This window comes from Melopsittacus undulatus, chromosome Z (assembly GCF_012275295.1).
Source record: "Melopsittacus undulatus isolate bMelUnd1 chromosome Z, bMelUnd1.mat.Z, whole genome shotgun sequence".
NCBI classification, from domain to species: Eukaryota; Metazoa; Chordata; class Aves; order Psittaciformes; family Psittaculidae; genus Melopsittacus; species Melopsittacus undulatus.
The window spans coordinates 24,204,514-24,339,982 of NC_047557.1; the positions used below are offsets into that span (position 1 = coordinate 24,204,514).

The following is a 135,469-nucleotide window of genomic DNA, read 5'->3' on the forward strand; positions in this document are numbered from 1 at the left end:
CCCCCAACTCCCAGAGAGTTAGGAAGGAGAATCCAAAGAATGTAGCCCCCACGGGTTGAGATAAGCACAGTTGAATAGCTAAGGCATAACACAAATCACTACTGCTACTACTACTACAAATAATAATGATAAAGCCAATAACAAGTGAAGAGAATACAACACCTCACCAGCCACCAACCCATAACTCACCCCACCCTCCCCGACTGAGCACTGACCGATACCTCCTCCATCCCCCCAGAGCTCCAGCCCTTCCGGGTCTCTCCCGGTTACCTCCTGGGCATAACATGCTATGGTATGGAATACCTCTTTGGCTAGCCTGGGTCAGGTGTCTCTCCTTCCTTCCAGCCTCCCCTCCTCCCTGGCAGAGCATGAGCTCAGAAAAGGCCTTGGACAAACCAAACATTTGAGCAGTAACTCAAAACATACTTGCTATCAGCAACCGTTCTCAGCCCGAAAGTCAAAACACAGCACTGCACCAGCTACCAAGAAGGAGAAAAATGACTGCTACTGCTCAAATCAGGACAGCCACCTTGAATCAAGAATGATTCAAAACCTTTGGCAAGCTGCAAAGGCAAGATGCATGCTAGGTCTGGACAAAGTCTGTACAGATTTAACTGGACCATTGAAACAGAATAGAGGTTTTGTATTGCCTATTTGGCACAAATTTCACTTGTGTAAAATATCAGTGTGTCACAGGGGCTTCAGAAACTCTTCAAAGGAGTGCAAGTTTCTAATACCAAGGAGGGACTTAACCTCTGTATGATGTTTAGGTAAGGGAAACCATCACATTCATAACATGCAGTTAAAAGACAATTGAAGACACCAATCGAGAATTATGTGAAAGAAATGCACATCATCCGAAAAAAGCCAGCTCCATGGCCTATGATTGATTCATGAAGGGAAGAGCACACTCAAAATGGGTGAAACTTGAAATGTCATAACTAAAAGTATGTCAGAACTGGTGCAGTCCCCCATGAGATACACTTACAGAAGAATATAATGATTAAGCTGATCTCAGACAGTTTTTTGAAAGAAGACCCAGAAATGCCTTTGAGGATTTCTTCTGACCACATCCTGCAAGCTGTTTTTGATGTCATTTCCAAACCCACATCCACTGTAGCAGATGTCATGAGCTCTGCTGGTGAGTGCAATACAACCTATGCATAGATGAGTGGAAGCCTGGATCAAATTGTTCAGCTGGTTATCTGGCACTAAATATTTAGGCAAAAAGTATTTAGGGATCATTCAGCTACCTGTGAGATAGATACTCGCTAAGCAAGTGTAGATTTTCAGTATCGTCATGAGCGCAATAGGTCACACAAGTACCTTGTAGCCTGAATAGACAGGAGCTGAATAGACTAAGAAGTGGTGATTCTCTCCCAGTATTTTCTTTTAACCCACAAGTAAATGAGCTGCCAGAGAAAGCAATGCATGTCCATGTGAAAAGAAAAAAAAACAATAATTCAGAGACTTCATCTTGCTTACCAGAACAACCCTTTTATATAAGACAGCATTACAAGGCCAGCTCAGTAGCTATAGGTTGAAAAGATCAGAACAATGCACTACATGGTTTTAGAGGTAAACCCAATCCTGTCACAGGTAAAGCACATGGGGCTGAGAGACACCAAACCTACAAAGATTTAGGCAAGGTCATTTAAACGGTCAGATGGCAGAATATGACCTACCCAGACTTCACAAATTCTGATGAAAACCTAGGTCATCAAAAAATACCGGCAACACTGATTAAGAGCTGCCCCCAGGGAACATGTCTAACTGAAACACAGCTGAGCATGCAAGATGAAAGCTGAGGAGCAATTTTCTGACAAAACTCTTTCTCTCAAAACCTGTCCAATTCAGAGTAGCCAAGAGCTTGCTGGTGTGAGCTTGCAACAGGAATTGCAAGATGGTAGTTTTCTGTTCTGAACAACAGTAACATTGTTGAATGGTATCAACTGGAAAGGATGTCTGAAGGTCATCTGGTCCAACACCTTGCTCTTACTCCATCAGTTCTCTTCTCTGGACCTACCAATCATGTTTTCTTAATGCTGTTTGAATTTCTGTTAACAAGTATCAGAGTCCCAGGAACTAGAACTTTAGATGATAGGGCTGGACTCAGGAACTACTGGTTGGTTTTGGGTGGGTGAGACAACATTTTTTTCCTGCCCAAAGCTCTTAGTCTCACCACAGTTGGTAAGAGGATTACCACTGAAGCCTTTAAGAAATCCTTGTGCCTTCCCAGGAGCAAAGTGTCTAATAGGAACAGAGTAATTCTTCACCTGGCTGTAAACACAACTGAAGGTATCTCATCAACAGCTTTATGGGCTTGTTGCAGGGAAGATTTGAGAAGACTTTTAGAGACTGTAATGAGACACCTTCAGAAGATAAAAAAATTGGTGAAAATACTCCTGAGTGTCACATTAAATCTCAATGATGGGTGAAGCTGACAATTCATGGTAAGCATTACACTATTTTAAAATAGCAGTTCCAATTAAAGACTGCTCACTGTTTTCACAAGTTTCAGCAAGTGACCACTGAATGAAATTAGCTCCACTGCTACTGCAGAGGGCAGTCAAATATCTTCATCATGGAGCAGGCCTCTGTTTGGGATGGATGCTGTACAAATACATACAAAAGCAAGTTTCCAGGCTCTGTGTCCTCACCTTTGTCACAGTGTGTCCTGCCGCCCACAGATACCAACAATTTATCTGACCTTTGCTCTGCACTAGAACCCTTGGAGATTTTCTTGTTTTCCTGAAAGCACATTGGATGTGCCCCTTTCTAGAGCCTCTATCTACATACAGGTTCTTCCAAATGAGACATCTGTTGAGGTGTGAAGACCTGACTCAGAGGAATGCACAGAATGGTGTTCAGACAACCTTTCCAGGGACTATCTTCTCGAGAGATGTGGAACCAATACTGCATGTCCAAAACGGTCATTATCCTCGGGCTGTTGTAAGTTTACATATCATTACCGGAGTCAGTTCTCTTCTTGGTAAATCAGAACAGCATTTGGGTTAAAATATTTTAAAGGCAATAATATTTATATGCTGTGACAGGAACTGAATCTCTAGTGGTAAGTTTCAAAAATAGCAAATCTGCAAAATAAAGACTCATGACAACTGGAAAAGACCAGAGCAGAATTAACTGCACCCATGGTTTGCAATAAAATCCCATTGTGGATATCAGACATCTGCAGTCATTATCAACAAGTAGGACATATTATGGCTAAACTTCTCAGCAAATTCCAGACTACATTCCTGGTAATCCGCCAGTTTTTCCACTAGGTACCTATCAATAAAGCCTAGGGATCTGAGAGGATATCCAGATATAAAACTGCAATTTCTGTTGCTTTAAGCCTGAAAGATGATACATATTTTTCTAACATGTTGTAGTATCTGGAATTCTCACTGGTGATCCTTGAGGCACACCCTTTTGTAGGACATGCTTTATTTGCTGCCAGACTGCCACAGTGAAGTTACAGCTATATAAATGTGATGAAATTTAGCCTTTTCATGCATCCATTACTGGTAAGAAGGCAGAATATGACCTCACAAGGAATTCCTGCATTGTCTTACTATAGAGTATCTGGCCCTTTCTCAAACCTAGTACAAAAGCTGTTTATAGAATATATACAGTGCAAAAAAAGTTCATTCTCCCTTATCTTTCTGACACCCTTTGCAGGACTAACAAATCTGAATTGCTGAAAATTTTCCACTTCTCAGTCCTTCCACTTCTCCTTAACAATCAATTCAAACTACCTCAATAAAAACTGAGACCAGTTGCTACAGAAGACAAAAATCATTTCTCTTGTAGGCCCAGAATAACATGCTACTTCTCTATTTGCCCAGACATACCTTTTTCCAACACTTGACTTTTCTTCTCTCTCTGACAGCTTATAAATTCAGGTCATTGATTTCTCCTATGTTTATACCTTCTGTGTAGTATAAAACAGCTGAAACACTAGCACATCACATTTTTAAGGTGTATGACCATATGGTATTCAATATGGCTAGAAGAAAAGGGCAAAGGCAGGAAATCCAACCAAAAACTAGTTGCTGGCTGAGGGAAGGTAACATTCTTGCAGGGAGCAGAGTTAAAGATGGCACAGAGCTTGAGTTTGCTGTAGCATTCCTGAAGAGAAAGGCTTGTTCAAAATTCCTTCAAAAAGTGGAATAAAAATGGTTGAAATCTAAACACTGAATATGTTGATGTCTGTTCTAAATGGACAGCAAATACAAGATGCTGATCTTAACACTGCTAGGCATGCTGAACTCTTCCACAGTTTCTAGACAATGTGAGTCTGGGCTGGTGTCCTTTTCATGGTACAAAGGCTTGCAAGAACTTTGAGTTTTCAGGCTCAAATTTTCCCTGTTCATGCTCAGAAAACAGCTTCCTAGCAAATAACACTACCTGCTGACCATGACACAGAAGGAGATCAGGTCATCATTTTGAACATTTTGGCCTTGCTAGGCTGTTGTCGGAAGCAACAGCTATTCAGATAGATGCTTATTGCTGGTTGTTTGAAAAGGGGAACTGAAATTCTCCTATTGCAATTTATGGTCAGAATATTTTTCTTTCATGGATGAAATGAAGCTCAGAACCCCATAGCAAGCCCTTAGATCAAGTAGATGGGTAACAGCTAAAAGAGCTGATGTGGCAAAGTAGGTCCATGATCCCATTCCTCTATTCCTGCTTTTGCTGGGCTCAGGTGGATGTGACAGAGTAAGGGCAAACCACATCAGGATCCAAAGCAGAATGGGGTTTTGCCTCAGAAGAGTGTCTTCCTTGGCACAAATCAGAGTAAAAAGGAAAGAAAAAAATAATTAGAGCCTGCAAAGGGGTGCATTTCTGCAGCCATAGAAAAGAGAAGTGGGGAAGCTCCCGCCACTCCATGTGTACAAGGAGAGGCCATGTTGCTTGCAAAGCTTTGTCAGACCACAGTGGCAAAAAGAGGAGCACTTCTAGGTTTTAGCAAGGATGCAAGGACAGTCTAATCCACCACAAGAGAAATATGAGCAATTAGTTAAAACAGAGTACTCACAAGCTAATCAGACTACTACTTTGGGCTAAACAGGCTTACTATGACACTGTCCCACTTCCTCATACTTCATCAGGCAGTTTCTCCTTGTTTACTGCCTGCAGAGCCTCACCCAAGAAGTGTGTCTTCTTGAGTGACCACACTGGGAGCTAATGGAGTTTAAGCGCATTCGCTCCTACATCCTTGCTGCTGTTCTTGGTTAAGCTATTCGTTGCATGGTATGTGATATAGAAGCACTGATAATTTGAAATTGCTTTCCAAAAGCAAGAACTATCCACACGTTGTTCTACTATGTACATGCAAATGATTATGCAGTCATACCAAGTATAGTTCAGCCTTCCAGGTTATTTACATATAGACCTCAAAGACTTCTCTGCTGGGCAGGGGATATTTAGTGGTCTCTAGAGCTAGTTATTTAGTTGGATATCTACAAACCCATGAACTGTAATGAGACAGCTGTTTGAGGCTGCTACATCCCCACACTGCATGAATCTCTGCCTCACAGTGACTTGTACCATGTATTAGGAAGGTCAGTCATTTAGGAACGCACACAAAGAAGAAACACTTTGTAACTTTCTGCAAGCCCAGGAGTATTACCAGACTAAGAATATCAGATTTCTTCACTAATGTACAGACCTCCAGACTGATGGCTCATAGGAAGCCTCAGGTGTTACTCTGACAAATACTGGATTCCAAAAAAGAAATCCGAGCTCTTTTCTGCAACAGCTCAGTAATGAAGAGCACAAGAAAATACTTGGTAAACACATTATTCATGGAGAGGAAACAGCTCTTTCACAGTTCTGGGAAAAGAAATTATTTACTCTAATTTTGATGTTAGAGTCTGCAGACAATCACTCTAACATAGTTCTTTTTATCATCATAATATGCTTTCCTTTTGTACTCCTTATTTTTCTCCCTGGTAGATATGACATGCGCTCTTGGGTTCCTTTAAGAACTCTTTCTCTCTCAATGATGGTTTCTAGAACCATTCATTTTTATCCTGTCCTCACCTTACTGCTTAAGCATTTGTACTGCTTTAGCATTCCATCTATTTTAATTGAAATATTACCCAATCCAATAAGGGCTGTTTTCTCCCTGCTTAGACTGATGATGTGGCAGGATTAGAATCTCATCTGGGCTCCTATAGGGTATCTTGGTGGGAGAGCTGGAACTCAGTGTTAAATCTCTGCAAGAAGAAAATGTTCCAAAACCATGCAGATTGCTCACAGCACTTCCTACTCCAAACATCTTCACACCCACTGGAAAGAAAAGCAGTACAGAAAGGTGGCAGTGCTCGTAAGCTATGCGACTAGAGCAAGATCGTCTCGGAGGAATAGCTTCTGAGCAGCCTCTGGCTCCACTGATTTGTCTATGACACCATTAATAAAAGTGAAGCTACAACTGGGCCTGGCTGATATGGGATGAGGACTCTTCCCCTTGTTTTTTTGTAACTGGTATAAAATCTCCAGTTTAGTGCCCCAGCAGTCATAGCTGGTGCTGGATACATAGGAGAGGATCTTTTTTACCTGTCTCAGGGTTGAGGCAAGTTGAAGAGCTGGCATATGAAGACCAGAGACCAGGAGCTTCTAGAAATCTGCAGCACCATCAAGACTGGGAGACAAGTAAAAGCTACAAGCCCTGGTGTTCTCATTTAACACTGCCCCATTAAGCATTATTCTTTGCTAAAAATTGCACCAACCTGATGTAGGTATACCTTTGGGAGGTATTTCAGTTAAAAGCTTTTCCCAAGTAAGGGAAGAAAGCAGGGTGTTAAAATGTGCACAGTCTGGACAATACTAAAGTAAAAATAAATAAATAAATACATGCAATAGAGAGCATTTACTTTTTATTTTTTTTTTCTTCTATTTCTTAACAGTTTCTTCAGAATAGCAGCTTTGTGAAAGACACATTTTTGTAAATGGCAGGTTGTATATTATACCAGCTCAAGGGTGTTGTCTGAAGATACCCAGATGGAGGATCTGAAAGTATCCTGACAGAAGATCTGTACTGAGGTTTTTCAAATATGGTGGTGCTCAAGTCAGGATCTGCTCCCCAGAGCACCTACTATTCTCACTTCTAGGTTTAGCTCAGGTCTTTGCTATTGCTTATTCTGCTCTTCTGAACTGCCTAATATCCTCAGACTTTAAGACTAACCTAGTGGTTATTATATCTATATAACATATATAAGTATATATATATATATACACATATATGAAGAAAATATTTCTTCTTCTAGTATTCCCCAAAAACACCCTAGCTAAATTCTTAACTCCAATGTGGCCCTGGGTAACTAAGGAGCCCTCTTCAGTTATCCTGGATACTCAGGTATCCAGCATACTGATGTACTAGTCTGTAGTAGAAGCATTCCTCTCTCTGGTTGAGTTTCCAAATGATCAAACATCCTGAATATAGTAGGTTCAAATTCCTTGAAGCCAGTCTTCCATTTTCTAGATGCATATGAAGTGTTACCTTAGGTCCTTAGACACAGTCCTTGCATAATGATCTTCATCCCACAGAACAGAATGAAAATACATGAAAGCCAGACACTTGTGGACAAGTTTGTCACTTCTTCCAGGTAAACAAGAGATTATCTTAATGCCCTACTTTGTTAACTTGATAGTGTCTCTTCCCTATTTTTCCGCTGAGGATTGCTTTTTTTCCCCTCAGTCTTTTTGGCATCTCCACTTGTCTTCATGTTAAAGTGCAAGCTTCTTAATTTACTTGTGATACTTGCACTCCCCAACTTTTGAAATGTCCCATTTTGAACAGAAAATTAATGCTTTAAGTAAATAAAATAATTTTGCCTTCTGGGCAGAATATATTAAAAAAACCCCACCCTGCTTACTGTTATGCCTAAGAATATTAAGAAATATTTTTTTCAAAAGAAAGCCGCAATAATATTCCAGGTCCACATCTGTCAAGCACATACACAGATCAGAACCATGCCGTGGAACATTCAGCTGTTGAAAATTTGATTTCTAAATTTTCCTAATGCGTTAAGGCACTAGCTGATATAAAAAAACTTTCCACAGAACATGGACACAATCAATTACACCATCAGTAAAAACAAACACCATTTTTCCAGTCAAATATAATAAGGCAACTCCACTCATTTCTGCTTAATAAGGATCCCAAATTGTTTGTGCAAGCATATTGCTTTTGTCTTAAATCCTATCAGTGCAAAAAGGCAGAAACCAATTATTAGTTTATTAGTGTGTTAAGGTGTTAGTAATTCTTATATAATGAATCAATGTTTCTGTTAGCCTTCAGTCACTGATTGAGAAACACACTTAAACATAGACTTAACTTCAATTATGGGAACAGTTCTCTGAAGTTAAGCATGTGTTCAAGCGTGTAAATTATAAAATGCGTGTCATGTTCAGCATAAGAGCTATCAAACAAAAGGCACTGTGAAGAAAAATAAAACTCAAGCTGACATGTCTCCTACTGATGTAGCTTTTCAAGAGGTACAGAAACTTCCATTTCTGTTCCTGTCCCCATTACTGTTTGTGGCAAATTAATCCAGGATAGATTTGTGGGGAGAGCGGCAAAGGAATTGCTGCAGGTCCCAGAGAGAACTGTTACATAGCAGTGCAACGTACACAATGCAGCGGTAGAAGAAGGGGCATGCCCAGGCCCCACATCCGCTTGGAGCCCCCTGCACTGCCACTGTGGCTTTGAGCCATCCATGTGTGAGATGAAGCTGAGCAAAGCATGCCCTAAGCCTGTAGAATGGTAAGACATGAAGAAGTTACTCTGAAAAGAGCTCTGTACGGAGATGAACAGTATATACTTCTCACTGAGATTTCAGGCCTCCAGCCCATGAAGAAGACAAGCAGAGCTGAGTGGTGCCTGTGCAGCAGTCATGACTCTGGTAAATGCCAGGCTAAGCCAGGTGATTTCAAGTTGACCCAGCAGAGTTCACCACCACCCAGTACTGATGGCAGGATCTGCAGTCTGGTCAGTCCTAATACAGGCAGCATTATTGCCTATAGAGTTTCTGTACTGCAGCCTGCAGTACAGCAGCCTGCCTATATCCATACCCTGGAAGTGGGGATGCAGGCAGCAGTATCACCTCACTTTTCTCCCCAGAAAAGAAGAGCTAACAGGTTTTACCTCCCTGAAGTGATTAATTCTGGCAAGTTTTATCCTAAATGCAGTAGCAAACATGCAAAGATAGGTAACACTTGGTGTATCAGAGTTTTATTGCCTGCCTTTATAGCACTGCTATTTCTTAGGGCTGTCCCATATTGTAGTGACCTACTAAGCAGTACCAGATCAATGAAGTACAGTAAATTCACTGTTTTAAAAGCCTTCAACTTGAGAGAAATCCTCATGTGAGAAGAATAATGCATTTTGAACCAAATAATTTTAAGCATCCTTTCCTTATGTCAGTTAAAGGTAGTTCTTATTAGAGAGAGAGAGAAAAAAAAAAAAAAAACAAATGAAGAGGGCATAACTCTTATCCAGTACTTTTTCTTTGCCATGTGCATGTTGGCTCTATTTCCTGACATTTTGGGGTGGGTGATTTTGACTCTATTGCTGCATCCTCTGGAGAATTCGTGGCCTAACTAATGTTCTTACCAAGAGGTAAAAATGGGATGACTAAGATCAGAAGTGATTTCCTCTGTGTTACTGCTGAAGGCAATCTTTATTGAATCACTCATTTTTAGAGGAGGGAGGAGGGGAAGAAAAATTCTTTGCCCTTAAATCTGTGGACAGCATTTTTTACACTTAACAAGCAAAATATGACACAGAGGACCACAGAGTTCATCATGTTACATCCTCATTGGGTTGTGAAGCCCCTGAAGGCACTCAAGCATGATGCTGCTCCCCATGCAAATCAAGAGGTTGAAGCACACAGATGCCTGCGCCCCTCAGACCCTCTGAGTCTGGCCTCTTCCCCATGCTTCTGACATTTTTGCATCTCTTTCACCATGTCTCCCAGTACTGCTGAAATGAGAGGAATACAGTTAACACACTCACTAGCTCCATCTGTTGAGTTAGCAGTCCATCTATTAGTAACACATAGGTGATTTAGCTTCATGCTACCATGGTGCATCTGTGGCATCTTCCACCCTAAAAATGCCCCAAAGTGGCAGGAGGTGATGTTGGATGGGTGAAGCTCTTCACACAGTTCTTGGGAGCCTGCACCAGCTAGTAATGATGGAAATGCTGATGGTCACTCTGTGTCTCACAAACAGCGCAAATTCTTCATTTTGCACCAGTGCTTGCCCTGCAGAAATGATACTGACAATGGCAGTGTTTCAGTGGAAACATCTCATCTCAGCCACATCAGTATGGCTTTTATTCCACTGTCACCAGCACCCTCTGATTTTGAAGGGCAACCAAAACAAAAAAATTCTTGTCAAAGGCACGTTTGTTTTTTGACTGTCCCATAATATAAGTACTCAAGCTGTAATCACAAGGATCTTCTCACCAGATCCATGGTTCTTTCTTCTTGCTACTAGCTCCCTGCACCGAGCAGCATGCTGCAGAAACACAAGTGTATGCAAGGGCAGGTTCAGTGCCCACTGCCTGTACTGGTGGCATAGAAAAATCCGCCACTTTTCTTTCTCATTAGCAGACCAAAGTTATCAAAGGTACCTTGTAAATATGGGTTTTGTTTGTTTGCTTGCTTGTTTTTTTCACAGACAACTGTTTTTCTTCTATAGGCTCAAATCCATTTCTTCTTCAACAATAAAATAAAAAATCAGTAAGATGTTTTTTAAATCTACAGCTGGTAAGAAGCATTGTAAAGGCTGATAGGTGTTGCCATTTTGGGGTCCTGCAACATTTCATGAGATACGGCTTTCTCAGGAGCTGGTCTGAGACTCTTACACCATGCAATGAAACTATGGAGCATCTCAAAGCTCAGTAGTATTTACTAAAAGTGTGAAGGGTGCTTTTAGAGTTTGCTGTCTCTGATGTGGATACACAGCAAAACTAGAGGAAAAAAACCTCCTCTAAACAAGCCTCAAGAGCTCACCAGACCATCAACCAAAATCATACCAGTCTATGCTTTTGGCAGAAAATGTGGCATTATGGACAATACACCAGAACTGTTAATTTTATTTTTCATCAGTTCTGGAAAGTGTTTGGGAGTTAGAGCAGTACACAGCAGGCTAAGAGGCAATGCTGAGTGTATCTCAGCTCCCTAGAGAAATGAGGTGTGATTAATTTTTACACAAACATTCACATCACAGTTACTTGTAACTTGTTTTCATGTAAGTAACAAATATACTCTCAGAGGAACTTGCACAGCCTCTCCTGAACACCTATTTTAGTACTTAAATTAGGGATACAGATTTGGGCTCATACCCCCCCTATCTTTCTGAGGTGATAAGGGTGGGAATACAAGTGCTCTTTGACTCAATAAAGGGACTGGAGCAATGTGCAGAGGACAAATGGGTCCAACTGAAAGCAAAATCGTATTCTCAGCTGCCACCTTTCTCCACTTACCTCACACACATCTCTGGGCAAACTCACTTCTAACTTAGGCATCCCGATAAAGTGGGTCATATAGCTCTGTACAGACAGTGGTGGCAGTGCATCCATGAACATGCCTTTAAGTGCTTGTCCTCAAGCTTTGGGATCAGTGCCACTTATTTGTGTCTAAATCTTAACCATTACTATGCATTAAATCTGCCAATAGCAAGTCAATATATTCTCTTGCTAACAACCTCCTGTTTTGGTGTTGATAAAACTACCCTATGGCCTCCTTAAATATATACAAATATTTAAATATAGACAAACAATTTTTAAAATAAGAAGCTTTAAGAAGAAGAAAACCAGATCCTATATTACTGTGGCCAAGTCTCTGTCCTTAGCCCAAGTATGCCCAGAGGCTGCAGCACTGAACTTGAGATTTAAGATCACGGTAGTATGAGGACTGAAGAGGTTTAGGGCACTTTTTGAAGCAGCAGAGCAACAAAAGGTTGCAGAAATTTCCCACAGGTTTATTCAGAGTCTTCAGATGAGGAGCTTCACCATCTTCACTGAATTGACAGCACACCCAAAGGGAGAAGCATGGGTTTAATCTGGGTGAATGTTCTTCCCAATTTGTTCACATGTCTCTAGAATGCTCATTTCTCATACAATTTTTTTTCTTTTTTTTTTTTTTTTCCCTGTCTTATGCTCTTTGATCTCTAAGGAATAAAAAGTCCTTGACTGTAGTCTCCCACTTCTTCTACTTTCTACCCATGGATATGCATGGTATAACATTTAAAGATGCAAGCTTTTATGTGCATGCTTATGTGGATGGAAATTCAGTGGCTAGGTTGAGACACATCTGAAACTGTTCCTGCTTTGAGCCCATTTTCTGCCTACATCCTTTCTCCTTTTTGGCTCTCCTCAGATGATTTCACTCTGTTATTATTTTTGGTTTTTAATGTCTTTCCTCCTCTTCCATCCACTCTTTTCCTTTCATTCACCTGTTTCTTCTGTAAGTTCCCTGAACACCTTTGCTTCTCTCACAGAGGTGGCAGCATAGAAGTTGCTTGTCTATTTTTCTTTCTTTTTTTTTCTTGGTGGGGGTTATTTTTTTTTTGTTGTTGTTTTGTTTTTAGGTTGGTTTGGTTTTGAGGTTTGGGTTTTTTTTGTCTTTTTTTTTCCTTTGTCCTCTCTCCAGTATGTGTTTTTCTTCTTTCAGTTCCCCCTTCTGAATCACTTTTCTGTTTTGGTCTTTGCAGAACCATTATCCTCTGAATTGTCTTTGCTCTTGACTATTCAACACCCTCTGGGCTGACTCAGCCCAGGCTGTGTGGGAACTGATTGGGAATGAATCAGCAGCTCAGTGCTCAGAAGGGAATTAACAATCTATTTACTCTCAGATGATTCCTGTCTCTCCACCTCCATCTCCAGTGACCATTTTCCAAATAAAACTATTTATAATCTTCAGATATATGAACAAGCAGAGTGCTAGAGAGTGGCTGGAAAAGTTGTGTTAAGGCAGTAGGTGGCTGAAACCATTAAAAGTTTCAAGTGGCAATAGCTAAAATTAGTCCAAGTGGAGAGAAGATTATTAGCTAGGAGACTTAAGGGTCCTACGCAGCAGGTGGTCTGTTTCCAGAAATCAAAATGTTCTAAAACCCAGAAAATATCTTTCACATTGAAGTGCTATTTTTATTCAACTCCAATTACAAAAAATGGTCTTCCCTCATGCAGAGGTATCACAAAGCAGTAACAGATACAAGTACGTATGGAGGGTGGGAACATCTATAGTATACAAGAACTTTCTGTGACAATGCTCTGAAGTACAGTTCCTGAATAGGTCATCTCCAGCACCTTTTCAGGAAGAAAAGACCCTTTCCAGACATGTACTTGGAGCAGCCAAAGAATGAAAGCCACGAACAGAACATGCAGAACCTATTCTTCAGCAAAGCCAGTTTCCTTTACCTTTGCCTCTGGGGAAATGCTCTTATTAATTGGATAATTCCTAATTATTTTTCATAGTTTAAAATTATTGAACTGCCTGCTGTTCACAGGATTTGTAAACATATGGGAATATACTGTCTACCTTTGACCAGGGGATAAACCAGGAGGTAGGTCTGTTAAAGTCAGATCTTACAAAGCCATGAAGGTGATATAGATGATTAGATAGGTGATAGGACTGATTCTGCAGAGGAGGTGATATTTATACAAAGTACTGTAAACACCAAGAAACAACAAAGTAAAAAGGTGAAGTTACACATAGGTAGAACATGGTTTTATAGTTCAGGGGACTTATTCTGCAGAGGAGATGGAGCAGTTTCTGAATGGCTGTTTCTGGAATGGCTGCAGCCTGAATTTGACAGATGCCCCTTTAGATAAAACTCTGAGGTCATTCCCTTGTTTGTAATGCAATTGGAATGAACTTGTTCTGTTTTTTTCCCTTTTGAAATCACTGTCATAGTGGTTCAGAAGCAATCAGAAAAAGCAGAGCCTTGTAATTTCATGGAATTTTTAGGCTTAGAGAACAGAATAATCACCCATGAAAAACACTTCTTGAAAATTCAACAAGACTCTTGTGCTTCATGCTCTGTCCTTTGGCTCAGCTGAACATGTGTCCATGGCTGACCTGTAATTACAGTACTGCCAAATGAAAAAACGTGGAAGGGACAGTACAAAACACAATACCAAAGCTGGAACAGAAAGCATTTGCTTTGAGAAAGCATCCTTTGATTTTAAGATGAAGGGGCCAAACCCTTATTTAAGAGGAAATGCCTTAAAGTATTCTCCTTCTGGCATCTGGTAAACATTAAGTTTTTAACCAATTCGGTCTGAAATGGGCTTTGAATAATAGTTCTAGAAGCAGCCCTCCTTGTTAATACACTATCATAGACCTGCCACAAACGAACAGCAAGAGACCAAGACAGTATAAATTGCTAATAACCCAATTACTTGAAATAAAAATGGAGCACAGGAGAACCACTTGCTTGGCTTCCACTTTCAAAATGATTCCCAGTTGATTAGAAAGCCACTTAAGAGAGCTGTGAGTACAGAAGAAAAATAAGACAAGATGATTCAGGGCTTTGATAAATTTTCTTGTCCCCACAAAGGGAGGTAATAGGCTGACTTCAAGAAATATTTAGCAGAGTTGAAGAAATTACTGGTCCTTCAGTTACTGCTTGTGCAGTGTTGGAAGGGAGTGGCGGGGGGGGGAAATAAATACTAGTTTTTTAAAACAGACTAATTTCTTACAGGTCAAACCCATTTTAATGGCTTTTAAATTACAGAGCCTAATGTTTTAATTAACAACAGCTGAGCTTTATAGAGCAATCTCTGAAGAAAAACAATTCAGCTGTTTATAATCACACTGACCTGCATAGCAAATATCTGGAGGGCTGAAAATAGAAATATATTAGGGTAAAGAAAAGATTAGATCTTACTATTTGCCTTTTGTTCTTCACTGCTTCACTTGAGGAACAATCCCATTACAACATCAAATCGTCTAGCTATTGCACAGTTAGAATATTAATAAAAATATGTCCTAAGCAAGCTGGCTAAGGTTTCCAATTGACAGTGTGTTTCAGTGTCACATGATACGGTTTTCTTGCACAGTGCTTACAGAGAAAGAAAAACTATCTGAAAAGAAGGAACTCTGAATTAAAAAACAGAACAGTTTTGTCTTTTCTCTGCAGACAGAACCACTAAGGGATTGGCATTTGATTGATCAATTGATTAGCCTTTCAGCTGTTTATGGTCTCAGTGCAGTGGGAGCAGGATACAGCCTCCTTCTAGGCTCCTTTCTTCTGCCTGAACTTTTTTTTTTTGAGGACCATCTGTTCTGCATATCAAACTCATAAGAGAAAAATCTTTTCAGTTTTAGAACTTTAAATCACTTTATCTCCCTCTTCCATTTCCTTAGTCTTCTTGTTAGTTCTAATTTTAAACATATATTTGATATTAAAAATCAGAGAATATGTTCAAGTGAGGGGTTGTGTGGCCAGGCAGTGAGACTGTATACACTTAAGAGTTTAAGGATACACCTTTGGACTTCAGTGCTTGTTCTGTTTTGGCTTGCTGTAGCCATAGCAGAAGTAGAGGTGTGGTGGGGGCAGTTTACAAAACCCCACACAGGGATCTCCTGGGGCCCACTGTCCCAGGCACAGGTGGGAGGCAGGGATGTGTGTGACTGTATGTGAAGCCAACCAAGAAGCATTAACTACCTACATAATGTTCTACTGGGGCTAAAGGTTCAGACTAGGCAGCACAAATATGAATCTACCATCTCTTCCAAAGGACTGAAATTCTGTCAGCACAGAGCCTGGCCTGGATTTTGTGACACATTTAAGAAGAAGTGGCATAAGAGAAAACTCAAATGGAGAAATAGACCAGAACTCCATTGGTGGTAGCTGCTGCTGCCTATAAAGGACAAGGGACATAAAAAAAAAGGTTTAGGCTGTGCAGAGGGGAAAGGACAGCATCATGAAGACTGAAATATCTCTTTATGCACCTGCAGCACTGGGGCATAAAAGAGTAGACTGCCAGATGGCTCATCCCAAGCCTAGAGAAGATGTGCTATGTTCCACACCATGACTACCAACCCCACAAAATGGCAGAATAATTGTGAGGTCACTCCTCATCATTCTATCTTTCAGCAAAGGAACATTTTTTTTTCCCAAAGAGATGATCAGGAGTGACTCACACTGCCTGGTATTTAAATGGTATAGGGAACCTGGCCTCTGTAGACGCTGACTTCAGTCATTAACACAGTGAAGGTATTTTTTGCTACGGTTTCTGGCATGCATTCAGAAACTTTACCATACCCCCAAAAATCTGCTCAAAGTGGACTCTCAGATGACAGCAGCTGGAACCAACCAAAACGTATTAGAGACTTGCTTAACAGGAGCAATTTCTTGTGTTCCATTCACAAGCACTGTCCTCAGCTATGTGGATCTGGATACTGACAATTCCTTAGATGTTTCAGTCAGTATCCAGCAGAAAAGAGGGTGTGATTTATATGGTCTTCTCTGCATGATTTTCCTTCTGGAACTGTCACATAGTGTCTTTTCTTGCTTATCACTACATGCTTTTCAGGACAGAGAATGATCACTGATGTCTGCTGACAAAATGATATAAAATAACTGGGTGAATGCACATCACTGTGACATGCACAGGACCACACTACAAATTTAGTACCACAAAAAAAAAAAAAAAAAAAAGAGCTGTGTCTAGCACAGGCAGGTGCCCTGGATGCCACAAACCAGAGTGCTTCTGGCAGTGCACTGCTGTAACACACTCCCAAAGCTGCAGTACAAGTAAAGGAAATTCCTATTCACTGGAATATCATTTTCTGTCTAATCCCAGCTGTTGGGTACTGATAGCATCTGGCCACAAGGTTTCTTTATTTTATGTGAAGGATCAGGTTGGCCCAAGAATGGCAAAGTCCAATATGAGGTGTAAAATTATCTTTCCCTCTGCCAGTTCTATGCAGAGCACTGTTGTGAGACCATAAAAGTAGATGAACTGTCAGTGAGCTGACAGAATATTCCTCCTGTAATCTCTGCTAAAGTTTTTTTTTCCAAAATCATATAGTTTCAGATGAGCAGTATTTTTGTACTAGTTCTTGGTATGGCACACTGGAAAGGAAAACAATTTTGCCCTGTTTACTTGCAAATATGTTTTACTCAGTCTTTAGAGCAAACCAAAAGATAAACACAGCACAACCGTCTTAACTGAAGGCCACATTTGAACAAAAATTAATTTCTCAACACCCATCAGATGTAATAACGTCTTTTAAAACAGTAACACCATAAGGCTGGGATCCTTCAAACTCCTTATCAGATGAAGGAAAACAGACACTCCAGTGGAAAAAGTAATGACACACCTAATCTTGGGTCCTTAACTACACTTCCATTAATTTCAAGACTTCTGTTCTTCTTGTAATACATTGCCCCTTTACGGACAATAGGTGACCAGAGACATCAACAAAACAGCTCTGGAAAAAAACCCTGTTATTTACAAACTATTTATTGGAAAAATAAGTGTTTCTCATCTCCAAAAGACACAGATGGAAGGATTACTGTAACAAGTAGGAAAAGGAGGTCAGGAGAGTTGTGAGTCCACTACCATTCCAGAGCAACTCTAATGGTCTGGATGCTGGCACAGAAACCTACACATGAGCCTGGTGACAGTCACAGTGACAAAAGGCTGTTGGAAGACAGAAGTGGAGCCCAAAACTACCCTAACAACAGGAAGAGGGTGAAAATCCTGAGGAACAAGAACAAATTATCTGAACTTAGGTAAGAATATATAGTTGTACATGCACAGGGTAGGAAAGATTTGTTTTGCAGCAGTATTACAGCAATGGCTCTGTAGCCAAAAAATATTGCTCTATTGGACAAAAGGCAAACATTTTGTGAGGGTAAATAAATGTAAGAAAGACTTAAGGAAAAAAACTCTTCTTGACTCTGTACTAGATGGACTCTTTCTTATATCAGGCAGAAATTCTTGTATTATGGTATTAAAAAGCCCCAACCAAACAAAAAAAGCCAGAACCACAAAAAAAGCAGAGTAGTTGGAGAGCATCTAAAGAAGGAAAAGTCATTGCTCAGACGTGTAGAAAATATAACTTTTGAGAAAGTTGAATAAAAATTGAATTTAGGCAAGGATTGAGCAGAGACACAACAATGCAAAATCTGCAAACTAGAAGGAAATAGATGTTTTTGCATGCCACTTGTGAGAAAGGTCAGTGCTTATCTCATAGCAAGGAACATTTACACTTGGCACAAGTTAAAAACTGGAGCCATAAGGAATACCAAGTACCAGATTGCTTGTCAAAGAGGTTACAGAATTTAAAATTCTATTGGGCAAGAAAATCTCCTGGAGCAAAGAGATGATGAATTCTGCACACCAACCTTCAAGACTGTGGGCCTAAAAATAGCTCCAAAATGTTGCCACAGAGACCATATAAGATGCTGGTTAAGACTGCCTCAATATTTATAGAAGGAATTCCAAGGCAACTTCTTAATATTTACAGAAAGGACCCTAAGTAGTGTTAGAGCAAAATAAATCACACACCAAAATGGACCTATTAAAGGACAATGAAAATGACAGAAAAAAATGAGAAGTGTGACATGAGTTAGCTAGAATGTTATCAGAAATTCAGAGCCAGTTTTTAACATCAAGAATATATGAACCACAGCAAAGAAGCACATTTTTAACTTCTGTCTCCATTTCATGTACAGTGTCTTGTTTTCATGGCAGTGAAAGAGCCCTAGAAGAAGATCAGTAGACACTGCACCTTATGGAGCAGGTATTCTGTGGTAATTTTATAGGTCAGGTGGGAGACCCCCACTACACCAAGCAAGTAGTGTGAGTCAGCTGACTCCAGCTCCTCACTGGGTGCATGGCCAATGTTTCTCAAGGCTGGGTTAATGGTACCCGGGCTGAGAAAATGAATAAATTGTAGTGTATAAAAGAGAACACTTTCAGAACAGCTTGGATTCTGACACAGGGCAGAACTATAAGCAATAATCTTATTGAGGAAAGAAGTGACCCCTTCCTTATGGCCCCAGAACATTGGGGAAATCTTCAAGGCTTTGAGATGTGCTTAGATCAGATAGTGACACAGATCATCATATGAGGAATTAAGCCATTGGTATCTTCTTGGAGATGAATGTGCTGAAAGCCACTCACCTTACAGTTTCAGCTCTCCTCTTTCTTCAGTGTAAGTCACAGCAACCAGTTCCCAGGCTGCAAAAGATTAGCTTTCTCCTGAAGAAGCTCTTGGTTGCTAAGCAGTAACTGTGTGGGCACTAGACCTCCACAGAATTTTGAGGATCTGCCTCACCAGAATGTCATAATGAAGCTCAAACATCCTACTGAGATGTGATTACAAGCAAAGTTTCCATTATATGGTACTAATTTTACTGCAGAAGCTTAAAATAGGGTTTTTAGAAGGGGTTAGAGAGGAGACTTTTGTTGAGAGCTTAGGCAGATGGATTCAGCATGACAATAAATGACATGAAATGTAGTTAGAAGATGGTAACTAATCCAGGGCTCAATACTGGGTCCAATATCTTTTTATGCCTTTATTAATGAATTAGATGAGGAGGCAGAATAAATCCTATAATATATATCTCAGAATATGCTCATTAGCAAGGTTGTTAACACTAAACTGTGAGGAGAGGCTGATATGCTAGAGCTTGGGCTGCCAAGCGGAGGGACCCTGGAGGGCTGGAGAAGGTGATAAAGTGGAAGGAACATCAAAACTTCTGCAAGGACAATTGCAAATTCCTGCCCCTGGGGAGGAGTAAGAGCCAGTATACACTGGTGACAGCAGCAGCTATACAGAAAAGGACCTGGGGTGTTGGTGGTCCACCAGGACCGTGGACCTGCTCTTGAAGCGCTGCTTTTGTGCAGAGCTTTGTGCGGCTGGGGGGCTCTGTGTCCCACACGCAGCTGTCTGTGGCACTGGGCAGGACTGAGGACTCTTGGCCAGTTCCTCTGCATTTCCTGACCACCTCCTTCAGGTACCCAGTTCCAGCTCCAGTCGTGTGGGTTGTCTGGGAGAGGCAGAGGAGTGGGGGACTCTGGGCAGCGTCTCTGAGGAGAGCTGAGGGGGCCAGGCTGGGCGGGAGGGCAGCCCTTGGGGCTGGCGGTCCCCAGCGCTGCTTCTTCTGCCACTTTGGAAGGCCCTTTACCCCCTGTCCCACCGCTTTCTGGGTCTTCCTCTCCGTTTCCATTGCTAGCACCAGGAAAGCCCTGAACTTCTCTCCCTGCAGGAGATGGTGCCGGGTCCTGAGGAGGGCCTGCAGCAGAGCAGCTCTGCCATGACGGCTGGCAGCAGCCGGCTGGAGCGGGCAGGGAGGCAGGAAGCAGTGGCAGACGTCCTGTGCACCATCTGCATGAGTAACATCAGCGATGCGGCCTACGTGGACGGGTGCCTGCACAGCTTCTGCTTCGGCTGCATCCAGCAGTGGGCCGTCAGGAGAGCGGTGTGCCCCCTCTGCAGGAGGCCTTTCGACCGCGTCCTGCACACGGTGCGGGCGGACGACGACTACCAGGAGTACGTGGTGAGCCCGTCCGCCCGCCCGCCGAGGCCCGTGACCAGGGCGCACCTGCGCAGCAGGTCCCCGCTGGGGCGCAACCACCTGCGCCCAAGGCCCAGTACTCCCGGACCCGCGAGGAGGAGCAGGGGCTCTGCGGGCCGCCTCCGACGGCCGCCGGCTGATGCAGCCCCAGGGCGCTCCGGCGCCCCCGCCCGGCAGGATGCGGGGGAGCGCCCGGCAGGCCTGGCAGAGGCACCCGTCCGGGGCTACGACCTGGAGGCTCTGACGGGGCGGGTGTTCACGTTCGTGGGAACACAGTGAAGATCAGAGCACCGATCTTTTAAGTGTTTGGGATTCAAGAGAGAATGGCACTGTTTTGTAAAGCAGGGTATATAATGAAAGATATAGACCCATGTCATTCGAGTTAATGGGTAACTTGCAATTATGTGACTCAGAAGTGTTGCCCTGTCTTCTGCTGTTCTCCACTGGTTCTACACAGCCCATTTTTCTGATAATGAAATACCTTTCCTCTCAACCTCAGCTATGAAAACTAGTGTGCTGGCATAAAACTGCCCTAATACTTACTGGGGGCACCAGAGTCATTCCAGGAGTGAGATCAGAGAAAAAAAGTGTTTTAAAAATTTGCCAGTCCTTCTTGTGAAGCCATACTTGTATGATGTACTCACGTACATGCAGACTTTGACTCTGTAGACTAAAGTAGGAGAAAGTGAGAGCACTTCTTACACTCCTGCAGTCACTGGATTAGACACTTGCAAAACCAGAATTCAGTGTGTCACTATAGGCTGCAGGAAAAATGAGAGGAAAACATGATACTTGCTATGGCTGCTAGCTTGCTTATTGTAGCTGTTGTATGTACTGGTTATAGAAGTTACTCTTGGTGGGTGCAAGGACAATACCAGCAGAGTCTAAACATTTTAAAAGTAAGAAGTAATCACATACTGGGTAATTCAGGAAAGAAGTATTCAACAAGCTATCAGGTGACTTACCACAGTGGTGAGCCAACCAAACAGGCTTTGGTAGCCAAGGAGGCATCACTGAGGGGGGATGATATATTGTGTACTCTGCTGTACTAGATCTGGCATGGATTCATGGTACAAGTACCTTCCACACCTCAGAGACTACAGAGTCCTGGCTGAATACAGAAAGTGAAGAACTTATATATGAAGCAGTTTTTAATTAAAAAAAAAAAACACAAAAAAAACAACAAAAAACCCCCCAAAAAAACAAACAAAAACCCAGGCTATTTGTCAAAGATGGACTGTGCAAATTTCAGTAATACTTGCAGAACAATAATTGTACTCTTCCAGAATTACATAGCTGTTGAAAATTGTTGTAAGGTGAGTGCACACCACAGCTACCATTTTTGGCTGTGGTTAGGAGTTACTGCTTCATGAAGAACAGCTCTTTCATGTGCCAGCATATTCTGTACTCTTTCTGTCACCTGATTTGAAACTTGCCCTTTGTCATGACTGTCTTTTTGTTCCTTTAACTATAGAAGCCATGGGCTGAGAGGAGTGGTTTCACAGTTTACTCTGCTGCACCTCTTTGGGACTAAGAAAGTACAACTGCCTCCAGCATCATGGTCCTTTTCAGCAGCTCCCTTGGTGGCAGTCCTGACGAAACTGGTCCTGCTTGCAGCATCTGCCTTTCCTCTTATGGTTAGCCTTGTGTGTGTTGGTTTAATTCTCTTTTTTCTACAAAGCAGACTGGAAGCCTCAGCTGAAGCTAGTGGTGAATCAAGGACAGCTGTTCCACAGCTCTCAAGTGCGGGGGGTATCCAGGGAACCAGACTACGTCAAGCCATAGCGTGGGAACTGTCATTCTGGATTCATTTCAGTGCTGCGAGTCTGCGCATAAGCAATCCATTGGTTTCATATACAGTCTGGTTAATTGTACATTGAAAAGACGAGTTAAACACGCCATTACACATCTGTTACAGGTTGACAAAGTAAGACCCTGGTCCTAACATCCAGCATATATTTCTTGCATATTTGCTCCTTTCTTTGTGCGTAAAAGTTAGCATTCACACCTTTGTTGTGTGAAGACTCTATAACATCTCCATGCTTTTGCTTTCCTGTGCTAACACCCTGTTGTCTACACATAGGTGGTGCCAGTCATGGGTTTTCTATTTTGTTAGCATTCTCTTAAATGTTACAGCCACAATGCCTTTTCCTGCAACCATTACTTCATAATCTTTAATGGCTTTCATAACCACTGCACTGCAGATAGTAGAGCTGCCTTGCAGTTTCAAGGTGGTATATGCCCAGAGCATGTGTGCTACCTTAAAACAGATACTTATCTATAATGGTCAGAATACTCTTAAGTTTGGAAGGTTAAAGCCAATGTGTTTAACTCAAGATCAAAACTATACTAGTTAAGGGAAGAGTTTCACTAATGTGAAGACCCTAAATTATTTCTACTCTTGTTTCAAAATGAACAATCTAAAAGTGAATTACTAAGACAGAGCTCTGTATAACTACTTGGGATTTCTTGTACCTTGTTTTGCTGTTTGCAGAGATCTGGCTTTTTTAAAGATTAAGAATTAGAAGGCAAGAATTCGGTAGAAAAACAAAAAATGCTTCTTTACAGTAGAGTGCAACCACATGGTACTCAGTTCAGTAACTGGAGAACTTCTTTTGAGGTTTTTTGATTGTTTTTTTTTCTAATAAAGTGAATGTGACCTACCTGCATTTGTCCTGTTAACTCAAGCAGAAGATCAAGCATGATTAAGGTGCAAAGTCAGCTCTTCTAGCATGAATGTTTCTTGAAGCAGAAATACTCTTTGGGTGCACTCTAACAGTTATGGTCCTTCTGTGGGTATTCCCAGTATGCAGCAGCTGTGGAAGAATAACTAGAAGAAAAGCTGGTGGCATTTTCACACAATGGATATGCAGGTATTCTGGGAATCCTGCACTTTGAGAAACTGTCTCATTTATTGCTCTTTAACTGCCCAAATGAGCCACATGTGATCAGCAAGCCCAACTCATTCAGGCTCCAGTGAACTTACTGAATGTGTGCAGAAATAACTGCAGTGCCATGCAGCAAATCTGAGTCTTGCTGCATTGCAATTGCAGAACATAGCATCAGTTTCTATTGCAGAAGCATAAATAGAAATATATGGCCCCGAACTAAAAAATGCAACTTTAAACTTGAGCTTTCTTAACTGGGTGACACAGAGAGCTTAAGTCCTGGTTTAACTTTCAAACTATGCTTCTGTACTCCAGAAAGTAATGCTTTTTCTGTATCTGGGCAAGCTATTAATATGTGATTCTGTATAGGTCTGCTGTGCCTGGACCACAGAAAACTTTTAACACATTCTCTTTGCTTTGAAAGGAAACCCCTCACTTGGTATGTTAAATATTGATATAGATTACTTCTCAAGTCATTTAATAGTAATTTATAGTGCTAGTGGCACATCTTGAATGTAGTATTTTTAATAATATAGATTTTATAAAAATAGCCTTAATGTGTAAAGATAATGATACTGGTAGCCAGTGTGGGACATCAACAATAGTGGATTCTGTTGGAGCAGGAGCAAACCTCCCACTATTGTTACAATGTAATAGGAGTTTATTTGTATTTGCTACTTTTTTTTTGTCATTTTAGAGCTATATTTTTTCAGCAATTTTCTTTTGTTGTCTTTCTCATTCTGCAGTTACAATTTTTTCTGTATTTTTCTTTTGTTTTAAAAGATACCAGAAAGCATACAGACATGTATCTAAAAGACAGCTACAGAATTAGGTAAATTAATCTCTGTTAATTTTACTGCAAAATGTAGTTCTCTGTGGTGAATATGAAAATAAGAGTTGTGCCTTCTGAGCCAGGCTTATGAAGTGATGTGGGATGATAGACTTTTACAACTTTAGAAGGCTAGGTTATATGAAGTGATGCTCAGATACAGGTCTCCTTTTGCTAGCCCCAGCATTAAAAGCCACACTAGCTTCCAGGTACTGTGCTGTGGAGTGGTCTCTGGTCAGCAATGGTATTTTCCACTATGGCATATAATTGGACAAACTCAAAGTTTTTGAGTTCAGTCTCTCTTCCACAGCACAAGGCTGGAAGTGTAGGAGATGCTATCACTTCCTTGATAGTTGTGTGACTATTTGAGCGTACCGAGTTTCTTGATAGCTACTGAGTCCATCAGCAAAATGACAGTACTGGAATTGTGATTCTGCCACAGAATGTGATTTTTCAAATCCAATTTAAACCTCAACACTGCAGAAGTCCTATTTATTATGCTGAAATGAGGATTATTAAAAAAATCATAATTTCACATTCTTAAATCCATCTTTGTGTATCTATTGAAAACCCTGCAGTGCTAATAGAAATGATATTTCACATGGATATCACAGACAATATCCCAGTACTGTGGCTTTAGCAACAATTTAGTGGTAATGTGCCTTACTGGGTCTATGTCTTAGTGATAACAGGTTTAGTGATAACATGTAATTAAGTTCCACAGCAGTGTATGTGTGGAGTTTAATGTACCTATTTCTAAAATAAGGTGTCACTAGACCATTTTCAGTACAAACCATTATATTTCAGTGACATTTCCCTTTCTAAAGGAGCTAGTGGAAAACCAAAGTTGTGCCTGCATACACGTGCACCACACAAGCTGTGGTTTGCAGACACATTGCCAATTTCCTCTGCCTGACGTGTGGAAACATTAAACTGTCTCTGGAGCAGAAAGACCTAAGTGAGGTTTGTGGATCAATACTAGCAATATCCCAGTTCAGCACCATTTTGACAGTAGAAATTAATGTTTCTCACAGTCAGGCCTATGTTCTTGTCTCAGTGTGGAAGGGTTTATGAGCTTAACTGAAACCTGCTGAAATGAAATTGTTCCTTTTAATGCAATGTGTTTCTGCTCAGTCCAAATGTTTATTAACAATATTTACAGTGTTAAGCATCAGCTTTTGTACTTTTGCCTTTTGGGGAGTGAAAATAAATATTACTGGCTAATTTTTTTACAGTTCTTTGTGTAACCCTTAGAATAAATTTCTGTGTAGATCTAAACATGGACTGATGACCAGACTCTCTACACATACCACACAAGCCTGTCAGCATTTGCATAAAGTCTTAGTTACTATCAGCCAAGCTAACTGACATACATTGCTGAAAAATAAGTCACACTGTTTCTGAGGTATTTCTAAATTCTAAATTCATGAAGCACAAGAAAAATACAGTGACTGGGAGGTTTTTGTCTTTCTCTGTAGTATATATGGCTACAAACTATGGATGGCCAGAAAAAAAATTAATGAAACAAACCTTGAAATCTCAGTTCACATGAATGCAAAGTCATATGGATCACACTGTAAATTCAAGCCTCTATAGACAGATACCTTCAGGAAAGTGGATTTCTGACCTTAGTGCCACTTCATGTCCACAAGGCATTTGAAAGATCATAGCAGATGTACCTCTTGGCTTTCCAAGGGCATCAGAGTTTACACCATGTTTTGTAAGTCTTAGCAGCTTAACGGTGGCTTTCAGGATCCGCTTCCTCACTAATATGAATTTTCTTTCTGTACTGAATCTTAACTCTTGTATATTGTTTTTTGTTCAGTGTGCACTCTGTGTCATCTCTCTGAACAGGATATTCTCCCTTGGCATTTCTTCATTGCAAATAGATTAATGCAGGCTAGATTTAGACATTCACATGAATTCTGTTTTGGCTCTTTGAGTGACATTTTCAATTTAAAATAATTTATCCAGCTTTCACATAAACAGTAAATACAATTTTTGATGCTGCCCAACCTAAAACTGAATCTTATACAACAATTATCAAGAAAAAAAGAGTTAGGCAGCTTTTCAAAATGAACCAAATATTTCTAAGGATGAGATGCCTCTAATAAGAACATTTTGTCAAGCTCAAATGTTGTAGTAGTGCCTGAGTGATAATGCATTACAACAGACAAAGCTTTCACTTTTCATGTTAAAACCACTATTTACTAATACACGGTTGCCTTCAGCAAGGTAGTTGCTTCTTTCCTTCATTGAAAAAAGCCACCTAAATAATTTCATGTCATTTTGCTTACCTTCTTACTGTTCCCTTGGCAATACATCATGTTTGTACCCATGAAACAATCCCACATTGGGTTAGCAGTAACCAAAGTGAGGAGAATGCAGATAAAATTGCCCCAGTGCTGGGATATTTTTAGGTTTAGTTTAAAACACCACATTAAGCTCTGGAGGTAACCAAACCTGAGGTGAGCTCACTGGCTATGGGAGCCTGAGGAATGCACCCTGCCAGCACCACTGACCTGCCTCTTAGTTTACCACCATCTGCTCTGTGTGAGCTTCCAGCTTGAGTGAGCTTTCTGCCTTCTCCTCCTCAGCCTTCATGCTAATGCTACCCCAATACCCTTTCTGTCTTCCTTTCCAAGCTAATCCTGGACATTTTTCTCACCATCCTCCACACCTCTACAAAACACTCACTTGAGCCAACAGGGCAGTACCCTGCTTTTTCATTCCACTCTCTCCCTGGCAAGGACTCAGAACTGGCACTCTTTAATTGAAATGCCAGAAAAGAGCTCTGGCTTAAAATAAATGGTCACAGGATCTTGTTTATCTTGCCTGAACCATTTCACCTGAGTCTGATACAACAGTGTGGAGTGTGACTTCTTTAGGACATGAAGCATATAGCAGGCTGAAGCAGCAAGCACATGCCTTGGTGGTGTTAAATCATAAATTAAACAGCAGCAGCAGGCACCTCTTCTCAGCATAAAAAGCAGAAGCTTTCCTGTAGCTCATTTAAATCCTCTTGTTAGAAGCAAACTGTCTCCATAAGGATCCTGAAATCTGCTTTACTTCGGAGAGTACAGCTCTTCAGCTGAGCTCAGAAATAAGTCCAGGAGCGCAGTTCCCCTGCGGCAGTAATCTCCAGAGCAGGCACAGCATGAAAAGCATTGCCTGCCTGCCTTAAGATTAATTTCCCCCCATTTCACTGGAGCTCTTCAGCACCACTGGCATTTGTGCATTCAGCCCTGGGGCAGGCAAGAAGAGTGCTGTACCACCTATGTGTGAACTACTTAGAAAAATGTTTTGAGAAAGCCAAGGGGAAAAATCAGCATCCTATTCCTCTGTGAAGTCAACCATTTTCAGCCTGCCTGTTTTGATAGCCCTGAAACACTGCACCTTGCTGCTGTGATTGATGCCAATGGTAGTTTAAATAAAAAGAGAAAGCAGGGCAGACACAGGAAAATGTCCAGAAGCCTGACATTAGGAGCATCAAATCTGTGAGTGTAAAGGTAAAAACCAACGATGGAAAAAGAGTGATCCACACAAGTCGCTGGTAATTTGTCTGTTCTCTAAGGTCCCATGTGGCAGCGCCATCAAAACCACTTACCCAACAAACTGAGGTTGAAAAACATAGAGGAAGACTTTTACCACTACTCTTAACTTTCCTCATACATGTGTTTCCTGAGTAGGTATTCACAGGTACAGATACTTGCTGACACAGTTAGGTTACTGTCTGTTAGTCTGCTGTGTGCAGGTAGGTGTTGTAAACTCACGCTTTGTATGACTGATATGAAGACCAGGCTGGGACATACCATTTTATAAACATGAAGGTTTCTAAGTTTCCAAGTTTTCTTAACTTGTGCATTTAAAAGGTTGGCAAACAATAACACAAAATATATTAACCAGCAGAATGTTTCAGTTGTTGAAATCTTTGCACAGTTTTCAAACACCACCTTTGACTGTCCTGGCAAATGATGAAATGATGGCTTTCATACATATTGCAGTGAGAAATGCATTTATTTCATACGCAGGCTCATCATACACTTTAAAAAGACAGCTAGCAGTATCATTATTTTCACAGGGAAAGTACATTTCCCCTGCTTCATGTTTATATCTAACAACACTTGTTTATCCCCTTAAAAGTACTGCTGTGTATATCACTAGGTGCTCCTTTATCTGAAGGACACAATTTTCTTGCCAGGCTCAGGGTGATTATGTGGCCGAGTACTAACTACAATTACTGATGATGCTGGGGAGAGCTGTGTGTGTAGTATTCATCAGTGAAAACTGGACATCCTGCCCTGGCACCCCTCTTCCCCTCCCTGTCCCCTGACACTGTAATTGACAGCTTTCCTGAGAGTGTGAAGGAGGGGATTAGCTGTGCTTCACAAACTCTGGCAGCTCCATGCCTGTGCACAGAGTAAGCACTCCAGCCTTCTCCAGGGCAAAGGCTGGGTGAGCAGCATCAGTGAATTTGTGCCTGACGGTGAACAGCACGAGTCCTCTCTCTGCATTGAAGAATAACAGTCTGCTGCCACTGTAATCCAACAGGATGCCAATCCTGGCTGGGTGTTCTGTCACACGAACATCGCTCATCACACCACTGTGAAGAAATCTATAAAGAAAGCTGTGGGAAAATGGAAACCAGAATACAGTGAGCCTCTTAATGGCAATTTGCCAGAAATAACCTACAGCTTAATTCCCACCTATTAACAGGTGGACACATCAAGCAGCCTATCATGTGGCAACAGCATTTTGCTCAGCATGTAAGCAAAGAGAATGCGGCATTGCTTCAAAGCTCTGTCTGCCATTTCACTGGGCATCTTTGGACTCTTATGGTAAAAGCAGACTTGCTGTAATCATATTCATCTATATCTTTCTTATTACATATCTTTGTGGGGATTTAAACATGAACTCTGCTTTGGCAAAACCTTTTGTATCTCAGATGTTTCATTTAGCTAGTTATGTTCATGCATCTATATGATTTCACACTAAAAAGAACCACTTATTTTGAATCAAAAGCATTTTTAAACAATTAACAGGGTTATGTCTCACAAACCTCCGAGCAGGCACTGGCCTGATGAAGACTACCTACACCACCGCAGTGGTCCTGCAGTCCTGCCACGGTGACTGCTGACTGCCTATCACTGTGCAGAACAAGGCAAGAGAAGGCATTCCCTGAGGAGGTTTGACATCTCCTGAAGGTGGAAATAGATTCTAAAAGACTGCATTTATGGAAATAAATACACTTGGTAGGATTTTGTGAAGCAGTTCAGGATATGAATCTGGAATGACGAAGCAGTGGCAAATTAGTTTTTTAAATTTTATTCACTGAATGGGTGAGGGGTGGTAAAGTGGTCTTTATTAATGTGGTCTAATTAATTTGTGATTAATTTTATTTTTTAAGTTACTATATAAGATTTTTTTATTTTATTTTAATTAAGAGGAGGTATAAAGCTCCTTTCTAGTATCTTAGAAATATAGAATAGTTAGGGTTGGAAAGGACCTTAAGATCACTAAGTTCTCCCCTGCCATGGGCAGGGACATCACACACTAAACCCAGTGTCACCCAAGTATCCTTTTCTTATTACCCAAATTTGCAGAAAGAAAACAGAACAATCCTTTCTGCTCATGATCCTTGAAGCTGGCTAGCTTTATTTATGTGAACAACAAGTAACTTCTCAAGCAGCTAGACTGACTTAGCTTTACCTGGTTTGTGTAGGACAGCACCGCATGCACCAAGAAATATCACTCATCCCCAGGATGCTGCTCTGTGATATTGCCTTGTAACAAATCCCAATCCTGTACCTTCTGCAGCCAGAGACAATGATTTCCCAGTAATGATGTCCCTGAGCAGGCAGCAGCTCACCCAGGACTGAAGGAAACCTGTTTGTGGAAGGGACATACAGTAAAGTGAATGTGCCAGTGGACCAACCATATTGGTTTGATATTTCTTTCAGTCATGTCATGCAGCATCATCTAGAATTACTAATAGATTTCATTGTGTTCTTCTGACTGCAGGGGTTTATGAAAGACTTGAATGTTGTCACTGAGAGTAATTTAATCTTTGCACTGAGATGGAGTCATCTTAAGGAGTAAAACCGTACAAATTAACCCAAAATTATATGAAAACAGGACTTGGCTTCATATAACTCAGGGTAAACCATGACAAGCAAGCAAAAGATGGAAAAGATGACTTTGGAGGCAAAAAATGGATCTCAAATTTAGAAAGCTTGTTCAAACTAGAAAGTATGATTATTTAAAGTAGACACAGTGACAAACATCTTGTGTGTGTTCAACTGTAGCAGTAAAAATAGTTCATAAGACAGTAATAGCTCATTACCTTTTAAGAAGCCATATCAGCATGGCACAACTTACACAAGGGAACATGTGCTTGTGATGGGACTGATATCAATATGTTAAGAAAAAATAAATTAAAAACATCCTGTTTGCAATGGATGGAGTTAATCTGGTACTCCTCTTCTAAGCGTATCCCAGGAGTATTTCCTAGTTCTCCAAAGCCACAAATGCTTTGGAGAACATTACCAATAATGTCCTCACTAGAGGAACAAAGTATGGAAGATGGATTACTTTCAGCCACAATATATTGAAAAATAGGCCCACAAATCTGGCCTTCTTGAGGCAGCAACAAATTGCTTTGAGGCTGAAGTGCTCTGAAGGATTAAACAGTCACCATGGACTGAGGCAAACCCAGAAGTCTCAGGAGGTACCACTGCCTTTGACTTTCTGGCAACACTGAACTCTTCCCACCATCTACCTCAATGCTACTGCAATATCTTTGAAGTGGGGGTCAATCACATAAAGTCCAGGGGCTGCATGACTGAAACAATTCAGTTCTATAAAATTAGCTAGTGCCATATGAAAGAAACCTAAGGCATAAATAAGAGTGAGGGGCTCATCCTGAACCCCACAGGGTGATCCTGCTCATCATGCTGCTACTCACCCAGTGAATTTGGCTTTTTCAGGAAGGCGGATCACTGTTGCATTAGAGGAGATTTGCAAAGCTGGATGGGCTGTGTTACTTAGCAGGTGAAATCGAGTTCCTGGAATCATTAGTGACAAAGAAACACCAGTTCTAAGAGGCTGGCCATGTTAATATGAGATGAATCATAAAATGAACAGTTATTGCCATCTTAGTAGGACAGAGTTGTGCCTGCTGGCAGGTAGGAGTGACAGAAAATTTGGTGTAAATGCAAGGTCTTCCAGGTTGTGTCTGATTGAGATGGCAGTCCAATATTCAGAAATGTAGCAAGGTGATAAACCAGTTTCTCAGTATGTGAGAAGTTTGAATAACTCTCAATCAATTGCTTTTTCAAAATAGCAAATTTGAGTTTTGAGACTGGTTTGGCGGAACCATACATGATTTAACACTATTTATCACTATTTATCTGGAAACCTTGAAGTTTAAACAATCCATTACATTAAAAACTGCTCTGCATGCTTCCTCGTCCCTGAAACCTAAAGTCCATAAGGTTTTAACTGTGAGGGGCTTTTTTAAGATCATGGCATCTTTTATCAGAATGAACTCTGCCAAACTCAAGCAAACTGAGACCCCTAAACAATATTTAATAATTTCATATTTCTGACAGAATTCAATATTTTTGCTAAGCCTGGTCACATCAGTTGGTTGGAGGTTGCATCAGTTTTACTTTTACATAAATATAACAAAAATTTCAACTGAAGTAGTCCCTAACTGTGCTAATTTTAAGCAGATGAAGTACAGTCACTTTTATGTTAAAAACTTGCTCACTCCATATCATAAAGTTCAGGTATGGCTTCTGGAGGAAAATGCTATCTTTGGGTGCTTTGCCCCTCCATCCCATTGTTTTTGTATCATATCAGAAAATGGTGATCTACCTTTAGTTGAGATGAGAGCTGCTTCACTTTGCTCACTTGTCCCAAATGGGTTGACAGCTCTCAAGTAGAAGAAATAGTTCACATTGGGTTCCAGGGATACTTTCAGTTCAGGCTTCTTTATTCCAGCAAAAGATCTGCAAATTTTGAAGATTTTCATATATGAAGATGTATTATATATCCAAACCAGGAAAGACTAACTTGTGCAAAGAGCCAGGACACCTAATAGTATTGTTGCCTACTGAAACAACAGGCACCACAGAAAACTCCAAATCAGAAAAGCAAACACTTTTTTCACAAACAAGTGGGTTATGCAGGAGCTTTGGCATTTTACTTGGGGGATCCTCCTTACTCTGCCTGACAAATTTTCAGGCCTTTTTGCCTGTACCACATTCTCACTCAGTGCAGTCATTCTGTGTAACGCTCACTTTATGTTCATTTTGCAGTGTAAATCATCACATAAAATGCAAGCAGCACAGAAACAAATTCTCATCTGCCTCCTGTGAAAAGTCTGCTTTACAAAATGAAAAAAAACTTCTAAAGAAAGAAAAACCCTTTTAATTAATTCAGTTGCATGATAGTGAATGCACATGCTGTGTTTGTACTGTCTGGGCAAATGCTCCAGATCCAAACCAATGGATACCCTTATCTGAAACCACACAGAAACCTTGCACTTATTATGGACTCTCTGCTCACAAATTGTTCATCAACAAAGCCTCATCTCTGTCTCCCTCACAATGCCATGCACTCTAACAGGCTGGTTTTGTAAGAGCCATCAGCAGGGGAACTGCCTCTGCACAGTGCCCTCCTTTGACTAAGTCTCCCCTTTGTGGTGCCGCAAAAGTTCCAGCCTCACATCCTCAGTGCTGATGTCTTGACACACTGCAGGAAAGCGAGAGTCAGCACCCACTCAAGTCTGCTTCACATGCGCTTTGAAGTGCCAGTGAAAGTACTTTGGATGACTAGGAAGATGCCAATTTTATTTTCTATATTGTCAGGAGTATGAAAGATTGGCTTAAAAGGTTCTCATACACTGGATCCTGACAGCAATATACCCTCTGCATTGTATGCCTGCAGGTAAAGACTATTTACCTATATAAAGTAGGTAATTTCCTCTCAGAAATGCTTATAGGAATCTTCAAGGCAAGTGTTTAAATTCATGACCAGGAGGAGTTTTTTGGAGAGCATGCAAGGCACTTTTAACCTCAGGCTTGACAGTGGAGCCCAGGATGGCCACCCTCCTGCAGATAATGTCTCTAACATAAACTAGATTGAACAAATTACCTTTCCCAGCACTAATTACTGTGACCCCAGAGAAAGTAAGGCAGACAGTCAGATCATATCCCTCCTATTCATTTGCAGTGATTGTTTTTCTGCATGTGTCCCACCAGAGAGCAGTACAATCTGAAGAATAATCAGTGCTCATCCATCAGGACTTTTCACATGCCTGCCTCTGCTGCATTTCTCACAGAAAAGGTAAAATCCCACAGCCTTACACACACCAAATTCCTGCTAACACTACATAGACCTCTATGACTAAGAGGATGGCATTGTGGGGAAAGACTGGCGCATCATCATTATTAGTCTGTAACAGGTATTCTTGCACTAACATCTGAGATTAAAATGACTGAAAGCATTGAGAAAAAGCAATGGGTTCTCCTGTGATTTATCTTGTTCAATCTGAAAAAATTCCAGAGAGTTTGGGGCTCTTGTGCCATCAGTGCGGGGCCATGCCACCTCTGGGGAATGTGTTACGTTAATGCTGGGACTGATGTGGTAAAAACAAGTGGTTTAGCCAAACACAGCAGCAATTGAAGGGTTTACTTCACCTCCAAGACTAATGAAAGTCCTGACCATGAGAGAACTTCAGCAAGGCACTGAGAGTTTGGCAGGCTGGTCGGTTCTTACTGAAAGGTTCATGGAAGAGGTGGAACCTGAGGAGCTGCCTGATGAGAACCTTTAGACTAGAAAGAGCAAAAAGGCTTGTCTGACTACAGGAGAAAAGAGAAAAAAGAAAGATGAATCACAAAGAAAAATACAAGATGAGAACAGAGCAAGAAGGCCTATGTAACAGAAGTTAGAGAAAGGAAAACTGGGATGGAAGTAGAGGAAGCGGAAAACTGCACCTAGGCTTTGAAGAAATTTGCCTAGGCTTCATAGACAGCTCTCACACGATCTGCTCCTTAAAGCACCATCCTGACATCTTTGATGTGAATCTGAAGCATGGATCACCAGAAAGAAGTTTTGAGCAAATAGTTACAAGTGAGATAAAGGGAGGATACTCTAAGCTATTGTCAGAAGCTGTTTGTGGGAACATGTATATCAACATGTCTTAAGCACAGTGATGCCCTCCATATGGCTCTCTCTTCTGGAAAATGCTGTGTAAGTCAGTATCTTTCCAAAGAAATTAGACCTTCCTTTTCACTATGTGCTTTCTAACTGATTATTAACTAATAAAACAAAAAGTCTTTAATAAATCCAAGTAGACAGATACATTCTGGTGTAACGAGTAGAACTGGGGTATTCATATTCTGCAGTCTGCATCCCGGAGCCTGAGTATTCAGAGATTTTGGGTCCAGCCAATTGCAGAATAGGGTCACCTATCAAAGTCCAGACTTGGGTCTCTTTCAAGTCTGAAATTCTCCACATCAGAATTTGGTTTCATGCTTAAAACTGAGAGCAAGAGCATGCCTCTTTTCAGTTGTAGTAGTGAAACAAAAAAGTCAGGACATTAAGCAGACCTCGCCAGTAAAACAGTGATCAGATTTTCAAATAGCATTCTCTGCTTGGTAATCTATTTTAGCGAGCTCTAAGCTGCCTAAGAATAAGAGACTATCAATTTTAGCTATGATTAAGGCTTAAAAAACAATCCTGCTGCTGCCAACTAATGAAACAGAATATGCCAACAAGAAGAAATTTCATCTGCTATACTCTGAGCCACATCCAAGCACACAAGAGGCTGTGTGTAAAGAGGAAACAGGTCTTGCTATCTGTACCCTCATTTTCTGTTTTGAAGACAGGGAGAAGGGTGAAAGTAAATACTGAGGGCTCTTCAGCAGTCATTTTGGTTTGTCATGGTTCAGGCTGATCCTGCAATCAGTGTTAAAAAAACAAGGATGAGGAGAAAGTATGATTAGTGCTTAGCTTACAGCAAACAGATCATGTGTAGGAGAAGGGAAGGAAAAATGCATCCTGAATGAGGTAGGGTAAGCCTGTTTCATTTCCGAGTTCTTGTAACAAGCCTTGCAGTTAGACCTTACTTAAGCTCACCTTAAGTATTGAACTGTGTAATTTTGGTCATGAAAGAAAGAAAGCCACCTACAGCATTTCTAATGTCAGCTATTTTCTACTTTATATACATTTGCCTGCTTCATAGATGATTGGAAATGTAATGATGTTATTATCAAAGTATGAGGCATCATGGTCCTCAGCCTAAATATCCCCACAATGACTTGGCATCATGATACAATGCAATTTGCACTGTCCCCACAATTTCTTGGTATCATGATACAAAATTCAGTGCACAGAAATTAAAAAACATTTGAAGTTAAACATTTTAAGTATGTCTTATTAATGTCTCTCTTTCTAAGAGTAATCTAAGTCTCAAGATGAGGTCTCCAAATTTCAGGTATGTGCTATTCAAAGCAGAACAGAAAGAAGTTACATGTTTGTTCACCTTTAAATTGCAAAGGAATATTATAATAGCAATTGTTTATTAAATTTATGATTTCCGTGGTTTTAGGGAAATCTGATGCTGTGTTTTGATGCATGTTTCTCTCATCAGCATCCTCATTTATTTAAAGGAAACAATATCTAGAGGATATTTTTTAATATTGCATGAACTCAGCAAATGATATGCCTCACAGTGATTCAGAACGCCCTCTGTGCTGTAATTGTCATTTCCACCCCCAAGATCCCACTGAAACAGCACCTCCAGACCTGTGCTGCTACCATCAATGTGGAGTTAGAGCTGAAAGTATTTAAACTTCTCAAGATACATGCAGAAGCACACAGAAGAGGTGCACCATGAGCTGAAAAGAAGGCGTTGAAGCCAAAAATAAAGAACAAGTAGCTCTCAGTCCACTCCCAGCTGTGACACATGCTTCCATTTTCCTCCCTTGTTCCATCTCTGGATCACCAAAGAACCGCCTACAATGGTCCTCACTGCTATCTGAGACAGTAAGCCCAGCAGAGGGACTGAGGGAGGGGAGGAGGAAAAGGGGGAAGAAGATTTCCTATTTTCCATACCTCATTTCCTGAGCTGGGAGGACAGTCACGTGTGCACACAACAGGAGGGAGGCTGGCTCTCTTTTTTCCAGCCTTGCTTGGACTTGCTGTGTATGTAGACAGAAAATTCCAGTTGCAACAAGTGCCATCCTCTCACTGGCAGAGGGGATGACAGTCAGTCACCTCCACTTTTATGAGCTCACCACATCCTATACTAATTTCTGCCCCCCTGTCATGATGTGGTACATGGTTTCCATTTGAACAGCACATATACCTAATCCCTGGACTACATTTCTCACGGTTTTCCATCTTCCACCCACAGCTCCATTGACTTCTCAACACAAGGAGGCTGAACAGCAAGAAAATAGCAGAGCTCTGGAAATGGAAAGAAACATTTCAGAGATTGTGGAAAAAGAATCAACCTGGGAAGGAGATTTAAAAGTACAGAAGGCCAGAGACCTATTGTTGTAGAAGATTTCAGATAATTTTCTGTGAATCCATGTCTTTCAGGTGGCAAGCTGACAAGGAGAGAGAGAACCCAGCAAGGAAAACATGGTGTTTTGAAAGAAACTTTTGATTATGGTTTATTTCAATATGTGCTTCAAACTCACTCCTTGGGTACTGGGGGCTGCTCCAGGATTGCTCCAGAGACCTCCTTGGAGATATTCAAAACTGCCTGGGCAATCAGCTCTAGGTGGCCCTGCTTGAGTAAGGTGCTGGACCAGATGACTCCAAAGCTCCCTTCCAACTCAACTATCCTGTGATTCTGTGACATGCTGCAGCCCATATGAGGGGCTTCACACTCCTCTCCTGTTCAATTGGGGCATTTCTCCCTGCCTGCTCCCTTGGCAGTGCCCTTTGCCTTGGGTGAATTCCCAGAAGGACACCTGTGAAAGTGGCTTTGCGGGGTGGAACCATGCCACTTTCTCCAGGACTACCCTTAGATGTCCTTCTCTGACATCTGCTTTTATGCCATGCCCCTGCTGCAGCTGTATGAAGTTTCCAGGGTTGCTGAGAAATATGTCTGAACTCCCATCCAAGCATTGGGAAATAGCTCAGCTACAGGGCTGCCACAAGCATGTGAGGCAAGGGTGCCTGTTGAAGGGCTCCATATTTGGCTGGTCCCCAAGATGCATGTTGCTCAGGAAACCTGTGAAGGACAAACTCAAAGCCTTCAAGGAAAGTGACCAGGAGAAATTACAGCATTTCCAGGCCCCAGAAAATGCTAGGTGTGCATAAAGATACAGGTGCTACCTGCTACAGGTACTAGACATAGGAACACTAAGCTCCCTACAAGTATTTCCAGGAGGCAGCTTCTCTCTATGTCAGCTACATAAGGAATTGATTTCTAGTCCTAACTTGCACACTGGTGGCCTTGGATGGAAACAATACAGCCTGTATGCCCCATCTACCAGCAGGCTCTTCTCTTCCCTTGGCTTTAAGCAAAAAAAAAATAGAAATCTAAAAAAAAAAAAAAAAAATTCTCCATCACTGTAACATCTTGTGCCATTTCAGAAGCTTTCCAGGTTGATCTCAGGGTGTTGCTTTTGAAAAACGAAAGAGGGGCATTACTTTGAGGAAGAAGAAATGGTAAAAGATGGTCTTTGGCACTGTAAAAAGAGGTCAGAGTCCTTCTACAAATACAGAATTTAAATTACAGCAATCCTGAGAAAATTTTTATTTTATCCCATGGGAATTTTTTATGCTTGTTGTAATAAAAGGCAAAGTTCTGCCCACAGAGAAGACAAAAAGTCAAATGTGACTCAGTATAATTATGAACATGTTAGATTTCACACAAGGTCACTTGAGAAAGGGAATGGGTCAGTTCTGGCAGCTTTCTGCCACAGTTATCTCCACACAAGCAAACTTTCTGGTGCTATCGACATTTCACTCACAGATTGCAGAAACAGGCACACTTTCTGGTTCAGTTTTGAGAAAAAGAGGCAATTCCATTTAACAGCAAAGAAACTCAAGGACAAACATGCAGCACAGGTTTTGGGACAAGCTACATTATCCCTGACCAATAGCAACTTTGGCAGGTTGACAGGGACCTGATGACCTCATGAAATATGTATGAAACAGGTCATGGCTGCTCTCCAAGAGCCAGGAGAGCTGAGTAAGACCTCTTCTTGTTTGCATCAATGCAGCATGCTGATACTGTGCGAAAAAAAGGTCTCCGCACCTTGCAGAATTTATTCCAGTTTTTAGCCCACTTTTGTGTGGAGCAGCACACTCATAATTTCACTCTTGTAGTTGTCTACCGAAACCTGTGAACCCTTATTTCACTTAACTAATTCTGACTGCAGGAGGTGGAACTCTTCCCTCTCTGCCACATCTCCATGATTTAGATAAAAACTAGCCCCTGAGTGAAGATCTTAATCACAGTCCCTGGGAGGTGAAGAAGACAAACTCAGCTGGGCTTTGGCTCTTCCACAGCAGTACTACAAGTCACCCCCTGCTTCCCAGAGCATCTCAGACCTTTGCAACTGTACTTTTGCTGGAATGTTGCTGTCATTCTTTTTAAACAAACCAGTATCTCTGAGAACATACAGAGCACCACGATTCTCTCTGCAGTTCAACATAGTGGACGGTTTCATGGCTCAGTGGTGCCTATGTCCCTCCTCCCCCTCTTCTCTATACAGCACAGACTTAGCTTAGGGGAAACCAGAGAGGGTCTGGCAGAAGCAGACAGCACCCCCAATCTCAAAGCTGCTCTTTGGGTTGCTCTTTGCCCCCTGTGGCATGCCTGCACAGCCTGGCAGCGCTGAGCTCAGGGGTGCTTTGGGAGCCATCTGCCTGCACATCCAGCCAGTGCAGACGGGTCACCAGTTACTGGGACACCCACATCACCCTCACTATGCCCCAAGCAGGATCCTATCTTTTTCACCACAAGGCAGGGAGCAAACTGGGTCAGGCTCCTCCATCTCACTCCTTTCCATGGAGCTCAGCTGCTTTCTCCTGTCCTGCCTGGGGCCGGGGCAGCTGTGGGACAGCGCTTGATTCCCTGGCAGCACAGCCCTGCAGCTTCTGGATGATTGCAGACAGAGCACTGTCCCCAGGGGTTTGGCTCCAAATGAAAGGGATTGCCTGGTTAAGCAGAATGAAAAGAAAGCATTTTTATGTCTCAGCCTAATCTCACAGATTAGTGTTTGTCTTGTAAATTCCTCAGCATGCAGAAGCAGATTTTGTCCTTGCCCGGTTGAAGGCAGAATAATCTCCTGTGTAATGACCCATGGTCCAGGGGACACTCATTAGCAGCTGCCTAATCTGACCACAGCACTGACCTGAGACCCTCTCCTTCTGGCGAGTGCTGTCGGCAGTACTCCAGGGTAAAGGACTCCACCGACGGCGAGCCAGCGCACCAGCGGACAGTGGCAGTGTCCCAGCACACGGTGCAGTCCTCGGCCTTGATGGTGGGGACTGCGGGCGCTGGAGACACAGGGACAGGTTAGCCATATCACAAGGAGGGCACCAGCAGCTGGAGGAGGATGCTGGCGAGGGAAAGGAAGAGTCATCTCCCCCCAAAACCCCATGGAATAGTTAGTTTTGCCCATTCAGCAATGATCTTCTGCTTGTTTGTGTTTCAAAGGCAGAGGGGAAAAAAAACAAAACCCTACTGGGAAAGTCACTGTGAATATTTGTGCATTTCTGCACATCTTTAGAATGCCTGTGTAGATTTTTATGCATTTCTTCAAATACATTTTCCTTATTTCTGCCAATCTTTAATGAGCAGAGCACCAAGGCAGTACTGCTTTCAGCTCTCCCTGCATCACCTCAATCATGTCTTCAGCAGATTCTGCTTGAGCTGCATCAGAAACAAATGTGCTGCTGCAGAACTGACAGGCAGATGCTGATTTTCTGTCTAATTATGTCCTGTTTGTTTTTGCAATTCTAAAATTTGCTCCTGTCATTTCTCTTTTAGAGCCTCAGATTAAGAATTACAGGACAAACTACAAGACAGAAAATGGAGTGTAAAATAATGCACTGAATGCAAGTAATCTAAAGGTAATGTATGAAACTGCACATCCGACATTGTAAGCTGAAAATGCATTAGATGTACTCACTTTCCCTTTACAGGGAAAACCAACATAAACAAACCTTAAAAACCTGTTGTTGAAACTCATATAAACAGTCTTAATGCCAACTCTTAAAAGAAAGGTTATTAATTAAGTAAAGGTCATGGAATGCTATCTTGCTCTTACAGAGATAGGGTTCCAAACAGGAGGCAGAAGACAAAAGCAGAAATTAGGCAATTTTATGACAACATCCTCTTATAGAACTGCAACAAGCATTCCGGGTACATTCTGTTTTATAAGCAAAATAATTTGTTTTCAGCAGAAAAAGAAAACCACCCAGAAGTACATAATGATTTCATGATTTAGTTTAGCTGTTCAGGTTAAGATGTACTTGTTTAACTGCAGGAACAGACATCCTAGGTAGGTATTCAGTAGAACAATGATTCCATGGAATAGATTCTCATCTGGCAATACATCTGCGCACCTCCCTTAGAAACAGTCACTTCATTATTTTCTGAAATATTTAATTACTGTCTGGTTTTAAATGCATCTGTTCCTAGAGAATAAAAAAAAATTAATAGCTAAATCCTCTAATAACTGCATTCAGCAACTAAACACATACGCCATTTATGTATGAGCAATCAGGATGTCCAAGCCATGAAGCTCTATTTTCTTTTTTTAAAATTTTTAATTATCTGTCTAAAGAGTGGATGGAGGGAGCACACCGGAAGTTGTTACTGTGCCTGGATTGTTTAAACAATGTTTCTAGATTTGCAAAGAGCCTTCATCTGGAGATCAGTTTGGGATGAACAGGATGGGGCAGGGGGAAGAGGGATACTTGCTGCCTCGGGCATCATTCCCTCAGGGAAAATACTTCTGCAAACCAGCATGTTCCCCAGGGGAGGGGAGGACAAGCTGTGAGTTTGGGAGGTGGAGAAACCGGAGACAGGAGGTGCTGGGGCGATGTTGCAGCAGAACCTGCCTGAATTCTCCACAGCTTCCCAGGCCCACTGCTGCCTCCATGGGTGCAATCCCAACACAGAAACCTTACAGGGGCTATTAATGTGTACATTCCTGTAACTGTATAAACCATCAACTTACTTTCTAGTATGTGCCAACTTCTGATCTGAACTACTAAAAATACACTCTGAATTATTGCTTCTGATTTCATTGGGTTACTTGAAGAATCAAAGTATTCTAACTTTATATCAAAGTAGCTGGGCTCATATGGAAGAACTTCCTTCCACTTCTAGTGCTCATCTTTCCATCCTCTGTGATAACAGCATGCAGGGGTTTTGCATCAGTCAGTGCTTAGCAGTGTCCTGCAGGTCCATTTGAAGCTCAGTGCACTCCAGAGGGAGTTCAGCTCAGCTTGAAGGAAGGTGTTTAGTGAGCCTTTGTTTGATCTGGTTTATTTGTTTTCTTAAAGAAACAGGCCAAAGGAACGCATCAAAGACTTAAGGAAATCAACAACTTCAGAAAGCTTCAGTTTTGGGAAAAAGAATGGTGAGCCTGATACCAAAAGGTGAAGACAGTTCTTATAAATAGCAGCTTTAGAGAGGTGAGAACCCCTTTTGAAATCATGATTTATTAGCTAGTAATAACTCTTTATTGTTTGACCATTTCACAGGAATTCTGCACCATGCTGACAATTAAATTGTTGGGGCCATAAATTTTGAATTTCTGCTTTGAATTCTCTGGAAAATAATATTTGCTAAAGCTATGAATAGTAAATTGAATATCAAAGAGAATTATCGACAAATTTGAAATCTAGTGGATTAAGAAAAAGGCTTGGTTGCTGCCAAGTAGTTTCATCAGTCTCATACAAAATTATTTCATTATGAAATTGTTAAATACCCTTGTCTGTATTTTGTGACTGCAAGAACAGAATGATTGTTTTAACACCATAGCTCTAAAAAAATTATCTGTCAAGAGGGCCTCAGACACAAGATGCTTCACCTTGCTTGTAACTCAAGAGATGCAATAGTTTTGTCAATACAAATTATTAAAGATATTAAAGCTCAAAAAATTAATCAGTCAAATGAAGCTCATAAGCAGTATGTGTCTGATTACTCATCTTAATTTATAACACTTAAACAGCAGCAGAGCCTCTCAGCCACACCTGAGATTTGCGCCCCACTGAGCTAGATGCAGTGTGTAAGCTCAGTAAAGCAGGCCTTCTCTTGAAAAGTTAATCATGTAAATCAGTGCAACATAGATGTATTTGGGAGGGTGGCAGAGAGGCAAGACATGCAGCTGTCATCTACATCTTTCACAGGAGAAGCAGCAGCAGGGAGTAGCTGGGTGCCTTTCTCAGAGTGTTGCAGTGCACTCAAACTCAAATTCATAATGTGCTTGCCCAGTGCCCTTGTCACGAGGCCTGAGACTGAACATGTCTTCAAATCTGAATGCCCGCAATTTTCCTTCTAGCTGCAATTACGTACTATCTCTTAGCAAAAAAAAGAGAAATGACCATAAGTTGCCTGCTATTTGCCAGATGGGCTAAATGAAAGCAGCTTATTCTGTTTCGGAAGAACTGATCTGGACTTCTGAAAGGATGTGATGCTTATAACAATCAAATGCCAAAATACACACATACCTGTTTTGAAAATGGCTTTTTCACTGGGTAAGCTGCATCCTGTGCCATTCACAGCCATGACCCACACACTGTAGCAGTGATCTGGCTCCAGGTCCTCCAAAATGCAGTGGCTCTCCTTCACTGTCACTCTGTACTCTTCCACCAAAGCTAGGAGAACATACACACACAGAGGACATTACACTCATGTTGCACTGCTGGGGACTATGACTGTGCCTCTCAAATAACATGTGAAAAACAGTTTGTTTAAAAACAAATCCAGAAAGCATTTACCCTGACTCAGTTTTGACAGTTTGAGTTGAGTGCACTCAAATGCCATTGATGGGAAGGGGAGATTATGGCTCTCAGTTCTACTGAGGACTAGATTGAAAATTTGGGACATGCATTCAGCAGTTATGAACCCTGGTTATGAACCTGCTTTATAATGTAATAATTTCTCAAAATGGACTTCATAGCCCCTAGCTATAAATTAGATACTAGAAAAAGCCGTTAGCACACAGTACACACAAACCCACATACACAAAGACACCCATGGATCTGTGCAGAGCCAGTTGCTTATAAGGACTTTATGATCAGTCTGATCTTATTCATTATTGAATAATTTAATCCCATTTCTCAATTTCATATTTAACATCTGAAATATTTGAATGTCATTTTGAAAAAAAAATCTTTGTCAAATATGGAAATACTAGTTAGCTTTTCCTGATATTTTTTATTAGGACACACTCCCAAAGTACCTGCAGGGCCCTAAAAACTGAATGAAGTCCATGCCTTTGGGAGCTCTATTATTAGTCCCCATGAGCATCCACGGGGCAGCATGGACATATCCTCACTGAAGGTCAGGCCACTTTAATAAAAGGACACCTCAACAGTGATGTTACTGCTTCTCTGCAAACAACTGCCCTGCACTATACAGATCATGATATTTATCTTGCATTCTGGGGGACAGAAAGGAGGGGCAGAAGTGGCATTTATGTCCACTCTCCTCCACTGTCACCCACCCTTAGTTATACACATGAGGTCTTCACAGTGCCTTTTCTTTCCATGTCCTGGGCCCTCCCCTGCAGCTTGGCCTCCTCTCTGCTGACCCCAGACTCCTGCTGTCATGAGGGCAAGATCTTACTCACCCCCTGCATCTTTGCTGGCTTGCAGCTCCTCCATACAGTAGACCTGGAAGCAGTCAATGGCATCCCCATCGTTCACAGCCCAGTAGACAGCAATTGAGGTGCTGGTGGCTGAGTTTGGTTCCTGAGGTATGACAGTCGGTGTCTGTGGGGCTAAGAAGGAAAGTCTCTCATTGTTATTCAAACTCCCGCATTTTCAGCCAAAATACCTAGAGGTTTGTGAGGCAACCTGGTAACTTATTTTCACTCAGGTTGCTTATTTCCATAGAGCAATTACAGAAAGCACATGAAATATGGAATATTGGTTCAGTTTTAGAGCAACAGGTCCCCCTAAACAAGGAACAAAATAAAGTAATCGTTCTATGTTGGAATCTGTGGATTTCCCTGGCAGTCTGGACAAAATAAGATCCATTCTTAGTACTAGCAGCCCCTGCACCCAGCACAAAGCCTGTGCCCATAACTTGGCCAGCTCTTGGGGTTCTTCCCCATGGGGCAGGGCTAACGTGCAGATGAGTCATTGCATGGCTGTTCATTTCCAGCCTTCAGGAAGGAGGCTCCCAGGGCTGTGGTAATCCTGGGGACACAGAACTGCCATATAGCTCCAGCAACCCCTCTGCTTTCTCCAAGAGATCTGCTCTCTTCAGTCACAGGGAGAGCTCTCCAGCTCTGAGCTCCGCTTTGAGGTACATGTGCTGATGAAACCCTAAGAGACTCCTGATAAACTCAGGCCACCTCCTTGGAAAGTACAGAAGACGCTGAAGCCTAATGCAGGCTCCTTTGGATGACCGTCTTCTCCATTATGTGAACTTACCTTGCAGCACAGGCACCAGAGAATAGGACACAGTATGAAGAGGATGCCCATGAAACCAGAGACTGCAAGCACTTGTTTGTAGCGAAGAACATGGGATAGCTCAGTGATGGAAAACTTGAAGAACAAGAAAGGTTCCTTCAGAGACAGATGTATGTCTCTGATCCCAGAACAGTGGGAAAGGGAAAGGACCTACTACAAAGGACCTGGAAGGGTTTAATGCAGTGTGTCAAATCCACTGACACTGACAGCAGCAGAGATGTGCAAAGCAAGGCTCAACAGCACAGGGGAGCAGGAGGCTTCCTGTGGCCTTGGGTCCATGTCTGCCCAGAGGTGGACTCCTACCACAGATGCACAGCTAGGTGCTCCTGTCTGTCATGGTCATTTTGCTCACACACCCATTGGATGGAGAATCCTTGGTGCACAGTTGCACCTGAACTCTGCCCAAGCACATGAAACCCATAGGACAACTAGAAGCACCCCTCACATCTCAAAGACCTCCAAGGCTCCAGAGATCTCATATAAACTTTATCTTCTGATTGGCACAGATCTATTCCAGATGAGATATTGTTCCCCTCTGCTATTATGGTGTAAGAAAGAGGGAGGGGAGGAAAGAAACAAAAAGCCCTAAAAGATGTTCATTGTTAGAGTGATTGCAGGGAATGAAAATACATGGTTCTATTTCTTCACCCAGTAAATTTCCATATTGCATGAATTCTCAGAATCTCAGCAGAAAGCTTTCACTTTTTTCAGTTATCTTCACAGTAATGATGATGATCCCCTGTGGCACAAACAAGGCAAATGCAGATGCTGACTGTTTCCTTATGATTTATACAGAGAGCTACCAGTACAGTAGGATTACATCTGTTTCCCATTGAAATAAAAATTATCCTTCTTATTGCTAAAAACAGGCTGCATTTTGTCTTTTGACTTTCTAGAGTTGGTCAATTTAAAAATTGATTGTCTTTAGGAAGGCTTCTTTTCAGCAGACCCGGTGGGGAAACCAGCTTTTTTTTTTTTTTTTTCTGTGGGGTTGCCTAGAAACCGCTATGTAAGATCACAGAAACCCCACAAGTGCAAGATTTATTATTATGCCAAATCGGAACAGAAGCTATGTTAATGAATGAAAGTTCTGCAGAAAAAAGAAAAAAACCCCAAACTTATAGATCAAAATTCAGTTTGGTTACCTTGAGAAACATTTGATTTCTAATTTTCTTTTTCATAGTATGAAGCAAACTTTGGAAGGCAAATGATTTCAAAGCAAAGAGTTGAACTATTCAGAAATAGAACATTTATTTGTTATCAAAGTGCTGATTCCTTTGTAAATTGAGTTTAGTCAAAGAAATATTTGCACCACGAGTTTGAATAAATCATGTTTTTCAACAGAAAAGTGTGATGATTTCTCATCAGTTCATTTTTCATTGAAGCACTATGCTGTAAGGAAGTTTTTCCTTCATGCCACCTAACAGACCCCAGAAAAAAAAATAATCCCAAATGTTTTATGGATATTTACTCCTTTCCAATGTAATGAGTAATAACGTTTCTTTGGCTGTGTGGATTGCAGAAAGAGAGTAGTTACTTTCCTCTGCGACACTAATGGAAGATTGTTACAATCGACAAAGGTCCTGGCCTTCTGATATAAAAGGGCAGGACTCATGACAAGCTTTGGAAATAACAATTTTTCCATTTTTAAATTATTCCCACTCTTCTTGTGTCAAAACTTGGGTTCTAGTATGCTCAACGACACTCTGAAAGGTCTTTTTTTGTTTATGCACTTGTTAATGGGGATGGTTTACATGAAAAGAGGAAGGATTTGAGGGAAAATAACTTTTCGTTAGTGGATATGGAACATTTGGAAATGGAGTCTTTGGAAGAAAGATGTTTCTAGAGTGGTGAAAACAAAGATCTGTGAAATTGTTCAGTAAAAGTCTATACTTTTTGAAAGCAAAATGTGTGCACTGGAGAAATGGCAAATTCACATGTATTTCATCAAATGGCTTCAGTCAGAAAATATTCTGAGAGTGTCTGACATTTACCTCCAGTATGTGATAAATGATGGACTCAAGGTGTTTGAGTCAAAATAAAGTTTTGCGTAGGCATTTACCTCTGTTTGCCTTCAGTAAAGGTGTAATCTTGGAGGAGAAAAAAACCTCAAAATTGTCTATTGTTCAACAAACTAAAAATCACAATAACAATGGGGATACTTGGTGATGGAAGTGAGGAATGAAAACCAAGTACTTAGAAAGAGAAAGAGAAGAAAGTATGAAGGATGGGGCATTTCAAAGATTGCTTTGTAGTGGACAGTCATTCATTTCCAGTTTGTCAAACTGGTCTAGAGCCATTTGGTGGTGTTCAGCAGACACATTGGCTAATGCAAATCAAACTGAAAAGTGATCTCAGCAGCTTAGAGAAAAACATGCTGGAGTGACTTGTGAGGAAAGGAAATAGCATAGCAAAATGTTTATGTCCTCCTGGGTGACCTTGCCCATCAGCAGCACCCCAGAGGGAAAGAATGTTTGCACCCATGGGACTGCAAGAGTAGGTTTTAGAACTAAACAAGGACACATTGCACGTGTGCACCACTAAGTTAACTCTGACCAACAGTGGGTTACAAAAAAGATCTTTTAATCTGATTTTCCCCCAGAATGACACCAAGGTAACGTTGCTTGCAGAAGTGCCTGACCAACTTCACCTGAGAAGGCTGAAGTGCTGCACACAAATTCATACAAATCTGATGAGGTCGTTAAGGCCTCAGAAATATTCAGGTCTAATAAATGCAGTGATGTGGAGAAGAGAGAGGATCTCTCAAAGTGACACTCCTGAGTGCACTCAGCTCTTATGAGACACTGGAGAGTCTGTACAAGAGAGCACTTAGCCAATATCCCATTATGCACCTGAAAATCCAGACAGGAAACAAAGTACTTTAGGGAAATTGATAATCTACTTCCAGTGCTCGGGGACCAAACACGTGAGAAAGAGGCTTCACTAGAAAAGCCAGAGTGGACTGTGATGGCGATGATGCATGTGGCAGTGAATGGGAGGTGAAAAAGCTGGGCAGCAGGATGCAAACATTCTCTTGAGAAAGAAACACTGGAGAGAGACCCTGTTGTGAGGAAAATGCATCCACAAATTGTTGCTGACAAGCACTTCACTGACAGCAGTCAAGATACAGATAATTTCTATAGGTGTATGTACAGGCAGAGCAGGCAGCCCACACAGATAGGACACAAAATATCAGATAGAGATGAATAAACTTCTTTATCATGTGCAGTTTTCATAGCTGTCCTCAGAAGCAGGGACAGTTTTCACTTTCCCTTCGTATCCTGTGGGGGACATGTGCCTCATGTGCCTCCCAGGAACCTCGGCCATCAGTCAACCCCTTGCTCTCCTCCCTACACAAGTGATGCTGGTGCAGCCCCCCTTGGAGGAAGAGAGCTCAGGATACTCTAGGACAGGCTCTTCTATCCCCATCTGCAAGTGAATAGCAATAACTTTAGCCGGAGGAGATTCACAGATAGAGACCTGCTGGTAGTCTGATATGATGCAAGAATCCCCCAGTTTAGCACTTCTCTCTCTGCTGCTGTGTCCTACTATAAGCCAAACACTTGTGCACAATTAGACTTCATTTTACATTCAACTCTGATTGCTAATTACATGGTTTGCAAATTTATACTTCTCAAATAGATTCTGTTTTTAGCTTCCTCAAATTTCCAAAGCGTTGCCAAAATGTTAGTTTTTGTAAAGATGATATTCAGAGATTCTTACCAGCCACATGTTTTAAGGAGTCCTGGTTGCTTTGTCCTGGACTATCTGCGTAGTGCTCAAACAGGGAAAAAGCACTGGGCAACTTTTCTAAGGAGAGGGTGGTATCCATTGCGCAAAGTAACCTATTTGGAAGAAAACACATAGCTGTTTGTATAGATTCTTTGTAACACCACATAGTTTTCCAAAGGCCAGAACAAAGACCATGCAACATACTCAAGTATTTCCCATGAACTTGAGGACCACATGCAACGAGAAGCTGTTTTCTTGATTTTGAACATTTAGAGCATACTGTGATTTCAGATCATGAGCACAGTCAAAGTGCTGTGCATATGATCTGTATGTGCTTAACCCATGAGAATGTCAGGATTTGAAGTTCACAGCAAGACTTCCAGGAGCATGGGGCTTAGGACTTACTAACATGGACTTACTGCCTTTAAAGGTTACAAACTTTGGAGCTAAATTACAGCAGCTGACTCCAAACATGTAATGTAAAGCAGCTGCTTGTGACAAGTGAAAAAAACACATGAGGAGGAAGATAGATCTCACTTAATTAGCCCATATTTGCTGAGTTCACTATAGGAAGAAAAACCAACATATTTTTAACTGTGAGGCAGAAGCAGCTTCAAGGAAATGAAAGATTATTTTTTTCAAGGCCACTGAATATTACCTTTCCCCCCTTTTTTTTCACACTGAAGTAATTGATTCTGCATAATCTTAATAAAGCATAACAAATATAAAATACACTTTCATTAGAAAAACATGCATTGTTATATAGTTTTATTCTTAGTGGTTTTTAGCAGGTCAGGTATTCTCAAAGCAAAATAATTACCATGCACAAACCAGAATAAACCTACGTTTAGTGTGTCAGTAAACAAGTAAAGACCAAGTATACAGAAAGCTTTGGAAAATTGTTTTGTCCCATTATGCCTGCTCTATTCTTATGCAATAAACTACATGCAGATATATGTGGCTAGACTCACAGATTTTGATTTACAACAGGAGAGACCAAATTTATAGCCCTAATTCTGCAGATTAATAGAAACTATCAAGGGGTGTTTGGCACATTCTTTTCAGACCACTGACCTGGGTTTGTAAGTTGACTGCAAACTGGAACCCTTGTGTCATTGTTATACCCCAGTCCATGTCATCACATATATTGCTGTGATGGCTGAGGCAGCAATGACAAGGACATGTCTGATAGGCACTGTACAATACTCAGGACCTTTGGGCAAAGTCAGTGGTGGTGATGTCAGAAAAGCAGATTTAGAGGCTTGCATAGGAGCAGCCTGGAGCCAGCCTGTCTGAATATCTGTAGTTCACCTTGGAAAACTTACTGGTGAAATACAGGCTTATATTTTCTGATAAAGGATGTGCCTTACCAAAATGACTCCCTTGAGGAAATCACACATTGCAGAAAGGTGTTTGTGACTGTATGCATTTACTGGTTTGTGAAGGTGGGCCAGGATGCAGCTGTGATGAGGCATCATCCTTGTGTGGCAAACATCCTGAATCAGGCTGTGTCAAGGAAGAGGTGTGTGAAAACATCAGTCCATAGTCCTGGTAAGACTTGGAAAGCTACTTAATTTTTTATTTTTTTTTTCCCTGAAATTGTACTCAGAAATACAGTCCAACAACCCCAGCCTTTTGAATGACATTTTGCATTATAACCTTCCAGAGACCAGGTAATACAGAACCAGTCTAGTGAAAAAAGAACACAACACTGATGTGTAAGAGATGGAAGCACGGCCAGAACTGGTTTTAGTATAGTTGTGTATAATAACTATAAGGAAAATCTTATTAAAAATATCTGTGTGGAGATTTAAAATAGAGCTGGCATTTAAAAATGCTATTTGTTTAATTCATGTATTGCAGAACACATGCAAAATGCTTCAAAACTAGTCAGTTACAGCAACAAGTATAAAACCCATAAAAACTATATTAGCAATGTGTTTTCAAAGCTCGCAAATACTAAATGAAGCATCCAGCGTGCTAGGCCTAATACTCACTACAGTGCAGTTAACCCATATTTAATATACCTTTTATTTAATTCTTTAGATGACTAGAGAAGGAAAAAGAAAATTTATTAACAGTTTTCAAAACCCTGAAAATGTTGAAGAACCACTCATCAAACAGTCTTGCTTCTCTCGCCGTGCATAAAATGCACACAGGTATATTGATTTGATGGTGTCTGTGATGCTGCTTATTCATGCCAGCAGAAAATTTGAATCCTTAAGAATATTCCACTTCAAAGCTCTGGCTCAGCAGGCTATTAGAGTCTAAATCTGGTTTTAAGATCCTGAGGGGTCAATATTCAATATTCAGGTTTAAAGATGGGAGTATGGTCAAATACCTTCTTAAACCAAGGCTTTTACAGGGAAGAAATCACCTGCACATTAAGAACACTTCAATTCAAATTCTGTCTGAAATCTCCATCAGAACTTTTTACTAATAGAAGTTGGGTGAGATTTATACTCATGGAGTGAGAGTTTCTTCCATGCTCCATGAAACTTCAGCTAACATTTTCTGGCTCATGGACAGAAAAGTTTATGCCCTTTATCACTGACAGAAACAGACTGGGAATCTAATAATGATAACAACCAAAAAAAGAATTTTAGAATACAAAATTATCTTTTTGCCAAACCACTGATCCAGTACCTCACAAAGTTCAGGAAAATAAGCTATACTTTTCATCCACCCCAAAACAGCTGATCTACCACAACATTCACTTGATTACAAGATACTAAGACATTATGCAGCTTGGAGCAGAGGAGAAAGCACAATATTGCTCCACCATTTCTGGTACTGCTGGTATATGGGCTGGGGGCTTGTACTTGGAAAGCAGTTTTATTTTGCATGAATAATCAGTCTTTAGACAGTAATTTTAATTTTTAATTTCTTCCCAGCACAGTTTCTCTGCAACTTCCAGACTGTGTGGTAATTCTGTAACAGGAGAAGATTATAATCACAGAAGTCCCATCCCCTTCGAGACTGCTGAGAAGACTTTTAGACGCGAAAGTGCCAGGACAAGCCTTGCAGCACAGGAATAATCCTGGAGGATCAGGCCATTGATGGTTAACCAGCAACACCCTCTGAAACCAGCTTGTGACTGTATGAACTAGGTAATTACAGTCATGCAGATTCACAAGGAGTAGTTTTTATGTCCGGAAAGGACTATAACAGACATGCACTTCAAATGCACATTCCTACACCTCACCCATTGCCATGGTTTAACCCTCACCAGCAGCTAAGCACCACACAGCCACTCCCTGTTTTTCAGCATTCAGCATTTATCACAGCCTCAGTAAACCACACAAACCCCACAACCCAACAACTCTGCTTCAAACAAGCCCTTCAATTACACTTTCCTGATTCACCTTATTTTTTTTTTCATAAAGTACCTTTTACTCTAACATTTCATACTCCTCAGTTGAAAATTAATTCTATATAAATTATCAATCCATCTCTCAGCCTCTCTTCACTAAAAAGAACCATTTTAATGGCACAAGTCAAATTTTCATCCTGTGCATCATCTTTGCAATTCTTTCTGAGCCTTCACATGACAAAAGCAAATGATCTCTCCATTTCAGAGTGGAATAGCTGAGCTTGCAGGATCTAGCTATATTTAAAAATAAAAAGGAAGGGAAACAATTCATTCTTAGTCTAGGTATGGTAAAAGTGATTTCCTAACTAGTATCACAAAAGCTACAGTATGAAAGCCATTTTTACTTACATTTAGGAAAACAAATCCATCGAGCTCTTCCATTTCTTTTACTGTTGTCTCCAAAGTTTCCTTTGCTGCATCAACAGTTTGCTGGAAGTTAACCATCTGCTCATAGAGGTACTCCATTTTCATCTTCTTCACTTCCTCAAAGTTCTCTGATTTCTCATCATACTGTGCTACCATTTTCTTAAGCATCTCTTCATTCTGCTTTTCTAATAACTCTGCATTTTTCTTACAATTTTCCTGCAAAATAAAAACAGATGTAAATTGATCTGCAGAATAAAATTACAACATTTGACAAATACACAGCAATTCTCAATTAGCCATACATGAGCCATCCACCAGACGCTTTCTGGCATCCTGGCAATAAGAGAACATTATTTCTGTAAGCATCTCATCTGGAAGAAATAACACTAGAGAAGTACATGAAAAACAATGACAGATTTTGTTTTGTTTTGTTTTTTCAGTTTTTGTTTGGTTTGGGGTTTTTTACTGTTACTGTTTAAAATTAAACTTCTGTATTTAAGCACTGAGTCAGGAAGTCTGACTATAAAATAGCTAAAAATCGGTACTTTAGACAGAAATTAATACAGTCCTCTAGGCTTAAGAACTTGAGCATTAACAACTTCAGACATTGGGCAACTCATTTAAATGCTTCACACAGTATTCTGAATGAAGACACAAGCAATGTGAGTTTTTTATAAGCATAAACAAAATTAATGGAACTTTTTCCCCCAGTGGTTGGCAGTCACATATTCTACTTTGCAATAACATGCAAAAGAAAGCAATCTTTTTCTTCCCCTGAAGATAACACTTTCCAGTGGGAGAAGCCAATCTGAGGACTGGAGAAACAACTCATTTTAGTGGAAACAATGACATTCCAAAACAAGGCAAGCATATTTTTAGAAGTAATTTTGTAGAAGGAAAGAAAATGAGTGTGATAATCACTGGACTTACCTCAACAGAGTTAAATAGCGATTCAATATCACCCACAAACTCTTCAATCTTCATTGACTTTTCTTCCAGTGCTATTAGCAATTCACTTAACTGGTCCTGAAATTTAAAATATTTCAGTAACATAAGCATGTTATTTTATAAACTTTTACATGCAACTTTTTTTAGGTGAGTATTTTCACTTTGCCGTGAGCCAGCCATCGGAACAATTGCTAAATTAAGTTCAAGTATCGCCCTGGCTACAAAGACAAGCACAGAAATAGCAGCTGGAACAGTCACAAAACTGTTTCCAAACCAAAAAAAGTGAGCTCAGTTCAACAAGGTGCTGAATGTCAATACAAGTTGTTGAAAGTTACAAATTCCAGTGCAGCTGTGCTAGAGACTAAGGGTGCTTCAGAGCCTCATGAGGGTCCTCAAGAGATCACAGGAACATAAACAAGAAGATAATGCAGGTAATTATGAGGCTAGATTATGTTTTTTTTAATCAGAATTTTAAAGACATTGCCTATAAACCAGAACCCACCAGAATCTGTGGTTGAATTAGATGCATAAAGAAAAGCAGTCCATAGTACAACAATTATTAGAGATGACTCTGAACTTTTTCTTAGTCCTTCTTGACCTTTTGTGAAAGCAAGCTGGCCATCTGCTCAGGTGCAATTTATGATTTATAAGAATACTTTTGTTTAACTAGCTGGCATAAATGTACAAGGAAGGTTAACTTCTTTGGTAACAGCTTCTTATTATGGCAAACTTCTACAGCTAGGTCTGTTGAAAACTAGCAGATGAGGTTCCATTAATTATAAATGTCACATTGAACTGTACAACTGGAACCTCACTTTATAAATACTTAGGGCTAATCACCAAGGTTCAGAGGCAAACTTCTGTTTGTCAAGATAACCTATAAAATCTGACAGATGTCATCATAACTCATTTCATTTACTGCAAAGCTATAATCCTACAGTTAAAATTCAGTTGACGAGTATTTTGTTATCTTTATGTTTTCTCAGTAATCATGAACAGAAGTAACAAGAAATGTACAAATACCATCTCAGAGTAACCTGAGCCCTGAGTGCTGGAAATCACGTGAAGCCGAACCTGTGTTGTGGCCAGCTTTAGTACTGGCTGTGCTCCACAGCCAGGAAGAGATATCATGGGATGTTTATTTGCAGCTTAACTTGACTCACTACAATGCAGGTACATTCGAGGGGTGGCTAGGCCTGTGACTTTATTACTGACTTACCAGTGGCTAATTATCACTTCTAAGTCAAGCATGAATGGCCATATATAAAAGGCAACTCTGCTGTCATGGATACAGCTTGTAAATATGGTTATTTGAAACTGCCACATTGACTCCTCCTGTTTTGAATTCATATTTTTTACACATGAATGAACATAAAGATAACATAAATACTATCGATACAAGCCCTTCTGTAATTTTAGTGAAATTATACAAAAATCTGTGTTACCATCAACCAAACGTGTCAGGAAAGAGACCTCACTTTTCAGATACTGGGGTGAAATTAAATAGCTGGTAAACAAGAAAGGAACATTTGTATATTTGTACCTGAACGAATCTGATACGGGAAAAGTGAAATATCACATGCACACTGTTTTCACAAGAACTGCTATTTAATGAAGAATAGCTTTGCAGGAATGAAAGCATTTTCACTAATATTTATAGCAAAGGACAAGGCTATTGAAATGGAGGGTATTTTGCCTGTCTTTTAGAGTGGTAGAGCTTAGAGATAGGGGAAAGAAATAGGTTTTGTCTCACCTGTGCTACAGCTAAAACACTATTGGCAGAAAAGAACATGAACTGAACAGCAAATGAGGATGGTGTTTCAACAGAACTGTGTAACTTATCTAACATCTCTGAGCAACCAATACAAGTAACTAGGACAGGGAATATTTATGATGATAATGGCTCCATCCTGGTTTGAGCAGTAGCAGTCATTTTTCTCCTTCTTGGTAGCCGGTGCAGTGCTGTGGTTTGACTTTCGGGCTGAGAATGGTTGCTGGTAGCAAGTATGTTTTGAGTTGCTGCTCAAATGTTTGGTTTGTCCGAGGCCTTTTCTGAGCTCATGCTCTGCCAGGGAGGAGGGGAGGCCAGGAGGAAGGAGAGACAGGACACCTGACCCAGGCTAGCCAAAGAGGTATTCCATACCATAGCACATCATACCCAGGATGTAGCCGGGAGAGACCCAGAAGGGCTGGAGCTCTGGGGGGATGGAGGAGGTATCGGTCGGTGCTTGGTCGGGGAGGGTGGGGTGAGTTATGGGTCGGTGGCTGGTGAGGTGTTGTATTCTCTTCACTTGTTATTGGCTTTATCATTATTATTTGTAGTAGTAGTAGCAGTAGTGATTTGTGTTATGCCTTAGTTATTAAACTGTGCCTATCTCAATCCGTGGGGGCTACATTCTTTGGATTCTCCTTCCTAACTCTCCAGGAGTTGGGGGAGTGAGGTGGGGGAGTGAGTGAATGAGCTGTGTGTGGACTTGGTTTAAACCACGACACCCCCATATATGGAGGTTTCTCTACCTTGTCAGGTGAAAAGAATGGTGTTTACTAAAATTATCTTCTCATAAAAACAACACTTTTTCTCCCCCTACACACAGAAACCAGAACAAACTTACACAGGTGAGAAGGCTAAAAGGTGGGAAGTCTGGTAACAGCTACATATAAACAAAGTCATTCAAATTTCTGAACAAATAAAAATACCAACTTACCAATCTTAGGACTCTTGAGAATACCTTAATAGGATAGTCTCCCTTCAAGTTCTCTAACACATCTTTAGGAACAGTTTTTGTTTTGTAGATATTGTGACTTAGACTCTGAACTGCTCTCTAAAATTTCTGCCCTGAAAACACAGGAGGTCTGGAGAAATTTGCCTCAGTATCTCCTTCCCTCACCCAAATTAATTTTTACCTTCATCTTGGCTGCAGCATCATCTAGTGTTGTAACCTCATGGTCTTTATGTTCTCCAAAAAGCTTGTCAATAGCAGATATTGGATATTTGCAGTGGTAACAATATGTGTCTGCTTGCACTTTCTTTAGTTCTCTTTGTGGGCTTTCAACTTGAGGAATGCTTGTTGCTGATTTTTCAGGATACATCACCACAAAGCCTGAATCTTCAAGTTCAACAGGTGTTCTTTCCTCTGGTTCATCAACAAATTCATAACTATCACCAGCATGCTCAAAGGAGTCCCTGTCTTCAAACAATAGCTCTTCATGTGTTAATTGAGATGATATTTCATCTTGCAGAAGTTCTTCTTGTGTAATTACATCATAGTCCATTGACTCAGCAAGATCTTCATAAACGTCAGGGTGTTGCTCCTCTCTTTGCTGAATGTCTGGCTTCTCTGTTTGCTGAATGGTAGGGACACAGGAAAGATTTTCTTGAGTGTATTGATCATCTTCACTATCTTCAACAGGAGCCCTGACATATGGGACATGTTTTTCCATTTGAGGAACTGCTGTTATGTTGTGCTGTTGATGCTGCTTATTACCAGCTTCTTGATATGTAGCTCCCTGATAATCTGCTGGTTGATCATACACTTGACTTGATTGCTCTGGCAGCTCCTCAGTTGTTTCTACAGGTACATTTTCTTCTTCTCTTTGTTCACTCATGTCAGTTCTTGCACCTGAAAGAACTACATTCCTTCCAAAAGGAATGGCATGCATTGGTTTGCAAATTGTTGCTTTAATGTCACTGTCAAGCTGGACTTTCCCTCTCTCCACAACACTTGTTTCAGGCAGAACCTCAGTTCTGACATGCTCAGAATTACCAGGACCCTGTTTTTGTTTGTCCTCAGGAATCTGAACTGAAATTCCTCCACTAAAGGATTCATCCTCTGGCATCTGATCTTTTTCAGGTCCTGTGGCCTTGCTTGGAATTTCATCTTTAAGTATGTATTTTTCAAAATATATTCCTGTTCCATCATCTGTGTCTGAATTTCTACTAGGGAAAGATGCATTAGAATTACCACTTTCCTCATCAGAGGGAGTCTCATCCTTTGTCTTTTCTCCTACTGCTTCTGCATAGAGGTCCTTATATAAAAATGACAGAGCAGGCGGCTCCTCTAGAAGCTCTGGATTAACTGCAGCAACAGTGGTAGGGAACAACAGAGATCTCTCTAGCACCCCTTCTTCTGAATCGAAGAGCGGGGTCCCTGGTGACTTCCGTTCATCTTCTAAAGTTGTAGCACTTTTGCTGCTAGTATCATTTGATTTCTGTAGAGGTAAAGGACTTGAAACATCTGCATAAGACTGAATTTTGCTTTCTCCTTTCGTTGTACCATAGAAGACTTCATCCAGATCCTCAAGTAAGGAAAACTCCTCTTCCAAAGTATCTCCCTTAGTGCTTTCCTTAAAAGACGTGGTTTCTTCCACAGCTTCATTAGGATCTTCTGTCACAGGAAACAAAGATCTTGGTCTTTCAAAATGTGGCTTAATTGGAGATTTGTCATCAATCAAAGTATATTTTTCAAAATAATCCATATCAGCCATACCATTATTAGGATCCAACACTGCATAATCATTGTTTTCTGGCAACATGGGATTTTCTTGTGTTTCTTCAGTTTCTTCAACATCATCATTTTTTACCAATTCTTTTAGCTCATGGCTTGCAGGTTTTCCCAACGCTGAACTTTCTGAAACTTCTGTGGTTGCTCCAGAAGCTTGGGCTCTATGGCTATCATCAGCCACTTTTCTTTTAAATGAAGGATTTGTTTCTAAGTATTCTAGTTTATCTGGCATGTATTTACTTTCTTCTTGATCCACAGAAGAAATATGTGTAGGAACATGAATATTGAGTATTTCATAACCTTCTGAAATGATATTGAATAAATCTTTTTGTTCAGTAGTCTCTGGAGCATGCCAACTGCCTTCTAAAACACTTGCTTGCTCTGTTTCTTCCTCTTCTCCTTTCAGGTAATGTTCAGGCACTTCAGATACAATATCTGCCTCTGGATGTTTCATTGCTTCCATTTTTGCTGGGTTTCCAGCACTATTTTCATGCTCTAGAACTTTATCTGGAGCTGGATTATCTCCTACCAGAAATGGTAGATCATATTTCTGTGTTCTGTGATTAGTGTCTGAGGACATTCCAGAGGAAATTGCACCTGACACTGAACTAGAAACTCTAAACATATGTCCTGTATTCTTTGTAGCACCATGAACTGTAAGTTCTGTGCAACTTCCAGCTGGGAATTGTTTCAAACCAAGATCAGAAGTTTCATTTGGAGAGAGCTGATCTTCTCTCCTGTCTATTTCTGCAGCTCTTACTGGACTAATTGAGCGAGCCTTCAACTCTTCTGCCAGCCAGTAAGCTAGTGCAAAGGATGGAGTATCTGGCTCCTGCTTTTCATCAGAACTAGAGCTAATGGACTTCCTCTCTGCTGAAGAAAGGCTTCCCTCATAATAATGTTGAGTTTTATGTGTCACAGTTTCATTCACAAGATCTGATGAAGCAGCTCCCAGATGCTCTAAGGACGCATGCTTTTGGTCTGCAAAATATTGTTGCATTTCATGTCTATATTCTCCTTCAGTATAAATGCCTGAAACTGTGTTAGATTGCTTTCCAAGCATGCCTACTACATCAGATAAAGATGGAATAGTTTGTTTCTCTTCATCATCAGTGAAAGCCACTGATACTGACTTTTCAGGTGATGTTTGAAAAGGTACAAATGACTCTGATATCACTGCTTGCTTGTCTGCTACAGCAGTTACGTTTGACTTTGCTGTCACCAACCTTGGCACTGTCCGCACATCAGGTTGAATTTCTTGCTTATCTTGCTCAGTAGGGAATTCAGGGGGATTTATTAGCTGCTCTGATGACAAATATTTTGGGTCCAACAAACTATCTTGAGGTTGTTGCTCATCTTGGCCTTTTGTGTGTGTTAGAGATGTATTCTCCAACTGCACTGTCTGCAGGCTTGATGGTTTAGGTGAATAGAGCAGAGTTTTCTGCAATTCTTTTTCATCATGTGGTGGAATTACATGTTTATACTCTAATTGTGCAGACTGTGAAATAACTGGCTGCATGCTTTGCTTCTCTTGTTCAGCAAGGGACAATGTGGGAACCAAATACTCAGAGGCTGGTTTTGAATAAGGTGGAATTTCTTGCTGGGATGTTTCTTGAGCTGAATAAAATGGAACTGGAGGTCCAGACTCCATTTTTGAAGGTACAGTTATATAATCTTGACTTTCTAGAGTTTCTGTTTTATCTGTAGAGTATGGTAAATTTAACTGTTCAGATTCTATTTCCATAGATGTATGGAAGTAATGTGGAGTCTGTGCTTTCTCCATTTCAGGTAAATTTACATGCTCAGCCTCTGAATGTGCAGCCAAAGGCAAATGTTGTTCATTTTTTATATTCTCTGTTTCTCTTCTTGCAAAGAAGAAGCCTGATTCAGGCTGAGCAGTTTCTGACTGCTCTGTTTTACAATGGGTGTAAGATAAATCTAAGTGTTTGGGAGACAGGCCTCCAGTTACAGATGAAGACTTTGGACTTGCTTCTGGTTTTGTTTCAGAGACAGAATGTGAAACACCCAAAGACACTGTCTGTTCAGTAAGAGATGAATACAGATGAATTTTTTGACTCTCTGCTTCCTCAGTGTAAAAGGAGAAATCTTGTTGTTCAGTTCCCAGCTGAGCAGTTAGAGATGAAGTAGGCCCACTGTCTTGCTTCTCTGAATGTCCTGCTCTCAGTAGGGCCATTTCATGCTTTTCTACTTTGTCAGTAGAACTTAATAAATCTGATCGCTCAAAGTCAAGTTTTGCAGTTTCGAGCTCTTTAATGCTGCCAGAGGTATGTGATACAGAAGTTTCTTCTGGTTGCTCTGTTTCAACAACAGAGTACTGCAAATTAATGCTCTGCAGTTCAGTTTGGGCCCCATCCCTCTGCTCTGTTTTACCTGTGAAATATGGTGTCTTTGGATGTTCCAGCTGGGCAGTATGTGGTTGCTCTTCTTTGCCATAGGAGTAAAATAAATCTGGTGGTTTCATTCCATGAGTTTCTTCCTTGCCAAGAGAATATGAGAAATCTGGACATTCTGATTTTAGTCCTGGTTGTGACTGCTCTGATTTTCCTGTGGAATATGAAAGATCAGAAGGTACAAACCCTCCTTGTGTGGTTTCCTGTTCTTCTGGTTTGGCAAGGAAATGTGACAAACCTGGTTGCACTAAGTCTAGCTGTGAAGCTGGTTTTTGCTTTTCTTCACCAAGGGACTGCAAAAAGTCAGACTGGGCCATTCTCTTTTCCTCTACTTTGCTAAAGGACTCCAAAAGCTCTTGCTGTTGCAGTACTTCTTGACAAGGTTTCGAGTGCTCTGAATTGCCAGCTGGATAGGATATATCCATTTCTTCCACCTTTGGTTGCTCAATTTCATGGCACTCCTGTTGACCAATAGAATATGACACATCTGGATAGTTTGATTTCTGATGTGTAGCTTTCTCTTCTGTTCCTCTAACAGGATAAGATAGCTCTGGATGCCACAATTCTGTTGATACCATTTCTTGTTCTCTTTTGCCAGAAAAATGCAATGAGCTTGTATGTTTCAGTTCACCTTGCTCAATTTGGATTTCATCTGTTTTACCAAAGGTGTATGTTAAATCTTGTTGTTCTAAGCCCATTTGTGTTGCTTCTTGTGACAGTGTTTCACAAGTAGAATATGATGAACTGGGAAATTCCCACTCTGGATGTGCTATACCTTGTTGCTTTGTTTTTCCAATGGGATGGGGTCTTACAGGTTGCTCTGATTTCCACTGTGTAGCTGCTGGTTGCTCTATTTTGTCACTAGAATATGACAAATATGGATGCCCAAGCTCTGTTTGTGCTGTTCCTTGCTGTTCTGTTTTGCCAGTGAAATGTGGCAAGCCCTGATGCTCTGCTTCCATTTGAACAGTTCGTGGTTGTTCTGTATTCCCAGGATAAGATGGTAACTCTGGTTGTCCTAACCCAAGTTGTGTGGTTTCTTGTTGCTGTGGTTTATGAGTGGAATATGATAAATCTGAATGCTCCAACTCTTGTTTTGCCATTTCTTGTTGATCTTTTTTGCCAGAGGAATACAAGAATTCTGGTAATTCCCCTTCCAGTGGGGTCCTATATGGTTGTTCTGCTGTGCCATGAGAACTTGAAAACATTGGCTGTTGCAATTTCAGTCGTCCTGTTTCTTCTGGGTATAATGTATAGCTTTGCCTCTCCTGTTTGATCTCTGGTTGTGTATGTCGTTTTTCTTCAATAACAGGAGAGGACAAATCAGGGTTCTGTACTTTTGGCTTGGCATCTGAGATATCTGGATGTTCAGACTCCAGTGGGGCAGCCCATGATGGTTTTGTTTGGACAAAAGGCTGCAGCATATCATGTCCTTTCAATTCTGCCTGTGTCGTTTTATGAGGTTCTGCTCTGCCAACAGACAAATCTGTATATTTTGATCTTGCTTGAGAATTTCCCAGGCCTTCTGTTTTCCCCATAGAGCACTGCAGCTCATGGTGTTCTGCCTGCTTTCCTCCATCTTCCCATTGCTCTTCTCTGCTCAGAGATGATGAAAAACCACCTGGCTGGTCCCGCTCTGATTGAATATTTTCTTCTTGTTGTTCAGTACCAGTGGAATGCAATAAATCTGTATACTCCAAATCTACTTCAGCAATTTGATGTTGCTGTGTTTCATCAATTGAACATGATAAATCCATTATTTCTGTCTCTGATTCTATGATTTTATGGTGTTCTAATCTGCCAGCAGATAAATCTGAACAGCTTGATTTCGAGTGTGCAGTTTCTTGTTCTGCTTCACTAACAGCGTAAGATAACTGTGAATGTCCCAGTTCTGGCTGTGCTTTTTTGCCTTGTTCACCTTTTTTGAAAGAATGCAAGAGGCCAGGCTGCTGCTCTTGTGCAGTTTGTGTTTGTTCTGTTTTGCCTGGACAAGGTGATATATCTGGCTTTCCTAACACCAGTTGTGTAGCTTCTTGCGTTTGTGTTTTATCAATGAAATACGATAAATCAGGATGCCTCAGCTGTGGTTTTGCCCTTTCACTTTGCTCCACTTTCCCACTATGAGATGATGCATCTGGGGCTCCTAGTTTCTCTTCTGCAGCTCCTGAATGCTCTGCTCTGCTGACAAACTGTCCCTCGTTAGGGCATGCCAAGGCTGTACGCTCCATCCCTTGCAGCCCCACTGTGTCAGCAGGGGATGCCAAGTCTGCATGGCCCACCTCCAGCTGGGCAGGTGGGAGTTGCTGTGTTTTGTCAAGAACATAGAATGCATCTGGCTGTTCCAACCCCAGCTGAGTAATTTCCTGCTCTTTGTCGAGGGAACATGTCGAGGGAATAGGCTGTTCATGTTTCACCTGCGCAGTTTGCAGTCCTGCTTTGGAAAGGGAATACGGCAAGTCAGGACCTCCCTGCCCTGGTTCTGCCAATTCCTCTTTTGCCAAACCCACAGAATGGGCCAAATGTGGAATTTCCACTTCTGGCTGAACTGTTTTATTTGCTTTTCCAAAGGGGTAGGTTTGCTCTGTTTCTTGTACTCTTTGTTGTACCTCTGTGTTGTTCAGAGGATATATCACATCAGTGTGCTCTGCCTCTTGTGATGCCATTTCATTGTCAGACCTGTCAATGGAAAATGATATATCTGGTTGTTCCAAGTCTTTCTGGGCATGTTTTAATTGTTCTATTTTACCAAGAGTATGTGATAACTTTTCTTGCTCTGACTGTTGTGTTGTGGTTTGCTTCTGCTTTTCTCTGCCAACAGAAATGTTTCTCTGTTTCTGATCCAACAGTACTACTTCTTGTTGGCTTGTCTCATCAGTGGTATGCGACAAATCAGGATGCTTAATTTCCCATGCTGCAATTTCTGGATCATTTGGTTTGCCATGGGAGTATGTCAGATCTGGATATTTTGAGTCTATTTGTGCTGTTGCAGGAGAAGCTCTTTTTCTGGCCACTTTAGGCAGTTCTTGATGTTTAGACTCAAACTCTCGAGCTTCTTGCTCCTGGGCTTTACTAAAGGAAAATAATAAGTCTGGATATTTTGAATCCAGTTGTGAAGTTTCTTGCTGGTTTCTTTGGCTATCAGAACATGACAAAACTGGGTATTCAGATTCCACTTCCATTCTTTCTTCTTGTACTTCTTCACCCAGGGTTCCCAGTGAATCCAAATGTTCTGATTGTGTTTTTCTCTTGGAGTGTGAGAGCTCTGATTGTCCCCACTCAGGCTCTGTGATGTTGCCTGGTTTTGTTTCACCACTGTTGCATGAAAAATCTGGATGTTCCATCATCAGTGGTGCAGTTTCTTGTTGCTTCAAATGAAATGGTAAGGTCGGATGTTTCGACATTTTTTCTTGTTTTTCAGCTTTGCTTGAGCTGTATGACAAATCTAGATATTCTGAGCTCATTCCCATTTCCAATGGAGCTTCTTTTCCACTGGATGATGGCAAAAATGTTTGCTCCAGCTCTGGATGTACTATTTCTTGTTGCTCTGTTTTGCCAGTAAAATGTGAAGGAAACGGTTGCTCTGATGTCATTTCCTCCTGCATTTCTGTACTTACATAAAATGTCTGTTCCTGATACGCTGGCTCTGTTTGCATTTCTTCTTGTATTTTTTCACCGAAAATATATGGCAAAGATGGATGCACTAACTCTGGTTCAGCTATTTCTTGCTGTGCCAAAGTAATTTGGTATATGACCTGTGGCTCTTCTTTCTGCCAAGTTTCTGACAAATCTGAATACTCCATTTCCATTTGCATAGCTTTTTGTTCGACTGTTTCCTGCTGTTCCAGCTTTCTTTGTACTATATTTTGTTGTTCCATTCTGCCAGAGGAGTATGATATATCTGGCTGGACCACATCCAGTGGTGTTTCTTGTTGCTGACTACCAGCCGTAGAACAGGAGGGAAGCAACTCCTCCTGCTCCGTCTGTGCCATTTCCCAGGGCTTTGTGCTGTCAGTCATATGAGAGGACCCCAAAGATCCTATCTCCACTCCTTCTTGCTTTACTTTTCCAGTGGTAAATGAGAAGCCCTGATTTTCTGAAGCTAGTTGCACATTTTCATGTTGCTGCTCTTTACTAAAGAAACATGATGGCTCCGGACCTTCTGAGTCTCTTTGTACAGTTTCCTGTGCTGTTTCTCCCTGGGAATATGGTGGATCTCCTTGTTCCAGCATTGGTTGCAGTATTTCCTGTTCTGTTTTGCCAGTGGAATATGGTATCTCTGGCTGTTCTGCCCTCAGCTGTGTGGTTTTATGTCGCTGTTCTTTTCCAGTAGAATGTGACAATACTAGATGCTCTGAGTGCAGTTGAGCAGTTTCTCCTTGCACTCCCTTGGCACAGGAATACAGCTTACCTCTAGGCTGTGAATCTTGCTGTACAGGCTGCAGGTGTTCTCCTTTATCACCAAAATATGATGCACGAGAATTGTCCAAATCTGCTTCTGCCAGTTCTCGCCGCTTTGATTTGTTCGTGGGATACGGTAAATCCAAATGTGTTGTTTCCATATATCCAGTTTTCTGTGTCTCAGCTTTTCTGTTGGAATCAAATATATCTGAATGTACCAGTTGGATTTCTGCAGTGTTTTCTTTCTCTGCTTCTTCCATCAAACATGATAAATCTGAAGATACCTGTGCCAGCTGCACTGATTCTTCTTGCTCTGCTTCTTCAGGGGAATAAGATTCTGGCTGTTTCTGTTCAAAAGGAACAGATTTTTCTTTCTCTGTTTCTCCCCCAGAAAATAAAAACTCCTGGTGTTTCATTTCTGGCTGTGCACTTTCTGATTTTTCCTCTTCTTCCCTGGAAAAAGAAAAGCCTGGATGACGCGTCTCTATCTGTGCATTCTCCAATTCTTCCATTTCTTCTCTGGAATATGGGAAATCTGGGTGCCCCATCTTCAGTTGTCCACTTTCTGATTCTGCAATTTCTTTGCTGGAATATGAGAAATCTGGGTGTTCTGTCTCCACCTGTACCTTTTCCAAATCCTCTATTTCTTCCCTGGAAAAAGAGAAGTCTGAATGCTCCATCTCCAGCTGTGAACTCTCTGATTCCACTGTTTCTTCTCTGGAATGCAAGAAATCTGTGTGCTCTGTCTCGAGTTGTGTACTTTCTGATTTCTCCATTTCTTCCCTGGAAAAAGAAAAGTCTGGATGCTCTGTTTCCAGCTGTGAACTCTCTGATTCCGCTGTTTCTCCTCTGGAATATGAGAAATCTGGGTGCACTGTCTCCAGCTGTACCTTTTCCAAATCCCCTATTTCTTCCCTGGAAAAAGAAAAGTCTGGATGCTCTGTCTCCAGCTGTGAATTCTCTGATTCCACTGTTTCTTCTCTGGAACATGAGAAATCTGGGTGCTCTGTCTCTAGTTGTGTACTTTCCGATTTCTCCATTTCTTCTCTGGAAAAAGAAAAGTCAGGATGCTCCACCTCCATCTGCACACTCTCCAATTCTGCTGTTTCTTTCTCGGGAAAAGAGAAGTCTGGATGTTCTGTTTCCATCTGTGCTCTCTCTGATTCCCCAGTTTTTTTGCTGAAATATGAGAAATCTGGACGCTTCATCTCCATTTGCACATTCTCTGCTTGTTTGTTTTTTTCAGTGGAAAAGTCGGGGTGATCCAAATCTACTGCTTTATTTGTAGCTGGAGTTTTCTGAGTTTCTTCTATTTCTGTGTGAACAGGATATGAAATGCCAACGTATTTAGAATCTATATTTTCAGGAATAGGTGGGTTTAGTTTGATTCTTTCCTCCTCTATTTTCTGAAGAGAGGATGAAAAGTCTTGTTCAGACTTTGTTTGCTTCTCTATGGGAATATTTTGGGTCTCCACTGGTGAGGTCTTTTGATCCTCTTTCTTTTTAGTGGAATACGATAAACCTGAAGGCTCTGTTTCTGACAGTGCAGTTGTTGCTGAAGGACACTCTGTTTGTTTCTTTGTTTCTTCTGCAGAATGTGGTAATAATACTTGTTCAGATTCAGATTGTGCAGTTTCTGGTGACTGAGGAATAACATCCTCCTGTCTTGTTTCAGACAGAGTGGAATATTTGGATTTAGCTGATGGAGCACTAGGTAAGTGAGACTCAACTGCTGACTTCTGTGCTTCCCCCTCAGGATGTCCTGACACAGATGCAGTAGGCAAAATATGCTGGGTACTTTGCCTACATAATTCATCCACAAAATCATCTGAAACAGACTGTGGTACAGAACTGGGCTGAAGTTCCTGCTCCTTTGGTTCATTCAGATGATCTGATGCTTTTAGCAGGGATTGGTCTGGTTTCTTGTTCGCATTTTCAGTTGAGGGAAGAGGCACTTGTTTCTCTGATTTCTCACCAGACTGTAATGAAATGGAAGTTGTTTGCTCTGGTATTTTGGCCACAGGTGAATGATCTTGCGGCTTCCTGTCTTCTTCAGGAGGGCAGGACTTCAGCAAGTCTCTCTCTCCAGACTTCTCAGAGTCTTTTCTTTCTTCATGTTGAAGAGTTTTTTCTGCACCAAAGCTTGAAAACCTGCTTGGTTTATCTTTCATTTTAGTGGGTTTAATATTTTCAGGTGAAACATCATCTTTAGCAGTAAGCCGCTTTTCAAGAGGCCTTGTTGGTGAAGAATAGCTTTGATTTGCATGTGCTGTGGGTTGTTGTCTTTGCGCCCTTCTTCTCTCCGATGGTGTTTCAAGATTCCTGCTTCTTATTCTCTGAAAAGGTTTAGGAGGTTTTGCTTCTGAAAGTGAACGAAACTTCCGCAATCTTTCTTTTACTGATGTTTCAAGGAACTGTTCAGAATCTCCAGAAAATGAGCTGCTTCTCTGGATTCTGGTTTTCTCCAATGCTTCAGTGTCTGGCACAGTCCCTCCAAAAATTGCGTTGAACAGCTGGATTCTAGCTTGTACTGGCCCTCCAAGGATTGGCCCTACTTTTCTCAGTCTACTCTCTCTAAATATTGATCTTATTGGAGCACGTTTTACTGGCTCTTCTACGATGTCCTCTGCATCTTCTTTGTCATCCATTTCCTCATCTGTATCTTGTGCTTCCACCTGCTCAACATTCAACACGGAGGCCTGCACATCTCCTAGAACAGTTCTTGGTTCTTGCCTCTGCACTCCAGAAGAGTCACGTTTTTTATTGCCCTGGCCTCCTTTCAGGCTCATAGCCATCGGTGCCCTATTTGAAGGTTTGTGCTTCCTTTTCCGAACAATCTTACCTTCATCCATAATAAAGATAACTTTTCCTGGAGGAGAACCTACTGGTGAACTTTCCATGCTGTAAAGATCGGAAGTTGTACTAGTTTCTGAGGCCCAGGGAGTAGAACACCTGCTCGAGCTGGTTTCCCAGGTTATCCCACTGTCTTCACTTTGAACTGTTACCATTGAAAAGGAAGGGTTAGTCATGATGTACTGCAGCTTGGGTTTCACATCTTCACTTTGGATAACATCTTTTAAACTAAAACCAAAAAGAACAAAAGAGAAAAACAAAGCTGTAAAAACACAACAAATTACTACAGTAAACAGAAATACTTTTTGAAGATGTAAAAATACTTAATGTGAATAAATTTTGAAACACAAGCATAAGCGAAGTCGTATTTCATTTGACAAATGTTTTTTAGATAAATTTTTGTAAAGCTGCATGTTGCAAGGTTAATTCAATGAAAGGGAGGTGTTTAAATCTCTCGACAATGCAGGAAAAGCAGTCTTTCATATGACCTTGTTTTGCCAAAGTAAGATTGAACTGATTCTGGGGCTATTCTCCAGTGCGTGGTTATCTTACAGTATAATTTAAATTTTGCATTAAACACTTACAAGATACTGTCAGTGCTTTAATAGCACCCACACTTGCTTTGCCAAAGTGTAAATGATTCTGCAATGCTCAAAGGAGTAGAGAATCTATCCTCTAGATATTCTAGGGTTTCATCCTCTAAGCACTCTACATAGTTTAAGTAATTTGCAATATATTCAACAACAAAAATATACTGAGCCCTTCCCAAAATAAATTAACAATGTTTCATAGACCTAATTTTAGATATTATGAGAATCAATTCACTATCACGTGCAGCAAACAAATATATCTCACTTTAAAAAAAGGCAAGAGAAACATTTTCAGGGAACCTAGAAAAAAATGGTCTTGGAAATAAGAGCTTAAAGAATAGTAAAAGCAATTAAAAGACATAATACTATGCTATTTTTAAATTTAATTTAAGGTTGCAATAGTTACGACAAAAAAGCATAGAAAAGGTAATCAAAACACTCAACCCTAGTATTTCTTGAGTAGACAGTAGTTTATTTCAGGAAACCATCTTAGTAGCTGGTGGAACAAAAGGCAGAGCATCTGCTGGCAAAGACAGAGGCTTCAGTACAGCAAGTGGTGAAGTCTGTTAATCCCATAGAACAGTGTAAACCTATGGCCACATGACATCCTCCTTCCACTGAACAGGGCAAGGACCACTTTCCAGCTCATCTGGGTAAAGCACCTCTTCAGCAAGGCTGAAGAATTCTGGCCTCTGACCATGCGCTCAGAGAAGCAGGACCCACCTGACCAACTGCCACAGGCTGCGACCCAGCACCACGTGGGTGCCAGAGGTGCCTGCAGGATGCAGAGGCAGGGGACACCCCTAAGGAGCAGTCAGCACAGCTCTGGAAGGCACAAAGCACCTGGCAGAAGGCAGATGTCTTTGAAGGAGAAGAGGGAACCCTGAGGAAAGCCATAATCACTTCATCAAGCAAACTCCGCCAAGCTCTTGTGAAGGGCACTCAGCAAAACTGCTCAGTATTGATTGTAAACAGAAAGATAATCCTGACATTGGGACCGATGGCTTTATGTTCCCATGGATTTTCCCTGATGTCCTCAGGACTAACTGAAGACTGAGGTCATCCTGTGGGACAGCAGCCTGACCAGGCTGTCGTATCATCTTCCAGTGATGGGGTATAAAGCCAACTGTGGTGACTGGGCTGGCCTGGAGATCATGAGCAGCAAGGGAGCTTGGAATAAAGCCCACAGTTCAAAGAGATTCTGACACTACAATATTAAATAATCACATCTTAGCCAAGCAAAGCACACAAAACCAATCAACCCTTAAACAAATACAAACCCCAGAACGTTCAGTGGATTATCTGCTTGGTGCAGTACTCTCTCACAAGGCTAGCTCCATAAGGTAAAATTTACATGTTAGAGGAAGAGGTAAGGCAAACAAATCTATACCAATTTTGCTGATAGCTTTTCCTTTGCCAGTGTCATGACTTGGTGTTAGATTGATTGAAGCATAGCAAAATAAAAATAGAATAAATAAAATAAGGCAGTACTAAGGAAGCTTTCAGGTCTTACTTAAACCTATTTTTCTGCACTACCTGGTGTTATTAAATAAAACCCCAAGCAGAACGGAGCAGCACTCCCACTTCAGCTAATAGTGAGTAAAAATGGGCTGCCCTGGCCCTGCCTATGGAAAAAGCTTGACATAGTCACAACATTGTCTCATTTCCAATGTTGCAGTCACAATCCATATTCCTCTACACTGCAATGAGATGGTGCTTTATATCTTTAAGGCAGGAAGGAAAGACACATAAGTTAATCATTTCCCTGCAATATACTTTCAAATGGTGCCCTAGTTTTATACACAATCTGCATGTTGCACAGTAGTAACTGAAAGACCCCTTTCTAGTCAGTGAGGTGTCTGCCATTGCCATGTTTCAGATCCATAGATGCAGATACAAAGCCACTGACATCCAGGGATAAGAGCCAGTGCTACCTGTTTTCCAAGCAGACAGTTCACACCCAGTCCTGCCAACACATGTGCTGTCAGCTTGTTCACTGCTAGGGCACTGATACAAACCTTCTATTAATTCTTGGAGACACTGACAGCTGGTTCTTTGCTTTTTAAAGGCTCAGAACCTGATTTTTCTTATCGTCTCCCCTGCTTCTCGCAGGTCTCTGCTTCTCACTATGACTTCTGTGCCATGTCCATGGGGATTACAGGTTTCTAGTCCAGACTGGCAGGCTGGGCACAGGCTCCCTTATGTATTGTACCAGGGAGGAGTTTTCACCTCCCCATCTGCCACGGCAGCCACATTCAGATATGCTGAGTGAGGTCTGTCCATCTGTGCTACACCACCACTGCCTGCAAGAAGCACCGACACTACCAGCTTTCTAAAATCCCCCTGAGCCTCCCTTCGCTTTCTGCACATCAGACCTCATCACTGCTAGTGCCACCAAAACTTGCTGCTGCTTGCTCCTCGCAAGCTGAAAACAACGCAGATAAAATGATTGACATGTCAGGCCTTGGCAGCGACCTGCAATGACAAATCTCTCATTCGCTGAAGGCTCCTACTTCACCCCTGCTGGCTCAGTGCAGGGGGGTGGACACTGGTATTGGCCAGCTTGCCTTCCCAGCTGAAGGAAATATTTGTTTTTTTTGTGTTTGTGGTTCTGTAAATTCCTGCAGCTTCTGCCTTACCATGCTGCTCCTTTCCCCCAACAGCAATCAGTACGTTCAGCAAGGTCTCTGTCTATTGCTCTGCATTTACTAGTGCTACAGCTTGTCCATCTTCAGGGTAAGAGAACAAGAAGCTAGAGAAAATCACTATTTTAAATCCAGCCTTTAATTTGTTAGCCTACTGCTAACTTCCTTCTGATGCTCCTTCTGGCAACACGCATCTGTCCAAGTTCAAATGAACAATCCCCTAAAAGCCATAAGAGAGCTGCTCACTCTGATATAAAGTTGATTTTTATTAAGAGTAGCTGGGATCCAGGAGATGGGCCTCTCTCACACACTTTGTTCCATGCCCGATCCTTGTAAATGTCTGGGAAGAAAAATTTGCTGGGGTGCTGGTCTCTTCTTCCAGACATCAGCTCATGGCATGGCCCAGTGGCATTGCTGGTTGCAACTTCAGATGTTGCTTGAGACCCCACAGCACCTCTGTGCCCCAGAGGTCTGGCTTGCTCCTGCATTCTGGATTTTCCACCATACAGGCTGTGGAAGGAGCACAGGTATTGAACAAACGCTTAAGTCCATGTGCGAGACTTCTTAATGGTGATTTAATCATTTTGAGATGTAATTGGGAACTCCTTGAAGTGTGTAATTTCAGACCCAAACTGCAAGGTAGACCTCTATCAAGGACTCAGTTAATATAATCTAAAGGGCTGCTGAGACACAAGACATAGAGGTCCTGGTCACCAGTGCCAGCAGGGCCTGGGGTGCTTGGTGGGGTGGCCAGCTGCAGCAAACCCATCTCAACATTCCACCACACCCAGCTGCTCCCTGTGCCCTTCTGCTGGAGCCTCTGCCCCACTGTGCTGGAGACAGCATGTGCAGGGCAAAGGGAAGCCTCCACTTCCCTCTGCTCTCGCATTCCCTGCACCAGCACCTGCAGCCTTCCTCCCGGCCCAAGGCAGGTGCTGCCGCATCCCATCTAGGAAACTAAAACCCACACATCCCCTTTCCTTGCATCTTTCTCTGCTGTGAGGAGGGTATGGAAAACTTTTCCTAGGGAAGACAAATGCACAGCACTTGCCTTCTCACCATCCCATCTGCTATCATTCTATCACTTTGCTCTCTTGGGTGCTGCAGCATCCCCTAGGTGGCCAGCAGTCCCCTTCACTGTGCTTGCCGTCTCATCCATTTCACCTACAGGTAGACTTAGCTCTAAAGCTTCCATACCTATGATCTTCTTGTGGAAGTACTGTTTCAATAAACAAAAACATGATGATGATGATAATAATACAGAACTCTAGGATTTTCTCTCCATTCACTGGCCCTAGGTCATCATGAAATGAGTCCCATACTCATTCCAGGTAAACCAGCTTCCTTGAAACACATATAAATTGGCTGCAGAGCCATTTTTACATAAGCCCTACACACATATACATCCAGAGACCTTCCCACTGAAAAAGGAAACCATTTGGGAGCCATCTGAGAGAGAGAACTGTGTCAGATCGTCTCAACCATCAGTTAGAGACACAGATATTCCAGTGGGTATGCAAACCAGTTAACCAGTAAACTATTTCTGTATAGCTAGGCTTAATTCTCATGTCTATCAATATAAAAAATAAAACCTATTAATTCATACTCATGTTTATCTTAAAACACACAGTACATGCTTTCAAAATATTTTCCCTCTTTAGACAATCAATTCTATATGGAGCTAGAAACAAAAGACACCTGCCACAATCCTTCTCAGACAGTAAAACACCCAAAGGCAAGAAAATATTGCATGAACCCCCTGAAGATCAGTGAGTGATTTATACGGACAAGGATATGATGCCTTATCACATCTTTATAATAGGTGCTGATGCTGCACATCAGTCTCATTACTTGAATAAAAACTAAATTATTTTAAAATTACACCAAAAATGATAAGAAAGACGTGAAAACAAAACTTTTCTGCTTTTTACATGCATGTATCATAACCTGGGGCCAAGTCATAGACTTGGATCCAGTTTTATTCCCTTTGCTGCTGCAGAGGGACTGGTGTGGAAGCAAAGTGGGGTTGGTCAGAGCTCAGGGGTTGGTCAGAGCTCAGGGGTTGGTGTCCCAGGGGAACAAGACGGCTCTTTTGTTTCTTTCACACCAGCACTTGCTGACCTTGGGTGAGCCATCTAGCTGCGTAACTCTCTTCTAAAATAGGTACGAGGCTATTTAGCATGCTTGAAAGGTGGAGATAGGAGCCAATGGGGAATTTCCCACTCACTGCAATGCTGCACAAGCAGGTGCTGTCCAACTGCGCACACAGAAGAGAGACAGAAGCAGCGGAGAGCTTGGGGTCGTTAAAAATAAAGCAGTGACGGCAGAGTCTAGGACAGGCTGTCTTCAGGCAAGTTTGCACATCGGCCACACCTCCCCTGCGCTGCGTATCAAGGCACACAGGCAGACACAGAGATCCGTCCTGCAACAGCGGCTTGCAAACCTGTTTGTCAACAAATAATTAGCTTCCAGCCTGAGAGTGTCCCAGGGGCTCTGACCAGCTGCTCTTGGTTAGCCAGCACCTCCCAGGAGCCCTGCCCAGGCGCTTGGCGCAGGAGAAGTCCTTAATCTCAACAGCCGCCTGACATTTGCAACAACAAGATTTAAGCAGTTGAAGAGTCAGTTTTATTTAACCTCACTGAGCCACCGCTGAGCACCCGGTGCAGTCACCATATCTGTGCCAAACCCAAACTTTACATTACCTTTAACCTAATTAAACTATTCAAATGGATTTAAAGTTACCACTGACCACAGATGTTAAAAACATCTCTGGTAGACTCTGGTCTCTCTTATGAGTAAGGCAGTTAAGGATAGACATAAACTCTGCAGTGCTTAATATAACTGAGAGCTAAAGGGAATGGTTGCTGTTTTAATTAAGCAGTGAGATGTAGTGCTCGTGTTTGCACTGTGCAGACTGATAGCCAGCAGCAAGATCCAGCTGCAGGGAGCTGTTAAGAGGCACCCATGGAGAAGCTGTCCTAGCACGAGCAGTAAATAACTGTGAGGCTCCGTAGATTTCCCCCTGTTTAAGGGGAAAGTCAGCCACTCCCACTCATGTTTCACAATTTGAGTTTTATTATTCACATTTAATTGCAGAGCCCACACTGTTGTGTTTTAGCTGCCTGCAACGAGTAGCTCTGCTCCAGCGTCTTCAACGGGTTTTCTCATGGAGTTGCACCCATACTCAAGCAGTGTTTTTCAGTACATCACCCCTCTCTGCCAGTATGGGACTGAAGAGACAGCATCCACCCCTGGAGAAACACAGCGTTACATACTGGGGGTGTCCTAGTGTTTTCTCTGGAAAAACAGCTCTCTATTCCCTCTGCAAGGAGGTTTTCCTACTGTCCTGGGCTGTGTTTCCCTGTTTGGTTTTCATTCCCACAGCACCTGGGGTGGGTTAGGCTGTGCAGAGACCCCACACCTTTCTATTGCCATCTTTTTTCTCCCAGTAACTTACAGTAATGTCAGAATGTGCTTTGAACTGATACACCAAGAGCAGTTTGTAAATGCAGGACGGCTCCACAGCAGTGAGGTTTCAGGTACTGTATGACCCAAATCTCTCTCAAAGAAAGGGTTCCTGGAGATACCTAAGCCTGACAACAGTAATGTCTTTGGTTCTGCCTACAGCATCCACCCAAACCCAACAGGCTGTACTCAAGACGAGATCTCACGACCCGACGTGTCAGGCACTTTCAGGCCTCATGGTCTCTGTCTGAACCCAACAGCGCTGGCACAGCCAGAAGGCTCTGTCTGTGTGGATCAGGTTGCAAACGGCTCCTGCTCTGAGCAGGACCAAGGCCATGCGCTGGGTGGCCAGCCATGGCCTCACTTGTTATTTCCCTGATGGTAGGACCGCAGTACTAGGACAACAAACTGTTTTGTGCAAAGCTTAAGGGGAAAAAAAGGAAGGAAAAAAGTGGTAAAATATTTCTCATTTCACCCAAAAATCAGCCACACAAATTGTAACCGGCAGTGCAGAGAGACATACAGAAGGTTTTTCCTTTTTTGGGAGGAAGAGACAAGAGGGAGGGACAAATGGGAAGGAAGAATGGGCGTCAAAAGGAAAAAATTCAATGTACCATTGTAATCTTTGACCATTTTCTCCCTGACAAGCTAATCTGCAGAGCATTTAAGATTGATATGTGACAAACAGCCAGAGAGGGAGGAGTAGAGGGAGATGCCACTTTAGCTGGCACGCCAGAGGATCTTTAAATAGAAAAGCCCGAAGGGAACTCAGGGCAGACACTTATTGCACAAAACTCAATTACAGCTGTACCCAACTAAAAAAACCCAATAAACAGACAACCCCTTCTCTCCCCCCAACTCCCCACAGCAGCTGGGGAAGAGAAGGTGGAAAGGCATTAGAACCAGCACTGCGCCCCAGTCCTAGCATCTTCCCCGGGCTCATATTTTGGGGTGCAATTGCCAGCCCTCCCAAGGCTGTGAGTCCCTGGGGTACTAACAGTACCTGTTAGTCAGCTCCTCAGCTTCCTCTGGGTCCACAGACTCTTCCTCCTCCTCCTCCTCTTCTTCTTCTTCCTCCTCCTCCTCTTCTTCTCCCTCTTCTTCATCCCCTATGAAGGAGGAGGTCTCAGACGCCCTGTCACACTCGGCGCTGCGGTTCCGCTCCATATCCTTCCCAGCTCAGGCCCTCGCCGGTGATTTTTACCCTCGACCCTGTCCTCCCCAGGGTTGCCTGAACCAACTGTCATCCCCAGCAGCTCTCGCTTCTCCTGACTCAGGGCAGTCTTTAAATAGAAGGCAGCGAAGTTACAGCGCTGAGTTGCTGCTGATCCTACCCTGGGTCCTAGCACCAACCGGGTGCCAGGACACGTGGCAAAACCTGACGTCCATCAATCTGGCTGCTCACCCCCTTCACCTGCCCAGCACTGCCACTGTGGTTGTGTTACAGCACAGACAGGGCAGCTGGGCAGCGGCAGGGAGGAAGGGGACCCATAAGACCTTTCCAGGCCACCTCTAGCAAACCTGGAGGGGGGATGGCATAGATGAAGCAGAAGGGCTGCTCTCGTGGCCCCAAGAAAAAGTGCATTTAGTACATTTAAAAGCAAGTTCCACCCAGGAACACACACAGAGTACCTCAGATTTGAGCTAGAGGAGTCAAATATGATTTCATAATTGTAATTACTAGGGGATAAGCCTAGGATACATACCTTTAACGATACCATATGGTAAGAGGTATCAGATGCACTGTAGTTTTTAACAACACATGGAACATATCTGTACCCAAATATTTGTTGGTGTGCTAAATCACAGAACATTTCAAATGTCTTCTTTGAGTGTATTTGAACTAATTTTAATTTAAAGCAAATACAAACTACATTACCATGTAGGGTTTAGGTTAAGACATGCTTACACTTTATTCCACACAAAATGCACTGCTTTTCATGGATAAAATGGAAACATTTCCAACCTGTACTAGCTAAAGTAATGAGGTTTTCTAGAAAAGGAGTAGAGCCATCAAAACTCTGATTCTAAATAAAGAAATTCTAAGTTATTTCAGGTTGAAATATTGTAAACACAGTATAACTATAATATACACCCCCCCTTGTTTTTTTGTTCTTCAAATAAATAGCTGGTAATAAATCAAACTCTTCCAGGTGTCTATGGGAGTACAAGTACAGAAACACCCAAGCAGGTATTTCTGAGTACAAACTCTCTCTGCAATGCTAAATAAAAATCTATGGAGAGATTCAGTTGAGGTAAAATATTTCCTAAGAGTGATTACAGATGAAAGCTGCTTGCTCTCTTTTCCTACCCACTGAGGTACATAGTTCATGAAGTTAGAACACAATTTCTCGAAGAAGTGTATTTCCGTTCTATGATGGGGCTATGGAAATGATGGACAGGTGCAGTACAGTTGATGTCATCTACCCGGACTTGTGCAAAGTGTTTGACACTGTCCCACACTACATCATTGTCTCTAAATTGGAGAGACATCAATTTGATACATGGATCACTTAGTGGATAAAGAACTGACTGGATGGCTGCATGCAAAGAGTTATGGTCAATGGCTGAATGTGCTGCTGGAGACCCATAACAAGTGGTGTCCCTCAGGGATCGGTGTTGGGACCGGTCTTGTTTAACGTCTTTGTTTGTGACATGGACAGTGGGATTGAGTGCACCCTCAGCAAGTTTGCCAATGACACCAAGCTGTGTGGTTCGGTTGATACGCTGGAGGGAAGGAATGCCATTCAGAGGGACCTTGACACACTTGTGAGGTGGGCTGATGCCAACCTCATGAAGTTTAACCATGACAAGTGCAAGGTTCTACACCTGGATCAGAGAAATCCCAGGCACAGCTACAGGTTGGGCAGAGAAAAGATTCAGAGCAGCCCTGCGGAGAAGGACTTGGAGGTGTTGGTCAATGAGAAAATGAACATGAGCCAGCTGCAGTGTGTGCTCGAAGCCCAGAAAGCAACCGTATCCTGAGCTGCATCAAAAGGAGCGTGACCAGCAGGTCGAAGGAGGTGATCCTGCCTCTCTACTCTGCCCTTGTGAGACCTCACTTGGAGTATTGTGTGCAGTTCTGGTGTCCTCAACATAAAAAGGACATGGAACTGTTGGAGCAAGTCCAGAGGAGGGCCATGAGGATGACCAGGGGACTGGAGCACCTCCCATATGAAGACAGGCTGAGAAAGTTGGAGCTGTTCAGCCTGGAGAAGAGAAGGCTGTGTGGAGACCTCATAGCAGCCTTCCAGTATCTGAAGGGGACCTGAGAGGATGCTGGAGAGGGACTCTTCAATTAGGAACTGTAGTGATAAGACAAGGGGTAATGGGTTAAAACTTAATCAGGGGAAGTTTACATTGGATATAAGGAAGAAGTTCTTTACTGTGAGGGTGGTGAGGTACTGGAATGGGTTGCCCGAGGAAGTTGTGAATGCTCCATCCCTGGCAGTGTTCAAGGCCAGGTTGGACAGAGCCTTGGGTTACATGCTTTAGTGGGAGGCATCCCTGACCATGGCAGGGGGCGTTGGAACTTGATGATCTTAAGGTCCTTTCCAACCCTAACTATTCTATGATTCTACAATTCTACTTGAAACAGATACTAACTTACTATTTTATTTTATTGTATTTTATCATGAGCACAGAGACAGTGTAGACAGCGCAATGAAAATTAACATAGAGGACTTCACATTCTTTATATGTGAAAGACCAGCATTACAATTTTCTACAAAGCCCAGGTTAGCCGGGGCTTTGAGCAACCTGGTCTAGTGGAAGATGCCTTCAGCACAAGAGGAATGCAAGCATCCTTTTACCAGAATAAATTATGTCTAGACCTAGTGCCTTCCCTTCTCTACTTCTCATAATTTAATTTGTCCCATAAGTTGACCAAAATAGTGTGTTATTTCATCCTCTTTCTACAAACAATATACTATAAAATCAGTGAGGGAAGGATTTATATCAAAATACATAAGGATTAGTGAAAAACAAGACAAATTTAACAAAAACAAACACTACAAAATACACAAGACAGCTCAGAGCCAGTATAGGACATTAAATACAGAGTGACATTCTCTGATGAATTCAAATTTAACACCAAGTATACTGTGAATGGAGCCCAGTGACCCAAGTTCAAGTAAATCATTGGTCTGAAATAAGCATTTGGGATGGTATTGACAAATGCTAAATTCAGGTTATCTACAAATCATCTTACATCCTTTTACCATGGCCGCCCATTTCTCCCTAACAACCATGTCAGCCCATAATTTGAGCCTTGAAATTGGTTTATATTGAATTCTTCACAAAGAATTTCTTAAAAATAACCTCTCACACTCTCAGAACACCTTAAGGTACAGAGAGTACACTTACAAAATCACATTTAGAAGTGAAAGCAAAAGGGCTAGAACAGAAACTTCAAGTTTCACAGTATATGACTTATGACAGTTCTGGTGCTAGTGTTACTGAATGGAAAGTTCTTGCTAATGATTAGTCCTCCCATACACCTCTGAGCCTGTTAATTAAAAGCACTGCTAGAGAACTAAAGACTGTTCCTGAAATCCTAGATGAGAATGTAGTAGTTTATGACATTATATAAAGTGAGAAATAAAAGGCAAATCCAATGCCAAGATGAGCAGTCAAATTTAAACCTAAGATAATAGAGCTGAAGAAAAGCATTTTTATTTCAAGGCAGTAAGAAGCCTCAAAGAAGTTTCTGTGTCCCTGCCCATGGCAGGAATGTGGAATTAGATGGTCTTTAAGATCCCTTCCAACCCATACCATTCTAAGTTAGCGTCTTGCACACGTGCTGAAAGCTTGGTCAGTCATGAAAAATACCTTTTACCAAAGGTCTCAGGAAAAAAATATTCTTGCTATTGTGTGTGCCAAAGGATAGGTGTGTGAATGCCTTTATTTTGAAGTTGAGAAGGGAAAACTTCACACTAACACTAAGATTAATGACAGCCATTAGTGGATTTCTTGCTCTGGATGTGGGCCCAGAGTAGATCAAAATCCAGGTCATTAAATCTCTGAACTTCAGACTACACAAAACTGAATCCAAAGTTAGTGAAAGTTCAGCTCCTACTCACTTCCCCAAAACCATTTATTTTGTGGTATTTTATTTGAATTGCTCTGACAAAAGTTGCAGCCTACCATTTAAGAAATATCATTATGTTCACCCACAGAAAGTTTTGCTGCTCTTGTTTGCCTTGACAGGAAAACAATACAATGCACTATCTGGTGAGGTTTATTTTCCAGAACTCTCAGATTTTTTAATAACATGCAACAGCACTGCCACTTTCTGTGCTCCTGCCACCAGCCTCTTCCTCTATAACCTAAACCACCTTGTACCTTGCTTAGGTAACACAGTAACTTACCAGGGAGTTTCCCATTATTAAGAGGATGCAGCAAACAGACTTGATGCTAAACAATTAGGGAAAACTACCATCTAGACTTTATATTTCTAATTACTGATGTAGCCTACCAGAAGTTCACAATCTTGAGGAAGAAAAAACCCAAAACAACAAACACAAAAAGATTCCTTTGCAAGACATGGGACACCTTGGTTACAGATCATGATCATGTTGAAAAAATCACTGAGCTGGTGTGTCAATTTTTACGGAGTTGCACAGTGGTACTGCAATCTTTTCAACGGTCCATTTTAAGTTAGGAAGAAGCAGTTTCAAACATAAAGACATAATTCAAGGTGTGAGATACTCACACATTAGGTGATGCAATGCAAACTCATAAGACAGACATGCTTAAAGTTTGGTACTGCATGTCCAGCTCACCTGAAATACACTTTTGGCAAATTTAAATATGTATGTCCTTCTTAGTTAGCCTGCATTGGTAATTTTTAAGTTTTCCAGACAGGTAGCCAGTACCTTTTTAAAAAATAGGGCAGCCTTCCCTCTCCCCAGAATCCACCTATGGCTTGTATGACCTCTGAATCCAGACATCACGCTGCACTAAAACCTTGTGCTTCCATTTTACATAAAGCAGATCAAAGTGAATGTTTCACAGAGATCAAGTCTACCAACCTATACAGAGGAAGGGCAGTTAAGGGAAACAGTCACATGGAGGGAGAACATTTTATTGGAGTGCTAGAGTCAGATTAAAAATGAATTTAAATTCCAGAAGGAAGCTCATTTAAGAAGCAAGCCAAAATCTTACCTAGATTAGATCATGATGAAGTATGTAATAAGTAACGTCACAGCAGGAAAATGTAATTTCTCCACCTTCTAAATTATAAAACTTTAAATAAATTGAACTTTACAAGTTTGCACAAGATAGTGTTTGTCATTTTACACAGTTATAAGGGTTTTCACAATCTCTTTAGAGACAGCAATGGATGCAACATTTACCTCTACCCAGACACAATGCAGAATACACACAGAGAAGTTTATGATTTGCAACAGGGGCTTTACAGACCATTTCCTTTTCTACCTTATTATAGGTAATACTTTAAATAAGCAGTATAAATACTGAAAAATAAAATGTATCTTCAATATATAAATTTTATTTAATTTTACACCATACAAAATATTAAGCTTAAAAAAATAAATTATAAGTACAGTTTTAACAATTAATTGGTCTTTAATAAGAAATACATGAGAAGCATAAATTGTGCTTCAGGAGGTCTAAAAAACAAAGGTTCACAACCTTTTTGGAAAAGCTAAAATTTAAGGTTATTTATTGAAATTCAATTTACAGAACCTGACCAACTTTAAAACACTTACACAAAATCAGAATAGAAGCCCAGTTCAGTGTAGCAGAGGTAGGACTGTGGGGTGTCATGGTTTTCTTTTTGTGATTTTTTTTTTGTTTTCCACAGCAGATATTACTACTGATTCAAATATTTAAAACTAAGCATTAAAAAGGATCTTGGCTACTCTGTGTGAATATGAAGCATTTATGTATATTGATCTGTCCTTTTTTATTTCAACTTCTTAGCAGTAGAACTGTTGATTAAAATTCCAGTTTAGATTACAGTTTATGTTATCTAGAACACCACAAACCCAAATCTAGCTTGATTTTCAGAAAATGTTTCTTGTTATTTCATGTTAAAGGGAAGCTTTTAAAACTAGAAAGTGCCAAGTTGAGCAGAAGTGCTTACTGCAATTAAGCAAATGCAAAGCATGGAATGTTTCTTCATCAAGAAGCACATACTATGTGCAGTGCCTTAACGATATGGTCAGATACACACTGTCTAGCTCTAAAGATCTTTATTTCATGGTTAAAAATGTCTGAATTAATGTTTATATTCCCATACTTTCCTTAAAACCTTCTGGTTTGCTGTGAGTTTCTTCCAGAAATAGACAACACAAGAATTTTCAGAAAACGTGTCTTTTAATGACCAGCTGTATCAACAATAATGAAATACATAATCTTTCCTATAAATATTTTCTTGAAGTTTACAAGGAAAAACACATTATAACACAACTACCCATGGGGTAACTGCCTCTTGATTTTGATATTTTTTCAGCAGGAGCCAGTAAGAAGAAAGAGAAAGAAGTTGTTTATTTTTTCAGTGTGGCTGCTCTTAAAGGTAATACACAGTTCAGGTCTTTCTTGTTTCGTAATAAATGCCAAGACTGCAGGGAAAAAAGTACAAAGTTTTAAAAGGCAAAGAAAAAAAAAATCTCTGCCATTAGTACTTAGATACGATTGTAAGCAGTAAGCCTCATAGATCCACAAATACAAGGTTGGTATTTTACCCTTCGTGAAAAAAAGAAAGGGGTTTGAGTGTTTTTTGTGGCTTGGTTGTTGTTTTTGTTTTTTTCCCAGGAAAGAAAAAACCCCAAAAGGTATACAAAATGCAATGAACTATTGAGGAACGTACAGCTTTTCAAGAGTGGATTTGTGGAGACTTAGATTGTAACATTATTTAAGCATCACATTGATATTTTGACTGCAAAATAATTGTTGCAAATTCATACATGTCAAATTTCCTGATACAAAATGTTATGCACTGACATTTCCAGAACTTAATTGGCTTTAAAATTGGTTATTTCAATTTTCTGCTATATTCTAGTGTGAATTCCAAGACACATCTAAAGGCCATGAACCTGCAAATAACTGCAGTGACCCTCCTGTCTTTATGCAGAATACACTTAAACCACTGTGTACAATGAAAACCACAGGAAGAATAATCTCTCAAGGACAATGAGACAAACAGATTCCTTAGGCTTCTTTAAGAAAAAGTGCACGATATTAATCCTACAATTGCAGTTTTAAGCAACTGTCATTCCTTATGGACTTAAGCCTGATGCTTAATGTCTGCCATTACTCTTAGTAAACAATTTTCCAGCTGTTTTTAAAAAAACACATTTCTATTTATATATAGTATAAAACCTAGAAATATTCTTAAAACAAACATCAGAAACAAGCAGGCTCAATGCTAGCATTTGTCTAACTACCTTGAAAACCAAAGTGACTGTAAAAATTAAACAAGATGCAGTATTTACCTTCAGAAATTGACCTCTGATTAAATCAAACTTCTGTTTTTCATGTACAGCTCTAGCAGTGTTTGTCCTATCAAATGGCTCTGCAAGATAAACCACAAATACTGAAAATGTTAATGAAATCTACAGCTAGGCTGTCTTCACTATTCAGACAAAACCCATAAGGGTCAACATATTGCTGCTTCACAAGAGTGCTTTCAGTGGTTGATTTCACTTTGCTTCTCAATCTTTATTTCTACATAACATTAATGGGAAAAGAAACCCCAAACCAACCAAAAACCAAGCCCTGCACCCTGGATGCTCCCATGGTACGTAATCCATAATAAAGTTAGGCTATTATATCTATTGAAGCATACTTCTACTGTGGTAAACATATGCATCAGTAATTGTTTGTTACTGTTTAATAGTCTCCGTTGACACAGCAGAATATGATTTTGCATATTAAAATGTTTTGAAATTTACTACACATGCCTCTTGGAACTGTTCACTTCAGATTCATCTCATTCAACAGCTTCTTAGTGAAATACAAGGATATACAGTAAACTATTTATTATAAATTTTTCTATAAGATGTATCAACTACTGTAAAAATAGGTTTTATCAGTTCAGCCCCATTCTACGGTTTCCATTCATAAATTAACAATTTGTGACTTCTAACATACTTTAGACACACATTTATGCAATATTTCCCCCACCCCCATTTTTTCTTTTTGCCAACATCATTAGTACTTTGGAACTTTTTTTTTAATTGAAAGATTACAAAAGTACTCCTTGCTACTGATAGAGTTTCTGACTTTCAAGCAATAGATTCTAAAAAATTTGTAAAGCAGGGACTACACATTACAATCCACTACAAAACAGATTTTAGAGTTTTTTTTTTGCCTTACTAAAGAACTGCTTAAGAAACATGGTATATTTCACATTGCTAGAATGCATGAAAGTCCTTAAGGGACACAGAACCACAGAAATAAGCCTTAACGCAAATAAAAACAGAGCACAGTTTTTTCTTTGAGGGAGCCTAAATACAGTGCTACATGACGAATTATAGCAATCCACAGGCACAGACTTGTGTAAGCTATAAACAACTATATTTCAAATATTAATATATGTAGTAATACCAATAACTGAAATTTTAATCTGCTAAATGGAAAATCTGGCAAAGACTTGGAAAACATAATATGATAACATGTTTAGCTAGCTTTTAAAAGCTTCTTCTCAAAGTGCACAGAATTTTATCTACACAATATGTTAAACTAGTTTAGCTTAACAGCTGTAAAAGCATGAAGTGTACTTCAAGACTAAATAGGAAATTATTTTTTCCCTTCCAATTTAGAAGTAAAAGCTTAGTATGTGAGGCTAAAAACCACTCTCAATTCAGTCTTGAAGCATTGTTAAAAGAAGGAATCAGGTGCACCACCTTCTAGATAATTTTGCTTTTTGGATAGCTCAAATGCAAAACACACTTTTTATTAAGAACTGTATGTAAACAAGCCCATTGAATAAAAATTCTAAAGTGCCTAATTTTCGATACTGATATTCTATTTCCAACCTTCAGAAAGAAAACCTAAATACTGAACCACTTTGTAATTTCATTAAAAAATTAAGAGCTTAAAACACACAGCTCCCCCCACAACACAGTGGATCAGCATCATGTGATAGTAGCAGACACAGCTGCCCAGCATTATCACCTCCCACATTCAGACCAGAGCCTTGCCAAAGCCTGCACTATGCTCTCCTGAATCATTTCAGCTGTGCAGATACTCCAATTCTCACATTTTTCAACTCTGAGACTGCAGTCAAGCATGCAGTCATCTTTCAGTGTACTATTTTTTTCCCTTATGACTGGTAGTTTGCTCCCCTTCTTTTTGTCACAGAATCATAAAAAGGTTTGGGTTGGAAGGAACCTTAAAGATCATCTCATTCCACCCCCCACCCCCCCCACCATGGGCAGGGACACCTTCTACTAGACCAGGTTGCTTAAAGCCCTGTCCAACCTGGCCTTCAGCACTGCTGGGGGTGGGACATATCCCAAACATTATCCTAAAACTTCAACCTGATCCTAATAGCCTGCATTTATTTAAGGCCAGAATCCAGGCCATCTCTCCTATTTCAAAACTCAGCTCTTTACCCAGTGTACTAAATCACCTAATTCTGCTCCCATTCTACCTTGGTTTTTTATCCTTCCCCTGTTGTGCTCCGATTATCATTCTTTGTGTTGTTTCCAGTTACACAGCACCTCTCAGTTCCTTCCTTTCTACTTTTTTTGTTTTCCTAACAACTGAATTTCCTTGGTCCAAGCTTTATCTCTTATGTGTGCTAACTGTTCAGCTTCTCTATGTAGATTCCCAGAGCAGTTGAAAAGCCATCAAGATCACATGAAGCAGGTTAGCTGTGCTACAGCCCAGTTCAGCCAGCACTTAACTAACAAGACTGAACTCCAAAACTTAGGCTGGGTTTACCCTCCAGTTCTGGAACTCATCATACAGTCTCTGCAGAAACTGCACATTCATAAGCCAGACAAAAATAGTAGCCATAAGGGGATCAACATACACATAATCTAGTCACTGCTAGGACTTGGGATGCCAGAGCATTTCTAGAACAAAGAATATTCTTAAAGAGTGAATCTGAGTATGTGCCTGCTACAATTTTTCAAAAGCTTAATTTTGGCAAAACTGATGACTATGTTTGCAGAGCAGGAAAACGTATACTACTGTCATAGAGGACATTCCTTGTCAAAGTCCTAATCCCTGTTCCAAAAGTAACAGGGTAATGAGTGCTCTTGAAGAAAAGGTCAGGAGAACTATTTTTAAACGCTATAGAACTAAAAGCTTCCTTCTCAAATGTTTTTGGTGGGACTGTTTCCAGAACGGTTTACACTGGTTATTTAATTTTCTACATAAATATATTATGTTTGCATTATTAAAACATAACCAAGGTAAAGTTTAACTGACAGATATATGCATTTATTGTCTTAACAGTTAAAAATGGTAATGCAGCTTTCATTTTACCTTCTATACAAATAAATCTGTTTCTCCATTCACTATCATCAGGTCTGAGAATAGCTTTGGCCTCACGAACTGAAATCACTTGATTGCTCCAACTATGGAAAAGAAAAACAATTTACGGAACTTTTAACTCTTGATTTTAAATTAATATCAGTTTAAATTAAAAAAATATCAAATGGCTATATCATAAGCCTGGATAACACAGTTCTTTATAATTACCAGTAACTTAGTGTGACAGTCTTATCTTTATAACTCACCATATGAGCAAGGTATAATGGCTAGGAAATAAATTTCCAAACAAAAGATTATTTACAAAAACATCTGTAAACAAGAACATCACAGGTATTATATAGTCACAACAGAGCAACTTTTCCAAAAAATAGCGTCAATTCTAATATGGACACCTACATTTATTTCTAAGTTAAAAAAATTACAGCCTAAAATCTATCTGTAGGGAGAAAAGAAACAAAGAGTTCAAGTGCAGATGAAGTCACATACTGCATTCTATTAAGAAGATATTAAAAAGTGTAAAACCATATAAAGGTAGCTTGCTTACAGAATTCCTGGTGCAAGGAACCTAGTATTGTAACGCACTAATGCTTTCCGATACTGAAATTTTAGATATGAATTTTAGACCTCCTACAACAGCAGAACTCAAATATATTCAAATATATGTCTGAAGATATTCTACCGTTTTCTGCACAGAGTTTTAGAATAACAGAACCATAGAAAATTATCACACTTAGGAACAGCACGCTGCTTACAAGGCAATCTTCACCATGTGCCAAGCATCTTTATCATTTTTATGATGCTTGGCCCATCAATACACCAAAGGTAACAGAAGCCAAAGCAACCACTTGCAGTTTTATGTTCTTACCTACCCAGCCAGTTTTCAGCTGCTCTTAACTAAACCAGAGAAATACCATGCCAGTGAAACATTTCAATCACCAGTTACGTGTCACCAAATGCCCTCACTAAATGGTGCTCTGAAATAGCCAGACAACATACTGCTAGCGGTACTGATGTTATATATACCTGACATGATCTGACTGAATCAATCTTTTGGCATAATGCAAAGAAAGGAGCTTGGCTGTGTGCATCAACCCCCTGCAGTAAATCTCGATTGTAAATCAAAATACAGCCTGTAATTCATCACTTATGTTTGGAAGAACTCTGTGCTCTTCAGGCCGAGGACCAGCTGTCATAACTTCATTATGTTGGTGGTGACCAGGCATTTTACATCAGCTAAAAATCCATGCTTGTAAATTGTACAGATTATCCTAGATACAACTCATGATTAAAACCACTTACAAAAGTCAGCTGTTTGAATAACTGCACTTCTGTAGAACGTGTACATTATTTTTCTATTTAAGAATATGAATAGGGCCTATTTCAAAAAGGTGCAGGACACAGCACATGAAGTATGTCTTAGGATACCTCAGATTATTTACATTTACGGTAGTGTGTAAATTTCATACATTCTTCAGAAAAGTAGTACAGGATATGATCATTTCTGGTATTCAATGAAAACTAACACTTTCATTCTAACCCAACACTCTCCTTAATTCTCATAGTAGACTACTTGCAGAAGAGGCATTGTGAAGCACCAAATACTTCCCTATCATGTCTTTTTAATAAACTATCATCAACATAAACTTAATAAGAAATTCAGATTAACTGCTCAAAAAAACCTACAAAAAACAAACCCAAACAAAGGCTAAAGAGAAAAAAGTGTTCGAATAGAGCATCAAAGAACCTTTAACTGCAGCTCCTGAACACTGGTCATGAACAGAAGCTGACTGCCTTTTCTGAAAGCTTTTTTAAAAATCACAGAGCTCCACGCCAGGGAGGAGAGGTGGGGGTAGAAAGAGGAAGGGCACTTAGAGAAAGACATACAATGAAGTTATTTGTGTTTGGTTAAACCAGTCAATATTGTTTCACTTTGAACATGTAATTCTTCTCTTGACTTCTTTTTCTCTAGGTTATACTTGGCCTGATATCTCAGCAAAAAATAAATACATTTATAATACATTGGCTTAATCAGTGACAACAACAAATAAAGTGTCATTTTTAGCTATCTAATTAGCTTTTAATATAAACTTGAAACCAACTACTTTATCTAATAGCCTCATTAAACCTTCACTAGCCTTGTCTTGGTACTAAAATCTGCCTGAATTAGAAATGAATTGACAATAGCAAATTATTTGTACACACATTTTAACCATTTTGGGTTGCACAAAACAACTTTGTTGGTGTCAGCATGTCCTGGGTTCAGCTTAAACCACGATAAAGCACAGAGCAAATACTCTCTGCATACACACTTTCAGTCCATAAGTTAACAATAACCATTTAAACAGCTATTTCAATTATTAGTTATTTCTCGTGTCACTGCCTGCAGCAAGTATGTGCTTCTCATGGAGAAATCAAGAATTTAAAAGAAAAAGACAAGGCTTTTCCAGGTGTAACTGTGTATGAATACCCCACAAATAGATTAAAAGGCTTATCTTTCCAGAGCGTTCTCAAAAGCCGAAGCCACTTGCATAAACACACTAAAATGGGTACAGATTGCCAGCATATTTAATTCAGTATACTAATAAAAAAATTATTCTTTTGTTTCCTGACCAATTCTACTGTGAAGACAGCCATGAGCAACCATATTTTAAATTTTGTCATAATAATCATGCAATAGTTAGGTTTGGAAAGGACCTTAAGATCATCTAGTTCCACCTCCCTGCCATGGGGTGTACCCAATCTTTTATCATGTCCTCCAAATACAACTTAATCATGGAGTGATCTTAAACAACTGATACATAAATTGAAATAACACACTGAAGAGAAGTACAGTCCCAATGGACAGTCTCTAGGCTCCCCAGCAGTAACTTCAGGGGAGCAAGGCTTTGCTTCAAGGTCTCGCTTTGTAAAGAGACAGCCAAGTGAAAACCTGCTGCCTTCACTCACAGGAATGAAATCAGACACTCTTTTCAGAGGGCCTGGTAAACATGGACCAGTTTCCAAATACCTAATTTTGAGAACACCTCCATACATTTTTTCACGTGGTCACATTCACTGTGATCAGCAGATCTTTGATAGTTTGAAATACTTAAATTTAGAATGGAGTTATAAGCATATTTCTAGCCAGCTGTATCATGAGAAACATTCTGCAGACTTGGATACTTATGGTAAGCTAATTATAAATGTCAGCAATTCAAGCTTTGCCATACGTAGTAAGCCTAGTATATGCAGTAATTTCCAAACCACATTTCCAGTAACTTATGAAGGAGAATACAAATTGCTTCCTAGGGACACACTGAAAACCCCAGAACAGGACTATGGAATGGGCCCTGTATGATAATACATAGTAATCATCAATTTTTTGAAACAGCTTGTAGTCTAAATAAACAAAGCAGGTTAAAAGCATGAAGAAAAAACAAAAATAAACAGAGCACAAGGAGATGAACTTATTCATGGCTGCACAGCATGCAAGGCCCTTCTTTCTTCCTTTGTGCTCTGCTCTTTGGGCTTATCCTGCCCTTAAATATTACTCATTTCATAAAATAAAACACAGAATCTACACTGAAATACCTACTGGCCTTTGCTAGAATAAGGCGGAAGTTTAAAACAACCCCTTTTATGTTTAAACCATGTTTTAAAAAAAACATCTCTATCTTCCCTTCATCTTTCTGACCAGAACATGTAAAACAGTTGATGAGTTAAGCATTCCAGGCAAGTGGCATCAATGACTGGCTCTGTGCAAAATGACAGTCTTCACAAATGATCTGATCATTCTTCACTACATGCTCTTCTTCCACCAAATCAGATCCTGTGTATCAAATGTGACTGTGTTGTGTCTTACTCCATAGACAGGAAACTACAGAAGTCACTTTCATGAAAACTGTAGTAGTATTCTCCTTAGTAATCTTTTCATCAAACACATTACAGTTCAATAATGGAAGTTCACTGTCACAGTACAGGTTAATGACATGGCTTAGCGTGAGGTGTCCCTGCCCATGGCAGGGGGTTGGAACTAGATGATATTAAGGTCCTTTCCAACCCTAACTATTCTATGATTCTATTCTAATTAAATGTAACTTAACAGGCAGTATCTAAAGTATTATCTCAAAATTTCTGTAAATTAGTAAATATTCTGCAGGGAAAGAAAATGCTGAAAAAAAGTACTGATTATAGCAAAGAATTATGTAACACATTCAGGAGTAAAATACTAGTTCCTCCATAAAAGGCAGAACCTGTGTTATGTGTATTTAAGTCTTATCCTCATTCCCACCTATAACATTTCCATCAGCTGTGGACTGCATGACTCTGTACTTGTCTCATTTGCTGGCTATCACAGACAAACTCACAAATGTTTACACACCATGTTCTGCCCACCTTTTTCCCACTTGGTCATTAATCTGAGTTTCTCTTCTCCAGCCAGTTACTAGGTTTTATGAAACCATACAGACTTCTCTTATCTTTGAGACACATCCTACTCCTTTCAGACAGGATTTATAGTTATCAGGTATACACAGATGGTTAAGTAAGCAGTACACCTGACTATGTTCTATTTCTGTAGCAGAAAGTGTTAAAAATAATATAGGTTGCTGCATTAGGTGCATCATTTCCTGACAGACTTCTCAGCCATGTAACATTTTTAACACAGGAATTCTAATGGGTATTATTTACTAATTTTTTTAAACAGAGTATCACAGGTCAAAGGTTTAAATACTTAACAGGTACTTAACAAGCCAGATTTTTTTTTTGGTTGTTTTAAAAGAATCTTTTCAGCCCTTGAGGGCAACATTTTTTCAAACTTGGTTTTAACCAGAAGCTCCCCTGTTCTTCTCTGATTAGGCGATATTTTTTCCTTATGAACATCAGGAAAGATAATGCTCAGAAATTACCATCAGTTCAAGTACTGATATGGCAGCCTGTTTACTCTTCATACTTTTTAGAATGGAAAAGATATTTACTTTCACATATGAGAAGATAACAGGCTGTTGTACAGACAAGTAGTAAAGGATGCATCTAGTCCAACATATCTTCCAGCTTCTAGTCCAACTTGATTATCTTCCAGCCATGTCTTCTAATTTACCTATTTAGCAAACAGCACCTTGCCAGCTGAAAAGGCAGGTACTCAGGAGAAACTTTTATGACGAAAGACCATTCCCTTATCTGCAGAGACTGAAGAAAAACCCTTTATGTGAAAACCTCTCAGAATCAGGCATAAGCATGCACAGAGTGCAATTACTACGTGAATTGCCACAGGCCATATGGATTTAGATTATATATTCCATATGAGGATGCTTTAAGAATTTAATGATCATTTCTAACATTAACTAAAATAGGAACACTTCAAAAATTATAATGCGTATCTAGTAGTTACACATTTTGTTCTCCTTCCAGGAAATGGTTATGAGGCACATACACAGGACAGTAACATGTATGAACCAACTGCCTCAAACAAGTTCTTCAGAAGATCTTTAACCTTATTGGAATATGACCATTTGATATTTTATACAAGCATTTTTATAAAAAATTCGCAAGTCACAGTTTGGAAGAATGTTTGTAATACACAGCTTTCTCAGATGCCCTCACAACTTCCGCTTCTCCTTCTCTTCTACAAGAAAGTCCAGATGCCAAAATTGAGCTCAGATTCTAGCAAACCAACAAGGGTCAGCAAGCCAACTGTATATAGGAGAGTCCTTCTCTAGGTGTGGCCTAGTGATTTACCTCCTGGTCAGTTACTTCCATTGACCTGGGCTGAAGACGACAAGTGCAGACACTAATAATTCATTAGTAATTCATACCATAATCTATACCTTAAACTATCACTATAAGATGACTAGACCTTTCTCACACATGGCTAGGCAGTTTTAGAATAGTGTAATATAACAAAACCCAGCTATTCTAAAGGATAAAGCTCTCTAACTTCCAGCAGCTATTTTAGAAAATAGGATGTGTGGCTAAGCAAAAGATGTCAGAGAGTCTTTATGATGAAAGGACATTCCAGTTGCCCTTTCAATCCTTTCACCCATTTCCTCCATGTTAATTATCACTCCTGCATTACTAATATTCTCTCAAGAGGTATAAAGTGCTGATATATTGAATAGAAGGAATCAAAGCTTTGCATATTCTAAAACACTAAGATGAGCTTTTACTTACTCAAATTCAGTGGCATAATATTTGAAGAAGCCTATTAGCAATTCTCCAAGGCTTGATCCATTTTTTGAGGTGTATGGAGGAATGGTACGTGGAGCCTCATGAATATGATGCAACTGCATAGTAGGATCAAAAGATTCCTGCCAAAATAAAATCAGAGAATAGATATACACACCCCCTCCCTCCCCAAGCCACAGTAAAAGAGATGCCTGTCATTTGCTTATTAGAAATCAAGGACAACTTGTAAGCAAAGGACACTTTCTCTTGTACTCCTCTGTTGGATGCTAGTTATTTTCCTTGAACTCAGGCAGAATCATCTTTCATAGGAGTGCGTGAGACTATACCTTGCCTCTATTTGCCTAAGAATTTTAACTGAGAATCTTTGAACTGAACTTGCATGTACATGCTAGTAAAAACACATAGGCAGAAGCTGAATAAGGTAGCCTGCACTGAGATGGCCACAGCTGAGGTAGGGTAGGTAAAGCTAATGCAGCTATCACCAAGGTCCCATAACTGTGGAACCGAAACAATCCAAAAGGAAAGCCTGACTGATTTTGCCCACAGCATAGAGTTAAAATTGGATATGAAACCCAATAGCTCCAATATGAACCTGCATCCTCCCACTTAATGAGTTCAAGGACTGCAACAGCACCTCCTCTAGACAACCTATCTGTAAGAATAAAAAAGAAATTAGTTATCCAAAATATCCTGAATATACAGAATGCAGCATTTAAGCTGAAGTATGCTTTTCTTGGGGAAGTGGAAAGGGGAGAGAAAAGGTCAGATTTTCTATAAACATAAGTCACAGTCACCAGCTTAAAAAAGGCATCTACACAAGAATAAATTAGCATGGGTTTAGATCTGCTATACTGTTTAGGTGTCCACTGTATGCTTCAGGCTCTTCTAAAAGACTGGGGTGCATGAAGGAGACTGTATCTTCTCTTGCTAGAGGAACAATGTTTAAAGCCTCATGCTACATTTACAGCAATGTTGTATATTTCAAGGAAAATGAACCCAAGATACACAAGAGCAAGCTTTACATTCACACAATAAATATAACTATTTAAATGTAGGGACCTATTCAGTCATTATTATATCTTCCCTTGCACTTCATTTAAAGAGTAGTTTCAGGCACAACTCAAACTTAATAGTACTAGAAAATCACTGGAAGTACTATACACTGTACTATTATTTCCACATTCACAGCTGGCAGTGCTTCCTCTGAAAAAAGTATGATACGCAATTAAACCAGTAGGACTGGAAAGTTTGGTATTCCCATCCTATTTTGCCAATTCTAGCAAAACTTCCTGGAACCTTGAGCAATACGTTCTTGGAAAAAAAACCTATTCTTCTGACTTAGAAAAAGTTTCAAGTCTTGTTCTCACATCATATAACTTTACATATAAAATATTACAGTTAGCAGAGCTCCGAATTTAACAGCTTACAATCCAACAAACCAAAAACATACAGACAAACATGAAAAGTAGATATGGAGCATAGAAAGATCATAAAAAGAAACAGTTGTACTTACACAGTATATACAGTTAATCAGACAGGTATTAGAGTGAAAGTCACTCCTTGCCCATTCCCACAGAAGTTGTAGAAGAGCCACAAAAACTGAACTTAGTATTAGCAGCATAACAACTCACGAGGAAATGGACACAAAAGCAAGGAACAAGACCAAGGGCTGCTGAGCTCCATACAATACAAGAAATGCAATTCAGTTACTACAACAGATGTCTACTAAAACTAGAGAGGATGGCATCCTGAGGAGCTAGAAAGTTAGACTTTGGGATACTATGCTCAGAATAATAAATAATCTATTTTCTTTAGCAGTATTACAAGCTTGGGGAGAATGTCTATTTCATCAACTGCTAACAAGTCTTACTGAAAAAGTATTGAAAATCATATTTGATATCCTTCTGTTCTTTGTTGTTTTCTGGATGTAAGCACATATACACGGGCACACATGCGTTTTCCTTTTTTGCTATTAAGTTTTACTACAACCTCTATTTGCTATATTGTCTTTTGCTATTACTGTAACTGTTGATTTGCTTTCTTATTATTCAAATGCTCTACAAACACTAATGGAAATTAAATAGTTGTGATCAATATATAAATCATAAATAAAATGTCCTTAAGGTCAAGATTGATAAGTAAAAGCAACATTCTCTGTAAGCTTTGACCTCTGGCAAATACACAGGCAAAACATTTCAGAAGCCTTAATGTCCGTGCTTTGTAATTATTGCTGCAAGTAACAAGACCAGAATTGCTTTAGCATATTTGTCATTTCTCTTTAAAATTCTTTGCTGTATCAGTATTAAGAAATTGTAACTTTGACAATTCAATTATTTTTGGTCAGTTGTTTCCATTAGGAATATGTACCTCCCAATTTCTAACACAATTAAAAAAAATATTAATCCATAGTTTTGATTTGGCTTTATGGTAACCATGTATAAAATATTATTCTTATTTTATTAGCAATCCTAGAAAATTTAGTCCAAAGGCAAGATAATTAACAACAGAAAAAAAACCCCTACTTTGAAAAGGGTAAAAAATGCTATTCTTACAACATTCCAGAAACACAGGAACCTGCAAGTGATTTACCACTTTCATATGACACAAGATAAACCCTTGCATTTAGTACAAATTCATTAGATTTTTCAGCTTATGGTATTGTATACTTGCATTAATCATTTAAGTCATTTTATATAGTACTCTGAAGACCTGTATACAAGTAAAAAACACAAATATAAATATTTGCATTATTTTAACAAAGAAGTAAAAAGTTACCAGTTCTTAAAGTTGCTTTCTTTTAATCATATGCTGCACAAAACTTAAAATATTACAGCATATGAGATTTAAGCAAACATAATTAGTATATTTAGCAATTCAGAAAACCCATCAGATAAAGCCAAGTGTACAAGAAATGAAGAACAGCTTTAAATGCTTTTGAGTACTAACAATGAAGAAATAAGAAGGTATTTCATATGGTAAAAGAATCAGAGGAAAATATAAAGACCATAAAGATTTAGTACAGGTATGCCTATGTAGGTTTACAAAACAGAAATAAAACTGGAGTACTATAGCTCAAAGCTTTCTTCTGCATTTGATTATCCTAATTACCCAAAATGGCTGACACCACATATCTCCTCCCTGATGTACAGTGTCATCAAATATTCCCATTTCAGCATTACAGGAAATATATGCAAAGAAAGAATGGCTTTCTGATACTACCTCAGCACAATTATCAGCAACAGCAAAAAACAACATAGGCAGGGACACTGAACTATGGAAACTGTATATAAAGAAAAATTTTAGAAGTGGCATATGACAGGAAAGGTAAGGAGGAAAGAACTAAGAAATTTCTGTAAGTTACAGCACTGAACTATTCAGCAACAGCTCTTTTTTATTTCCAGACAAATATTTAAGATGCTAGCTCTTATTTCTAGGTAATCTTCCTTAGATTAAGTGTCACTAATTAAGAGTCTAATTCTGCAGAGGATCAAAGCATACCGATTCAAAGAGTTCCCTGGAGATCAACAGGGTATGATCTGCACATAACAGCAAAGTACCACCAGGTGTTTTCTTGTTGGACCAAAGTCCAATTTTGTGAGGTCTCAAAGGTCTCTTTAGTAAACATTAGTAAACAATCATTCGCTGCACTCAGAAATATCAGGCAACTCAACAGCTGTGGAAAGGTATGGGATTCTGGAACACCACAGTTGGATGGAAAAATGTTACTTCATGTATTATGAAATAAGAATCAAAGTTACCGATGACCCAGGGATATTTTCAGGCCAGCATAAAGAGAACTAGGTCAGTGGTTCTCATTAGCACTAATTTTCAACTGCATGTGAAATCTTCTCATATATAACAGGCTGTTTTCACTAAATAAATTATCAAAAGCAGCAATAGCCTTTTTCATAGTTATATTCAGTGTATCAATGATAAGGCTTACAGATTGTGTGTAGTAACTTAATCCACTAGCAATACTCAAGAATTCATATATTTTAGATAAGCAGTTTCATACACATGTGATACAGTAAATTCATAAGAAACACTTACTGGGTAAATTTTTTGGAGAGATGGAAGGACAGGTTCAGGAAGTGCTATAAAAAAAAATAATGATAAAGCTGCTGTGATTCAAGTAATCAACAGGAAACAGTATTGTATCAGCTACATCAAAAGGTTGGACTGAAATTCCATTTTAAAAACATAGAATCACAGAATGGTTAGCGTTGGAAAGGACCTTAAGATCTATCTATTTTATGCATGTTGTAAAGTAAAAGTTATTCAGCAAATCTTTCTATTATTATATTTTGTATATGGGAGTACGAAGAGTTAATTCAGCTGAGGGGAGCTGTTACTCAAATACTGCTATTTGTAGAAGACATGAAAAATTCTACAGCAGCTGGGTACACCATCACTAGAAGAAAGTCATTTAGATTCCCCAAAGAAAAAAAAAAGAGCTTTACTCATTTTTTTTTCTGAATGTCTAACACAGTATGATTCTATCACAGCATACGAAGTCTCCAGATACTGCAAAAGCACACATCATTCTTCAGCTGCAAAGTATTACATCCTGTCATAAGTAACCTAAAGATAAAATGCCTGACATACATAGTAGGCATTGCTAGCAAAATCCCCTCAAAACACATAAAAAGTCTATATTAACTGGTCTACTAAATGGCAAACAGGTTACAAAGATTAGGCATATATTAATGATACTAACAAACACAGAATGAACTGTTTTAACTTTCATAAAAGTTGTGAATGGGGAGAGCATCTATTGCACACTTAATAGGGATATGAAGAACAAAGAGAGAAAAAAAAAACACAGTCCCTGTCTCGCAGGTTAGGTGGTCCTACAGATCGACAGAAACAAATCCCAAAGTATTCACATCCCACTCAAGCCTTAGAGCAGCTACAGAACTGTTAGAGCACTCCTCATATTAAAACTTTAACATGTTATCAGCACGTTTGTGTTTGTTTTTTAAAAAATTGGTCTACATTATTCACTGGGAAGAATGATGATTAAGTTCAGCACACAGGATTTTGACCTGGGACTTAATTCACCCTTAAGACAGAGTGTCATAGGGGAAGAGATGTTACAGATCCTTTTTCCATAGGGACTTAGAAACAGAACGACAGCATTTTCAGAATGTGCTTAGGTTATCTTCAAAGAGTATATTATATTAGCTAGTGGGATTGCTCAGAATATGATTGCAGCTGCTTTAATATTTTTATTTTGTTTGTGGGTGTTAAAAAATATGCAAGAGCATCTTATTTCTGAAGCATCTTGGATGATTTCCAGTTCTCTGCCACACTAAAATAAAAGGAAAAAACCTCTGAGCAATACAAGCAATCAAGACATTTTATCTTGGTCTGTATGCTATACTAAGAGGATGGAATTAAGGGTAAAACTTATCACCTACCACTAGCATTTGCCACATGAATTTTTATTTTCTTACTGTACAAGACAGTTGGACCTGTTACCTGGAGGGAAGTTCATGTACAAGACACTGACCTATCTGCAAAATAAACTCATAACACACTAATTCTAGGTCCAAAAACATCCACAAGTATAAGAACATGGAAATGGATTAAGTAGCAAAGGAAAGAAATTTGCCTAGTAAAGACAGGGACACTATTTTCTGCAAAAGGAAGCTTTTAGTTTTATTTTGTTTACCCTCACCAGTAATATCTCTATTATCTATATATATCTATATCTATCTATCTATCTATATATACATCTCTATTATTTTTATATATATATCTATTATCTATCTCTGTTAGAAATTCTACTATTAGAAATTCTATGACTAGGACACAAGCTACTCTCAGCAGGATCACATGCATGTAGCAGAAATATAAAAAAAAGCAAAACAAAACAACTCAACAACTACAAGTTAGAATCTGCACAAGTAAGAATCTAATTAGTTGCTGCCAGATATACATCCAGAGCCACGCTTCAGTCTTTTTTATCACAAAAGGCTGACAAAGGCACAGGTAAAAGGCTCCTCTTTGGTTTGCAGACTGCTGATCCTTCCCAGGCAGCTGACTGATGACAGTTTAGAATGAAAAGGATTATTTGAATTTTTTTTCCCCTTCACCAGACAGCTGTGGCAGCTGCCACAAATAACTACAGCAAATGCCCTCATGCTTGCAGGGTTGTTAACATTCTGGTAAGCCCACACATTTATACTTCCTTGTAACTCCTACTTGCTTCCCTTTTGTGCATTACTTTAACGCACAGTTCAGTAATTGGCTATCCATGACTGCACACAGCACCCAATACAAGTCTCCAGAGTAACTGTGATACAATGAAAACAGATCTGGAGAATAAATTTCCAAGTGAAAAATCCTATTTCCATTAAATGTGAAACATTACCAAATGCTTGCCAAGTCACTGTTAAGATGGTCACTAATGCCTAGATGTACCTTTACTATGTAAGATTCTTCTCTTCTGCTCATGCTCCACTTTTGCACAGAAATCTTCACATCCAGAATCACTTTGGCATTTTTAAAGTTCATTGTATTTTCATCTCCTCCAAATCAACATTTTTTTTTTGATTCCCCTCTTCCCCTAATGTGTATTGAGGATCTACATTGAAGCACTTCATTGAAGTACACTGAAGTACACTGAAGTACTTCATCACTCATAGTATGGTTTCAGACCACAGACTTGGCCACATTTTTTTTTCTTTCCGCAGAAACAATCCATGGAATTCCACCATAGCAGATGAAGAGAAAAAAAACCCAGCACAGTCATTAAGTAGACTACCTTATGTCCTCATGATTGGTAACATTAACAAAAAGCGCAAGTATGGGCATCAAAGAATTCAGAAGCAATCAAACCAACTGTATCCCAAATACACAAAATGCCCTTCTAGGTCCCGCTGCCACACATACGCTGCTCAAGCTGAAAGCAAGCCATCAGCTTAAGTCAACTATCATGTAAGGCTTTCCACCCTAGTACAGAGTGGGTGTAGCACAATCTCGAGACTCATAAATAGTTGGCTATCCACTCTATGGCTAGTATCTACTTTCCAGGCAAAACAAGCTGTCAGAAGAGCTAAACATTGCTTCTATCCAAGTAAAAAAAACAAAAAAACAACCAACAACAAAACCCCCAAAAACCCCTCAACAAAACCAAACAAAAAACCCCCAACCAAACAAAAAAAAATAAAATCTACACAAACCAACAAAGAGGAAAGATCCAAAATAAGAGCCTATGCAATTTGTCTAAAGGTATGACCATAACATGTTAAGAACCGGTTGTCATTATAATGACACGAACAAAAATAATCAGCATGTTACAAAGAAGTTAAAATAAAGATGTAAAATAAATATAAGCAGCAAAATAGACAGTTTACACTACAAAACTAACAGGAATTAATAAAATATTTCTACAGACATGCTACACCACAAGATGTTCACCTCTGGGGTTTCCTTGTGCTCCTTTCTAAAGCTGCCTGTCTCACAGTAAAACAAAAAACTCATGCTAAGCTAAATAATCTATTAAATGATGCCTTAAGTCTTAAGCAAGAATTGTAAACCACAAAAATCACAAACGTGGACTTCCTCTAATGCAAGGAGGAAAGACGGGGATAAGCCAGGCTGAACAGGCTTTTGAGCAGCAACCTGGTCTAGTGGAAGGTGTCTCTGCCAATAGTAGGGGTAGTTAGAACTAGATGATCTTTGAGGACCCTTCCAACCTAATCATTCTGTGATCAGCATTCTATCAGCTTGTTTCAGTCTATTCCTTGAAAACATTTCTGGACTGCATGGGTTTGTTGAATTTCCCCAGGTAAAGCTCTCCAGCTTCACAGAGATGCTCAATATTTCAATATACCAAAGTTGCAAGAAAAGATACTGCCACTGACAGGCAAATATCCCAAGTTCTGGGCTGGCATACAATGGTCTTTGACATCTGTCACCTTACAGAAGACACTAATCAGTGGAAAAATATAATCCCATGGTAGTGCATTCTGTACTCCCATGCATCATTGAGGACATTGTCTTCCATGTTCAGTCCTTCAAAGGATGACAGAAAAGTGACCCCACAGCATTTGCTATCCCTTTGAATTTTCTTAGAAATTCCCAAATGAAACCTGACAAAACAAACCCCCCCAAATTATGTTTAGGTTTTTCCCTTTCTTAAAAAGCAGATTTTTGTTAACTAGAACTTGAGTTTTAAAAGAAACACAAGTTATACAGTATCCTGCAGGTACATTGACTTTTTATTTTTCACCCTTTCAAAAGCTGGCAACTCTGCCTTCAGAGTACAGGTCAACTTGCAGCATTAAGGAAATGGCGTAAACCCACATTACCTCCATATTTGTCTGTGTGGAAGATGACTCCTGACAGTGTTTAACTTTATTGAACAGGAGAAGTATATAAATATGGACTTAAAAAGGGAAGTTTCAACATGTAAAAAAAACCCAAAACATATATACTTACTCTGTAAATAGTGCAAAACCATCAACACGAGACTATAGCTGCTTAAAGTACCACGACTGGCATCATTTATGTTATGAAAACTTGCCCACTTCTTAATAACAAGTACTAATGGACGAACTCGATCTTCCACTGCAAGTAGAATAAAGACATCAAAAAAATACCCACATTTAACTAGGCAGCGATCAATGTTTGTTTCTACTTGATCAACACAGTATTTTTTATTCTAAAGTTATCTTTTTTCAATCATTCTACAGAATTTATTTAGTTGCTCTACAACCACTACGCACCTTCTAAAAATCGGAAAATATTCCCATTTGAAAACAGACACATTACAAGGGGTATGCCAGGTAACTTGCAGCTAAGACAAAACTGGATGCATCAGTCAATGTAGCAGTGTTACATTCGACTTTTAAGTTCTGTCCAGTTCATTATACTAATTTTCCTAATTAACTTCCAGCCAGGACAGATTACAACTAATTGTTGGGTTTTTTAGGTTCAAAAAACCTTAAGGGCAGGGAAAAGAACTCTCCCAGCTGGAAGACACAGAGCTTATTCTTAAGTTTTCCTCAAGATCCATGAAAGCAGTAACCCCTGTGTACAAACATTAATTTTAAATTTGCCTTGGCTTCAATGGCATGATGCGATGTTAGATGCAAGAAATCATCAAATCAAGATATATGCTTTCATGAGGAAAGACATAAATACAGACATATTTCAGGTATGATCTTCTGAACTTCTGAGGAATATCGACACCCTTTTAATTAAAGTAGCAGTCTGTTGCAGGGAGATGTCGCTCACCATCCTAGGGTAAATTTAATTTATGATTAAACAGGTCCAGCTCCCACAGTTTCTCCTCACAAGAGAGATGCTCCAACCCCTGATCATCCTTGTGGCCCTCTGCTGGACCCTCGCCAGTAGCTCCTTGTCTTTCTTGTGCTGAGAAGCCCAGAACTGGACAGTTTAATTCAGTTGCAGACATGACTCCTTAGGCAGAAAACTGGTAATACAACAGCACAGACTTCAGTTTCTAGCTCTCCTTAATCTACCTGCATTATCTGTGGATAAAATTAACTAAATTGCTAATTATATATAAATTATAAATTTATAAAAAATAATTATTGGCCTCATAAAAGTGGACAGCAAGGCAGAACAGAAGAAAAAGTGGGACACGAGGATCCCTTCCACTGCTCTTTTCACAGCTGGAAAGTTTTCTGTCCTACAGTGATTTGCTGAGAGGAATAAGGGACATTTCCATAACATTTTTATTCTTGGGAGGAAATCCTTTTCCAGGCATATGCCTTCCTGAATACATAAAAAAAAAATCACAGTTAACCAGCTGATCCAGGACAAGTTGCAGACTCTCCTAGTAATGTGAATGTAGAACACTGAAACTACTCTGACTGAAATATTAGTGAAAGTTAACTAGTAAGGGTAACTTCTACTAATCACATTCTACCCTAAATGGAAGTATGCAAGGGCTGAAGAAGGTGGTAAAGGAAGAACTGCAAATGGCCTAGAAGAACTACCCTGAGGTCCACTGCTTAGGTATTAATGCCAAATGACATTGTGGTGCTGAGTAAGAGTGCTGTATTTATTACTTCTCCTTCAGAAATCTGTTTCACAATCTCTCCCTAAAATGCAAACTCCAGAGGAGACACAATCCAGTTGGGTTTTGGGCCAGTATAAAAACTGAAGCAGTAATTCAGATTTTCCAAGGAAAAGACTCTGTAACAGCATACAGACACAGCTAGCTGTCAGCTATACATCCTACCTATGGCTGTAAGGCAATAAAAGAACTGGAGATTATACCACTAAATAATCATTAGCATAGTAATCTGTTACCAGCAGAGTACTGAAGCACCTTTGTAGTATAAATGTAGACCTTAATATGAAGCATCTTTGTTACCTTCTGAATATTGTAATATTCAATTAAAAACATATATTGGTTTTCTCTATTTATTTAGATAAGCGACAAGAATGTATCTTGAAACTATCCGACGCAGCCAATTAGGTAATTTTATATATATAGTAATCTAATATAGTCAACTGAGTTTTAATAGTCTATTAATACCAAAATATAATTTCAAAAAGCAAAATTTATAGAAACAAGAAAATATATTAAAAACTTACTGTATGCATAGGTTCTCAGAAGGAATGTATTTCTTATTCCCACAACACTGTTTACATTCAAGTCAAACTCTACACAGCTGTTGGGAAGTATTAAAAAAAAAGAATGAGATCATTGTATTAAATTTCAGAGTATCTATTACCTGCTTAGTGGTAGAGGCGAATTAATATAACTTTACGATGGTACTCTAGAAACTGTCTTCAAGTTTTGATGCTGTGATTTCTACTCTGTTTTTTGTTATAGTACTTGAATTCCACTTTTAGAAAAAAATATAGTTGTTGGTTTACAAAAAAAGTTTGGATAACTTAATATGCCAAATTTTGATTTTTAACAAACCTTTCTACAAACTAGACATGCACTACATGATTTACTATGGACAAGTTTTGAAGCCAGGAATGATTCTGAGGTATTAGTTTAGAAAAACATGCTGATGAACTGTGATAGAGAACTGTAAGAGGTCAAACAGTAAGACTCTCTTTTTTGCAATGATTTTCAGAGATAATCAGCAAGTACTTTAAAATTAAAAATGTTTATTAGTAAACACTGCATGTTTTGTGATAAAACAGTTTTTGTAACTGTTTCATGCTGTTAACAGCAAGTAAGAAATAGGCAAACAAGCACTCCCTGCTTTATTTATATCGCAATAAGTTTGAATTTCATACCATATCTAGAGCTTAATGACTCACAATACTAAAAAAACAGATATTAAATTCATAGGCAGTAAGCTACAGCAACACTGTATCTCCCAACAAGAGTAGCCTATTATTGACAAAGAAGTAGCTATTTGCAATGTACAGCTATTTCCATTTTACATATCCGAGACTCATTAACATAGTATTTGCTTGTTGGAATACGCCTTTACATTTTATTGAATTATTATATTGAATTTATTAATACTGGATAAATTAATAATTTGATGCCCATGAAAGTTTTTTTATACCATTAAATATAGTAAGTTGTTCTTTGCATCAAAAAAACTACATAATTTTAAACATGAATTAATACCAAGCATGACTTTTAGATTTTTTAAGAGCACAGTACATAATAGAACAGGAAATAAACAACCTAGAGCTACTGTTTGACATCTGTAAAAACAAGCATAAACACCAGTAATAATATTAGTTGTATGTGCAAATATAAAGAAAAATGTTAGGCTGCATGTGTAATTCCAATTAACCCAAATTGACAAGATTACTATTTACTAGATACTGATTAAGGAAGTTCCATTGCAGTTATTTTGTACTTTAATATGCATATTTAATAGATGTTACAATTATGGCAGGCAAAGATGTTGTACTGTTGGGACTCAAGTTCTACTAAAAGCACTGCAGGAGAGAAAAAAGTGTCAACTGCACATCAAATGTGGCAGACAAAGCAGCTTTTGCATCCTCTGTAGTACAGAAATCTTGTTAATTAATCAAAGGCTTGTCTGGCAGCAGAATCTGCATTCAAGATATGTCTTTAGGTACAATGGATCTTCCTTATGTTACAGCACTAGGAAAACCCCTTTAAGATTAAAAAGGAAAACAAACACAAACTGAATGCTTTCTCATTCACTAAATCAAGTGAGAAATGGCAATTTTCTGGAATATATGGACCATTGGCAACACGCTGTATCCAGATGCAGAGACACCACCCATTGAATTCTACCATCTTCTCCCAGCAGCCAGGCATCAAATCTGGCTTTTACAGAGAGCTTCTCATGTTTAGTTTCTGGTTTTGGCTAAAACAAGCTTAGGGTACTGAATATCCAACCCACTTTCAAAACCACTGTAAAAAATGGAATAAGCATACATGTATATGTATACAAGTCTATGAAAGACAAAGGCCAGTAAGAAATTAGGAGACTGATAATTGCATAAAGAGACAAAACACAGGTGAGCTGGCAGGTTAAGTAACATAAAGACAACTGGAAAGAGGTGTAGGGGGGAAACCAAACAAATCAAACCAACTCATACACCCCCGCCCCAGAAAAAAAAAACCCTACTCCAAACCAACAACAGTCCCTTCTACCCAAAAAAACCCAAAACACTACAACTCAACCCAAAGTCATGTCATTTCCCACTGCTCCTCTCTTCCAGAAAAACAATGCAGGAAACCAGATGGTGAATAGTACTGTGGGTTTTTCCTTCTGAAAAAAAATGTAATGGCCAGTTTCTAGTTTAAGCCGATTATACATTGATTTAGTAGGAAATAAAGAATTCTTTAAATCCTGTCCATAAGGCATATGAATATCATGACTGTTACCAGCTGGATTTTTGTTGGATTTTGTTTGTTTGTTTGTGTTCGGTTTTTCTGTTTTTTGGGGTTTTTGGGGGGTTGTTTTTTTGTTTTGCTTTTGTTGTTTTTTTGTGTTTGTTTTTTTGTTTGTTTGGTTTGGGGTTTTTTTTTTTTTTTCTGCAAGTGACCATAGTATGGACTACAAATGCAGAAACAGATTGATGGGGTTGGGAAGTACCTCTGAGATCATGCAGCCTAAAGCCCACCCCCATACAAAGGCAAGGTCACCTAAAGCAGGTTACACAGGAACACATCCAGGTGGGATTTGAATGTCTCCACAGAGGGAGACTCCACAACCTCCATGGGCAGCCTGTTCCAGCGCTCTGCCCCACTCAATGTAAAGTTCTTCCTTGTGTTGAGGTGAAACTTCTTGTGGTTTTTATGGCCATTGCTCCTAATCCTGTCACTGGGTACCACTGACAAGAGCCTTGCACCACCCTCCTGACACCCACCTTTGATATATCTATATGCATTAATGAGAACCCCTCTCAGACTCCTCTCAGCTAAACAGACCCGGCTCCTGCAGTCTCTCCTCATAAGACAGATGCTCCAGAGCCCTGATCATCCCTGTGGCCCTTCACTGGACTCTCTCCAGCAGCTCCTTGTCTGTCTTGTGCTGAGGAGCCCAGAACTGGACACAGATGTGGCCTCACAAGGGTCATGTAGAGAGGGAGGATCACCTACCTCAACCTGCTGGCCACACTCCTCCCCATGCACCCCACGTTACACTTGGCCCTCCTGCCTGCTAGGGCACACTGATGGCTCATAATCAACTTGTCATCCACCAACACTCCCAGGCCCATCTCAGCTGAATTGCTCTACAGCAGGTCAGCACCATCTGTCCTGGTCCTTGGGGCTCTTCCTCCCCAGGTGCAGTGCCCTACAGTTGCCATTGTTGAACCTCCTTAAGTTTCTCTCTGTTTAATTCTCCAGCCAATCAAGGTCCTGCTGAATGGCAGCACAGCCTCCAGGTGCATCAGCTGCTGCTCTCAGCTTCATCTCATCAGGAAAAAAAAAAAAAACAACCAATCTAAAATTCAGGGCATTGATAAACTGGGCCCACTACTGATCCCTGGGAATCAGTAACTACAGGCCTAATCCCTAACTACAGGCCTCCAACTGGATTCTGTTCTGCCGATCGTAACCCTCTGAACTCTTTCATTCAGCCAGCTTTCAATCCACCTCACTGTTCATTCTTCTAACCCCATTTCCTAAGCTTACCTATGAAGACGTTATGGGAGACAGTGTCAAAAGCCTTGCTGAAGTCAAGGCAGATAACGTCCACTGCTCTCCCCTGTCATGTCATCATAAAAGTCTTAGATTGGTCAAGCAAGATTTCACCTTGGTGAACCCTTGCTGACTACTCCTGATGACCTTTTTTTTTTTTTTTCATGCTTGGTCATGAGCTCCAGAGCAGCCTGTTCCATTGCCTTTCCACAATGGACATGAAACTGACTGGCTGATAGCTGTAATAACCACTTCCATACTTAAGGCTTCTTTTTAAAGTTTATTCTCCAATCTAAAATTACTACAAACCCATGACTTATTCAGTATTCGTATCAGGAATTTATCACTTCATGTGCACATTACATAGTATATATAGCTATATAATCCAAACTTTGGCTTGACAAGTTCAGTAGTTTCAGAAAGTGTGGGAGAAACAGCATTTGTATTATTAAATGAGAAAGAAGATAAAAATTATACAAATTTTTAAAAGGTAAGCAAGTATACAAAAGTAAATACAGAAACAGACCTAACTGAAAGTATAAAGAAAAATCCTAACAAGTGTTACATAATCTCAGATGCAAGAAAAGCTTAAACAGATGATATTTATTAGTTTGAATTGTGAACATGACACTTTCAGTTTTATCACCCCAGGGCTTCTGTCCTGATAAAGGTGTATCATCTTAAAGCATATTGTGATATGCTTTTATAAAGAGAGGTCAGAAAAGTGAGATTATTTGTTTTTTAAAGACAGATGGGGCTGAAAATTTTAGAAGCGTATAGACTGGATGAGACAGCTACAAGAGAGTTCTTCAAAGTCCTATTTACAATGAACAGCCAAACTACATAATTACATGAAGGTGATACATGTAAGCCTTGTAAATCTAAGCCCATAAATATAGGGAGATTTAAATATTATTCAGACTTCCAACCAACTTCAGTGCTTTGCACAACTTTTTCCTCTGTCAGATACTTTTATCACATACAATAAGAAATAAAATTGTTCTCTGTCCTTGTACATCCCTCTTGATAACTCATTTTCATGTCTTTGTAATGAAGATACAATGAATACGGTAATATACAACACATCCACTTCTCTCAATTCCTCCCACCTCCTAAAAAAAGTCATACTGAACAGAACATGCAATACTGCTTTGTTAAATGCAGAATACTTCCCTAGAAGACAACAGAATATACTATTGTAAAATAAACAATTTTTTAAATCAAGAACACAATCACAAGAAACTAGTTTACTGTTGTGTGTAAACACTGAATTAGTCCTTAAGTCTCTCAACAGGTATGTTTACAAAACAGCACAATTACCTTCCACAACAGTTCTCTTCCCACCATTCTTTTATCATAAACTATTTGTCAGCTGGAGTCCATTGTGTACAAATAACCCATAGAAGTGTGATGCACTGCTGCTAATTCACATCACAAACTTAACAGCATCTCAACCATGAGAGGTGTTTCATGCCACCAAGGAAGTCAGCTGACTGCCACTGCACAGCAAGTGTACAAATTTGCAATATAATAAAACCATAGGACAACACAGATAAACCATGACTTCAGTGGTACTGCTCACATGGACAGCACACATACAGAATACTTCACCGCATCATAATCTAAAAAATTGTTTTGAACAGAATACTTGCCTGACTTTATCCCTGAACCTCACTATTGGCACTTTTGCCCGAATCAGCTGAGGTCTCTCAATGTAAGTTGCTGAAAGGAGAAAAATATGCAATTAAGCTTCAAGTAAGATGCTGATCTTAAAAAAAAAGATCCTAAAGTGGAGTCACACTGACTGACTTCTAGCAAATAGTAGCTTATTAAATTTAGTAAAAATATTCTCAGGAGGATTGTGCTAAACTAAGCAAGCTTTAGCAACAGCAGCAAAAATACAATCTAGGAAAATGTGTGTTGAAAAATAATTACTAAATATTAGAGAAAAACGTAAGTGGAAGATTTTTCTGTGGGAAGCATATTCAAGAAATTTGAATATAGGGGATGCAGCTCTACAGTGCTTTCACTGAGCAGTACCTGTAACAGAAGTCATGAATAGTTGCAATTAAGGTTCAAAGAGAAGGGAGGCGGAGACTTGTGCCCAGCACTACATTACACCAATGGGCACATGATCAGCCACATAATTTTTAATTGTGCTTAATTTGCTTACAGTTAAATTATATATTTTACTGATAAATAATTAATACAGCTTTCTTTACTATGCACTGATTATGCTTAAAACTTCCTTTTAAAAACTGTTTATCTGACTTACTAAGTACATACCAAGAAATACATACCTTATTGAATTGTAACACTTTCCAAATGTAAGCTTTATTTGCCTTTTGCTTTAATGGTGATAGGACATGCAATAAACATACAATCACAGTACTGTGTCTCAGGTGATTATCTACACATTACTGACACATAGGCTTAACACCAGACCATCCAAACCCAAACATACTAAGGTGTGACAGAGTCATGCAGTTCCACCAAATACACCTTTGCACTAAGCTCCCTGAAACTGTTCTCTCAGTCGTATCACCTGCAATTTCCCTACTCTTAATTATATCTCAGGGTATATTTAGTAGTCCACATGATCCTGAATAAGAAATGCACCCAAGAAAGCAATGGAAAAGCAAAGAAAAGCAGAGCCTGTAGGTCACATATAAATTCGAGCAAAAGGCATGAACCTTAGCACAGTTGAGATACAGTCTGTAAATGAACTAAATCCAAATGGAAAGACCTAATGGCAAAACCTTTTATTTTTGAATCAGATGAACATTTTCAGGTAACATCTATAAGCTATGTCCACAGAGCACGTATACACAAACACACTGACAGATGACTAGATGTAAGAGTTCCTGCCCATGTTAAGATTATGAAGAGATGATCCAAGAGGTTCTGGATCTACATACCCACAACTAGGACAGTCTGACAAGAGCAGTAATATTAATACTGTTTTGCCCTGCCTTACTTTCCAAAGAACATTTTGATTAAATGAAGCTGACCAAAGCCACTTGCAAGAAACAGATAATTATCAAAAAACATCAAAAAAAGCATTAGAAATGAGCAATGGCATAAATAAAAAACCTTCAGAGATCACTCACACATAAACATGTCTTTCCAATACTCATATTCCCCAGCAAACAAACTTGATTTTGTCTAACGCGTTGTTGCAGAATACAGCCTCTTGGCAAACAAGTAAGCTTATGTAGACACTCTCTTTCTGATTAATGAAAACACAACTATTTTATCACTGTACTTCTCAGAAAGCACCAGAATGACCCAGACCAAGTTCTGGACTTCCTAATGTAAACATCAATATACAACAGTAATAAGCCATTAACTATCAGCTACCCATTCTATAATGGATCTGTCAAGTCTCCAAGTAAGCTGCCGAGATCCGGGTATGCACATTTGACACTAAAGAAATTCTGAAGTCTGCATTTAAACTTACTGTTTGTCCCTTCCTTTTACCATTGCAGGATAGTTCAGAACAGCAATATAAGGAGTTGCATTAAAGTACATACCACAAGTCTGAGAAGTAAGGGGAGGGAAGTCACTTATATCAATAAATGACAGGGTCTTTTTTAATTCCACAAGGATGGTACAAAAGCTGCTTTGAAGTTAATGGTATTCACATTTAAGTCAGCAACTGCCCAAAACAAGAACTTACAAGAATTATTAATTGACCTGTTTTGCCTATATGCACTGGTACTGTCAACATTTAGTATTTTTTTCACAAGGCAGCTATGTTAATTATTTCACCAGTATTAAGGTCCCCTATCCCCCACCCTACTCAATTCTACACAGTCTGCTCTGAGTGACATTTTAAAAATTCTTAAGAGCATTGTTCCCAGGAAAGCACTGCAACCTAAAGAAGCAGGAGTTCACTGACAGAGGTGTCCCTAACAGAAATTTGCTTCTCAGCTCATGCCCTCACATCCCACCATGGTCCACAATTCAACAGTCATTTTAGATGCTATCCATTCTTGAAGTCCACTAATTTGCAAGGCAACTGTTACGGTTTTTTGATTACTCTCCATCAGCACCAAGACAGGTAGCATTACTAAACACTTACAGCTTTTCTCCAAACAATACTGTGATTAGAAGCTAGGTTAGATTCAATTACATACATTAGTTACAACTATGCATCAATATCTCTTTCAGAATTGCCAGTAATCTTACCACCTCACTGTAGCCAGGAACTTACAAAGGCTAGTACTGAAGAGTTTCTGGACTGAGCTGAGTATGTTTCTTGCTTCGGTCTTCTGATTTATCTGGAATATGGTATTAAAATTACAGTATCTCTCATTTAAATGTTCCAAGTAATCACCCTTTATTTTTCAAATAAAATTAATTCTCAGAGTAAGACATGAACACATATACCAAACCATCCCATAGTCTACAACTACCTTTAGTGTGGCAAAAACCACAGAGAAAATTCGTATTTGATATGCAAAGCTACTATCAGACATTCACAAATTACAGAATTTTATGAAAACATAGCCCCACTTACACAAAAATGTCCTTTCCTTCCTTTGCAATGATACTTCTATTTTTTCAAAATTATGCTTTCTTTACATTTTGTTACATCTTTTCCTCAACATAAACTCAACTCAAACATTTCCACTCAAAAATACTTCAGATATTTTGTATATCAAATCCGTATTTACGCCTGCTCACTAAAATTACTGTTTATGAATCTAAACAATGAAATAAAAAAAAAACAACAAACCTTACAAGGAGTTTTTCCTGCATCTAAAATGAGGCAACATTCTCTAAATTTTCTTCACGATTCTAGGCTATTTACTTCCCCGTTTTGCTGTGTGTTTTCCCCTCACAGAGCAAAGGTAATGCTTATTTTTTAAATGTTTTGTTGGCCTAAAGGGTTTAGAGGATTAAATTCATATCTGCAACATTCTTTGTCCCACAGTTCATAGGTATTATAAATGCAAAAATAAGTTATTTAACCAAAAGGATATGAGCATTTGTTTCACATTTTAGAATCCAGCCTTATAAAAGCACAGACATTTTAAAAAGATACTTCATTTAGTTTTATGTTACTTACTGGTTCTTCCTTCACCACCAGGCACAAGTCACCATCACTGCTACGAGTGCCAAACCCGTTCAGGGAGGACCCAACCAAAAAGAGTCTGCTGTCTGTAATAGAGGAATCACAGAATAAAAACTGATGTGGCGCATCATAGTTCAAGAAGAAGGAAGAACCACAAACCTATAGAACATTCAAATTGATAGTAACCAAATTCAAAACATACTTGGAAAAAGTCGCTGAATTTCTCTCTGGAGTTGTGTTCTGCAGACCTCTTTTTTGTGCAAATCACAGGTCTGTTGCTGACATGCTTGAAATAACTCCAAAACCTGCTGACTTAACTAGATACACATATTCAAAAAGTAAAGGTACAGAAAAATTAACATCCTTTCCTGACAGAGATGTAATTACATGAAATACAGAAGACTGTATTTTGCATGACCTGTTACATTGTCTAGAGTTAAACTGCACTGGAATTCATATTGAACAACCCCCAAAAGAAATTCCTGCAAAGATTTTAAATTTAAATTTCTTCAATCTGTTAAAAAGTGTCTACCCACAGAAAATATTTTCTGCATTATTAACATCTGCAACCTTTCAAGGAATAAGCAGTATCTGCTGATTTTAACATCAACAGTTTGCCTACCAGCAACAAGGAGAAAAATAAATATTAAAACTGATTAAAGTTAGCTTTTTTTTTTTTTTTTAATCCCACAGAAACTACTGAAGATGTGGTAGATGTCAGATCTTTGGTGGAAGGAGATATTAGTTGTTTCTCTTTCACGGCACTTATATGCTGTAATCAACAGGCATTTTATACTAAAAAAATCTGTCATGTTGGTGCAGCAGAAGTATGAAGACTCATGAGTCATGTTTTGGTTTTTTTTACTAAAAAAAAAACAAAAATCACAGTAGCAACTCCACTGTCCACCTAAATAAGACATCCTCTTTTCTATTACACAAAACTTCTTTACAGGCCCAATACCCTATTTACTCAAAACAGGCTTCTCTGACATTACTAGGGTGGCCTTTTTTCATCAGTATTCTCACTACCCCAGTCAGGTGACAAATGGACCTTTCCTCCAATTTCTACTTCTTGGAGCAAAACATACAGGTTTCCTGACATTAGTATTAAAACTAAACAATCCCCTACCCCCAAAATATGCTCCAAATCCAAGCACACAGGAAGGCTACATAGTACCATAGTGGCAGCCATGTTCACTGATATTCCTTATTGATATTGAACCCTGCCTACCCAGAAGGCAGATGCAAGGCACAGACATACAAAGATACTACCTTATCTTTGGCCACAGGGAGAGTGGTTTCTGTAGGTTCTGGAAACAAAGTATACCGAATCCGAGGTACACATCCAGCTAAATCTGGGACGTGATGTGCATGAAAGAGTGGAGATTGAACTGATCCTGGAAAACAGTATCTACGTTCTTCTGGTAAAAGCACTGCTTGGTTAACTACAGCTGTTTCAGAATGATGTGAATGCAATCGATGCCGCTTGACATTATACGGAACACTCTGTTCACTTAGTCTCCTAAAAAGCAAACAAACAAAAACCAAATGCAAACCAAACAAAACACCCCCCAGCAAAAACACAAAAGGGGGAGACAGTAATTCCTCTAGTTTGCAAGCTCCAAGTTACGATTAAAAGACAGTTGCTACAAACTAAAAACACCACTGCTTAATTATGTGACTATTAAAAGCAAGTATTCTACAGAACAAAAGGCGTGCTCATGCTAGACATTAGATGAAATAAATGTGGTATGGGAAGAAAGAATATACAACTGCAAAAGTTAGTCATACTATTTCACTGATAACATACTTTTTTTTTTTTAACAAAGATAAGCACAGACTATGTAAGGGTACTTTTGTTTTAAATCAATGCAACTGCAGTGAGAAGTTTCTTGAGTTCTGAATACCCAGTGATGAATAAAATAAGTTCAGTAGTGGGGAGGGGAGGAACAGAAACATTGCAATAGCCATTCAAAATGTAGCATTAGTCTGTTTCTTAGATTGTACAGACAGTTAACTGTGTAATCTGGGAAAAAAAAAATTATTATTTGACAAATCTAATTAATGATTGTATTAAGCTACACAGTCATAAACATCATGCCTCATTATCAGAGAGTAGTCTGTATCTCCTTATTAAGTAATTTCTCATAGAATTCAAATGCACTAGAAGAGATATCTTAGAAGTGATCTTAAATACAACCCCTTGGAATCTGAACTCTTCATTAAGAATTTGTATAGAAAGTGGCCAGTGTTGAATACTGTGGCACATCCACAGTAAGAATAAGTGAGGACATTCATAAGCAGGGGACTGGAGCACCTCCCATATGAAGACAGGCTGAGAAAGTTGGGGCTGTTCAGCCTGGAGAAGAGAAGGCTGCGTGGAGACCTCATAGCAGCCTTCCAGTATCTAAAGAGGGCCTAAGAGGATGCTGGAGAGGGACTCTTCATTAGGGACTGTAGTGATAGGACAATGGGTAATGGGTTAAAACTTAATCAGGGGAAGTTTAGATTTGATATAAGGAAGAAGTTCTTTACTGTTAGGTGGGTGAGGCACTGGAATGGGTTGCCCTGGGAAGTTGTGAACACTCCATCCCTGGCAGTGTTCAAGGCTAGGTTGGACAGACCCTGGGTGGCATGGTTTAGTGCAAGGTGTCCCTGCCTATGGCAGGGGGGGTTGGAATTAGATGATCTTATGGTCCTTTCCAACCCTAACTATTCTATGATTCTATGAACAATGAATAAAGTGTGAATAAACTTATGGTCATTTCTTGTAGTTAAAAAAGCCAGCATCAAAGTAGCTTTGAGACCTGGAAAAGTAGCATTTAACTGAATAGAACTCAAGTCATCATTTCAGTTTTCAACTCTAAGAGAATTTCGGATAACAATATCTACCCACAATCTTAAAAGAACTCATAATGCAACATTAAATCAAGACATAACAATGTTTCAACCTATTTTGGCTGAGAAGAACTTGCATGAACTCATGTTCACCAAAAATATCTTAAGAGTCCACTCAAGATCTAAGGATTTGCTAATTGACTGCAAATCTCCTAACACAGCATAACTTTCCATAAACCAAACTGGTCAAGAGGAAATTCCTACAAACACATATCAGCTACTATTTCTGAACTGATAAGAAACCATTTTTCTTTTTTCTGGAATGTTAAAAGTAAAACTGTACATTCATCTGAAATTCCTCTGTTGTAACTGAAGTAACAAAGGAAGATATGTAAATTCAAGTAAGCTTAGTTTTTTGAAAAGTAGAAAAATATGACTAAGTAAAATTCTTCTTTTTAAAAGGAACTTACATATGACTTGAATTTAGGACTTGGTATTTTGAAAAAAAAAAAAAAAAGGCAACACAATTCAGACAATCAGGATTAGTATCTAGTGTATCTAGTGTCCAGAAAAACATCACAATTTCCACAAAATACTGAAGGTGCACTCTTACTCTTAACCTGACAAATTAACAGGAAGACAACACTCAATTTGCTAACACATACAGACTACAGTCTACTATAGTATTAAAATAAAACACAAAAATCACAATTCTATAAGGCTACAGCTGTTGAAAAAGAAAAACAATACATACTAAGGCATTTAATATCAAAATTCTCAAAAACAGGTATGTGAATGCTTTGAAGGGCCATGACATGGCCCATCAAAAAAAACTATTCAGTACTGCAATTTCTAACAACAATCAAGTTGATGAGAAGTTGATAAGAGATGAGCTTCACCAAGGGCACATTACAACTGCAATTAATGACACACACAAAGAACTTACTTTCTTCCTCGGGATGACATGGGGGCATCAGACACATGTACTGGACTGCCAGTTACATAAGCCACTGGCTGCAGTGTAGCATCTTGACTACTTGCAAGGTTACCATTCAAAACAGCCCTGAAAATATTACAGTCAGTAACAATTATTCATATAACTAAGGTGTTTTTTATGGGTTGGTAGTTTTTCTTAGATGAATGTTAAACTCAGCAAGTCCTGTTATTTTTTTTTCTTTGAAGCAGTACATCTGCCTTTTCTATTCAAACAAAGAGATACTTCAGTATATATATATTTCATTTAAAAAAACAGGTCATTCTTCAAAGCACAAGTGTAAGAAGAGGTTAGCAAACAAATTAAGGTACTGTTATTTTTAAGAACTTAAAGAAGACTATAGTGTCTTCAAGTCTAGCCTTTTCTCGCCTCCTCCCTGGTTCCCCCAGTAAACAAATACAATTAAAGATGTCTAAAACTAAAGCGTGGATTATTAACTCTAAACAGTGCAATGGCATTTCATGCATTATGCACAATGCAAAAGACCCTTAAAACTTGCAGGTCACCAACAGAAATTACATAGCTCTATTTTACATGACACCTTCCTATATTTTAAAGTTGAATGCAGATTAATGTCAAAGCCAGTGAAAAACATGCTTCATAAACAGAAATATTTCTTTCAAAAGACAGTCTGAAGCCAATACCTATCAAAACTTTACTGTACTTACACTGCATTCTGAAAATTAAACTGAGTCTCAATAAGATGTTGCTGAGAGACAAAAGTGGGTAGCATATTCAGAGGAATCTTATTGAAGAAATTACTCCGTTGTTGATGTTTTGGAGGGAAGGATGGACAACCCAAGCTGGAGTGATTTGGGAACATGTTCCTTTCCATTTGAAGTGCATATGTACCTTTTTACCTATACTTAAAGGGGGGGAAAAAATAAAAAGAAATTAGACAACAAGAAATACTAGTTACCTTCCAAATACTTGGTTTAAAAATCCAAATAAGCTAGGATATATATTCAGAGATTGCTGAAAAGAATTGTGATTGTAGGCTAGTTTTATTTCCTTTCTGGACAGGACACTAAATAAAAATACTATATGCTCTTACATTTTACAAGTACTATGCACTTTATGTTTAAAAGTGAATTATATTTGCTCCCCTCCATTTTAATTTTAGAAAAATTACATGACGTAAGAGTTTTCATCTCAAGGAAATGTAACATATTGCAGTGGTATATGTTTCTTGCTTCAAACATTCCACAATGAGATTCACAATACAGGGAAATAAACACTGGGCCACACCACAGGAATATGAATATGCTTAAATAAGCACATACACTTATTTAAGATATGCTTTAACTCTTAAATAAGAGTCCTGCAAAGAATATGCATCACTGACAAGCAGTTGTACATGACTGATCTCAATACTCTGCATATGAATTAGTCATACAGGGATTCAAATACAAGATAAGTTTTTTCACACAACTTTTAACTGTAACTGTTAGAAGTTACAGCAGTATTTTCCTGATTATTACATTAAAAACTTTTTATCAAACCAATGCTACAGCAAAGCAATTGGAAAAAGTGCTGATAGGTCCATGCCTCGGCGTGGAAATGCTATCATCACACAGTAGTCTAAGTCTGAAATAAAATTAAAATATTACCTTTACAGTCTCTCAATTACCAAAATAAGTATATATAAATATAAAACTTGCATTAGCAGCTACATTAATAGGCATTCTCATACACTGAAATAAAAAGTTATTTTGTTATCAGTTATTATTTTGTTAACATTTACTTTAAAGTCCTAACTTTATTGTAGTAAGTTTCCAGCATTACCACAACCCTGAAGTCATCCTTCCCCTACCACTATGGAGTGCGGCCAGATTTTAACCTCCTCAGACAGCTGTTCACCGTCACTGCAGGCAGCATTACAATAGAACACTGGCAAGTAAATACCAAGGCATTTATTTGTTCAGGTTTTACCTCATTTCCACACTACTGAAGACCTAGTACTACCTACACGGACACTACTGTACTAGCTCCAAAAAAAAACTGTCAAGACTAATGCTCTCAGTTTTGGTTGGGTTTTGTTGTTTGGTTTTCGTGGCTTTTTTTTGTTTTGTTTTGCTTTGTTTTGGAGGGGTTTTTTTGGTTGTTTTGTTTGGTTGTTTTTTTGCAGGGGTGAGAGGAAGTGGGAGAAAGGGGAGCAGGGAAGTATTGTGTATTAATGAAAGCTATTTTGAGGATGTTTACTTTCAGTTCTGCTGAAGAACAGAAACCGAACTGCATGACATTTCTACTAAAGAGCCAATGTACCAAGTATTAACACATCCCACTGACCTCTGGGCTACCCTGGCACTCTCAGCATCACACATGTAAGCAGCTTATGTAGGTAGTTGATGAGTAACACAACCGTACACCAGAATTCAAGACTGAATTACAGAAGTAACACGTTCGTTTTAGTCTTTGAAGCTGCAAACACCAAGCAGAAGTTACCTTCGCAAACCAAAACCAAACCCATGTAGCAACGCTGCTGTTCCACAGTAGCGTACCGGCATTTACCGCGCCCCTCGGCAGAGGCAACGAGGCCAGAACCTCTCAGGCTCCAGACAAAGCTCCATAAACGTTACAATTCAGGCACACCCGTCGCAGTGGGGTCTGTTTCCAAATAAACGCAGGCTTTTGAAGGAAGCACACAAGTGAACGCCGGTACACTTCCGTGCAGTCAAGCCCAAGCGTGGTCGCCGCTCCCGCAGGGGCCGGAGCCCCGCCAGCCCCCCAGCAATAGCGCCCGATGGCTCCGGTCCCCGCGGGAGGCGTCTGCAGCTACCCTCTGGCCCTCGAGTTCCAACCCCCCGGCACCTCTCGCCACAGAAAAAGGACACCCCCACGCACCTCCAGGAGACTTACTCGGTGATACGGCGGAGGTAACCAACACCGAAAACACCCGGACCTCAACCCCTCCAAGGCAGCGCCAGCCGGAAGCGGGCGAAGACAACTGCGGTTGCGCGTAGCCTTTTAACCCGGATACGCAGCCGCCGTCAAGTGTCCTGTTCGCTATGCTCCTTTCCGCCCCACACCGCCTCTGCCGGCGCTCGCTCCCTCTGGTGGCACGGCGGAGCACCAGCGGCGTACGCACATGCTGCCGGTGGCCACAGCCTTCCGTCGTGCTGGGGCGCGGGGCTGTGAGGGTGGGCAGCGGCCTCCCCCGTCCTGCGCAGGTGTGCCAGGCTGCGGAGACACCGACTGGCTCTTGTGAGTTGGCGGCTTCTTCGTCGCGTCCCATTAAGGGTGAAACCGAAAGCCCGGGCTCACGGCGTGTGTGTTCTCTGTCCCACCTATCGTGGCTCGGAAGTGGCTTGTCTGCGCAAGCTCTGGCGGCTTCACCGTGCTGAGGTTACAGTGCCCCGCTGACCACCAGTTGTGGCCATGGCCAACAGTGTGGGTGTTTTGCTTTGTAAAGTTCCTGTCCGCTTGTACTGACCTACTCTTCAGACGTGTGTCAGAAAGCTAATGCTGAATAAACAGTGTAAATATGATAAAAGGTAAATTTTGAATATTATAAAAGATAACTTGAGTAAAAGTTAGGAATGGCCACCAGAGATTGTAGGTGTGCTGGGATAAACCCTGAGTCGTGAATGGGTTAAAATGCTTGCACCTTGACAGATCCAGAATTCAGGATTTGATTCCCCCCTCTAGAGAATGACAGTTCCCATAAGTGAACTCTTGGCACTGAGCAGGTGCTGAAATAATGAGTCTGTGCACATACTGACACACTGTTGAAGCTTCCCTCTTTGAGAGGGAGGCTGTAAATTGGGTCACCCTCACCTCAGATCTTGACTTGAGGGCTTGCTGAGCACAGGCCAAGTCATCATGCTTAAGGCTCTGGCCACCCATAGATAGACTTAATTGGTAAGAAAGAGACAAAGCACAGTGGGCCAGGAAGAGCAGGGCTGCAGATGGACTGGTGAGGAATGGTTTGGGTTGCAAAAAGAATCCTTATCTCAGAACTTTCTCAATCTTGGCCATGGCTTGCGATCCTTGTACAAGGGTCAGCCCATGGCTATGGTCAGCATTATATTTGAGAGACAAACCCTGGTGGTATATATGGAGTGAAGCTGCAAAGGCAGTGCTGAAGGTATGTTTAGCTACAAAACAAGTTTCTCTTAATAGTTCTTTATCTTGGCCTTTTTTATTGTTATTTTAGTATTATTTATTTTTTATTTATATGAGGTCCCAGCACATGGCTGGGGTAAGGGTAGGGTTTGAGCTCAGAGAGTGAAAGCCTAGGGGTCTAGGTGGAGTCGGACTGTAAATAAACTGTCAAAGGAAGGTTTGGGCTGCAGAAAATGGGTTCTGGGCAGTTTTAGGATTAGAAGAGAGAGAGTTCCTAGGGAAACTGTCTGTGAAGGGGCTGCCTGGAGACAGTTTGGTCTGCATAAGAATTACCCTGGAAAACTTCAGTCAGGACCTTGTTTGGGTTCACTTGGGGTTACGGTCATGAGCACATTTAAGGTGAGGAAAGGGTGGTTCCTAGGGGTTTAGCTGATTTGGGCTGTTGAGGGAAGGTCTGGGCTGCAGAAGGAGATCTCTGGGGATTTCTTTGATCTGTGGCATATTTGGGGCTGTCTGCTGTTAAATCTCCATGGACTCCTAGCATTAAGGTTCAAAGAGACAAAGCCTAGGGATCTAGGTGAAAAGGGGCTGCAGATAGGCTGCCATGGGGAGTCATGGGCTGCCAATCCTGTTATTTTCTGAGACAATTTTTATCTGTGCCACAGTTTGGGTTCTCTGGGTGTAAGGGCAACATGGCCACTTCAGGGGTTAGGAGTAGAAGAGAGATGAAGCTGAAGGGTCCTGTTGTAGTCAGACTGCAGAAGGGTTACTAAAGGCAAGTTTGTGCATAACAAAGAATTATCCCGAGAACGTCACCCTCTTGGCTGTGATCTGCGATCAGTGCACAGCTATGATTAGGGCTGGGGTAATGGATATGATTTACAAACTTTTAAAAGTCCATTGTGAGTTGCTTGTGGGGTGTTGATAGCGAATTTAAATAAGATGTACTGGGAGGAAGGAAGAGTTCTTCCCTGTGAAGGAATTCAATCCCAAGAGAGCTTGCACAGAGGATGAATAGGTCTTTAGTTTCAAGAGAATCCTACCAGTGCCCAGTTATAAAGGACTTCAGTTTTCATCTGGAACTCAGCCCAGTTTTGCTCAAGGCAGAAATTTGCATCTTACCTGTTAAAAGCCAGTGATGCAACTCCCAGTGGCTGGAGTTCTCAGTTTGGCCCATTCACATGGTATTCTCCATACCATTTGCCACTTTTCTTGCCATAATTTACCCATTAACCAATAATACATAATTCTTCTAGGTTTCTCACATTTACCATGGGCCTACAATAAATGCAACCTAATTCAGTCGATATACCTGGTAGCAGGCAGTGTTTATAGCAGTGTATTAAGCATCAATATTTTTTATACAGTGAAAAGAAAAAAAAAATTAGCAATGTGTTTACCTGAATAAAGTAACTTGTGTTGCTATGTTTTTCCTTATATCCTTTCCCTCCATTCCTTGGCACAAGGCACCCTGATACTTTGTTTCTGCTTTAACCTAGAGCTAAATCGAATTGTGGGGGTTTTTGGCAGACTGTTCACTCTTCAGGACTTATTCTCCATGTTCTATCTGCAACCACTTGTCAAAATAGCTGCGCATTTCAGTGAGGCACCTGAAATAACCTGACACATTACAAATCCATGACAGCCTTCTGAGACAAATATCTGTGCTTTGATGTACTGAGAGCTGTTATGCCGCTGAACGGACTCAGTCAGAGATCAATGTGATCAGACAAAAAGCCATTTATTGCAAAGCATTAACTCCTTATATATTATTGCTCACACACACCTACAGCAATTTGGCATATCATGATTGGATACTTGTCTTGAAGACCCTTAGTGACTAACACATATTTGGTTAAGCACAGGTGTGAGAACTTGACCTCGAACGCTTGCCAACAGTCCACAGCTCTCAGGACTCAGTGAATTCCAGCTTCTTCTTATCTTGCTTGCTTAGGCTTCCTCAGGCCTCCCACGGCCTTGCTGTATCCCTCGGAGTTATTCAGAGCTCATGTACCAAATATCCATTCTCCTGTGAGAACACTGTCTCCACATCTCCCCCTTTTTAGTTTTACTAGAAGTTTTTTACAATTTGGTTTGTCTGCTCTGTCACTGCTTGACTTGTGTAACATAACAACCCACTACTCTAGGCAGCATTATTTCAGTAAGATTAGTCTGATTTGAAGTCACTTGAACCTTTATAACATGTGGCATACCAGTGAATCCTACACACCATGTAACAAGTTGGAATAATGGGGATTTAACAGATGTGCTCAGTATACTTGTCCATTACCCATGGTCACGCATAATAAAATAGATATTACAAAGATTTTACAAAGATTTCTACCATTGCTGTTTCTTTATGTTGTTGAGTTCTGCGGCTTTGTACTTTTCGCTGGCAGCCAGTATGGTCCTGTTGATGGCTGTACACAGCTGGGCCTACCCTTTTTCTCCTGTATGGCTCTCTGATAACAGCGGAGGCCATCCCTCACATCAAGGTCTGGCATGGCATGTATCTCCACTGCTCCACACCTGCTGGTTGCAGCCAGCAGCGGAGCTAAAGGTTCTTCTTGGTGGCAAACACAGAGGCCAACCCAGTCTTGCCCTTGACTGTGGTAGCAGGCATTTGGTCAATCTCAGTCCTTGCACCTTGTTGTCAATGCAGAGTTTCACCTGCTTCACCCAGTAACAAGTCACTACTACAGCAAAGCACACACAGATTTACATTAGCAGAGTAACTATTAGAGTGCAGCAGCATGTTGAAGATGCTGATGACAGCAACGGACTAACCAAAGAAACTTCTTACCAGTGGAGTTCTCCCACCCTCTTAATTTGTTCCTGCTTTGTAACAGTACCATCATACTAGAATCTTTCTAGCTTTTGCCTTAGCATTTTCTAGCAGCTGCTGCAAATTTGAATGTTCTAACATCTCTTTTACAAGTGACAAATCCATACAATACAAGGTATAGTCTCTTATTAGCAACTGGCTAGTAAATACAGGTGGTTTTATACACAAAATCACAACCTCTAATAATAGCTACTTTACAAGCACACATATTCAAGCTGTTACTTTTCAGTTGCCCCCAAGCAATGTTTTGCAATCATTTGTTTCTCTCTATCTCATTCTGCTTGGGGTTTTCACAGTCAGCTCCTGTAGCTGATGCATCGAGTTCTTCCACTCATCTGTCCCACTCATGGCAAGGCTTGACAAACTTTGCAGGTAGCCACCATGGACCTGTAGGTAGGAGGACAGAAATATACCCCCTCTCCCAGGTTATGAGTTCTTGAGAAGTAGACAGGTTAAAGCGATTCCTTAAAGCAGAAGCATTCTGATGCAAAAGGAATGTGAAGCAGCTGCAGAAATAGACTGCACAGTGTTAACAGTCAAGGAGTTTGCTCCATCATTACACTCCCCTTTTTCTTTTTTTTTTTTTTTTTTCAAAGTCACTCACCCTGCTTTGCACAGCTAAAATCACCGGCCTATTGGCAGCAGCCCTCTCAGCAGCAGCAACCATAAATACCTGCTGCACTTTTGCATTAACCCTTTCTTGCCCAAAATGTTGAACTGCTACCTGTTAAAACTTTTACATGAACCTGACAACAAAAAATATACAGAACACTGTCTGCTCTCATCAGACACACACACACACACGCATGGGATCCCACAAGCACACTCCACACAACTACAGTATTTGAAACACAAAATCCAGACAATCATTGCTCCCACTGCACAGTTCCACATACAGGACGTGGCACAAGGACCCTGTAAAGACTATCAGGAAACCAGCCCCGAGAAGCATCATCACAGTGTGGGGTGGCAGGCTCAACCTTAGCAGGCGTCCCCGCAGAGGCTCTGCCTCCCTCACATCGCATGAGGCTTGGGCTTTTATACTGACTAAAATGCACACTCGTTCTGATACAGGTGGCCAGCCTATATCGGAAGAAGTTGCCAGCAATACCTCTAAAGGTTTCCAAGGGTCGATAGAAACATGGACATACTTATATTTACCAACTTCTAGTATATGAGTATCACAGAGAGACTGTATCAAAAGGGGTTGTATATGGGGTCCCAACTCCATGGTCTGACACATTCTACCCGATACCCCTGCTAAGAGCATACAAGAGTTTTTCCCACTGCGGGTTTTGAACCAGCATATACACCACAAGGAAACCATGCAATACATCTGCATCCCCCACCCATCTCACTTCTCCCTTTACAGCTGCCCATTTATCATGAGGATCTGGGGGATATAAATCAGGCTTCTTTTCTGGATGAATAGGCTCCAGGCCAAAAGCACCATCCAGGTCAGCATTAGCATTATCAGGCATCAGAATCTCAGGAGCAGCAACAGCAAACTGATGAACGTGCACAGGCTCCTTCTCGGGGTCAACAGGACCTGAATCAAAAGGATCATCTTCATCCCCAACTTCAATCTTCGCAGCCATAGCGGCAACCGGCAGAGATTCAGGAGGGAGGGCTGGGGGGGGTGGGTGGGGGGCGCTGCTCTCCGTAATCTCATTTTTTGACTTTAACGTCTCTAAAACAGTTCTCCAAATTACTAACAAACATTTCGCAGTATCATTGCCTTTCATGGCTGCATTCCACAGCTTAACTCCTGCCCCATTCCACAAGGATATCTCAAATCCGGTAGACTCATCAATCTCTGGGTAACGTGTCTTCGACCATTTCAACATTAACTTTAAGACTGTCTCTTTAAATGTTGCTCCCTTCACCTTAAAAAGGACTGAAAACATCCATAAATCAGAGGCTTCTTCCTTAGTAATTTTTTCCCAAGTCTCAAGATGAAAGGCTTCGCCGACTCCCACAATTAACTCTTTCTCCTTACTCCAGAGCAACAATCTTTTTAGCATAGCTTCATCATAGTCTGTCCCTCTCACAGAGAGGATATGTTGGAAGAGCTTAAGTACTACTTCTTCTTTACTTAACTGTTTTCCCATGCTTAAGCTCCCTTCCAACTGTCCGGCTGCTCACCTTATTTGCACTGCACAGTGTCTTCCGGGCTCACAAGGCTCCGATCCAAGGATTCCCTCCTCTGAGGCTTCTGCCTCCCGATCTTGGTCCAGCCAGATCGATTCCAGCCGATTTCTTCACGGCACGGCGATTCACACCCTCTTCCGTTTCAATGTGAACTTATAGAGTGTCCCTGTTTTGGCGCCATTTGCCGCGGAACGGACTCAGTCAGAGATCAATGTGATCAGACAAAAAGCCATTTATTGCAAAGCCATTTATTGCAACAGCAATTTGGCATATCATGATTGGATACTTGTCTTGAAGACCCTTAGTGACTAACATATTTGGTTAAGCACAGGTGTGAGAACTTGACCTCGAACGCTTGCCAACAGTCCACAGCTCTCAGGACTCAGTGAATTCCAGCTTCTTCTTATCTTGCTTGCTTAGGCTTCCTCAGGCCTCCCACGGCCTTGCTGTATCCCTCGGAGTTATTCAGAGCTCATGTACCAAATATCCATTCTCCTGTGAGAACACTGTCTCCACACTGTTATGTTTTTGTTTTGTTTTGTTTTTTCCAGTATGTGCCTTCTTACTTCCTGACCCTGACTGTGATCTTGCAAAGTTAACAGGTTAGATTTTCTTCTTTCAGGAAAGACTTGCAAAGCCTTACTTACAGTTTTAGTCATGAAAGCAAAGAATCAGACCACTGGTCAAAAGATACTCAGCAAGTGTACAGCAAGGAATTTGAGACCTAGCACTAGAGATTCCACCAGATTCCCCCCCACCCCTCCCAAAAAAACAAAACCATCCTATGTTTAGGACTGGTATTGTGTTTCTACCTCCAAAGAGAAATACCGGTTTAGAATAAAAATTGTGTATTTATTGTAACAAAACATTTGGTAAAACTAATTTATTGGGGCAACAACAATGGAACCGAATGATCAATGAAAGAAATTTATGATCTGCAATAGAAGCAGAGGCTGAATTCAGACTCTATAAACAATATTTAATTCTGACAGACAGGAAAGAGTGTGACTTCCAAGAGGTCTCTGAGAAACCAGCTGCAATCTCTTTCATAGGATGGAAACAATCATGCAACATGGAAGTTCTTGTTTGGTGCTACTTGCAATTTTATGGAAACTTTCAGAATTGAAGTTCTCAAGGTATAGTTGCTGTCTGAAAGTAAATAGTGCTGGAAATTTTGGTCAAAGCAACTCAATGTTCAGTAGTTCAAGGAGGAAAAATGAAGGAAAACTCCAGTGCCTGTGTGGAAACATTAATCTAATCTTAAAAAAAGCTTCCAGTTTTTTTCTCTGTCTCTTGGCACCAGAGAAGGCCTCTGGGAACAGTGATAGGTGTATGTTTAGAATGTGCTTTGCCATAGCAAACAGACTTATGAAAGAGCATTTGATACTGCTGCTTTTAAAAGTGTTACCTGATTAAGAGTGTTTAAACACATGGACTCACAAATTCATCCTTTCTGTACTGGGAAATTACTGAACTTACTTGAAACAGTTTCACAACCAGCTGTAATATATGGTCATTTATGCTGTTATTAGTCTCCAGCACCAGGTCTGAAATAATGAGATTCTGTCAGTACAGTGCTTCATTTTAAGTATGCCATTTTCTTATTTTATACTGAGACCAAACATGGCAAGTATATTAAAATAAGAAATGTAACTCCAGTGAAATAAATGGAGTTATAACAGGGATTAATATGGTGCAGAATCCACAGTGAAGACTGCAGCTTTTTAATAATGATGCCTATTTGACATGCTTTGCAGCCTGTTTAGAAATCAAGATATTCTGGGATTGAAGCCAAACCAGAGACTTAGGTCTAAAATAAATTCTATAAACCAAGCAAAAAGCAGCTTTTCTCAGGAAAACAATACAATATTTTAATAATAATACAAAGAACTTAAATTAGATATACATTAAGAAACAATATTAAAAAGGCACAAATAAATTGCTGAAAGTTGGCAGGTGTCCCTGTAAATATCCACTGCATTAAAAGCAAGATTCAAAAGTTTAACAAGTAAATACTGATGGAAAAATTAATAATTTTCTTAATTAAACAAGGCAGTATTTTTGCAGCATCCTAATTCTTATGTTCCACGTTCAGCCAGGTTCAGTGATGTTCATGTATGCCTTTACAAGCTTGCTTTAGAGCTTTTTTAAGAGAGAGATCAGTTGGTATATTTATGAAGTACAATATGCTAATTTTATATATGTACACATATGAGAAACTACATAATTTATTAAATGTAATTAGTGCATCATGGGCACTGATATGAAAATGTTAAGTAACTATGCAAACATATATGTTGTATCTATGAAATTCTTACTTAAAATTATAAAATAACTGCTGATTTATAGCAAAAAATATGTTTACAGTTATCTTTATTTAGGATGATCTAAACCCTTGTCTACATATGAATGATCCCTCCATCTTTTTCAGATGTGTTGTTTTTACTGTGCAATTTTGTATTACTGAAAATACACTATTTGTTTTTGATGAGAAGGCTGTTGTGATAAATGAGCACTGACTAGGTTAATGAGTATATTTGCTAGTAAGTTCATTACTTCAGTGCTATTTTGTTTTGTAAATTTCATAATTAAACTCCTTTAAATACAACTTTTTTTAAAAGAAGGTCTAAGTTCTGGGTCTTACTACATTTTACTACTTTCTCTTTTGTGCGAATAAAGAAAACTTCTAAAATAAATATAAGGGTAATGAATTTTGTTTGAAAACAGTGGATGATGTCAGTTAATTCTGCACAAGTTTACAAAACTGGTTTTGTTTTAATCCATTGGGAGGATATTCAAGTTCCCCAAGTCCTAAACCAGTCAGTGAAGTTTTTTATGGGTTTGCCTGATATCTCAGTTCCTGAGCATTAAGTATTTAAGTAGTGGCTTTGCTGGCAAATATATGTGCCTGTCAACTAAGAAATTCCTTAATCTTATCTCCCTGGAGCAGATTATTCAAGATATTACTATTCTGGGTATTACAAGTCTCCTTACACAAAAGCTATTGTAGAGTTTGCCAGATTTCAAAGACATTTAGCAGAACAAGGACCATTTTCATGTACCATAAAAACTTTGAAATAAAATGTACCTGTGTTTAAGAGTTTTTACTCAAGAAATACAAACATTTTTGTTAATGAGTTTAAAGATGACCTTAAACTTCAAAATATGTGTAAAAGTGTTTTCTTCAGGGTTTTCTACAAATCCTTACAATAAGAGTAACTGAAGACAATTTTTACTCAGCATTTCAGTAAAGCAGCCCAAGAAGAATAGAAACCATGTACTTTGGCTTCACAAACCCACCTTCCGCTCTCTCAAGGTGCTGGCATTTATGTTACAAGTAACCTACAAAAGTGACTTTCATTTTAAAATGCATTTTTAGTTACCAAATCTAATCAAAAGTTGCAGGTTTGAGACTGAAACAATTCTGTCTAATGCAGCAGTAGTCCACAGCATTGCTTTTCCTCACAACCAGCTTTTTTCCCAAGTACACTTGGTTCTTAAATGAGTTGTAATTTGAATAAATATTTTTTCCTGTTTTATATTTGCAGACATATTCCTCTTGCTATAATGTGGCACTTTTCAGGCCATGTAGTTTTTCAGCCACTGCAGCAGAAGAAATGAAACAGGGCTCCAAAGGGAACTTGCTAGGATCTTATCTGTGAAGAGGCTACCACATACCCGTAATACATCACACCAGCTTGAGGCAAGTTGAGGTTTTGTGGTGAGCTATAATTTAGTAGTGTTTCTTCTGAATAATTTATAATGTTGCTGCACAAACTGGGTTAGTGTTAGGAGCCCTAGAAATTGCAGGTTTCAAAATAATCTTTCTATTGGTAAAAGTATTTAGCGTAAAGTACTGTATTAAAGCGACAGTGAAGCTGAGCTTTTGCAATCACAAAATGCAAGAAATGCAATGTTAAAGTTGCCATGGAAGCTTTAACTCTACACCTTTAGGTAGTAGTAGTAGTATGCTGTGGTTTTCATTACTTCCTCTTTATACAACTATGTATTGATGTCCTTTTATTATATGAATTCTAATTATATTGAATGCAGCTGACTGTATCTTGCACTCTAATATTAAGGTGACTATATCATGTGTATCTAGAAAAGAATATTACAGATAACTTACTGGCCAAGGTATTAAAAGGTGCTTTTTCTGAGCACAGTGTAGTCATCACATTACAGAGTATCATCACAAGAAGAGCAAAATCTTAGAAATCTTGGAAAACACAGGACTTTAAACAAGGATTACGGTACGCTTCTTCAGCAAAGTGTGAAAATAAAGAATCAGTGCTTTACAAATGTGCATTGTTCCCTCCAGTACTTAATCTTGTACTTTAGAGAACATAGCTCTTGTTCTTTCTACCCCAGTTTCCTTCCCAAAAGTATCGTGGGTGGTATGAAGCATTTGCAAACTTTACATTGGGCTACAAAACTGAAAATTTTCTGGCCCAATTCAGAATTCCTGTATCTGCCTGCTAGAGGGGCAGATATATATGAAGTTTCATCTTCTTTTAATTAGCCAATGGATCAATTGATATGCAAGGAATGCCCAGATGCTGGACATAGGGAGCCTCAAGTCAAAAGACCTGGCAGAAAGCTAACATCTGTAGTATAGTGAATTGAAAGCTATACCAAAGTATATGATACATTGCTCAGCAGAAGTCCTCTGTTCGTGACAGCAAGTTTTATGATGTCTGGGAGACTCTGTTTCAGAAGAGAGCATACTTGCAACTCGAATTTCTAGTATGTTAATTACAGTTTGGAATTTTGTAATAAAAATAGTATAAATAAAAAGATGTATTTGTATTTAAAATGCCAAAGTGCCAAGATATTTAAACGAGTAACTTTTGTTTCTCAAACTGCTCGTAGCATTTTGGTAGCACTGCTTGGGTAATAGTAAATATATTTTCTCTTGTGATGAGATCTGAAAGACCAAAACCTCAGAGTTTCTGCCATGCAAAGGCAGGAGTTGGAGGTTGGTTCACCAGCAGTGTACCCTGGGATCATTGCTGGATCCACTGTTTTCCAACATCTCCAGTACTTAGCTGGATGATGGGGCAGACTGTATCCTCAGCAAGTTTCTGATGACAAAAACTGGGGGGAGTGGCTGAGACACAAGAGCTTACACTGCCATTAAGAGGGACCTCGATGGGCCGGAGAAATGGGAGGAAGGGAACATCATCAGGTCCTGCGCCTGAGGAAGTGTAAGCCCATGCCCCAGGATAGGATGGGGGCTGCCGAACTGGCACAAAGGTAACTTTACGGCAAAGGATCTGGGAGTCCTGACGAACACTAAATGGAAACCGAGCCACCAATGTGCCTTGGTGGCAAAGAGGGTCAACGGTCTCCTGGGCTGCATTAAGAGGGGTGTTGCCAGATGATCGAGGAAGGAGAGAACTGAGGCTGCTCAGCCTAGACAAGAGAAGCCTCAGCAGGTAACAACACATCAAGGTGTCCAACTGCCTGGAGGGAGAGTGTAAAGAAGGCCGACCTGGGCTCTTGCCACTAGCGCCCAGTGACAGGAGGCAGTGAGCACAAACAGGAACACAAGAGGTTCCCCCGAATATGCGGAAACACTTGTTTACTGTGAGGCTGATGGAGCAACAGTAGAGGGTGGCCAGGGAGCTACTCAAGTCTCCATCCTTGGAGATCTACAAAAGCCACCTGGACATGGTCCTGGGCAGCTGGCTCCAGATGGCCCTGCTGGAGCAGGGGGGATGGACAGGATGATATCCAGGAGTCCCTTCTGGACCAAGCCGTGGGCTTTTGCATGGCAGAAAAGGAGTGAGTCCTTCCCCAACTGCCTCTGCATCAGGGCACTCCCTTGTCGTCGAGGATGTCACCGAGGACTCTCTCCTGCATTACTGCCATTTGCCAAGTTGGGGGCCAGCCTCAGAGAATGCGGTGATGTCACTCTGAGGGCTTCTGTGATGGCCCCACCCTCAGCGTTACCCTGCAGCCACAGGCTGTGCTTCTGCACCTTTGGTTCAGGGCTGCTGGAGTGCACACGCACAGCGTGTAAGCTCCACCAGGACTGTGGACCTGCTTTGGAGCGCTGCTTTTGTGCAGAGCTTTGTGCGGCTGGGGGGCTCTGTGTCCCACACGCAGCTGTCTGTGGCAGTGGGCAGGACTGAGGACTCTTGGCCACTTCCTCTGCATTTCCTGACCACCTCCTTCAGGTACCCAGTTCCAGCTCCAGTTGTGTGGGTTGTCTGGGAGAGGCAGAGGAGTGGGGGACTCTGGGCAGCGTCTCTGAGGGGAGCTGAGGGGGCCAGGCTGGGCGGGAGGGCAGCCCTTGGGGCTGGCGGTCCTGTCACCCAAAGTCAGGAGAACAAAACTCCTTAACACCAATGTAGCATTAAGAAGCAGGCATATCTTTATTGCAGTGCTGGGTGCTAGCTGGAATTTCCACAAATCAAGCAGGCCCAATGCCAATTTCATCCTTACATTTTTACACACAAATTACAAGGTAGTACAGTCCCTGGTACAATTATTGGTTGGTGATGTGCATACCATTATAATATCTGCAATGTCATTCTCTTTTGCAACTACGCTTGCATGGGGGAACGGTCTTCACTTGGGCAGGGGTCTTCTCGATCTGTGGGTACGTTTTTCAGTATTATAATGAAGGCAGTTTACTGCCGTCCACCTTAAAAGTAAGTTTTGTTTCCACGTTGGCTGGCCAGATTTCTGCCTTGCCAGGCTGTCACGTAACTCATCCTATATGAAGCCTTGGGTGATACAGTTTAGTGTGGGGTGTCCCTGCCCATTGCAGGGGGGTTGGAAGTAGATGATCTTAGGGTCCTCTCCAACCCTAACTATTCTATGATTCTAGATACAGTAGACCCTAGGTGCTTTGGTTATGCTCTAGAGAGTAAGGACTAAAGCTAGCATGTCACAGAGAACAGGGACTTCAAGCTACACAGCTTCTGATTTCTAAGCTAACACAGCATCCCATGCTGAAGTAGAGTCTAACTTCCTCAAGATGCTCCTATAGATAACTGCTTCTGAAATCAAACACAAAATGTAAAAGGATCCAGTAAAACTTGAAATAATCTGCAACAGTCCCAGGGGGGCTGCTTCTGCTGCCACTTCTCAGCCCACTTTGGGAGGCCCTTTACCCCCTGTCCCACCGCTTTCTGGGTCTTCCTCTCCGTTTCCATTGCTAGCACCAGGAAAGCCCTGAACTTCTCTCCCTGCAGGAGATGGTGCCGGGTCCTGAGGAGGGCCTGCAGCAGAGCAGCTCTGCCATGACGGCTGGCAGCAGCCGGCTGGAGTGGGCAGGGAGGCAGGAAGCAGTGGCAGACGTCCTGTGCACCATCTGCATGAGTAACATCAGCGATGCGGCCTACGTGGACGGGTGCCTGCACAGCTTCTGCTTCGGCTGCATCCAGCAGTGGGCCGTCAGGAGAGCGGTGTGCCCCCTCTGCAGGAGGCCTTTCGACCGCGTCCTGCACACGGTGCGGGCGGACGACGACTACCAGGAGTACGTGGTGAGCCCGTCCGCCCGCCCGCCGAGGCCCGTGACCAGGGCGCACCTGCGCAGCAGGTCCCCGCTGGGGCGCAACCACCTGCGCCCAAGGCCCAGTACTCCCGGACCCGCGAGGAGGAGCAGGGGCTCTGCGGGCCGCCTCCGACGGCCGCCGGCTGATGCAGCCCCAGGGCGCTCCGGCGCCCCCGCCCGGCAGGATGCGGGGGAGCGCCCGGCAGGCCTGGCAGAGGCACCCGTCCGGGGCTACGACCTGGAGGCTCTGAGAGCGCGGCTGCTCGCCTTCGTGGGAAGGCAGTGAAGAACAGAGCACCAAGGCGCTGCAGGGCATGCTCTCCAGCCTCCCTCCCTCCCCCTTTCAACCCTGGGGCAGAGATGTCCTTTAGCCACCATCCAGGACTCCTGTCCTAACGACGTGCAAAGTGGGGTGCCAGGGACAGAGACCACGCTGACAGCCCTGTCCGTGCTGCATCCTCCTGCAGGCACCTCCACACCTGAGGAACGGGGCCTGTCATCCTGCAGTCACAGCCCTCAGAACTTTTCTCTGGCACTTCCCTACAACAGCAGTCTGACTCCTCCAGCCCCGAGCGTTGTGGCTGTGGCTGGGACACAGGACAGTGTTGATCTTCTTTTTGGGAAACTGGCTGCCTGCTTCCCAAAAGCCATTGCAGGGGAACGAGGCCTGTCTGTCTGAGCCAAGCATGCCTTGGCTTTGTCCCGGTCAATGAAGCAAAGCCAAGCTCCAAACCCTGAGCATCTCGGGATCGCAGCAGCATCTAGCAGGACCCCTCATAGTCTCCTGCCTTTGAGCTTTCCCCGAGAAGCACCACCATGAACCTTGCTCATCTCCAGGTGCCTCTGAACAGCGGCTCAATTTCTAAGTGGAAACTATGAATGAGAGGTGGCCTTCACGGGTCCCTGCATGGGCCACTGCTGCTGACAGAGACAGTGGAATCAAGTGCATCCTCAGCAAGTGTGCAGATGACACCCAGCTGAAGGCTGGAGCTGATTACGCTGGAGGGGAGGGATTCCACCCAGAGGCACCTGAACAGCCTTGGGGAGTGGGGCCATGCAAGCCTTGAGAAGTCTAACAAGGCCAAGTGCAAGGTCCTGTGTGTGGTTCAGGGCAGCCTGTCACATCAGTCCGTACTGGGTGGTGAATGGGTTGAGAGGGGCCCTGTAGAGGACGATTTGGAGGAGCCTGGTAACTAAACGGAGCCGTCAGTGTCCACTCAGCCCAGAAAGCCCAAATCTGTTTAGAAGCTTTCCAGTACAACTTTGGGTTATTATTTCTTTTTCTCTCAGTGAGCAAAGTTTACATACACTTCCTTGCTATCCACTTGCTCACTGCCCACGAAAGTCTCAGATCTTCCACAATAAAGGAACGGATGATAAGAGAGGGTTGCAGTGCCTGGTACTCTCTTACTCCTGATACCGCAAGGTTTGGGGAAGGTGGGGGCAGTGGTTTGCTGAAAGCTGTCCAGCTAGCCAGAGTGTTTTGGCCAAAACTTACTAACCAAGTTTACTGCCACCAACAGATATCAGTTTCCACAAAAAAGGCCAAAGCTAATACTGGTATTCTTCCTTACTAGTGTTATTATACATCTGCAGATGCTACTTTGATGCGAAATTCTCTCATATTTGTTGTGGTGGGGGTGTGAGCGAAGTCTGTGTGGTTTCATTGCACAAAGGGTAATCAAAATTACAGGAAGAGTCTTTGCACAGCAAAAAGTAATGAAAATATACATCTCCTAGAGAAGCAGTTAAGTCATGTAAGCTGCAATGATTTCCAAAGACTGTAATTTCCAAAGTCCACCCATGCTCATATCTTGTGGCTGAGGAGAGAGTGCACTGCTCTCCCTTGTAAGAGGACAGACACAGCTCACTAATGAAATCTTGCCAAACCACTGCCTTTTCCAGTGCTGAAGCAGGAGTGGGTGCTCACAGTGTATGTACAGCTGTGGACAGGAGCATCTTGCTGCCTCCTGAGGGCCAGGCAGTGCCTCCTGAGGGCCGAGTGGCTGCCCCTCTGAGCACTCTGCCAATGGGCTGACCAGGAGGACCTGGTAGTTGTTCTGAGGCAGGACATGGACTTGCGCATGACACTGTCGCATGAGGCACCTGTTGACAACAGCAATTTGGTGCCTAGCCTTCCTCCCACCCTTCTTTTCACACACAACATCCTCTGGCTTGGTCCATCACCATCATTTTCGCTAGAAAGGGTGGCTGGGGCAGTGGCACAGGTGGTTTCTGTCAGGAGAGGCTGGGGCTGCTCATTTCTCAGAGTGTGAGTTGTGCCCTTTATGGCACTCCCCATAAGTCAAAGACATTGATTTACACTAGGAAGCTTCCCAAGGCTTATCTAGGTGATGAAGTCAGTGGCTCTGTTGTCTAAAGTTAAAGGGCTAACTGCAGTAGAAAGCAAGGTGCCCAGAGCAGGAGGGCTTCTTCCCTATGGCATCTCCCAGGAACTGCAGCCAGTTGTGATTTTTGAACGACCACCCTGGTCAGCTGACCTGTCACAGAGTGTCACCATTTACATGGCTAACATTAATACCAAGCAGGCTGTCAGGTAAATACTTAGTAAAGGGGGTTCAGCATGCTCTTTCCTGGCAGTCTGCACTAGTTTGAGCACTTTTGACTGAGAATACAATGGGCAGACAAGGCTAAATGTCTGCCCGTACACAGGCCCAGGGAGAGGTGTGCTGCTGCCTCGAGGGCTGCATCTGGCTGGCGACTGGTCCCCCATGGTGCTTCTCAGGGTCAGTCCTGTTGCCAGTCCCATTGGTTAGCCTTCCTCACATCTCACATCTCCCAGAAGATGGAGTGCATACATGCCAACTTTAAAGTTATCCCTAAGCAAGAATTACACAGGTAATGTAGCAAGGGGGAGTTAAGTTCCTCTGAACAGAATCCAGCTACTTAACTATAAAGTCACTCTCTTTTTCATTTCATGCTTCTTCTACTTAAAATCTACTTCTGCAGCACTGACATGTGGAAAAAGGACTTTACAACCAATCAGTCCATAAGGTTGTAAAGTAGGTATGTTTATTTGGCTCTGGGTGGCATGGGGGTCATCTCACTAAAGTCATGCACAAGGCAGCCATTTGTTCTCTAAATATATATAGCATTGTGGTTACATAATCATGAGATTGCCTATACATATTCATAACCTGTCCCCACTTTGTATGATAATTAATATTTCCATAAAACTTGTCCCACCACACTTGCACAGTGCCTTTTGGTAGGGGTTGTAGGGGGTTGTGGGGATGAAGGCTAACGGCTCCTCTTTGTCATCGCAAGCAACCGTTTGGTCTCGTGCAGGCTCAGTTGCTCCTTGGATCGTGTCCAGACCACAAAACTGGTTTCAACCTGTTCTGTTCTTTTGCGCGGGCTCAATCTCTCCTTGGCTTGGCTGACCTTATCTTAAGAGTTACAAATATAGCTAACTTTTCATAAGCGTTAAGTCCCGTGCTTTGCTAACCCTTAGGTTGCACTAGCAATGTGATTAAAGTATATTATCACTAATTACGTTAATAATATGAATTAAGACTAATTACCCAACCAGAAACAAGTTTTAAATCTTAGGATTCCCCTATCTCAGTCCTCCCTTTTCTAGTAAGTTAGTAAATTATTTTACTCCTTCTAATTCTAACATATGATACCTAATATAAAGATCCCTTATCTAGCATTTTTCAAAATATCTATTAGACTCAAGTTCTCATCATAGTTGATTCTTTTTCCATTCGCTGTAGTAGTCTCTTGTATTGTGACAGCACCATAAGGCACATCAGGCTGTTATAAAAGAAACTGTGGATAAAAATATAATCACAATTATTGTAACAAACAACTGTTTCAACCATGCCAAATTCAGTAACAAGGAAGTTAATTTTTCTATTAGGTCCCCGAAACCCCAAAATGTGTCATCTTGGGCCTCTTCATGTAAAATTTTGTGTTTTTTCCCAAATTAGAGAGAGTTCTTTTCCAATTCTTTTATTCTGATTAATGTAGGTGCAACAATGTTCATTAATAACTGTGCATAG

At 40.5% G+C, this 135,469-nt stretch overlaps 2 protein-coding genes across 5 annotated transcripts; both read right to left on the reverse strand.

The window, feature by feature from the left end:
- Positions 1–28,341: 28,341 nt before the first annotated feature.
- On the reverse strand, positions 28,342–75,411 carry CMYA5 (cardiomyopathy associated 5). The gene is made up of 14 exons (XM_005151895.3): positions 75,248–75,411; positions 61,039–67,772; positions 56,285–60,981; positions 53,363–53,458; positions 52,415–52,648; positions 50,721–50,743; positions 48,685–48,806; positions 44,115–44,264; positions 42,991–43,137; positions 39,660–39,804; positions 32,152–32,285; positions 31,238–31,337; positions 29,983–30,159; positions 28,342–28,900 (listed from the first exon to the last, which is right to left on the reverse strand). Exons 1-14 carry the CDS (start codon positions 75,409–75,411, stop codon positions 28,648–28,650), a joined length of 13,176 nt encoding a protein of 4,391 aa, XP_005151952.2. The 3' UTR covers positions 28,342–28,647.
- A 6,155-nt stretch (positions 75,412–81,566) lies between these two features.
- TENT2 (terminal nucleotidyltransferase 2) lies at positions 81,567–117,836 on the reverse strand. Of its 4 annotated transcripts, none has more exons than XM_031051542.2 (15): positions 117,733–117,836; positions 115,542–115,738; positions 114,826–114,942; positions 112,314–112,563; positions 111,244–111,358; positions 111,036–111,127; positions 110,178–110,244; positions 107,614–107,683; positions 102,457–102,533; positions 100,327–100,455; positions 95,929–95,972; positions 91,864–92,000; positions 85,708–85,799; positions 82,704–82,783; positions 81,567–81,830 (listed from the first exon to the last, which is right to left on the reverse strand). In XM_031051542.2, the coding sequence occupies exons 2-15, from the start codon at positions 115,706–115,708 to the stop codon at positions 81,756–81,758; spliced, it is 1,512 nt and encodes a 503-aa protein (XP_030907402.2). In that variant the 5' UTR covers positions 115,709–115,738; positions 117,733–117,836; the 3' UTR covers positions 81,567–81,755. The 4 variants fall into 4 exon arrangements, with proteins under 4 accessions (XP_030907402.2, XP_030907405.2, XP_030907404.2 ...); XM_031051545.2 differs by having other exon boundaries at positions 115,542–115,733; positions 117,733–117,825; XM_031051544.2 differs by having other exon boundaries at positions 115,542–115,733; positions 117,718–117,825.
- Positions 117,837–135,469: the final 17,633 nt, after the last annotated feature.

Excerpts from the sequence above, each read along its gene's own strand:
- CMYA5 (XM_005151895.3), bottom strand. The coding sequence starts at position 75,411 with ATGGAGCGGAACCGCAGCGCCGAGTGTGACAGGGCGTCTGAGACCTCC. Across the intron at positions 67,773-75,247 it reads GCTGAGGAGCTGACTAACAG|TTTAAAAGATGTTATCCAAA; the intron begins GTACTGTTAGTA and ends TTTTGGTTTTAG. Across the intron at positions 44,265-48,684 it reads CTCCTTAAAACATGTGGCTG|CCCCACAGACACCGACTGTC; the intron begins GTAAGAATCTCT and ends TTTCCTTCTTAG.
- TENT2 (XM_031051542.2), bottom strand. The coding sequence starts at position 115,708 with ATGGAAAGGAACATGTTCCCAAATCACTCCAGCTTGGGTTGTCCATCC. Across the intron at positions 100,456-102,456 it reads TCTGAGAACCTATGCATACA|TGGAAGATCGAGTTCGTCCA; the intron begins GTAAGTTTTTAA and ends TTCTACTTGCAG. Across the intron at positions 85,800-91,863 it reads TATTATGCCACTGAATTTGA|TTGGAGCAATCAAGTGATTT; the intron begins GTAAGTAAAAGC and ends TCTTTTCCATAG.